Here is a 127,203-nt window from a genome sequence, read left to right on the forward strand (position 1 = left end):
AGGCGATAGCATGCATCTCTAACACCACAGTTCTTTTTTTTTTAAACTTTATTTTTATTTATTTTTAGAGAGGGAAGGGAGAGAGAGAGAGAAACATCAATGTGCGGTTGCCATGGCCTGCAACCCAGGCATGTGCCCTGACTGGGAATTGAACCTGCGACACTTCGGTTCGCAGCCCGCACTCAATCCACTGAGCTATGCCAGCCAGGGCTAACACCACAGTTCTTACACTTGCATTTGCCTTCACCCAGCCTCAATGCTGTTGTTGCCCTGTATTTCACATGTTCTAAGCCCCACAGTACGTCGTTGCTGTTGTTTGTGTCGAATCATCCAATACTCTTCCAAAGAGAAAATAATTTTTGAAAACCTTTCTTATTTACCGCGTAGTTACAATCTCGGACGTTCTTTCTTACTTTGTGTAGGTACAGATTCCATCTGGTACCTCTGACCTTCTGCCTCAAGGGACTGCTTTTCAAATTACTTGTATTGTGAGTCTGCTGGTTATGAATTCTTTGAGCTTTTCTATGTCTTAAACTGTCTCCCCAGCCCTTCATTTTTCAAAAGTTTTGCTGGGCATACAGTTCTGGTTGACAGGTTTTTGTTGTTGCTTTGGTTTTTTTTTTTTAGCACATTAAAGGGTTTTTTGTTTTTTGCTTGCAGCATAAAGTGAGGAATCTGATGTCATACTCGTTTTGTTTCACGTATGCAACGTCTTTTCTTCCTCTGGCTGATTTTACAGTTTCCTCTTCTCTACCAATTACAAGCAATTTGATTTCTGACATGTCTTGGTGTGATTCCCTCCATGTTCCTCGTGCCTGAAGCTTGTGTTTGCAAAATTTTGAGCTGTTATTTCTTTAAATATTTTCTCTGGTCCTTCCTTCTCTGTTTATTCTCTTCCAGAGATTCCAGTTGCCCGTAAGCCATGGGAAGTTGGTAAATCTTCTTTTTTTCTTTATAGGATTTTTATTTAGTAGATGCCAATACTTTTAACCCTCTGTTCTAACTTTTGAATTACATGTTCCATTTCTCCAGTCCCTTTACCTTTGAGTTCTCCAAATAGGTTTTCCGTGTTATTGTTTTGTCTTTGGCTCTATAATTTTGCTATAAATGTGAACTCTTAAGTTCATTTAAACATATCTTCAAACCTGTTATTTCCTCTTTGCTCTTTTTTTATTATCATTTGATCCTGTCTGATGTTGTAGTGCCCTATTTCTCTTTTAGAAAATATTCAGGTATATTTTAAACTATTTCTCTGCATTCATATATTTGTCAGTCATTTCAGTAGCATTTCAAGGTCTAGAATGATGAAGGTAGCAGAAACTGACCCTCGTTCTCCATTTTATTAATGGTAGGTTAATACATACGAAAATGTGTCTATAATATTTTATTTGTTCTACAGAAATACTAAAAAATAATCTTTCCTAGCAATTAACCACTTTTTATTTAGATTTCTTTATTACCAAAAAATAAATGCCAGAACTTATCTTTTGCCCAAACTATGGGGTCATAAGTTTGATAGAGTCTGGAGTTATCGAGATACTAAAAAATAATAAAGTATTCAGACAATATGAGAATTTACTCGTGTGCGCTGTGTGTATGCTGGGGACTCCCTTTCATTCCTAAGAATCTATGACTAGAATATATTTCCACAAATTAACAAAGATATGTATATGATTACTCTTAGTGTTCTCAGCAATAACAAAAACAAATGTAATTCAAATATCCAAATAGATCACTGGCCCAATCAATAGTGACCCTGTCATACATCAAAATATTAAATATCAGTAAAATTGCTAAATCAGATTTCTACCTACTAATATAAATTTCCCCAGTTTTGCTGTTTAAAGGAAAACAGTTAAAGTATAATCACTTCCACAAATTATTATCTCTATACAGAGATATTTTAAAGGACGTTAATGAAAATAAAACTTGAATCCATGCTGGGGACTTTCACATGATTCTTTAGATTCTTTAAGCTTTTCTGTTTTGGTAATTAAAATTTCAACAAGTCGGTTTTGTTTTTGTTTTTTTTACAGTCACAAATGTAAGTCTTTCGAGTTGAAGGAAAAGTTCTCCTAGGCTACATGTTGATCATGTACATTAATTATTCTTGTGCGCTGTTTGGGGAGCACTTCTCTCTCATTCCTCACCCCCGCACACTCCTCCTCATGCTGCTCCTCTGAAGTTCCCGGTCTCTCCCTTCTCTCCCCTCGCCTCACTCACTAACGATCTCACCGTTTGTTGCAATGCCCAGCTTTAACTTTATCTTTTCTCGAACTGTTTTCCTACTAGCGTGTCAGCCGGCGCTGGTGAATTACCACGCCCCTAGTGAACCTGGGAATACCTTCAAACGAAGCTCTCTCCCTGCGAGGGATCCAACACCTGGCCCTTCCGTCCAGCGTCATGAGTGTGAGGACTGCCACGTCGCCTTCAGCCGCCTCTCCCAACTCATCGGACATCGGAGAATTCACAAGGTGGCGAGGGCCCACAGTTGGGGTGAAAATGCAGAGGCCTTTAGGCATCGCTCATCATTCACAACACCCCAAAGAACACGTATTCCAGACCAACCCTTTGAATGTAGCCGATGCGGCCAAACCTTCGACAGAGCTTCAAAGTTTATTCAGCATCGAAACACGCAGCACGGATCGAAGCCATACGAATGTGATGTGTGCCAGAGGACCTTCAGGTTTCTCTCCTCCTTCCACACGCATCGGCAATTTCACGCTGGCAAGAAACGCAGCTGGATTCGGCATCAGAAGATTCACACGCAAAAGACAGTCTTTGCCTGCAAAGTCTGTGCGAGGACCTTTCCCACCTTCTCAGACAGATACCAGCACCAGAAAAGTCACGTTAGAAAGAAATACTACACGTGTAATTACTGCAACAAGGACTTCAATCCGTACACGAAATTCCTCCTGCATCAAAGAGTTCACACTGAGGAGAGACCCTACAAGTGTAACGATTGTGGAAAATCCTTTAAAAGCACCTCGAATCTGAATAAACATCAAAAAGTTCACACAGGAGAGAAGGCCTTCTCATGTAGTGAATGTACAAAAACCTATCAGCAGCTCGTAGACCTCCAACGCCATCAACAAACCCATACCGGAGAGAAACGGTATATATGTACGAACTGTAGGAAGACCTTCGTCCGTTTCTCAGATCTAACTCGCCACCAAAGAACTCACACGGGAGAAAGACCCTACCAATGTACCGTTTGTGAAAAAGCCTTCAGACACCACTCGAACCTTTTAAAACATCGAAAACGTCATTCTGACGAGAAGCCCTTCAAATGCGACAAATGTGAAAAGGCCTTTTGGTTTGGTTCAGACCTGAATCAGCATAAAATTACTCATACTGAAGAGAAGCCCTATAAATGTGACGAATGTCTGAAGAGTTTTAACAATTGTTCAAATCTTCATAAACACATGAAAATCCATACTGGAGAGAAACCCTTTGTGTGTGATCAATGTGGAAAAGCTTTCAGCATGAACTCAAAACTTGCTCGGCATCAGAAAGTTCATGATAAAAAGAAACCCTAAAAAGAGAAGACACAAAGAGGCATGTATAAATCACTTATTTTTCTAGAAATTGGAAATTAAACCCAAGAGATCAGTGTGGAAAGGTTTTTACTCAAAGCCCAATTCTCCTGCATGAATTCATCCTATATGGCCCATTTTAGAAATATAAATACATATATGTTGAAGAAACAGGGATATGTGATCAGACATGTGCTTCTTACATTGCATTGACTTGATTCTTTGAGCAAAAATGGCTAAACACATTCAGCCAAAACTTGAAATTGGATAAGGCAGTTCCTATTGTGAGGGGTTGGTTAAGAGGGAGCTGGAAGGGTGTAGTGAAAAGAACATAGTCATTTTGCTGTCTGCTCGTAATCTGTTTTTACTGGATGAATAAAATTATTCCTTTAACAGAGGTAGCTCGCTAAAGCTGTAAATGGTTTTGTTTTTGTTTTGTTTTTTTTGACTCCAGCCCCTAAAGCTGTAAACTTTTGTAGGGGGGTGATGCAACCCTAATCTAAGCCTAAATCAGGAAAACAAAAGCTATCTCTTTGGAATTAGGAATTAAAACCACGAGGGAAGGAGACTTTTGCTAGTGAATAATGAAAAACCATCATGAGGCAAAAAACTAAAGTATGACGAGTTAAGAGGGTGGCCACGGGAAATCTAAAGGTCATGGGTTGGCTTCTGCTGCCTTGTCTAAGTGGATGTGATTTGGACACACGCAGCCTGCCGGAACAGTTAGCACGATTCTCAGATGTATCTAGAGAACCAAGGGGACTTGGAGAAACGACAATGGTTTTAGGACTTAGATTCAGGACACCGAGACTCTGTTACTTGTAGTGTGGTCTTATTTGCCATACGTTGATTTCCTGTTTGTTTTAATAAATGCTAAGTTTTCTAGTACATCCTACCACTGGTGTGTACTGTTGAATGCATTCAGGCCTTGGGTCAGAAATCTAACTACACTTGCCTGAATCACTTTCACAAATTATCCCCATCCTCATTGGTGGCAACTCAGCCCTGTTCAGCCAAGTAGGGTGGGCAGTGTTAACAAACTTCTTTAGGGCCGGCCTCAGTCCATAGAATGGGATAGAAGACCATCTACCATTTCTTCTCCGGGTGTCATTCTCCCATCTTTCTGCGCTCACTGCTTTCCCGGATATTAACAGTGGCTGCCCCAGAGCTAAGCTGTTGCAGGATCCCCAGACGTGGCCCGTCTGGTCTGCTTTCATCTTCAAGGAAACGTGTGTATATGGCTCACGTTTTATAACTAACAGACACATCATAGGTTTCAAATTATATATAAGTTGAAAATGCAACTGAAATAAGTTTTAAAATGACTACAAAAATGTTATCCAACCATGGGAATTGAAATGGTTATTGGGATAAAGAAAAAAATGGTACCCTAGACCTCTTACTCCTAATTTTGGTCCTTAAAGTACTGGTTAGGGTAAAATTTATTTTTCAAAAAGATTTTATTTATTTTCAGAGAGGGGAAGGGAGAAAAACATTAATGTGCGGTTGCCTCTCATGCGCCCCCTGCTGGAGACCTGGCCTGCAACCCAGGCATGTACCCTAGACCGGGAGTCAAACAGGCGAGCCTTTGGTTCGCAGGCCAGCGCTCAATCCACTGAGCAACACCAGCCAGGGCTAGTTAGGGTAAAATTTAAAAGACACTATTTTATGTGTTTCAAATGTATTAAGACTTTCCACCAAGGCTCCTATCAAGGTCATGCTCCTCCCAGCCTCACCCTTTCCTCCGAACCCCGAAAGGTCAGAGTTCCCCCACAAGCAAGCCCTTCCTCTAACTGGCGCGTGCACCTACTTCGCTTCCCGTTCGCACCAGGCCAGGCGACAGGGAAATGGCAGGGTTCCGCGGCTGCAATATGCGCCCCATCCCCCGCCCCGATTCCCCGCAAAAGCCTGGAGAACCAGCGGGAGTGCCCCGCCAAGGCCCTGAAGGGCACATGCGCAAAAGAGGCTTCTGGGCGCCTTTCCCAAGATCCCCCGCAAGGGGGCTGGATGCCTTTCCTGACTACATTCCCCACAAGGCTGCTCGGCGGAGCCCCTAGGTGAGGGATTCTTGGAAGAGTTTTAGCTTTAATTATGGGGCTTGGTTGCTTGATTGCTGTGAACCGTTACTAAAAAAAGAAAAGTTGCCAATTAATTTCACCGAAGACTATAGATGAGAAACGAAGTTTACAGACTGTTAATGTCCACCAAAATGCTAATGATCCCCCAAATCTTTACGTTTCTCCAAGACCTAGCTTACGAACACCAAAGCTGTGTATCTTACATATATTTTTTCCTACTGCTTTTCCCACTCGGCATCAGAAAACACGCTGGAGAATAACCCCTAGGAACATTTTAAATATGAAGAGGTCTCATAGAGGAACAATGAGAAGAATGTAATCAATACTACAGTAAAGCCGTCACTGGTTTTGGTAAACCGATTTAGATATTTTTGAGTGTATGAAAGCGTTGGAGGGTTCAAACGTTAACTACCCAAGGATTTGTGATGAAAGGAAATCTATCAGTGGGGAGTCTGGGAGGCTTGCCTGGCTCATCTGCGGCTCGGAGGGAGCAGGACTGGAGGGTTGGGTGGAGGCAAGACCATCCAGGCAAGAGAAGTGCAGAAGGACCACGGGATCGGCGCACACAGTGAAGATCGTTGTGTTCATATTAGTTTTCTGTGACCGGGTAACAAATTGCCACAAGCTTTGTGGCTTCAAACTAGGCAATTATATTATCTTGTCACTTCTGTAGATTAGGAGTCTGGGCATGGCGTGGTGAATTCTCTGCTCTGGGTTGGAATCAAGGTGTTTTGGGGCTGCGAGTTCTCTGGTGGGCGGAGTTCTCCTCCAAGTTCACTGGTGGCTGGCAGAACTCAATTCAGTGGTTGTAGGACTGGGGTGGCCATTGTCCTGCTGCCATGTCAACCAGACACCGCTCCTGGTTCCTTATCACATGGCCCCACAGGTCTTCCATTATGCGGGCATTGTTTTCTTCCAGGACGCCAGCACCACATCTAATTTCTTCTTTTGTGAAGACTCTGCTTTTAAAGAATGAAGGGATTGGGTCAGACCCATCTGGACAATCCCCCTAGTTCAAAGTCACCTCTCTGGGGGCCTTCATTCCGTCTGCGGAACCCCATCCCAGCAGCGCCCAGATAGGTCTTCGATGTCATAAGCAGACTCAGGTGTGTGTACCAGGGGCCGGGGTTCTCGAGGGGCCGCCTTAGCAGTCTGCCTCCCGCTGTGTTTTATTACAGGGCTCATCCAAAAACATCGATCACATGGGCAAAACTAGTAGTTCATGGATGTCTTTGCCCACATCAGTGCGTGTACCATAAACTCATTCATGAAGGAGCCATTACAACCGGGGTAGAGATTATACATGAGCCCACAGCATGGTGTTGCGTCTTGTTCAGGCTGGTCTCGATGCTGCTGCTGTTACTGAATGTCTGACTTGTCGCCCCAGATATCATCACTGAGCCCTTGATAAGGTGCCATTCTGGAGAAGAACAGCCGGCTTCTTGGTGGAGAGTTGATTACTGCAGGCCCCTTGAACTCTGCTGGAAGCAGTGATTCACCCTTGCCGACACTGACATGGGCTTTGCATGTGGGTTTCCTTGTTGACCACAGTGCACCTGTGCCTATCTTGAAGGACTGACAAAATACCTCATTTCCTGACCTGGGATTCTGCATAATACTACCTCCGACCCAGGCACCCATTTTATAGCACAGGAGGTGTGATAATGGGCACCCGGCCCTGAGATCCGCTACCCCACCCTATGTGACATCAGTCTGAACCAGCCAGCCTGATGGAACCATGGTATGCATTACTAAAGGCTCAGCTAAGGCAGGGCCTGTGGAAAAATTCCCTGAGAATTTTGGGTGTTGTCCACCAGGATGTGGCGTATGCTTTTACCCAGCTTGGAGCCACCAAAGAGGATGACAGCAGGATTGCCCTCCTTCACTGTCACTCCCAGTTACAGAGTCTGTGCTGTACTCTTCCACAACCTTAGATTCTGTTGGGATAGAGATCCCCGATCTTGTAGGTACTCCACCAGGAAACACAGTGATAAACCAATGTCCTGGCCTCCAGCCCCTGTAGGAGAACAATTCTGGGAACATTCCACATGCTTTTCAGAGGTCCTGGCACAATCAGATCCCTGTCATTTATATCAGTGGCATTAATGACCCCCCCTGAGGCTGACTTTCCTCCTTTATCTCATTCTCTCCACTTCTTCATTCCTACTTCCTGAAATTGCCTCCCTTGTAAACTGTCTGCACCTTAATCCTTGTTCCAGCTCTGCTTTTAGGCAAGCTGAGTATTCATATAAATATGCGTGCATAGCACAAATGTTCTATAACATAAATGCAGGAACTTAATGCATTTTTGCATAACACGATAGGATGCCATGGCATATTGTGCCCTGCCCTCTCTTCCTGGCTTTTTTTTTTTTTTTTTGCCAGAAAGGGAAGAGGATGAAGATTCAAAGAGGAGATTATAGAACTGACATTATGATCATTCATTTGCTTTGAAGGAAGAATGTAGAGTTAATACCTAGGTCTTTGCATTCTAATTACTAAATAGATTGTGGTAGTGGATTGATGTTCTGCTTGTCATCTAAGAGTATTTTCATTTCAGAGCCCGTGGACTCTGCTGAGATTTTCATTCCGTGAGAGCTTGCTTTGAAAGAAATGCGAAGAGCAGTGGGAGACGACATTATTCCTCAAGACGCACTTTTTGGCACCCCAGTGACATTTGCATACATACTTTTTTACAAGGATGTTCACGGAGACACAGTTTACAATAGAAAAAAGGAACAACCTAAATGTTCTTTGGTCAGGAATAACTAGATAAATTCTGGTGCCTATTCACGATGGGATGCTGTGCCAGTGCTAAGAATGAATAAAGTTATTTATGTAATAAAAAATACCCACGATCTAATCCGAAGTGAAATAACATGAAAGGCCAACAACTAATGAAGCATCATTCTATCTTTTACATATACATGATTAGATAAAGATATGCACATTTAAATACCTGTGGCTATGTACACTTAGATAAAATTTAGAAGTGCGTTCTCCCAAATTATTTAGGAGGAAGAGGGACTTCCACTTGTGCACCTAAATGATCTTTTTCTATAAAGAAGGAAAATGTATGGTTTTTCCAATTTGCGTATGAAAGGTATACAAAATGAAAGAGGACTATTAAAGCCTTCTGCATCCATTAATTGAATTTCAAATGTGAGTCTGTAAAGAGAGAGATGAGAATACCCACACAGAGATCCTAATTGAGATAAGTGCTGAAGAAAAGACTGAAATAATAAATATTAAATATCACTTATAGGTACAGATTTATAGGTCAATTTTATTTTATTCTTTTTTATCCTTACACAAGAATATGCTTATTGATTTTAGAGAGAGAGGGAGGGAGGGAGGGAAAGAGGGAGGGAGAGAGAGAGAGGGAGACAAACATTGATTTGAGAGAAAAACATCAATGAGTTAGTTGCCTATAAACCAAAAGGTTGCAGGTTCAATTCACAGTCAGGGCACATACCTAGGTTTTGAGTTCGGTCCCAGTCAGGGCACGAACAACAGGCAACTGATTGATATTTCTCTCTCACGCTGATGTTTCTCTTCCTTTCTCTCTCCCTCCCTCCCCCTCTCTCTAAAATCAATAAGCATCTTCTCTGGTGAGGATAAAAAAAAAAAGAGGGGAGAATACAGCAAGAATGAGGAAAACAGGGGAAGTGACATAGAGGGGGGCAGGGTCTGAGTTCCATAGCTTTGCAGGTGTCCACGTCCAGGGCCAGCACAGAGCACAGGGTCTGGTCCCCAATATGACAAATTAGGGTAGTCTAGAGGAGGCAGAGCAGGGAAGGGGAAGAGGGGTGAAAATGCGGGGTGGAGGAAGGGAGGGAGCGAAGAGGAAAGCAGATACTGGATCATGCAGTTTCCACTGTGGCCAATAGGTGGCAGTATTAGCACCCTGTGGGGGATGGCACTTAGTTGCCCAGGGAGAAGACACCAGTTGCAGTTGACCTGGGTCAGCTCATCTGTGGTGGACATCTGTTGTTGGTTTTGTGTTTTGTTTTGCTGTGATCCTCCTGACATCTGTCCTGTCTTCTGACAACGAGCGCTTCAATGTTCCTTTGGGGAACTACCCCACTCCCAGTAAGGTCTGCCTTATGTACTACACTCGCCTGGGCTGCGCACCGAGCAACTCCAGAGGACCCGCCCAGGTAGACTGCCCAACGATGCCCACCACAACTGAGCAGCACCCACCCTACCCAACTGCCAGTGTCAGCCACTAGGTGCTGGTCCAGGAAGTCACCCATCCTTCTCCTGGCCTAGGTGGAGCAGCTCCTTCCTGACACAGATGCTGTGAAGCCACGGCCCATTCATTCCTGCCAGTGGCAGGTGGCGTCTGCCCAATAACAGCCCAGAGGGCTGCTGCAGGAATAGACACCCGGCCTCGTCCTCCCTTCCCACTGTGGACAGCCTTGTTAGTGCCCCCGTTGACTGCGTCCAGCCAACGGCCAGAGGGCAAAGGAACCAGGGTGTCAGCGTGCATAGACTCACGGAGGTCAGACCCCTGTGAAGGAGAGCAGGTGAGAGAACGGCGGAGAATGATCTGGAGGGGGGAACAGGAAGTGCCAAGCCCGCAGAGCAGGGAATTGCGATTTGTTATAACTTAGATAGGCAGAGAGTTGCCAGTTAAAGCACAGTTAACCAATTCCATTTGAATTTCAGGTCAACAGCCAATATGGGTGCAGTCTAAGTATGTCGAGTAGAAGGACAGCATGTCCCGAGGACACTAACCCCATGTTTGTTGTTTATCGAAAATCCAAACTGAACCTGGAAGCCTGTGCTTTCCTTGGCTAAACCTGGCAGGCCCACCTAGGAAGCCCCCAAAGGAATTAAAAGCAAAGGAGTAACCTGGTTCTAATTGAGGATTTAATAAATACATTTCTTTACAAAATCAAGACCGTTTTAGGTTACTATCAGTAAGTTCAGATGATTCAGGGGCATATAAATAAGTTCCGGGAGCATTTTGACACATTCAGGATGCGGTCAACACGACTAGGTAAAGTAGTTGATGCAGGCGGGAGCCTGGATCCACCCCACCCCCCTGGACCCCCACATGGCCAGGGTGGGGGGTGGGGCCCTGAGCCATTTCTTCACTTCTGAGCCTTCCCCTTGGCCTCTCTGTTGATGGCGGCCTTTCATGCCCCAGATTTCATTCTGTCCTTACCACATTGCCATGTGGAAAGTAGCTCACATCATTGTCATGATGCAACTGCAGAAACTGAGGCTCAGAGAGGTGCAGCAACCTACCCAAGGTCACACAGGGCGGAAGCAGAAGGGCCAAGGTTACAACAGAGGTTGGTGCGACCCCAAAGATCTTCCCTCTCTTCTGCAAGCTTGTTTGTTCTTCCACGTGTCCACTGTGCAGCAGGCCTATGTATCCATGCTGGGTGCTTGCGGGCAGGTCCGGGTGCGGGGATCAGGAAGGAGTCCGCAGGAGCGGCTGCTGGTCTCGGTTCCGGTCGTAGCTCCGCTGGAGCCGGGCGTAAAGGTGGCGGACCCTCCTCGCCTCCTGCGCCCTGAAGAAGGAAGCTGCGATGGTGTGCCGCAACCTGCGGGCGTAGGTCTCCAGCAGGACCGTGGAACAAGCCACGAGCTGCAGGACCCCCGCGGCCAGCGGGGCAGCTGTGTGGGGGCGCTGGGCGGGCAGCAGAGGGCAGCCAGGGGAGGTGAAGCGGAGCTCCCACTGGAAGGAGTTGTGGGCTGAGTAGAAGGCGCTCTCCTGAGGCGGCTGGTTGAAGAGGAAGGGGATGAAGCCCAGGACGGTGTACGCAGCCTTCACAAAGGACAAAAAGGCCAAGTCAACCGACAGGCTGTGCCCAGCCATCCCCTGTCCCCCACCACTTCCCGTGCAGGGCTGGGTCAGCCCCCCTGCCCTCACCGCAGCAGGGACGCAGAAGTCACCTTGCCTTCTGGGGTTCGGGGAGGGTCATACAGATCAGGAGTCTGGGACAGGCTTGTTGCCAAAGGAAAAACACCATGCAAATGCTACTTTTATTATGACTCTCTTTGAAGAGTAATAGTTTATTTTCTCTTTAAGTAATTCACTCTTTGAAGAATAGTTTTTGTTATTGCTCCCATTTAGAAAAAAAAATTCATGCTTCCGGGGCATGAACTCTTTGTTGAGCCCACAGTGGCTGAACACTCCCGATGTCTTTGCCGTCAGATTAGCACCCACTTATGAGGCCAGCCCAGCCTGAGCCTCACTTAAAAGATGTGGACCCTAAGCTCACGCAGTGGGTGCCTGTCCCAGGGGACAGCCCCAGACAGGGTGGGTCCTAATATCCTCTCATAAGCACCAGGTTCTACACTTCCCATGAGTTAGGGCGGAGCGAGGAAGAATGATGTCTACAGAGGTAGGGAGGTCAGAGGTTAACCCTTTGAACCTGGGCGTCAGACTTTGTGGGTTGGATCCTGGCTTGGCCCAGAGCCGGTTTCCCCATTGGGCTCAGTACTGGGCCCCGCGATACTTTCAGGAGCCTATGAAAATGCTTCATTTTCTTTTAAAATCAGAATCTAAAATTAACTTTGCAGTTGAAGACTATGCTTCACTATATACTATTAATATATCCGTGTTCATCCCAGTGACGTCATTGCTATTTTTAGTGGGGGAAGGAGTCCATGCAAGTGGGTGTGCCGAGGCCACACAGAAGTCCCAGCGCAGCCCTGGTTCTGCCACTTACGGGGCTGGGTGGCCGTGGGCAAGGTCCTAACTTCTCTGAGCCTCGGCGTCTTCATCAGTAAACTCGAGATGAGAGCAGTTCCTCTCTGGCAGGGCCCCAGGGACCATTAAATGAGCTATCTTATTTCATCCGTTCTGGGTTCACATTTTCCCCCCACACACTTGGACATCGTTGAGATCAAGAAGTGTCTTCCAGTCAAAAGGACCCATAACTGCTTCCAGTGCTCATGCCAGTCCCTGACGTCTAAGAGGGTCGGGGTGCCAGCATCCGACGGCAGAGCGGGCGTCTCTAGCTTGGAAGAAAATGCTGGAGACGAGGGGGGAGCCTCAGTAGTGTGCGTGCGAGGGCACAGTGAACAACGTGGCGTGAGAGGTCGAGGAAGCTCAGCCGGAGTCATTCAGAAAAGTCAGGCTTGAGTGGGAGGGCGTTTTAGGAAAACAACCAAACTTACTTCACTGTTTTTCTTGCTTTCTCTACATGACAAAATATGGTGAAATAAAGCTATGTGAAAAGTAAGGGAACGATTTTATATAAATGCCATCGAAATTCTGAATGGTAAGAAGGCGTCGGGCAGCGGCTTCCTCGGGAGCATTTTCTTTCCTGAGGGCACCCGAAACGATGGTGCGGCTTGTAATCAACGGCCTCTTAGACATGGTGAGACGCAGCGCGTCCGACCACACACTGAGGACACTGCCTGGCACTTCCTCGTCGTAACCCACAGCGCTCCACAGTATCTCCCAAGCAGGCATGGTACTGTGCTTGAAGAAAAACTTCATAAGACAGTACATGCCCTTATTACCTAGAATATCCTCTCATGGACATTTCTAGTCCATTCTATTTCACTAAAAAATGATGACTATGACCCCTAAATTGATTAAAGTCATTTCATGCAGTCCGAAAAACACTTTCTTACATTATTTAAGTACTCAATAAATGTTAGCTGTTCATATTATCAGCTCAGGGTCTGACACTTTGGTGTGTGGCAGGCGATGGACTTTTGTGTGCGATCTCACCATAAAAATAAAACAGAAAGATCTTATGGTGGAAGGAGTTCATGAACGTGAACCTGCCTAGCCCGCGAGAGCCGCAGGGCAGCTCGGCTCCGCCACTCACAGGCTGGGTGAGAGTGGGCTGGTCCCCTGACTTCTCAGAGCCTCCGTGTCTTCAGCAGTAAAATGGCCAAAGAAGAGACTGAAAAACCGCAATTCTTGATGAGATAGTAAATATCCAAGAGTAATTCGATAGTAAATATTTTATATATAACTATTAAAATAGCGAGTAATTTCGGCTCTGCTGGCCATATAGTCTCTGTTGCCACAGCTCAAACTTGCCCTTGGGGAACTGTGTTCCAATAAAACTTTATTTACAAAAATAGGAAGCTGGCAAGATTTGGCCCGTGGGCCCTAGCTGGTGGGCTCCTGATCTAGACCCTTCCTGAGCCCTTGTATACACAGTCTGATATTCACAATTAATAATGGACAGTAATTATTAAGCACCTCCCATGGGTCGTGGTGCTTATTAGGTGCTTCTAGATACTATCACACTTAAAGCTTGCACACCCTTGTAGGGAAAGGAGGACTGATCCAATCTATACAAGTGAGAAAAAGGGGGGCTGGGACATGCTGCCACATTCCTGGGGATCAGTATTTTCCCCTGCAGTAGGGGTCAAAACAGAGCCCACTGTGTCGGGTTGGAGTGGGAATTAAGTTCATCCGAGGGTGCCCCAGGGTCTCAGCCCTTCCCAGGGCTACAACTCAAAGGTAAGTAAAATTTAATCACAGGCCAAGGATTTGACAAATGCTACCCCTTCCCTCAAGGAAATGACTCTGTACCCGCCTTCCCATCATCACACTTACATCATACTTGACCGTGAGCGTGACGGGCACAGCAGGCAGCTTCTGAGCCCAGTCCACGGCGGCCTGTGCCAGGAGGAAGGTCACATGGTCTGTGGCCACCATCACAGCTGTGGCCATCAGGAGCAGGGTGAGTGGCCCCAGCCTCAGGAGACAGCTCAGCAGCTCCCCCTGGGACAGCCTCGGCCAAGCCGCCCGGAGCAGCCAGGCTGGTGGAGACGCCAGCAGGTGTGTGGCCCGGGCCTCTTCCAGCTGCCGAGCCAGCTGCCGCGTAGCGTAGATGTTATCAAACCGCAGGTCGGTCAGGTAGCAGTGGAGATACCGGGCTGAGTCCACCAGGAGGCCGAGCATCAAGAGCCCTGTGACCACCCGCTGGGTCCCCAGTGCTGCTGCCCGGGCCAGGGACTCCAGGCCGGAGAAGTCCTCCAGGACCTGCTGAGTGACCTGGAGCATGTGACGCCGGAAGACAGAGCCATTGCCCTGGGCCTGGAGTGTCAGGCCCTGGCCTGTGGGACCCAGAGCCCTGGACGCTGCGTGCAGCTGGTGCGTAGTGTTGAGCAGACTCTCCAGGGAGCCCTCCGTGACACACCTCAGCACCTGTCCAGCTGCGCCCACATTGGCCAAGATGTTGGGCACCACGGTGACAGCCAGGGTGGCAGTACTCCAGGACAGGAGCAGGCGACGGCCTTGCTCTGTGCCCAGGGTGGGCACACTGAGGGCAAACAGGCAGCGAGCCGGAGGCACCAGGCCCAGGCCCAGGAAGACCAGGAGGCCACCAACAGTGGACACCATGGCCGCGGGCCCCAGAGGATAAAGCAGCAAGGACACCAACCATTGGTGGGCCAGACCGGCAGCAGTGGCAGCCAGGGAACCACACAGGAGGAGCTGGGTCAACAGCTGGCCACAGCTGGTTGGGACAGGCTGAGAGAAGGCGACCCAGGCAGCCTGAAGTGGGACAAGGGCCTTGGAGAGTCCCAAGTGCCAGAATATGCACCTGCACATACAAAAATTGGGGAACCTCTATCAGGAAGGTGGGGAGTTTGGTGTCTGCCCCGGGTCCCTGCCCCACAAACCCTTCATCCGCTAGCAGGCTCCATCCCATTAACCGTAGGACTGGGCACTCTTCCCAGGTGGGCCAATCAGAGTAATGCACCTCAGACCACATGACCCAAGCTGAACCAATCAGAGCCTTCCCTGGGATTATTCTCACTGGAGTTGTCAGGGAAGAGCCCAGTTTCCAGGCAGTTCCTGAAGATGTGAGAATGAGTGTTGGAGTTGCCTGTGTCCATAGTTCCAATTTTGTGAGGGCAACTGGCCCCAGGGAGTGAAAGAGTCATGAAGAGAGAAGCACAGATGAAAGAGAGAACTAAAGACACTGTTTCCCTGTTGACTGTGTGTGGCACTGAACACTCCTTCTGTGTGGACTTAAATGTGTCCTCTACGGTTTGGAGGGGAGGGCGAAGGGAAGGGGGGAGGGGATTAGTTTACCTCTGAGAAACTTTTCTACTTTATTTTCCTTATACTTATGTATTCAACAAATATTTATTAAGCAGCTACTATGTGCCAGCCATCAGAGAAACTGGAATGAATGAATAGACAAGCATCCTCGCCCTTCTAGAACTTAGACTTGTGACAGCAGAGGAGTGGGAAGAAGAGGTTGGATTCTGGACACATGTTCCTGGAAGAGAGAAAAGGCCGACAGACTGATTGGCTGTGGGTGTGAGACAAACATGGCCAGGGGATTTGGTGGCCCGAGCAACTGGGAGCATCAAGGGGTCATTTCCTGAGGCAGGAAATTCTGTGGTTAAAGCAGGTTTGAGTGGAGCGGGGAGAGGAGAAATGCAGGTGAAAGTCTTCCATTTGAGTTGCCAGTTCAGCCAGTCAGTGGAGCTGCTGAGTATGTGGTTGGAAACACGAGTCCGGGATTCAGAGGAGAGATTGGGCTAGAGATACAATGTTGAGTGTTGCTGGTTTATTGATGGTATCTAAAGCCCGGGGGCAGGATGCGATTCCTCAAGACGTGTGTTGGTGAGGAGGAGAGAGATCCAAGCGCTGAGCCGCCCCGCTCCAGGGCTAGCGGTTTGGGGGATGAGAAGGAACCAGGCAGGAGACCGAGAAACCGGCCGTGGGGTGTTTGAACAGCCTCATAAATAAAGTTTTTCAAGGAGGAGGAAATGATCAGCCCTGTCAAATGCTGCTGACGGGTCAGGAAAATGCAGTAGCTGATGGGCGAACTGTGACCAAGGGAGTTCATTTAAGACGGAAGAAATTCTGGCTAGTTTGCAGATGGGAGATCCAACTAAGAGGGGGGACACTGATGAAGGGGGGCCCCCTGCAGCGACCCCCTTGTGGGCGGCAGAGGTCAGACCCAGAGCACAAGACGTGGGGCTGCTCTTAGAAAGCAGCAGGGCTGTCCACTCTTCACAGCAGGTGGGAAGGCAGAGGGAATGGGCACAGATGATGGTGAGTGGACAGGCAAAATGGGCAATTACAGATCAGTACATCTGATATACACAGAACACAGCAGTGGTTGAAGGCATGACTCCAGACTGCCTGGATTCAAATCCCCACTTTACCACTCACCATCTGTGTGATCTCGGCCGGGTTTCGTAACCTCTCTGTGCCTCAGTTTTCTCATCTGTAAAATGGCGCAATAAAAGTAGTACCTCCTAGGGTCATTTTGTGCCTGGAAAATTGTGTCATGTCAGCTATGATCTGTCACGAAGGCAGCCACCAGGCAGGGACCTGGTCTCTGATCACTGACACGTCCCAAGTCCCCAGGACACTGTCTGGCATGTAGTGGGTGTGTCATAAATAGTTGTGGCTGCGGTGTGTTTGCTTGTGTTTGCTCAGGGTAGCGGGGAGCGAGGTCAGCACCGATGGTGAGGATGCTGGAGGAGTCGATGGCAGCCTGAAGTTAAAGGAGGAGATATAACGTCGTTGTCCAGGAGAGTGGGAAAGGAAAAGAATTGGGGAAATGAGATACACGTGGGCAGCGTGGAGGACTCACCTGAGGCTAGAAATCATGAATTAGGGCCTTCCCAGGCCCTGAAGTCATTTTCATTTGGGGCTAGACGCCCCTCCTGCGATATAATTAGTGTTGGAAACCCGGTAGCTGTGAAATACTAGCCCCTGTCAGCGCTGTGGGAAAGGAAAGCCAGCCCTAAGTCACATCGGGTGCTGGGCCTGTGTGAAGGGGTGGCCACGAGGCTCTCCGCTGCCCTCACGGAGCGCTCCCTCCGAGCCACGCACAGCGGCAGGCCCTCTGTGTGCCTCTTCTCCTTTGTTCCCATGCCGGCCTGGGAGGCCGTGTTCTCACTCCCATTTCCCAGACGGGGAAACCGAGGCTCAGGGAGGTGAGGATTCACCCAGTCCCGCTGCCAGGGAAGGGCCGAGCCGAGACCTAGACTCATTCCCGGAGGCCGGACTGTCCTCCTGTCTGCGGCCCCCGTGCCCAAGGTCCCCAGACCTACCCGGTTCTGATGAGGTGCTCCGCTGTCCCCCAGAGAGTCCTCATGCCTCCTGAACAGCCGCAGAGCCAGCCAGGCGGCGGCCTTAGGCAGCGACGACAGGTGGAGAGGAAGCGGGAGGAACTGAGTCCTCCAGCACTTGGGAAACCCCGTCACTTCTGCTTTTCTGCCCTTAATTAAGCCCTCCTGGTCTCCTTGTCCCGCCCCGTGGGGCCCACCTCCCGGGGGTTGGGCAAGCTGCCTCCTCCTCTTCAGCCTGGCTGGCGCGGGTCGGAGGTGTGGGAGGAGAGAAGGAGCCTTTTCCAAGCAAGTCTCTAGTCCCGATAACAGGAAGGTGGCATTAGCCCCATTTCACAGAGGAGGAAACTGAGGCTCGGGGAAGCCATTCGGCTCACTGGTGGTAGTGCTGGGACTAGACCTCTGCTCAGCTTCCTCTCTCCCTCCCTGCCCACGGTTCCATGCCCTAACTCTTAGGGGGCGGGGACCCACGGGAGACCCCTGGACTCCTGGGAAGGCTCTTCTGCAACCATCAGTGGCTCTGGTCCTTCTCTCCAGCTCCCTTCCTGTCTTCAGCCCAACGGGGACCTGGCTTCAAAGCACAGCTGTGTCCCTCCCTGGCTGTGTGGCCTTGAGCAGGCCACCTCATCTGTCTCAGCCTCACCTTCCTTCTCTTAAAAGATGATGATGATAACGGTTAACCTTTACTGAGCACTTGCTTTGCACCAGACATGCTTCTATTCCAATTCGCTGAGTCCTTACATCCAATGACCCTTTGTGGTAGGGACTGTTGTGATTGCCATTCTTCGTTGCAAAAAAATGGAGACCCAGAGAGTTAAGTCCCTTCACCAAGCCACTGAGCTAGTGTGAGGCAGAGCCGTGATTTACACCCAGCAGTCCTGCCCCGCAGCCAGCCGGTCAGCCCCTGTGCTCTGCCAGGTGGAGGGGAGTCCCAGGGCTCATGAGGACCTTGTGGTTCTTCTGGCACAGCAAACAGTAGGCGCTCAATAAATGTGTATTTCCTGTATGCACTCGGCTGCAGTCATTGCCTTGTGGGTACACTTGTAGCTGTCCTTTCCCAGCATCTCTGTGCCCTGGCACTGCCTCTGGGACAGCCTTCTTAGGAGGTCCCCACCCTAAAGGAGGGGCCAGTTAGGGTTGACCCTTAGGTGTCATTATTCCCTTATAAGGACCCATTGCCTGGGGCGCTTGCTCAGGCCTGGAGGAGGATGTCCTGTGACACAGATAGGAGAAGTGACACAGTTGAATGAGACACGTGTGGCCCTCAGAGAGCCTGCCATCCTCCCCAGGTCACAAGCCGCTCCAGGAAGGTGAGCCAGGCACCGAGTGCAGGCAGAGAACTGGGCCCCCCTGTGCAGCAAGAGCAGCAACCACGTGTGCCCGCGGGGGCCGGCTAGCCAAGGTCAGGAGCACAGCGGTCCAGGTAGAAACGGCTGTGCCCAGCCACGTGCAGACGCCTTCACAAAGGGCAGCTTCTAATCTGCTCCCACCGAGGTGGGGAGCCCCTTGAAAATGAGGCTCAACGTTACCAGCTTTTTTTCTACACACCGTGTGTGCTGTGTGATCTTGGGCGACACACCATCCCTCTCTGAACTCGCGTGGACTCTGCTATAATGAGAATACCAGCACCTGCTTCTTGGGGTTGCTTGAGGGTTCCATGAAATGTTGTATGCAGAGTGCTCAGTGAACAACAGATAAACTCCTGCCCGCCCCCTCTCACCCGGCTGACGGCTGTGCCTGAGCGAGCCCCGGGCAGCTCAGACCTGAGTGTACAGGCCTCCGGGAGGCCCTGACCAGGCTCCGCCCACACAGGAAACTTTGGGGTGCTGTGCTGATCAGAGAGGAGCAGTCTGGGAAGAGGCCAACTTTCCCCAGTTTCTGCGCTGGCACCCGGGAGCCAACTGGGTAAGGCCCACGCGGGTCCTTTCCTGAAGGCCTCTGGTGGGTGTGTGAGACTGGGAAGAGATGGGGCCACAGGGAGGGAAGGGGCGGGAGGTATTTTTGACTTTTCTCAGCACATGTAGACGGTCACTTCTGCCTATATAAGGCTGACTCCACTCCAAGGCCCACAACGCCCGGAAGGGGCATCTGAATCACCAGAACGGAACCAGCGTTGCTGGGGGGGCGGTTTCTGGGTGGAGGATTCAGAGCCATAAGACAGGACCGGAAGAGGAAGTGGTAAAGCCTCAGATCTCGAATCAGAATGAGAGGTATATATAGTATGAGAGTCATTGGGTTTCACAGCCTGTGGGTGCAGAGCGTCACTGCCCTGCGGTTGGTTTGAGAATATGGAGACACGGCTGAAATCGTCCCAGATAGACAGTGCTGCCCAATAGAAACAGAATGCGAGCCACGTATACAGTTTTTTTTCTAGCAGCCACCTAAAAAGTGAAATCAAAGTGAATAACAGATTTTACTCAATCTAATATATCCAAAATAGTATCCTTCAAACATGCCATCAATAGAAATATTATTAATGGGATAGCTTACATTCATTTTTTGTGTACTCAGTTATTAAAGTCTGGTGTATGTTTTATACTTGCGGTCCCTCTGAGTTCCAACTAGGCGCATTGCAGTTGCGAGGGGCTACTGTATGGTACAAGGCAGATGTAGATGATTTCCGTCACCACAGAAAGTTCTGCCGTGACTGCTGCCCCAGGGCATTAGAACCTGTGACCACCAAAGCTGAAATGGACCTTCCAGATCACGTTGCTTAGGAGTCAGAGATTCAACGCCTTCAGAAGCCAGGAAGGTGACAGAGGCAAATGAAGAGAGCCGGTGTAAGACATTAAGGAGTGGTGGGGACTGTGGCAAACAAGAGGTTCTCCTTCCAAACAATTGTTGTCAGACAGCAATGAGGTCACATACTGCCAGGTCTTCTGGTATTTTCTTTGTCAAGAGAAACATAAATTCACATTTTAATGTGAAGTATCCTGAATTTAAAATGTTAGCAATAAATGAATAGTTTAAAACTCGTGGAAGGGGGGGAGGGAAAACCTGACTGTGGGCTGGAGGTGGTCCTGGGGACCACTACTTTGCCAGCTCTGATACGGTCTCGACCTTCCATGCCACGTTTTCTCAGTTTGCTGCCCAGACCCAGCCATCCCTCTCTCCTCCCCGCCTTGTGCTGCCAGAGGTGGGCCCGGATGGGCCGCAGCAAAGGATTCCCTGGCATTTTAGCTTCTGTTGGTGTGATGGTTAATTTAATGTACCCCCTTGGCCAGGCCTAGGTATTTGGTCAAACATGATTCTGGATGTTTCTGTGAGAGTGTTTTTCCATGAGATTTAAATTTCAATCAATGGAGTTTAAGTAAAGCAGATTGCTCACCATAATGTGGTGGGCCTCGTCCAATCAGTTGAAGGCCTGAGTAGACCAACCAACTGCCTTCCCCTGAGTGACAGGGAATTCTGCCAGCAGGCCGCTTTTGCACAATTTCCTGGGGATCCGTACATTCACACACATCCTGCTGGTTGTTTCTCTGGAGAACTCTGACTAATACAGTTGGGTTTGGCCAGTGGGGTGCCCCAGCGGAAAAGCTGGGGAAGGGTGGAGAGGAAGATCCAGGCATCTCTTTCCCTGTGGAGTCGTCAAGAGCAGACGTGCCCCGGGACCGAAGACGCCAGCCCCCATCAGGCCTCTCTTTGTCCAGGCTTCAGGCTGGGGGTGCTTCTTCCTGACCAGCCCTCCCTCCCCCTCCAGGGCCCACGCCTTCCCTTGTGGGTTTCCTATCCTCTGCCCACACCTTGTAACCAGGCCTTTTGCTAAACTGTCCTCAAATGAGCTGGTTCATGTGCTTACCAGCTCCCTTTGACACCCTGATTAGGCGCTCTCACTTCTCAGACGCAGAAACCAAAGTGCAAAACGGCAAAGGGCCGCTTCAGCAACTACGCACGTCGGGGGCAGAGCCCAGCCCGACCCGGCTCCCCGAAGTCTCCATGCAGTGACTCTGATACCCGCTTTTTTCATTTACCATCAGCGCTTCCATTGCGCTGCCTGCTGACTCTGCATAGAGTTTTTTGATAGGAGGCAAAAGTAGGTTGGCAGTTGCGAGTATGCAAAACACAGTTTATTCCCGCACTCGCGTGTGTTAATTGTATTTTTCATACGAACAGCTGTCCACCTACTTCTGCCCTGCCCTGTAAGCATCAGGCAGACCCCTCCGCGCACCTGCTCTTCATCGCGCCTGGGAGCTGTATTATCTCACCGTGTGCTTCCGCCACATTTCATTTAAACAGTGCCGCCAGTAATGGTCATCCAGGTGGCCTCCAGCTCGTTGGCCCCTCAAACAACGGTGGCACAAATGTCCCCCTACAGGGGTGTCCAACCTGTCGGCGCCTCTGGGTCACACTGGAAGAGTTGTCTTCGGCCACACATTAAATACACAAACACTAATGAAAACTGATGAGTGGGGAAAAAAAGGTTTTAAGTACATTTATGATTTTGTGTTGGGCTGAGTTCATAGCCATCCTGGGCTCCATCTGGCCTGTGGGCCGCGGGTTGGACACCCCTGGACCTCCTTAGGGACCGTTTTGCTGGGCTGTAAACCCAGGGGCAGGATAACGGGCACCTGGAATGCAGACGACAACCCGATCAGCTGCTTGCCCGACTCGCAGGAACCGTTCAGCGTCTCCCAAGCAGGACACAAGGGTTTCTGTTTCCTCCCCTCTCACCACCGCTTACTGCCCACTGTTCCAGTGTTGGCCGCTCTGATTGGTTGAACGTGCATTTACCTGATTACAAGGGGATCTGAGCGTTTCTTTATTAACCTGCTGGCTACCTACATATTCCTTTTCAGAAGGGCATATTTATATCTCTCACTCAGTTTTCTTTTGGGTGTTATGGCGGAAGGCTTCCAAAGGTGATGGCCAACCATCCTCCCCCCTGCACGTGGGTGCCACTCCTCCCACAGACAGTCTAGAGGGTGGGGTCTGTTTCCTGCCCTTGAACCCGGACAACTCGTGATCTGCTTTGACCAATTGAATATGGGAGAACTAATGTTCTAGGGCGGCCAAGTCCAGGCCTGAAGGAGCCTTGTGGCTTCTGCTCTTGCCTTCCTGGAAGCCCGCTGTCATGGAAAGAGGGCCAGGCTGAACTCCTGGAAAAGCCACACTACCCTGGAGGGGTCCACGGCCTCCGTGGACATTCCAGCTCCGGCCACACTCCCAGCCCAGTGGCCCTGACCACAGCATGTGGAGCAGAGACGAAACCAACCCTGTAGAACTCTGTCCAAAGGCAGAAATGTTAGCCAATCAATTGCTGCATTTTAAGGCCCTGATTATAAAGGTGATTTGTAACGTAACCACAGGTAACTGGGACAGGTGTTTGGTTTTGGTTTTGTCTCTCCCTGCTTCCTCTTATATTCCAGATGTGAGTCCCTGGTCTATTTCCAAGGACCCTGCACCACCCTTGCCATCCCCCATCGTCCCGTCCACCACGAGCACAAGGCTGACTCCCTTTGGCCTCAGCCCAGTGCCGCCTCCTCAGGGAAGTCCTCCCTAATTGCTCTGGCTGAAGTAGCCTCTGAGTCAGTTTGTCACATCGGCCAGTTTCATTTTCTGCTTAGCCCGAATCATGACCAAGAAACATTTGGTTTACTTATTTATCTGCCTGACTTCTCCCCTAGAACGCAAATGCCATGTGGGCGGGGACAGCGAATGAGCACATGAGAAATAAACATTGTCTGATGAACCAATAGGAGGAGAGTGAGCCAAGAAATGAACCAAACAGATCCCAGACCGGAGGGGTGATAGCTTTCTTATCAATTCTGGTATAGATTCACTTACCAAATATTAACTGAGCACATACTATGTGTCAGAAACCATCCTCAGCACTGGAGCTGCCACACTGAACAAAATAAAGTTTATATTCTCATAAATTTATATTTTAGAGAGACATTTAGTAAATAAGAAAATAACCACTACCATGCCCTGACTAAATATGAAGAAAAATATAACAGTATAACGAGATGGAGAGTAATGAGGATGATGTTTTAGACCAGATGGTCAGAGAAGCGTCTCTGGGGAGGTGACATTTGGGCAGAGGCCAAATGCCTCTGCATACAGGGAGGAAGCAAGCAGATGTGCAGGAGCAAAGTGCTCTAGGCAGCGGGAGCAGCACGTGCAAAGGCCCTGAGGCAGAAGAGTTCATCTGGCTGGAGCAGAGCAGAGAGGGGAGAGCAGTAACACAGTGACGCCAGGGAGGTCAGTTCTGTGGATTCCTGACCCAGCTCAGGAACTTCGGGCTTTGCAGCTGTTTTATGTCCAGAAAGATAAAAGCTCTCCAGCACCGGTGTTGATTCACATTCTTTATTTTATAGCATTTTTGATCAGAAGTATTTGAAATCATGTTTCATCTGGTTACCAGTCCCATGGGTTTCTCTGTGCGTGAATGTCTCCCCTCCCCCGCCCCCCAGGGGCTGTAACTGTGACTAAGTACTGAAGGTCTACTCCTGTGGGAAGGGTGGGGTGCTCATTCTCCAGCTCAGAGGCCTCTCCTCCAGCCTCCCCCCTGCTTCCAGGGAAACACCCATGACTCACTCCTGCTGAACAGAGGGTGAGCTCAGTCTCGGGGAACTGACCCCCGGCCCACGCAGCTGCTCAGGGAGCCTCATCCCTCACAGGTGCGGGGTGAGGCGGGGCGAGGCATGGGGGTGGTGCCGATGCTGGGCCTCTCATTCATGCCACAGACACGGCCGGAGCATCCGCCCGGCCTGGTACTGCGCAGCTCACTGGAGGTGCTCAGAGGTTTCCCCTGGGAACCAGGAGTAATCAACCCCCCAGGAGAGCCCCCGCCAGCCACTGGCTCATGGAAAGTCCCAGGGTGCCCCTCTGTAGAGGAGGATTATGATATTTGCCTGCCTGAGACATTTGACCCGCTCTTCTCAAGACCCCAGTTTCTCTTTTGACTTTAATCTCACCCCTGAAAAATGTGGCCTTTGCTAATCAAATATGCTTACCACTCGGGGCAGCTTGGGGATGTAATGACCCGCTGATAAGTGCGCAGCAGCCACAAAGGCCATGTGGGTCACACGCAGCAGGGGCCTGGCAGGGGCCTGGCCCAACTCCAGAATCACGGGCGAACTGAATCCGATGAAACAGGAGAATCCTCAAGCTTGGACAGAGATGTCAGTGGGGGTTTCTAGAGTGCCCCCGATGCGCTTGGGAACCCAGAGAGACAGCAAGGAGGCTTGGCACAGTCTCCTGTGTCCTCAGGATGTCACCGTCCCTCCCCGTGCGTGTCTCCATGGACTGGAAGTTCCCCTGCCTGCTGCTGGGTGTCGGCAGGCAACATGGCCAAACAGTTGGTGCAGAATGCGCCCCAGCTGAACAGAGCAGGGGCCAGCGGCGAGCAGCTGGAGTGAGGGGACCGGAAGGAACGCTGCCACCCAAAAGCCTCTCTGGGGAAGGTGACCCCTGAAGGTAGGAGGCCCTCTCCCGAGTGCAACCTACAGAAGCCAGTGGGGAATGTTAGCTGGGCCCCTGGGGATGGAGAGCTTCCCGCACCAACCATTCGGGACAAGTGCCATCCTGGAGTTGCTTATTGTTGCCGACGTCGGGCTCTCTTGCATCCCAACCACATGCTGGCTCAGAGAGAAAGGAGCGTGTTTCTCCGGAAGCAAGTTTGAGAAATGCCTGGGCCCGGAACTGCACGGGAGAGGAGAAGGAGTCCTAGATAATGAACGTGTCGACCCAAGGGGAGGACTGGAGGCCACCCTTCCTCGCTGCTCACTGGATCTCGGAGTGCAGCTGCAAAGTCCTGTCGGATCCCAACAGCAGGTGGTGGCAGGGCCTTCTGGGCGGGCCCGGGCCGAGGGGAGTCTCCGGGGAGGACTCAGAGGGTCCCGAGTGTGCCGTTGGCCACGGACGCAGTGGGCAGCGCCGTGACGTTGGCCAGGTGGTCGTGGGCCCAGTCTGGGAAGGTGCCCATCTGGAAGATGGTCTGCGCCCACGTGTTGATGGCCACGTTGAGCAGCAGGACACCCATCAGGTTCATCAGGAAGCCAGCCCGCACCTGAAACAGAGCGCAGACTCCAGACCCCGCACATGGGTGGAAACCCCCAGAGTCCTGCACCCAGAGCCAGCTTGGCGGACGCCCAAGACCCTCCCGTCTTCACGCTGCCCCAGGCTGTCCCTCAAAGAGCCGCAGATGTCACCATTCAGTGGGTGGATTCTAGGTGCCAGGTGCTGCTCCCTGCAGCTGTCACAGGGCCGCTTAAACCTGAGAGCAACCCCAGGCTTATTACTGTTGTTCCCGTTTTACAGAAGCTGGCTTCTCCGAAGCCACGCAACTCGGAAGTAATCTGGTGGGAGCCCCCGACAACCCCCAGCACACACACACACAGCGTGTCCAGTGAAGGCTGTGCTAGCTGACCGGGAAGGCCTGGACCTCTGGAAATTTGTACCTCTTAAGTAGCTGGAAAGACCTGCCCACCTGCCCCCTGCCCAGGCTGACCTTGCAGACTATACCATCTGAACTTGGGCTAAAGACCCTCTTCCCAGCTGGATTTTTTGACTGTTCCACCCTAGCTTTCCGGCCGTGGCCCTCACAGTGAGAAAGGTACTCCCTTTTCGATTGCTTTTCCAACCCTGGCCTCAAAGAGCAGGTCTCCCTTAGGGGCCACCATGCCCCGAACGCTTCCCTCCCCCTCTCCTACTGCCCTCTTTAACAAGCAGGGGTCCGGAAGTTTGTCCGGGCAACGGTTTGTTATCTGAGAGCATGCCATTATTTTGCTTTTTTTTCCCCCTTTGCATTTAACTTTAGACTTGCCTTCAGTGGCATGCCATGCTGGTTTTCCATTTACATGTGCATTGCTAACTTTTCTTTTTAAATGCTCTTATTTAAGTGTTTTTTTAAAAATGTAAGTTGGTTTAGCAAAACTGTGAAAAGAATATTACCCTGGGGGGTCATGGGAAGGGTATCGTCCGCCGTGAAGGAAGGAGGGCACTTGGCGAGGCCGGAAACTGCCTGGTGCTGCCCTGAGCCGGGGGCTCCTCAAGCCCCTGGCCAGTCTGGGGGATTGGAAGGAGCCCGGCTGACGCTTTGGGCAAACGGGGGCTGGCTCCAGATGGCTCTTCCTTGACCTCCAAATGCCTGCTGGGTTCCGCCTTATTAGTCACTTCGTCACTCAACAGCTACAGGTCACACTGTTTGCTCTGGGATCTCTTTCTGCCTCTCCCTCTCGTTCTCTCCTCATTTATCCTGTGGGTCCCTGACCCTGGAAGCCAGCATCACGGCCTGGTGAAAGCAGATCACCCCTCTCCGCTGCACCAGCTTAGGAAGGCTGTTTGCATTCTGAGAGTCCCGTTTGCGTACAAGCGCCCCGGGCAGGGGTGGAGGGGAAAAGGCCACTGGAGGCGGGAGGAGAAAGGGAGGGGCGGGCTTAGCCAGGAGCCTGGGGGAGAGGGAACAGTCTGCCCCATGCTGAGCCCTGCTGAACGCCGGGGTTTCCCCCCAGCGCCGCAACCCTGGACTTCCGTCTCACTCCCCAGCTGGCTGGGCGCTGGGATCTACCCCTAAGTCCCAGGGTGTGGCCTGCTGATCCTCCCTCCTAAAGATTCTGGGCACAGAGCCATCAGCCAAACAAGCAAGAAGAGAGAGCAGTGCCCACAGAGAGGGGGAAGTCCCTGGTCTCCGAAGCAAACTTTGGGCAAACAGTCTCTTAGGCAGTGTTTCCTGAAGTTGTCTGAGCAGCGAGAGTCTTTGCTACACTGTATCTTCCTGGTCCCACTCAGGATGACCTTGACCTATGCAGAAATTGGAGGCGGGTGGGGCTGCAGGGAGCAGAAGTCCTCCCCCCTCCTCGGTGTTCGCCCATCTCTCCGGGCCCCACCAGCAAATGCCCAGACTCACCATGTCTTTGACCAGCAAATGTCCAGAGGCGAAGGCGATCGAGTTGGGGGCCGTCGAGACCGGGAGCATGAAGGCGTAGGAGCAGCCCACCGTGGCAGGGACCATCAGGTACAGGGGGTGCACTCTCAGGCGGACGGCCTGCGCCCCGGAGCCGGAACGGGCAGCGAGCCCAAGACAGAAAGAACCAGACAGAAACGCAAGAGGTAAGGACAGTTGGAAGGGGAGGGACTCGGAGGCACACGCAGAGACAGAGAGAGAGACAGAGACAACGGGAAATGCAACCAGAAATGCGAGTACCCAGGCGAGAGAGAGAGAGGAGGTGCACGGAGATCGACCGACCAGGAGAAAAGGAGAGAACCACCGAGGGCGAGCCGGGGAGGACATTCTCAAGGTTAGTGACGGTCCAGGGCCGCCCTGCGGGGCCACCGGGGAGGACGGGCTGGGCAGATGTAGCCGGAATGCTCCTGCTCCAACGTGCATGTGCATGGGAATCGCCGGGAGGCTTGTTAGAACTCAGGTGGCTGATTCAGCGGGTCTGGGGTGACCTGAAGAATCTGCATCTCCAACAAGTCCCCAGGTGATGCAGACACTCGAAAATACGCCCCACCGCCTGGTCCTTCTCTCAGCCAAACAGTCCCCACAGCCGGGCTCTGGGCTCCTTCTCTTGGGGCCTCACTGGGCCTCGGGGATAAGGAGAGCTCAGGATGGCGCCTGCTGGCAAGCACTCCCAGGTTTCTGACTCTGTGGATCCACGGGGCCTGCGAGTCGGCCTCCGTCAGTGGGTCGCCGGTTCGTCACTTCTCCCCAGTGACATGTTCACCTACAAGTCCTGCCCGTGGCTTCTCCAGCACTTTATTTTCAGACAGAAGAGTTTGGGCCTCCCTAGGGGAATCACCCCCTTGTGTGTGAAACGGTCTGATTTTCATGACGACCAGCATTTGGAAGGGTGTGTCGTTTGCTAGCGGCCCCTCCGGTAAAAGCGGCCCCTGCAGATCTGGCTGGCTCTATGCTCCCTCCAGCATCCCACCCGGTAGCCCCCCTCCAACTCTCTCAGTGGCTGGGTCCCACAGATCCTGGGGGAGGGTGTGATTAAATCCCAGCGCACTGAGCAAGAGGAGGGGAGCCCCCCCACACACTGCGGGTGAGAGAGTGAAATGGCACCTTCGCTTTGGAGGGCAGTGCACCCATGTCTAACAAAACTGTACATGTACAGGCTCTTCAATCCAGAGATGTCAGTTCTACCGGGATGTCTACATGCCACCAAAGGTGTGCAGACAGGGCACGTTTGGGGCAGCATCGCTGGGTCACAGCAAAGGCTGGAAACACGTGGCTTGAACGAGAATCGACAGCTATCGATTCATAGTGGAGTATTCTCCAGCCATTGACAAAGAACGAAGTGTGTCTCTGCGTATGCAAATACCACGAATGCGGTGTGATCGCTGTTATAATCGGTGCATAAGTGAATAAAAATAAAGTGGCTCAGACAAGCATGCCCGGTGTATCACTGTTTGTGTGCAAAGCCTATACTCGAAACATTGATTTAATTCGGTCGATTTCAGATTGTGCTGAGGTAATCAGATGGTTTGGTCTTCTTTAATCCATTCAAATGTAGAACTCCTGTCAATCAGTGTTTAAATCCCTAACACAATCCCTTCCCCATCACGGTGTGGTGTTCTTTGCCTATGGCCCTGGATTCATTTCGCCATTTGTAACTTCGTTTACCGTCTCCCCTTGTTTGCTTCTGGTGTTGGGGTTTGGCTCGCCTTCTGCCCGGATCCACTGGCTTTCCCTCCCTTTCTACGCCCTGGAACGTTGGGAGAGCTGAGCACCATCTGTTTTCTGGAAGGTTCCAGCTCTCGCCCAGCCAGCTCTCCAGGGCTGCAGATCCTGAGAGCGGCGACCCTCCCCTGGGGATGATCTTGTCCTTCCAGGACACATTTGGCAACATCTGGACACGTTTTTGATGGCCCTGATTTAGAGGGAGTGCTACCGGTTTCCAGTGGGTAGTGGCCCGGGGTGGGGGGGCACCCAACGCTCTAAAGGGCACAGGACAGTCCCCAGCACTGACCCGAGGTGTCAGCGGGGCCAAGAAGCCTGGCTTCCCGGAGAGGCTGCCGCTTTGCCCCCATCAGAATTTCTCCCGGGGTCATCTGACCACTCAGATTTCCTGCCTCCGCTTAACCCAGATTTGGTCATTGATATTTTCCTAGAAAGCTTTCCAAAGGAGGGGATTTGGTCACTTTGAAAACATTGACTCTGCTTATGTATTTTTTAAAAGGAAGAAAAAAGAGTATATATATTTTTTAAATCAGGGTTCTGATACTTTCGAGCATTTCGGAAGAGAACTTGGCCACCAGGGAGCCCCCTGGTGGAGCTCCCGCCAGCGGGGGGAGCTTTTTGACCTGTGCTGTTGGAGACCCCGGGGGCTCCTCCTCACCTCCCCCTCCTCCCCGGAAGGACGCTCACCAGCTCCGCCAGGACGGGCAGGAAGATGATGATGGTGGCCGTGTTGCTGGCAAACTCGGTGAAGAAGATGACGACCGAGGTGACGATCAGGACGGCCAGCATGGGCGGCAGGTTCTCCAGCGGGTGCAGCTGGTCGCTGATCCATATGGACAGCCCGGACTGCTGCAGGGGGGAGGAGGCAAGGGGCGTCTCTTCACACCGCGGCCCACCTGGGCTGCCACCGCCGGGGGGCGGGGCCCTGGCGGGAGGGCTGGAGCCAATCCTAGTGACGACAACGGTGCTCCCTCCTAGATGCAAAGTCTGAGGTTCAGAGGGGCTGACACGTCCAAGGGCACACATTCGAGCCTGGACTTGAATAATCTGTTTCTTGAACTCTTCCCTATTCCGTATGCTACAGGCTTGGGGCCCAAAGCCTTGGACCCTCAAACAATCCGTCTGGTTCTCCAAACAATCTGTTTGGGCCTAGCACCAGTAAGTTCTAACCGGAATGGGAGAGGGGAATTAGATTCTCCAGGATAAATCTCCACATGACTCCAATGACAGTTATTAATTAAAATGTTAGCACAAATGTTATACAAAACATTAGCCTTTTAATTATTATATATTGATATGCATCAAATGTATAACATATGATATACTATATATCATATATATGTATCAAGTATATATTAAATATAACACTATCGATATGATTATAAATAATAAAGATATTTATGACCAGTAACAAGGAAGTTTATTACATGATAACACAAATATGAAGGTTATAACATTGTATTATTATTCATTATCACAACCATCAGCATTACTGTGGCTTTATAGGGTACCAGGCACCTGCGTGCATTACCCCCCTGAGTCCTCCCTGCCACCCTATAAGCTAGACATTCGTCCCTGTGTTACAGAGGAGCGATCTGAGCCTGGAAAAGCTTTTGTGATGCCCACGGTACCCCAAAGTAGTGGCTGAGATGCCTTTCACACCTTGGGCCATGCGCTTCTGTAAGCTGACGTGCTCCAGCAAAACTCCCTGCCACCCAGGTGCACTCGTTTGGACACACCAGTCTGTCACTGCCCTCTCCACTTAGAGAGCAATGCCCAGAGCTGAGCTGAGCGCAGCAGGATAGAGAAAGGACCTGTCAGACTGTCCCCTTGCTGGCCATCAATACTGCAGAATTATCTCCAGGCTCTCTCCACTGAATGCTCGGAGAGCTGCTCTGTTTGCAAGTATACAATATGTATACTGTCAGACCTCCTGCCTGAGGGAGTGCCTGGGAGACAGTGTCCTTAAGCAGCAAGTGTCCTGACACTTGTTACAATCCTAAAGCAGCAAAGCTGAAGGTGTAAAATGGTGCTCTATTCTGCCACCTGGTGGTGCCATGCAGCAATATCTTAAAAACCTACAAAGCCGTGTCCTGCAGGTCCAAGGGTCCCCCCCCAAGATAAAGCCATAAGCTTAGATATTGACTGAAGGCAGAGTTGGGTTAGTCCCCCAATATTTATAATCAAGCATGTGTCACCACAGCCCTTTTATCAACCCCGTGTCCTCTGGTACCAGTACACTTCGGTCTACCAAAAAACTTCACACGTTTCTTCTACGATTAACAGAAAATGCACTGCTTATCCAGAACCTTAAACTTCACAATGGCTTCTAGAACACAGCACACTGCTTTTCAATGAATAAACTAACTAACACACCTGTCCCTGCAACCTGACTTGAAAATTACCTCCAATGAACGAACGTGCTTAAAGATATTTTTCCCTGGAAGAGACCTTGTAAAATTACACTGTTTCTTTTACGCCTGCACCATTTGTCTGAGAGCCTAGAAATCACGGCGCAAGGCCAAGCCAGGACCCCAGCCCCTTCCCGGGCTCAGGGAAACTTCCAAGGGGAAATGAGGCCACCGGTTTTTCCCCCGAGGCCACAGCTTTGGCACAGGGACGGGCAGCAGTGTGTGCCATTGAATGGAGAGAGGCTGGAGAGAGGGAATGTTAATGACTTGTATGAATGAGAAGCCAAGAACTTCCCCGTAGCCAGACCTCTGGGCGACGGGCTTTCAGCCAACAACCCGCGGCCACTCAGGCGGGCCCTTGGCTCGGTCCCCACAGCCAGAGCGAGGTCTGGCAGCTTCACAGAGTGGAGAGCCCCCAAGGGCCTAGGGTTCTACTGGGGGCTCCAGGAGGCTTCGCCTGCCACGCCCACTCCCTTAGGAACCAGAAGCTCCGTTTCCTTGGAAACATACAGTCCCACTGTGCGCCAGGAACTCTGGGATCAGCAACAGGTCAGAGGCGGTGTGGCCAGAGGGTGGGGAGAGAGGGCTCTGGAGTCAGACTCGGTATGCTCTCCGCCTTCATCCCTTCCGGCTGGGATGTCCTGGCTGAGTAGCTTCACCCCTCTGGGCCTCCCTTTCCTCCCCTGTACGTGGGGATATCGCAGTACCCATCCCAGACGGTTATTATTGGGAGAAAAGGAGCTAATCTGTACAGCATTTTAGTAAAGTGCTTGGGCACCTGGTGTGGGCCCAGGACATGTCAGCTGTCATTAGTAGCATCGAGTGGTGACATGCCAGGGGTGTCAGAACCCTCAGAAGTCACCCAGTGCCGTGGCTGTGAAATCATGTTCCTTGTGACCCTCGAGGACGCCAAGAGGTGCCTGAGGTCACGTCGCAGGACAGGAGGGGGGCTGAGCTGGCCGGACAGTGCTGTCCTCCTCTCCCGCTTCCACCAGCACCTTTTCTAGATCTCTTCGAGAACGGCAGATCGCTCTTGCCAGGAGGGTGCTATGGTGTAAGTTAAATGCCTAAAGTCGGACTCTCAATAGAAAACACCCTTGACTGCACCTTGCAAGACTCAGAAAACACAGCAGGCTGTGCCGTGCTTGGGAAGCAGATGACCAGCGCGGCCGAGGAGCCCTGAGGGGCCGGTGGGGCTGCAGTGGAGGCCCTGAGAGCAGAGAGACAGGGGCTGACGGGTCCATGCGGGGACCAGCGGAAGCTTTCGGGCCAGACTCTAAACATCTGGGGAGCCGGGGGCCGTCGTGAAGCAGGAGAAAACTGGTGAGAACACCAAGTGGGTGTCAGCGAGGTGCCCGAGCTCAGAGTCAGCCCTGGGGTCGGGTGCCAGCCCTGTGGGACCAGCACATGGGAGTCCACACCCCCAGACTCACCTGGCCCCAGCCGAGGACCCCTAAGCCACACAGGAGGCCACTGAGGCCTGGCAAGGGCGCCGGGCAGGGGCTAGGAAGCAGGATGCGCCAAGAGCACTCTGGTCCCTCCGGGGCAGGCTGCGCTGCCTGGGGAGGGGCTGACACCAGCAGGGCCTGGGGGAAGGCGGCAGCCGCCACACAAAGCTCCCCTTGAACAGAAACCCCAGCCTGCTCCTGGGGCTGGGCCAGGAGCCAGACTGGCCTCCCAGCATGCTCAGCAGCCCTGCAGCCCAGCCTCCACCGAGAGGCAGGCTTTGCCCACCGTGCTCTGAGCTCAGAGAAGCCTCTGGGGTGTGGGGTCACAGCTCTGCCTCCTGCCTCAGGGCCGGGCTAGACGCATCTCCATAAATAGTACCATTTACACAGAGTTGCTCAGGGCAAAAACCACTGTGTCATCCTTGAGCCTGAATTCCCTCTTTCCCCAGGATCCAGCCATAATAACCAGCTCTGGAGGCCATGTTCTAAGTTCTCCACACGTATTGACACATTTAATAATTGTAATGATGCTATGGGACGGGATGCGTTTGTATTCCTATTTTGCAGACGAGCAAACCGAGGCACACAGCCAAGAGGTAAAAGATCTGTGACTTTAACCCAATGGCTCGGTGCCACACCCATGCTTTCTACCTTTGCATTGCACGGTCCTCTTAACACCTGGATAACATGTCACTTCCTCCGGCAAGCCCTCCTTAACATACCTCCAGTAGGAGGCAGTGGTGAGAGGAATCAGACAGACACCTGTTCAAATCCCAGCTCTGCTACCTATGAGCTGTGTTACCTGGAATCAGTCACTTAACCTCTCTGGTCTTTGCAGTTCCTACAATGGAGACACCAAGAATACTTTTTGCTCACCCGTCCTTTGGCTCATTTTGCAACTATGTTATTTATTGAAAAAGTGAATACAATAAAAATGTAGTTCACAAAAAACAGTAGCTGTGTGGGGATCTGAGTGTGCTGACCGCACCGCCCTCTGCAAAGGCCCCTCGCCCCAGCACAGGGGGGGCCGGGCAGCACACGGCCTTCCCTGTCTGCCCCAGACTCAAGGGTGGCCTTGCCCAAGGTCACGCCTGCTCCTGGGGAGACCCACGTCCACAGATGATGGAGAGATGTGGGATAGAAAGCCTGGCCATCTTGGGCCACCTGGGACGTCTCTGAAGGGCTATCTCAGCTTGGCGCTCTCCAGGGCTTTGGTGGAGGCCTTGCGGGTTCGGCCTCACCCCTGCCACAGGAGATGACCTCAGGGTCACTGGGTCACCTAATAACCCCCCTGCTCGCTTCTCCATCGCAGAGTCTGCTTCCCAGAAGCAGAGCCAGCACGAGCCATGGTACAAGGATGCACAGCACTCCATGTGCCAGGGACTACGTCAGCATCATCTTCTTTCATCACTTCTAACCACCCCACAGAGTAACAACTTCGAGCCAATTCATAGGTGAGAAACCGAGTGCCCAGAGAGGTTAAGGAACTTGCCCAACGCGCCCCAGTGAGGGGTGATAGAGCTCGGATTTGAATCCAGGTACTCAGATCCCCAAGCCCGGGCCTCTGATATCGACCTTCATAGGTGTCTTGCACGGTAACACTATTTGAACCTGAAATTTTAAGTTGAATTTAAAAAGAGAGCAATCTGAGAAGCAGATACAGGTGTCCTTCGCCTTAATTTTAGATCGCTCTTCCACCGGTTGGGTTTTGGATGCGTGGGCTCACACGGCGCGATGTCGGGGCGGCGGGGCCCGGCACCGTCAGCTGCGGCGGTAATCCTGGCCCTGCCATCTCCTGCCTGCACAGACACAGGCAAGCTTCCGAGCCCCAGGCTGCCTCTGGTCCTCGTCTTTCAAGGGGGGCAGCGCCAGCATCTGCTTCGGTGGTGTCTATGAAGACCAACACGGTCAGTATCGCCAAAGGGCTTCCGGCAGCGCCTGGCACTTGGGAAGCTCTTGAGACCGACCGCGCCACTGGGAGTCTGGGCTCTGAAATCCCATCGACAGGAGTTCGAACCCCAGCTCCTAGCAGAGTGTGATTTTATGATCTTACGAGGGTCGCTTCATTTTTCCATGCCTCAGTTTTCCTACCTATAAAAATGGGAGCTTGACATATTATGGGGACCCCCAGGCCCGTGCGAGGCTCAGTGAGCCGACACATTATGCCACGTGCTGGACCCTAAAGCTGCTCCTCTTCTGAGCGGGGCCGACGACCCTGAGAGCAAGTGTCTTCTGAAATCCTGCCCCCTTGGGGCCTCCCTCTAGTCCCAGCCCTGCCTCCGAGCTCACAGAACCCTCAAGAACAACATTAATTAATTAATAGTAAAAACGGCTAACATTTCTATCACAGTGGCTAACAGCACACACTCTGGAGCCAAACTACCTGGAGTCCAACCCCGAGTCCACAGCTGTGTGGCCTTGGGCAAGCTGCTTTACCTCTCTGTGCCTTTGTTTCCTAATCTACAGAATGGAGGTCGTGATGGCGTGGACCACGGAGGCTCGCTGGGGAAGTGTACGTCAGCTACTGTGTGTGTGTAAAGCACGTTGGACGGGCGAGCACAGGGCAGTGGCGTTGCTCCTCCGTGCTCACAGAACGCTGAGAGTCGTGATGTTGTTGGTACCAGTAACAGTATTATGCTCACTGTGAGCACCTTGAGGGTCCGATCATACCTGTTTCCTGTCCTCCGTCGCAGCACCAGGCACCGAGGTGGGAACTACGATTATCCTAGTTGGCAAATGAGGTGGCGCCTGCTGGGCCCGTGGCGTCACTGGCGCTTATGCTGAGCCTGCAGCTTCGGCCGTGCCCCGCCCACCCCTCCCCGGGCCCGCAGCCCACGTGCCGTTCTCACCTCACAGCCTTTGGCCATGGCGAAGCCCCCGCCCAGGAGGAGGAGGATGCTCCAGGGGATGGTGTCCTGGGCCTTCTTCCACGTCAGCAGGGGCTCCGTCTCCGTGTTGGGCGCTGGGCAGAGGGAAGACACTCATTGTGAGGGGCGGACCCCGGTCCCTACGGCCCTGTCTTCATGGGGACCTTCGGGGTCCTCCAGGAGGCCACAGCCTGGCTCCAACACCTGATGCCAGAGCGTCAGGGAGAAAACGCGCCATGTCATGGTGGGGCGTGTGCTCTACTCAGAGTGAAATAGCTTTCACGGCTCCCTGCGCCTTGCGCATCTCCTGGGACCTGGCACTCCACACCCAGGACCCCCTTGGAGTCTCTCAGCAGCCCGTTGGGTAAGTGTTGCTTCCACTTTCACACAGAACCAAAGGCTCTCTTTGGCACTGGATGTACAGAGAGGAAAGAAAGAGGAAGGATTTTTCTGGAGAAAAAAACTACGGGAACTGTTGGCCTGTGGAATTACGAGGTGATTGTTACGTTTTCCAAAGCAGCGCAGTGGTTAGAACGGGGGTGGGTGCACTTCTCTGCAGAGGGCTGGGGGCGGGGAGTGGGTCCTGCAGGCTTTGCGGCTTCTGTTGCCACGAGGCTGCCACCGTGGCACGAAGCAGCCGTGGACGAAACATAGCACGGACGGGCATCCCACGAAACCCTACTTCCCACTGGGCCTCCCCACGTCCTGCCAGCCCCTGGCACCGTTTCCTTGTAAGACAGAAGCCGTTCTCTGTTCCAACAATGCGAAAGGAATGGCGGACAGGGAGGGCCACGCTGCCTGAAACAGACTGTCCTGCACCCAGCCTGCTGCCTGCATGCGTGTCTCTCCCCCGCAGTCTGCAACCCCCGTGCGGCAGGACGGGGCAGGCCAGAGGTGTGGCGAGTCTGAGGGACCTGCCTATTTCCAAGTGGGAAAGCAAGGCCCAGAGAGTACAGGGACTCGCTCCAGGTGCCCCAGCAAACAGTAACAGGGCTGGGGTAGCAGACATCACCGGCAGGCTGCCCCAGCTGAGAGGAAGCTCTGGGCCTGTGACCCACCCCCGGGTGGCGGAGCCTCGGATGGAACCTGACCCAGAGCTGCCGGGCCACGGGCTGGTCAGGAATCGATGAGGCTACGCGGCGGCCGGGTGAGGGAAATCTATACGAAAAAGAAGTACTGATTCATGTGAGAACATGACCTAACCTTAAAAACATGTTAACCGAAAGCAGCGAGTCACAAAGGATCACATATATAACTATGGTTATTTGTTAAAAATTTATCTAGAAAGCCCTGGCTGGCATAGCTCAGTGGATTGAGGGCAGGCTATGAACCAAAGCATCGCAGGTTCCATTCCCAGTCAGGGCACATGCCTGGGTTGCAGGCCATGACCCCCAGCAGCCGCACATTGATGTTTCTCTCTTTCTCTCTCTCTCTTTCTCCCTCCCTTCCCTCTCTAAAAATAAATAAATAAAATCTTTTTAAAAATGACTCTTTCTATAAAAAATTTATCTAGAATAGGGAAGTCCATAAAGAAAGTGGACTGGTGGCTGTCCAGGGCTTGGGCAGGCGGGGAGGAGTGACTGCTGATGAACCAGGGTTTCTTCACGGGGTGACGAAAATATTCTAAAATGGGTTGTGCTTGTGACTGCACGGCTCTGTGAATACACTGAAAACCATCGAATGGGTGATTTATGCAGTGTGTAAATTACATCTAACACAGCTGATATATATATGTGTATATATATATATATATATACACATACATACATATACATACATATATATATAAAGAATAAGCCAGACCAACCAGATTCTTACTCTCAGAAGTGTCTGTGGGAAACAGAGAGGTAACTGGGCAGAAAGAAGTGATCATAAAGGTGACACAATAGACCGAGAGGCCACCCGACAAAGGGGGGGCGTTAGTGGCTGCGGTTCCCTGGGGAAACGGAAACTGGGAGGAGGCGGGCACTGCCTGGAAGTGGACACTGAGGAAGTGGAAACTGTGAGGAAGCAGAAGGGATGAGGAATCGGGTACTAGGAGGAGGCGGGGGCTCCAAGGACGCAGGCAGGCTCCAAGGAGCACGCACTGTAGGGCCAGACGCCGAGAGGGGCCAGGCACCGAGGGGACAGGAGGCAGTGGAAGCCATGGGAGTGAGCGGGCACTAGCAGGCAGCAGACACTACAAGGGAGCAGAAGTGATAAAAAAGGCAAGAATGACAAGGAAGCAGGTGCTAGAAAGACACACAAGCTGAGAAACAGGAGAAACTATGAAGACACCAGGAAAGGGCAGGTGGAGCAGAAGGCGGGGAGAGCAGCCTGGGAATGAGACGGAGACGCAGGGACGGCGGGGCCCCGGGCACCCCACTCAGCTTCAGGGAGCCCCAAGCCCACGGCCTGAGCTCCTCGGACCCAGCGCAGGCCTCCCCAAGGCCTGGGCAACTGCTGGCGGGACCCCGTCAAACCCTCTCCGGCCCGATCCACCCGCTGGCTGTGTTCCCCACACTCCAAGACCCACCCTCTGCAACTGAAACTCTCCTTTGAATATTCCATTTCCTTTGGCAACAGAAACTACTTCCACTGTGACCCCTAGGGCCTCACTCCTGCCCAGAGCTCAGTGCGGCCCCCAGATGGGGATGGGTGCCCCCCAGACAGAGGATGGGCCAGGCACACAGGTGGCAAGTGTGGGCGCCCTCTCCTGGCAGACACCACCTGGAAATCCAGGAGGGTCATGAGTTGGGGCTCTGAAGGCCAAGGCCAGCCTACTGACGGTTTTGGGGGGGTGCTCAGTGGTGGTCTGAAGCTGAATGTGAATGCTTTTCGTCACTTTAGCCTCACTCCCCCCCACTTCCAGTTCATTGAAACCCAGCCTGAGGTTTTCACGTCTGGCCCCTTAGGCAACAGAGTTGCAAGTCCAAGGGCGGCAAAGTCTTTGTGAACAGGACCACAGAGTAAATATTTTGGGCTCTGTGGGCCAAGAGGCAACACCGAGGCCATTGTGTAGGTACTTATGTAACCAAAGAAAATACCAGCCCAGAAGTTTCTTACAGGAGGCATTAAAAACTGTATTTCTGGACAATGAGATTTGAATTTCATGTCATGTCTGTGTGGCATGCATATTTTTCTCCTGATTTTTCTCAACCATTTACACATGTGAAAGCCATTCTGAGCACACGGGCTGCATGAAAACAGGCAGCTGGCTGCACTTGGCCCGTGGGCGGTACTGGGTAACCCTGCCCTGGGCAGTCACCTCTGGCAGCCCCACGTGCCCAGACAAGGGGTAACCGCTCAGGCAGGGAACAGGGAAGATGCAGGGGGGCAGGTCCCAGGCACAGGCCCCACCTCCAGGCTACAGAGCTCCCCGAGTTCCCCGAGACCACAGCCCTGACCCCCTTACCTTTCAAGTCAAACCACCACTTGAGAGAGGGCCTTTGGGATGGGAAGAAGAACAAGACGGTGACAACAGCCACGCCAGTGACAGCATCAGAAGTAAACCTACAATGACAGACAAGGCCCCCAAAGCACGTGACCCTGGGCATCTCAGCAGGCCAAGGTCCGCAGATTTACAAATGAGCATCTGTGGGACGGGGCGAGGGCCGCTGTGAGGGGCCTTGTCAGACGCCTCTGGATTCTGTCCTGCGCTGAACTCCACACGGATGCAACCACCCCTGGGGTCAAAAGTCCTCCACTCACAGCTCCCTGGGGCTTTTAGAGCCTGCTTGAGCCAAACAAACACTTTTCTTCCCAACCCAAGGACCCTCGGTAAGGGGACATGACCACGGAGGAAAGAATCTGGGAGCTACAGAATCCTAGGGTCTGTGGATCCCCTGAGGATCACCGTAACCGGGGTTCCTGTAACAGCCCTGTGTCTGTTCCGCTTCTCTTTGCATTCCTCCTGGGACGGGCAGCTTACCACACAGACACAGAGCTCATTCCCATCAGCAGAGTTCAGATGGAGCCAGTCTCATAGCCCCTCAGAGCCTAACTACCACCTTCCAAGGACCCACGCGGTGCCCTGTGGGGACTCAGGCTCACGGAAGCCTGGGGCAGGCAGCTTCTGTTTGGGATGAGGAGCCCCCTGCTCGGAGAGCAGAAGCCACTCGCTCAAGGCCAGATGGTGGCCCGTGGCGGAGACTGGCACTGAAACCAGATTTTTCCAGCTCCAAGTTCAATGACGCTCAGAGCCAACTACTAACAAAAGCCTTTTTAGCCCACACATTTGGGAAGAAGATTATGCAAATGGCCGAGAAACTGAGAAAGATAGTCGATGTCACTATACTAGGGGAATATAAATGAAAACACTAACGGAGCACCATTTCGCTTTACCTCCGTGAGCAGACAGGCGCGCTCTAAAAGGGTGGTGGTACCGAGTGAGGACCCTGGGACACGGACAGGTGGCGGGGAAATAAACATTTACCCTTCCAGACGGCAACTGGCAACGTGCTCCAACACTTTACATGAGAATACCCCTCGATCCTGTGATCGTGCTTCTAGGAATTTAGCCTCAGAAATAACCGGACTCTTGTACACAGATTACATACAGAGATGACCATTATTGATGAGAGTCAAACAACAAAAAAAGATGTTTAAATAAACTGTGTTTAATAACATATATGTACAGAAATACCCTGAATCTCTTTCTTTAAATATATACGATAATATCTATCGTTAGGTATTGACATACACATACAACCAAGAAGCCTTGTATTAAAAAAGTTTTTATTTGCAGTATTGGACACAGTCCAAAAGGAATTGATAAAATAAACAAAAATACTCCTATTCTGTAGAATACTATGCAGTGGTGAAAAAGAATGAAATACCAAGTTGTCCATGATCATATTATTATGTTTTCCAATTTCTCATTACATGCCTGTGTGTATGTATGAATACGTGTGTGCGTGTGTATGAATACATGTACCTGACACATCACACACCAGACTTTAATTATGAACGTCGTTGGGGAGTGGGATGAAGAGGAGATGAAAGGCAGCTAAATTTTACTTTTTCAATTCAGCATTGTTTACATTTGTTATCAGGAAACAAACCAGAAAAAAGCAGATCACAGTATGTTCACTGTAGTCACATTGCTGTCAAAAAAAATCTTGTGTTTTCATAGGTATCTTTTTAGATAGTTTGCATATGTTTTTAAAATTAGTTTTACTGAAATCTATAGTTAACATGGAATAAAAGGCACCCATTTTAAGGATATAGTTAAATGAGTTTTAATGAATGCAGTCTTGTAATAACCGATACAACCGAGGTGTAGGACGGTGCCCGGAAGGGCAAATTTTTTAAGTCAGAGGGTATGTACGTCAGATCTGGAGACGGAGATTCTAGGTGATGTTTACTCTCTTCGTGTTGTTAGAATGCTTATGACTCCCATTTTTCAGCTGGAAAAAAAAAAGTAACTAAGGACCTACATTGTAGAAAAGTAGAAGAATGGTAACCAGAGCCACTTCTCCTGGTTCTGTGAAACTATATATTTCCTTCCTCATAATGACCCTCCTGAGATCAGAACTGGCATCGCCCGGGTCAGCAGAGGGGAGGCTGAGGCTCCATGGCGAAGCGCGGAGAGCGGCTCCCTCCAGCGTGGGAGCCAGCCGCCACGGGTGGTGCGTGGACGCTTGAAGTGTGGCAAGACCAGATTGAAATGTGCGGCTGCATAAAATTCCCTTCCACGCATGCCAGACTTTGAGGATTTAGTATGAGAAAAGTAAATCTCTCAGAAATATTTTTATATGGATTACATGTTGAAATAGTGTACTGGGTTATAAAAAAATAGAGCACCACCATTATTTTCATCTCTTTTGACATTTAAATGTAGCTATTTGAACATTTTAAATGACGTCTGGGGCTCACGTCCCACTTCTACGGGACGGCGCTGACGGAGACCACCAGATCTCACCGAGTCCAGAGGACACGCCTGACGTCTGACTGTGTTCGAGCTCACGCCGGGATCTGACGCCGTGGCCCGCCCACTCCCTCTCAAGACCCTCGCTCGCTGGGCCTTTGCCGGTCCATGGCCCCGGGTTCTGTGCCTACCTCACCAACTGCTTCTTTGCTTCTCTAATGGGGTCATTCTCTACCCAGCTCCTACATGGTGGGGTTCCCCGAAGTCTGCTAAACTCTCCCCACACTCTTTCCCTCACTGAGCCCATCAATTCCTCCGGATTTAAATTCCAAAATTATATGATGACTCCCAGGTTTGTATCTGCAACCTGACACCTCTGAGCTCCAGGCTTGCGTATCCAAGTGCCCACTGCGGCACCTGAGAAGGCATACTAGACTGGGTGAGTCTAAACCAAGTTCAAAATACAATTGTTGGTGAGGCACCCCCAGTCTCTTTAGATAATGTTCTTCTCCAGCCGAGTGCCACTGGGGTAGGTCCTCCTTTCCCACAGGCCCCCAAATTCAACCACAGCCAGGCCTGTCACTTCTAACTCTGACATGTATCTGAACTCTTCTGTCTCCATTGCCATCGCTTTCATTCGAGTCCCTGAAGCCATCGCCTAGACCGGCGTCAGTAACCATCTGCCAAGGGCCACACCATAAATATTTCTGGTTTTGCCGGCCATGCAGTCTCCGTCACGCCGCCACCATAGCCCAGGAGCAGCCAGAGACAGACAGCACAGGAGTGAGTGGGCGTGGCTGTGGCCCAGAGGAACTGTGTGTGCGCACACTGACACTTGGATTTCATGTCACTTTCCTGTGCCACTCGCCAAGTCTAACAGGTACAGTTGTTCATGTGGAAAAGAATACAACAATTAATAAGTAATAATATAAGAATAAACTCTCGTGTGTTGAGTATTCACAACTTCCAAACCTACTTTTTCTCCACCCAGTACTGTCTTTTGATTTTCTCCAGACGTTTAAAAATGTAAAACCCACTCAGACACAAGGCGTGGGCCAGATGTGGTCCACGAGCCTTAGTCTTCTCACCGCTTAGAGGACGGCGGTCATCGAGGTGGTGTCTAGCTCCTAACTGCTCTGCCCACCCGTATGTTTGCCCCCACTGCCCATTCCCTAGTGTATACGATTATTGTTTTATGGAGTTCTTCCTCTGAGCAACTCGAATCACGTGACACGCACTAACTCATTTATGCTCAGAACAATCCGACGGGAAGTGTACCATTTTTCAGATGAGGATGCTGAGGCACCCAGAGGTTAAATAACCTAAAACCCTCCAATAGTTTCTATCGCTTTCATTCAAAAAGACCAAAATGCTTACCGAGTCCAGCAAGACCCCCATAATCGGGCTCCTGCCTTCCCTTCTGGCCACACCTTGCCCCCTCTCCTCCCTTCCCACCGGGCCTCGGTCACACAGGGCTCCTGCCCGTTCTTCACAGGTGCTAAGCTGGTCCCTCCCTCAGGCTCTCAGCGGGCATGCCCAGGGCGTCTCCAGTTTTCACCTCCACTCTTCCTAGCCTTTGGTTCTCCCTAGAACTCTCCAAAGTCAAGGCCTCACTCCACTCTTTCATCATGCTCTCTTTCTCTCATTGCACTCATTACAATAAGTTATTTTGCTGCCTAACTACTTGTTTCAGTCTGTGAACCCAACGGCTAGCATAATGCCTAGCACATATTAAGCTGTTCATAAATGTTGATTGAGTGAATGCAAAAATGAATGAATGAATGAATGACATGCTCAGGCCCTCGAAATTTGTAAGTGGCAGAGCTGTCCCTGGAACCCAGTTTTGTCTGATTCCAAAGCCAAAGCTTTCAATACGTGGGAACCCAAATGTCGTATCATCCAAACCTAAACGCTTCCGAGAGCAAAAGAAGGAGCTGCTGATAATCACCAGGGACAAGGGGTGTGAACCTATCCCAGCTCACCCCTGCCGCAGTGCCTCTCCAGCTGCACGTAGCCCGTCCCAGAATCCTCCCTGTGGGACTCTGTTCCCTGGGTCCCCAGAGGCTCACCCAGCAGGGAAGAGACTGGCCCAGCCGGGGATGAACTTCGGGTCCCGGAAGAAGAGCAGAATGGCGAACAAGCAGAAAAGGATGAAAACGGCCTGTTCCGCAAACCTGTAGCACAAACATGCAGGCGCGTGGTGACTGTGGGCTCCAGCAGACCACGGGGCGAGGAGGCCTTGGGCAGGTGCCCTCGGTGGGACGGGGCCCAGCCCCTGCCTCTGAGAAACTGAAGGAAGGAATTACCCCTCAGGGAGCCTCCAGAGGAGAGGGGTGTCCCGTGACGTGAGTGGTCCCCGCCTGGGCCTGCCACGCTCGGCCAGGATCCTTCCTAAACATCAAGCACCCCCTGTCTCCAAAGTATTGATATCATTTCTACTGGGAATCTCCCGGAGTCCTAAGGGGCATCCAGACACAGAGAGAAAGAGTGGAGCAGACACAGAGTCAGGGAAGCAGAGAGAAAGGAAACGGACAGAGGCGGGCAGAGAGAGGGGAAGAGCCGCACACAGAGGCAGGCGGATAAACACAAATGCAGAGTGGGACAATCTCAGACAGGGACAGACACGAAGAGAGAGGCCCACAGAGGTGGGAAGAGAGAAGCCTCAGATGCTGGGGTGAATATCTACCCAATGTGCCCATTTCAGAGACTGGGGAACAGGGCCCTGAGAGGGTTAGTGCCTTGCCCAAGTCACACAGGAAGTTAGTGGCAGAGTCAGCCCTCGGGGGCAAGCCTGCTGACTGCTAGTTATTTTTACCACACGAGACACATGCATTAAACAAGGTCCTGGAAGTCACCCGAGGCAATGCCGAGCATCCCGTGTAGCAGGAGGGAAAGGGTGCCTTTGGCAGGAGGGAGGCCTGTCCCCACCCCAAGTACACCCTGGGGGGCTTTCTGGTCCTCAGAGTGTCTGCCCCAGCACCAGGGCAAGAGGCTGGCTGTTAAGCCACCTCCCTACCCTCCATCTCCAGGATCCCATCTCAGGCCATTGGTCCTGATATTCCCCTGGGACTCAGCCCCCAGGGACCCAGGGCTCAGAACAGGAGGGCTGTATTGGAGGTCTAACGCCCAGCTCTCCCCCACCCCTCACCCTACCCCAGGACCGTGGGCCACGCACTTCATGGGTCCCAGATTCTGGAATTCCTGCTGAATCACAGCCCGAGCCCTGTCTTCTGCACCAGCTCTGACCGCCGATTTCTTCTTCCTCCAGCCCCTGAAACGGAAAGTGGGGAAGTTAGGAGTGGCCACTGCAAAGGTGACTAACTCCCCCCCGGCCTGCTACCACCTGGCCAGGCCTCATTGTCTCTGTTCCTCAGACCGCAGTGGCCTCTGAGTGGTCTCCCTCTGTCTTCCCTTCCTCACATCTGTTCTCCCCACCTGTAGCCTGGGCGGTCTTTTTAAAATGTGAATCTGCCCTGGCTGGCGTAGCTCAGTGGATTGAGCGTGGCCTGTGAACCAAAGTATCGCAGGTTCGATTCCCAGTCAGGACACATGCCTGGGTTGTAGGCCACGGCCCCCAGCAACCGCACATTGATATTTTTTTTTTCTCTCTCTCTCTTTCTCCCTCCCTTCCCTCTCTGAAAATAAATAAATAAAATCTTTTTAAATATTTTTTAAAAATGTGAATCTAATCACACAACTCCCAGGGAGCCCTTCAGGGGATTAAACGTAAACACGAATGAACAGACAAATCAATGGAATAAAACAGAAAGTCCAGAAGTGCACCCACACGTAAATGGGGATTTAGTCTGAGATAAACCTGGTTGCACAGATTGGGGTGCAAAAGATGGGCTGTTCAGCCAGTGGCGTTAGACACATGGACCAGTGGGACCGAATGGAGAGTCCAGAAGGAAGCCCATGCATCTGTAGTCACTTCGTTGTTGACAAGGGCACCAAAACCGTTCAGTGGGGCAAGAACAGTCTTTCGACAAATGGAGCCAGGACACTGACAGCCACATGCAAAGGACGGAATGTGGGTCCCTACCTCACGCCACGTACAGAATTTAACTCCAACTGGATGCCAGACCTCAGTGTAAGGGCTGAGCCTATTCAACTCTTAGAAGAAAACATAGGGGTCAAGTTTCATGGCCTTGGACTAGTCGACGGTTTCTTAGACATAGAATATTAAAAGCTAAAGCTATTAAAGATAGATAAATTGGACTTCGTCAAAATTAAAAACTTTGTGTGTCAACAAATGGTGTCGGGACAACTGGCTGGTCATCTGGACAGAAAGTAAAATCGGGTTCAAACCTCACCCAGCACCCTAAGGATAAACTCCAAATAGATTTATTTTTAAGATTTTATTTATTTCTTTTTAGAGAGGGAAGGGAGGGAGATAGAGAGAGAGAGAGAGAAACATCAATGTGTGGTTGCTGGGGGCCGTGGCCTGCAACCCAGGCATGTGCCCTGGCTGGAAATCGAACCTGCAATGCTTTGGTTCACAGCCCATGCTCAACTCACTGAGCTACACCAGCCAGGGCCAAATAGCTTTTTTTAAAAAATAGTAAATATAAAAAAGTTAAAATATCCAAAACAAATATGTGATTACTTTTTTCTACGCCTCCTTTAATGGGAGGGCCCTTTTATTTATAATGGAAAATTCGGAAGCTATATGAGAAAAGATTGATCAATTCATCTGTATAAAATTTTCTCAAAAATTCTACATGAAAGAAAATGCTGAAGAAAAAATATTTGCAACTCATCTTGCAGAATAATCACTAATTTTTCAATATATAAAGAGTACTAGAAATCAATAAGACCAACACCAACAGCCCACCTGAAAAATGTACAAATGATATAAACACAGTTGAATGAGTTACAGAAAAGGAGATGATAACCTATGGGCCCCATGAATATATCCAAACTTTTCATATTGCCCCTCACCATTAAAAGTTGCTCAAAATCACTCTCAATAAAATAAATGCAGATTATTTTTCTCTTATCAGATGGGAAAAATCCACTTTTCTATATGGAAACAGACACTCTCATACATGGTAAATGGTACGATTAGTACAATTCTTACAGAGAATGACTTGACAATGCTTATTAAAATAAAAATGTGTTTTTGCTGGCTGGCATAGCTCAGTGGATTGAGCGCAGGCTGCGAACCAAAGTGTTGCAGGTTCGATTCCCAGCCAGGGCACATGCCTGGGTTGCAGGCCATGACCCCCAGCAACTGCACATTGATGTCTCTCTCTCTCTCTTTCTCCATCCCTTCCCTCTCTAAAAATAAATAAATGAAATCTTTAAAAGAATGCGTTTTTGTTAGTGTACTAGTATCGATGATGAGTGAATGAACCGACGATCTGGGCATAGCAGGCTGGGCACACCACCCATATTCCTCACAGCCCTGGGAAGTGACATCCACTCCAGTCGCCGTGTGAGAAGGTGACGTGAAGTTATAAGAACAACCCTCGGCTGACCTAGAAGACTGAGAGGCCACCCCCAGGGGAGAAGGGACCTGTCAAACACGGTTCAGTCTGGCTCAAAGCTCAAGCGAAACAGGAGGGGTACCTCACGGTCATCCCCGCGTACAGGAAGGAGATCCAGAGCCAGCCCAGCAGCAGGAACAGCACCATGAGCGGGAAGGCGAAAATGAACCAGGAGCCGAAATTCACCACGTCGCACTTGGGGAAGAAGCTGGAGGAAAGAGGGCGGTGAGAGCCAGCCGAGGCCAGCCATGGGGGGCTGGGGGGAGTCTGTACATGCACATAGAAAAACTAGGGGGAGTATGTTAAATATTGAGTGGGACGAAAAGTAGTTCAAAATTTTAATTTATTTCTATATTTTCTGAGAGTTCTATAATGTGCCTATTACATGCATAATCAGAATAAACGAATAAAATGTATTTAGGGAGCAAAGCCTCAGGAGAACATTCAGGGCCACTGTTTCCCTGTCTCCCCCAGACCCCCCCGCTGCAGAGTCAGAACCCCACGTCACTTAGCATTGCTCCTAAATCCCTTCCTCCTGCACCAGAAGGTCCAAGCCTGTGCAGTTAAATGGTGCATATTATTTGCATATAATTTGCATGCAATTTACTCCCAATCCTTCACATTTGATATTTTTACTCGCAGCTCCACATTTCCCCCCACCTGATTTCTTTTAAAGTTGGGACAAAGTTCTGCTCACACCAGGGTGGGCAGACAGCCCGAAAACTTTCTGACAGCAGCTGCCACCTCCTCCACCAACCCCACCCCCCAGCTCAGGCCCTGCCTCTGAGGCGCCCAGGCCCGCATCCTTCCTGTCCAGCCCCTTCTGATTGAGGAGACCACAGGACCAGGGCAGACTGTGCCCACATCTGAAACGGGGCCCGTCTTGGCTTCCAGTGTTTTAGTTGCCAACCCAAATACCTTGAGGCACAGCCAGATCTTGCTCAAAGAACAGAGACGAAAAGGCAGCAAAGGTTGGCAGTGAGCTCAGATCAACTGGAAAGATACCGATGCCTGGCTCCCCTCCCACACCCCCCGAATCCGAATCTCTGCAATCCCAGGTGTATTTTTCCCTCTCCCCCGGGGGCTCTGATAAGCACCCATTGGCTGAGAACCACCTGTTTCTATCATCACATTGTAAACATAAGGGACTTAAGAACTGGAGAATATAGCAGAGGTTTAAGGTTTTCAGATCAGCTCATGAGGCCAAACGGGAGTGTGCTTAACATTTCTCATGAAAGTAATGTCGATGACCCACAAGTGTAGTTAGTACCCACTAACGTATACCGCCCCTGCTCTGGGCTAGATCTCCACCCTCCTAGCAGGCCCTCGGTTCTTCAGTTGAGTAGCAGGTAAAGACACTGGCCAGTGTGCAGGGGGGCCATGCTGAGTATCAAAGACTTTCTACTGTTATCTGTTTGCCAAACGCTTCCCTTGGCATTCATGCGGACAAAACAAGCCTCTGCCCATCGCCATGGCACAGGAACCTTAGAAACCCTGCCTCTCAGAACCCTAAAATCTGCAAATCTTAGCACCTTGAAATACAGGAATTTTAAAAACCTTTGCGCTAAGAGGCTTGCAAGGATGGAATCAACGTGTCACGCTGTCCGAGAATCCTCTTATTCTCATGCCTTCCTCTGTGTGAACAGTGTCCGTGATCGGGACACCTGTCCTTCTGGCAGACCCCTCTCCACTGCTGGCCCGGGGACACGGTTGCAAAGCTTCTCACTGGCTGCGACAGCCACAAGCCAGCGCCTCCATCTGGGGTTTTTGAAACGGATGCCACATCATGTCCCTTTTTTGCCCTCAGCTGTCCACTGACTCCTCACTGGGTCTTTACAATAGATGCCTTAGTCTGGCCCCTTCCTACCTCATCTCCTCCCACAATGCCCTCCACTTTCTATACTCCCACCTTGCTGGTCTTTTTGCCATTCACCTTTGCATAGGCCATTCCCTCTGGAAGGCTCTTCTCTCCTGTGTCCACATAGCTCACCCCCTCACTTTTGCTCAAATGTCACCTTATTAGAAATGTCGTGTATCTGTGACCAACCAATATAAAACACCACCCACTCCTGTCCCTCTACCCTTTATCCTGCTTTATTTTACAGCTTATCACACCAACATATCCCATATTCATTTGCTTTTTCTTTTACTGCTTGTCTCCCCACCAGAATAGAAGTCCCTTAGAGCAGAGACTTTTCTGGGTTTTGTGCCCTGCGGGGTCCCGAGAGCCCGGCCAATAAAAGGCACTCGAGACACAACTTGCCTGGATATTAAATGGAGGGAGCGGGAGGAAGAGAAGGAAACTCCAGGGTCAGATAGGGGACACTTGCTTTTACCTCTTGAGCCCACCAAGCAGGATGAGGTTGGGGGGCGTGCCTGTGATAGTGGCAGTGCCCCCGATGCTGGCTGAGTAGGGGATGGAGATGAGGAAGCCCTTCCAGATGTTTCTGCGACGTTCCTCCTCTCTGGTGGAGCCAGCTGGAAGATCCAACGGAGCCTCTGCCTCCTCGCGGCAGTCTTTGCTTTAAACAAACCCGGAGAGAAGCCGCTCAGAACACACTCAGCGCTGCTGGCCTCACGGGGAAACAGCTCGTGCAGTGCTTGGTGGGGACCACGGGCGGTCTTTCGAGAAGGTAATTAGGCACGGGCCTTCGAAACCTCTAAAAACGTGCAACCCTTCAGCTTAGGTGTTCTACTGTAAGAATTTATCCTAAAGAAGTAATTGGGAGCCGTGGCTGGCATAGCTCAGTGGATTGAGCGCGGGCTGCGAACCAAAGTGTCACAGGTTCGATTCTCAGCCAGGGTACATGCCTGGGTTGCAGGCCACAGCCCCCAGCAACCGCACATTGATGTTTCTCTCTCTCTCTCTATCTCCCTCCCTTCCCTCTCTAAAAATAAATAAATAAAATCTTAAAAAAAAAAAAAAGAAAGAAATCATTGGGTGAATGCCTCAGGTGTGGGTATAAGCGTTCATGTGGTGTTAAATACAATACATTCAGAACAGCAGAAATCTCCGTAAAAAAGGGCTCAGCTAAATAAAGACGGTCCTCTTTCCGGGTGGAACGCCACTGCAGCCATTAAAAACCGTGATTTAGATGAGTGTGTTCAGATGAGAAGTGCTCATTATAGAAAGTGAACAGATAGGTAATAGCACTAGTTTTTTATGTTTAAATACTCACATATTTCACAAATATCTGAGTATGAAGAAAAGTCTAAGATAGTAATAGGCAAGGTTGTTTTGGTGCCTTTCTCAGGGCTTGAGCTACGGATTTTTTTCTCTTGTGTTTTCTGGATTGCGTTCCTTGCACAAAGCGTTCCGGGAAAGCATGAAATCAAGAACTGTTAATCACATAATTAAAAGTTATGCTGCTGACATGAATGCACTGAGGGGGAAGATGTTCGGCACACTCCATTAAGTGCGATAATGGCATAGGTAGCATTATCAATATTTTTATTTAAGGAAATGTATTTATGCACCCAGAGCGGTAGGAAGAAATAATCTAGAATGGTATTCGCTTATCTGTTTTAATGCCGAATATATTTTTTGTTGTTTAGGAGTATTTTTTTACTTGCGCAATTATAAAATGTTCATAAGCCAGTGAAATTAATAATGGCTCCGGTGCAACCAATTAAAAATGTTTAAAAGATCCTTCAAATACCTTCTGGCCTTAATTGCTACCTGAGGGACCCTTTCTCCAGTGGGTGATGGGGACATGGCCTGGCATTTGAAAGGACACAGGGAAGCAGCCAGAGACCTTTGTCCTGACTTCTCAGGGCGAGTGGCCTGCTCAGGGAAGGGGGGGGCTCTCTCAGCTCTGGGAACCCAGCTGGGCTGAGCCTCACAGCGGGAATGAGGGAGCAGACAGGGCCCTGGGACTCATCCAGTGCGACCCTTTCTTTGTTCTGATGGGGAAACCGAGTCCGGAGAGGGGACGAGGTCTGCATCCAGTGGACGGGGCTTCCATCTAATGGACGTGGAGTTCCAGAGAGTGGAGTCAGGTCTTTCCAAGAAACTCCGCACAAGCCCGGCGTAGGCAGACATTGAAAACTGATGCCCAGGCTGCACAGTAGTGAGTGCTGGGCCATCACCACCGAACCCGTAACTCAAAGCCGGACTTGCAGCTCCCAAAGGGTGCTGGGAAGGAGCTTGGGCCGTGGGATAAGACAATCAGATGCAAGGTCAGGTTCCTTCTTTGCTATCCCTCCATCAGCTCCCATCTCATTCAAAGTCAAGGCTGCATCAACGGCCTGTGAGGTCCCACGTGCTGTCCCTCCACTATCGCCCTTTGCCATACAGACCATCTCTCTGGCACCACCTCCCATCACCCACTCACCCAACACCAACCGCACAGGAAGCACACGGGCTTCCCGTCTGCGCTGGACTCTCAGGAACTGTGCACCTGCTGGTCCCTCTGCTGGGCCTGTAGAACATTCTACAGATCCCCCCTGACCCCTCACCTCCTACAGGTGTCTGCTCAAGCATAACCTCCTGAGAGAGGCCTTCCCTGACCACCCATTTTAAAGCTGCCCCTGGCCCCCTCCAGACCGCCTCCCTAGCCCTCTTTTCTGCTTGGTTCTCCTGCATAACTCTCACAACCATCCGACATACAATGGATTTTACTCGCATGTGTGTTCCTTGTCATTGGGACGTAAGTTCCGCGGGTCTGAAACTTTCTGTCCCTGTGTGGCTGCACCCCAGGTAGGGCCGGACTCATCCCAAGCTCTCACTGAATACCGCTGAGTGAATGAAACAGGCCTGATCAACACCCAGCACGGCTGAGAGCAAGTCCCTCTACTTCCCACTGTTTCATCCCCATTAAACCAAGATAACGAGGCTTTGGTCACAAGGGCCACCATCGTGCACGGAGGACCTAGCAGCCTGCTTTGTCGGTGTTGTCCCATTGAATCTCAAAACAGCACTGTAGCCTGGCTGGTGTAGTTCAGTGGATTGAGCGCGGGCTGGGAACCAAAGTGTCGCAGGTTCAATTCCCAGTCAGGGCACATGCCTGGGTTGCAGGCCACGGCCCCCAGCAACCGCACATTGATGTTTCTCTCTCTCTCTCTCTCTCTCTCTCTCTCTCTCTCTCTCTCTCTCTCTCCCCCCCCCCCCCCCCCCTCTCTAAAAATAAATAAATCTTAAAAAAAAAAACCAGCACTGTAAGTGGGTCCCCATATCATGTCCACTCAGTCGGTGAACCTCACTGGGGCTCAGGAAGGTTCAGCGACTTGTCTAAATGACACAGCAGGGGAGGGGCAGAGCCAGGGGTCCAAGTCAGGTCTGTGGGGGCTCCAAACCCCAAGAACTTAACCACGTTGTCACACACAAAGGGCACCGAGACCGGACGTGCCATGGGTGTGAAGGAGCTCCCTGACTCACGTAAGTGTGAAGAATTGTTATTGCCTCGTAGAATAATTTCCCCTATAGGGCCTCCCAACCCGGTCTGCACCCTCTGCTCCTTGACCAGCATACGGCTTGCGCTCTGCTGCTCTTCTGGGCTCACCCTGGAGACCCCCACCCCCTACCAGGACTCTGGGGGTTTAGTGTACCCAGCTGCCCTGACCACATTTTGCATTTTTAAGGAGCCTGTGGAGGTCTATGCCTAAGCCAAAGGTTTAGCATAGAAAACATGGGCGATTAGGTCATTCGGAGGAAATTTCAGAGGCGGGAGGGAGGTCGCCGGCAGCACGGAGTTCTTGCTCCTCATCTGCTCGGACCCAGCACTGGCTCCACTATGACTTTCACCAGGAACTCACTCTTCTGCGCTGGCAAGAGACTGCATCTCCGTGGGCACGGTCTGCAGGCCTTTGGCGTGCGCAGCAGCTAGGAGGAGAAAGCGTGATGGCGTTAGTGTCGTGTGAACGGGGCAGGAGTGCGCCCACTCTTCTGTGGGCAGCCAAGAGCGCTTCTTCGGGCTCCTGCTCCGCCAAGGGTCCCCTACTATTCGTTCCATCAGATAAATCAACACGTCCCTCCACACTCCATCTCCCTGGCCTGCCCATCTCTGTTTGGAGATGACCTCAGAGCTGCGGGCAGGGAATTAGCTGCAAGACTGCTTGACGGTTCATAACCCAAGCCCAGGCTTGTGCAAGCAGCCACTGCCAAAGAGGCATCTGGGAAGGACCAGCTACGAGTGGTAATGGATCAGCGATGGGATGGGTGGCCCCAATCTCCCATTCACTCATTCAAAAAGCATTTATTGAGCACCTACTATGTGCTATTGACTACGAGCTTGAGGTACACAGTAAACAATATACAACAAGGTCCCTGTCCCCATGAAGTGTATGTTCCAGAAAGGGAGACAGACAATAAACACATAAAGAAAAATTCAGGTAGTGATGAAAGTGATGGAGGACATAAAACTGGGCCATGCGATGGAAAACAGTTGGAGGGTGGGGAGGGAGAGCAGGTGGCTTGCTGTCATCAGATCAACAGAAAGACACCATGCGCTGATGGCATTTGATCTGAGGCCTCCGGGACAAAGAAGAACCAGTCCCATGAGCAGCCTTGAGACGACAGTTCTAGGCAACAGGAACAGCAAGTGCAAAGGCCCTGGGGTAAGAAGCTTAGCAGAACTGAGGAGCCGTGAGAAGGCCAGTGTGCCGGGAAAGCAGCGAGTAGGGAAGGCCTAGGGTAGCCAGGGGGTGGGAGGGGTGTAGGCAGAGGTCCGCAGAAGTCAGAAGGTAACTCGAGGACGGCAAACCTTTGCAGGACTTAGAATCCAAGATGGACATGGTGTGATTGACATTTTGCAAACATGTCTGGGTCCGGCGGGGAGAATGGACCACAGAGGGGCAAAAATGGGAGCTGGGAAACCAGTTCCAAATCTGTTGTGCTTTCCAGATAAGATGAGGATGACCTCACCGGGCTAGAGGCCATAGAGACGCTGAGAGTGCATAAGCTGTGAATGTGTGTTAGTCCCTTCTGAGACCAGAGCTTGGCGCAACCCGCAGCCCAGGCCGGAACATAGTCGTATAGACCCTGGCTGGGCACTCCAGCCATAATGTCCCTGAGTGACAAGACATGACAATCCATGTTCTTGTGGACCTTACCTTCTGGTCAGGTAGACAGACCAGAAACAAAGAGTCTACAGTATGTCAGATGGCAACAAGTGCCATGGAGAAAAACTAAGCAGGAAAGCAGACCAGTACTCTGGGATGGGACAACTTTTTCAAAGGAGGGTCAAGAAAAGCCTGGCTGAGAAGGAAACATCGAACAGAGGCCTGAAGGTGAGAGGGCGAGCCATGCGAACCTCCGGGGAAACAGAGAGCAGGTGCAAAGGCCCCGAGGTGAGAGGGGGATGGTGTGTCCAGGAGCAGAAGGGAGGCCAGTGGGGCTGGAGGGCCCTGAGGAGGAGGGGAGGAGCAGGAGGTAAGATGAGAGAAGCAGCACGGGGTGAGGGAGGTGGGCAGGAAGATGGCTGGATCACACAGGGGGCTTGGGGATTGCAGCAAAACCTTTGGCTGCTCCCCTGTGTCAGGTGGGAGCAAAGGCAGGGGCGTGGTTGAGGAGATGAGTCAGGATAGCATCTGACTTTATTTTAAAAGTATCCCTTGCTTGATAGGTCAGCCTCCCTGGGAGCCTATGATAGCCTTCTGAAGACAAGACACATAGAAGGGATTAAAAGTTCCCGGACTGAAATCATCACCAAGGGCAAATGAACCCATCCCTGGGTGTTGGGTGTGTGACCGGCAGCTGGACACATGGGTTCTCGATTCAAATCATGGCTCCATCGTTTACTATGTGATCCTAGGCCAGCAGCTTCCAACCCGGGCCAGTTCTCCCTCCCACAGACACTGGGCGAGGTCAGGACACATTCTTGACTGTCACAACGGGGACGCAGAGGGTGCTGCTGTCACCTAGTGGGTGGAGGCCAGGGATGCTGCTGAATATCCTACGATGCGCAAGTCAGCCCCCAACAACAAAGAACTACCCAGCCAAAAAGGTCCGCAGTTCAGAGAAACCCTGGTTTAGATAAATCTGTTCATCCTTCTGTACTTCAGTTCTTCAATGCAGAAAATGGAAGTAATAATTTTCCCAGGGTTGTCAAGGGGGCTGAGGAGTGGACCCATTTGCTCTGGATTGAAAGTCTGCATCCTCCCGAAAATGGGTGTGATGAAACCTAGCCCCCAATGGGGTAGTTTTAGGCAGTGGGGCTTTGGAAGGTAATTAGGTCCTAAGGGTGGAGCCCTCACAAATGGGGAGAGTGAGTGTCCTTATGAAAGAGACCCCAAGAGCCCTCTTGCCCCTGTAGCTGTGTGACGACACAGCGGGAAGGCAGCCACCTATGAACCAGGAAGTGGGATCTCAGTGGACACCAAACTTGCTGGCTCCTTGACCTTGGACTTCCAACCTCTGGAACTGTGAGAAATAAAAGCCTGGTCTATGGGATCTTTGTTACAGCAATTTAATGGACTAAGGTACCATTTAAAGCAGGGACTGACAAACTTCTTCTGTAACAGGCCAGAGAGTAAATATTTTAAGTTTTAGAGGCCATATGGTCTCTGTGGTTAACTATTCAGCTCCGCCATGCTATCATGGAAGCAGCTACAGACAATGTGGAAACGAACTAGTGTGGCTAAACCTTTATTTTGGGGCACTGGAATTTGAATTTCATGTAATGTTCACATGTCCCCAAACATTCTTCTTCTGATTGATTTCAACCATTTAAAAATAGATAAACTACCCTTAACTCACACAAAACAGGTGCTGGGCTGGATTTGGGGGGCCGAAGTTTGCCGGACTGCGATTCACAGAATTTCACAGGAATCCGAGCACCCACAAGGGCTTAGTTCATGGGGGTCACACTCTTCAGAAAGAGCATCAGAGTGGCCCCCGATGCCTGGACGTGGTCTGATGCAAACACACCACGCTGTTCTCTTGTTGGGCCTCAACGACCTTCCACGTCACTGACCTCAGACAAAGTCACTCTGGGACCGATAAGATGAGCCAGGGCGAGGGCGCTAGAGTTGGCTTAGCACAAAGCCCAGAAAATACCGAGCATCCCCGTGCTTGCGAAATGCATGGCTGCTACTTCCTTACCGGATCGCTGGCAGCACCCAATCTAGAGCGATCCCTTATCCCTTAGACCCCCTCCACACGACCTGACAAGAGCCCGAGTCCTGGAGTCCTGGGTCCTACGAAAGGTCCTTTCTTACCACACCCCCTGCCCGAGGGGATCAAGCTTGCCCTGGTGTGTGCTCTTCCTCACTGCGGCAACCTGTGGACGCATTTCTGGGATCCTCGGCCTTGTGGGCTGGGAAGGTGGGGCTAGACTCCAGCCCCCGCTCCTTCCCTGTTGCACCCGGGGACCTGGGGAAGCCAGAGCCTTCTGCTCTCCCCTCTGGGCTGCCCCCTCCCCTGTTTGTATCACGAGGGAGCAGGATTCCTTGCTAGCTGCCTGTGTTACGTCGACTGTGCCCAGGGCTGGCCCTGCTGACCACCAGCCAGGGTCTGAAGGCTAATCGCAGGCCAGTTCACCCGGGGCTGAGGGGACGCAGGCCTCAGGGTTCCCGTGGTGGGAATGCGTGTCCACGTGAGATGCATGCAGCCAGAGGCCAGGGCACTGAGGCGGGAGGTGTTAATAGGACACCGATGCTACAGGCAAAGGTCGCTCCCCAGGGGATGACCAGACGGGAAGAACTCTGACCCAGTGACCCCCGCTCAGCCCCCACCCATTGCTCGCTCACTCTGTCCCCTTCGCTCCACAGCCCTGGGTAAACAGGAGCATTTCCTGAGAATGCCCAGATCCCGCCCCAGGGGTTCTGGTTTAGAGGCTCTGGGGCCTCAGGGTTGTTGAAAAGTTCTGCAGGTGATCCTTTTGGAAAGCTCTGGGATGAGGACCGCTCCCCTGAAGTTACAGATTGGGAAACTGAGGCGCCCAAGGCTGCCCACACCCTCAGAGGGAGCATGTGTTCACCAGTGGGCCTCAGTTCCCCCTCCCGGCCCCTGTCACTCACCCACGCACCCTGGTTGCTGCCAGCACCTGAGCTGAGGAGCGATGAACGTGTGAACCATAGTGAAGGAACTGGCCTATTCCATCCTTAATTACACACATTTATTGAACACCTACAGTGTGCCAGACACCTACTGTGTGCCAGACACCTACTGTGTGCCAGACGGTGTTCTAGGGGGACAAGACCACAGCGATGACAGGGACAGACACAAACCCCTCTGCAGCTGGGAGTCTACAAGGAGACGGAGAAGTAAACCCCTCTCAACCAGGAGGCATAGGAAACTTCAAGGGTGAATCACAGTGTGGGGTGTATTACTGGCTTCTCTCGATTCCTGGAAATCTTATCATGGTTTTTATACAAACTGCCACACAGTAACTGACCCCTTCCTACGTTCCTGGTTTTCATTTCTCAAGTAAGTTTCACAATATGTGTGAAATGGGAGGGGCTGTCCTCATTTTCAAGTTGAGAAGAGAGCCCCCACTCCTGGTCTCGTGAATGAAGAGCAAAGGAGGAGGGCCATGCTTAACCCAGCCTCAAAATGGCTTTCTGAATGCTCGCCCCTTGGACCTTCCCAGAGGGAAGGCGTGCGTGGCAAGAAAGAATGGCAGAGTTTAGATTCAAAAGCCAGGCGGGCCCCCAACAGGCTGAGAGACATTGAGCCAATGCTTCCCCATTCTGAGCGGCACTTTCCTCCTCTGCCAAATGGGCGCACGGAGAGGGCCACCCCTGCAGGGGAGTGGAGGATCGAATGAGAACACGCAGGTAGAAGGATGCTAAAGCAGCCACCACCCGCCACGGTCCCTCAGTCCCCAAAGCAGTGCTAGCAGCAGGGCTGGGTGAAGGAACTGAAGGAGAAGCAGCAGGCTGCCCTCCTGGGCTGAGGACCCCTGGGGACTTGTCCAGCGGGCCCCACCCTGCCCCAGGCTCTGTCTCGCTCCAGCCCGGTGCTCAGGAGCACAGGCTCCGGGTTCAGACAGAGCTCAGCAGCTAACGCACCGTGTTCCCTTGGGCAAAGCATTCTGCCCCTGAACCTCAGTCTCCTCATCTGTAGATGGGGGTCGTTAGGAAGATTAAACGAGCTAATAGGAATGAAAAACTTAGCACAGTGTCTTTAGAAAATGAAAGCGCAACATCATGGTTGGTGTCGCCGCGGCTGTCCCTCGTGGACTTAAAGCCCCGGAGCCTCCTCGCCCCCGACCTGGCTCGCTAACAGCTCCTCCTCTCCCTCCACCCCTGTCCTCACCTCACCTCACCTCACCTCACAGAGCTCAGGAACTGGGTGAAAGGCAGCGTCTCTCTTTGCCCTGAAATTAGCATTGTTTTAGGTCTCGGGGCCGATCATTAACCAACCGTGGCTGTCTGATTCCACTGCCCACAAAGGCAGGTGGCTGCCCGACCTCCCGGGGTCTCCTGCCTCCCGACACCCTGCAGCCTAAGAGAGAAGACCGAATCGCGCTCTGTGCCCGGCATCGAGTGTGGCCTTGGGCAGCCCTTCCTGGGTGTCAGACTTTTTCTTTATAACAAGGGACTTGGCTCTCAAACTTTTGGGGGGCGGAGGCCACTAGACTCTGAGAAAAGATCTTGTGTTGGAGGCGGAATAACAGAGGGTAAGAGCCCAGGCTCTGAAGTCAGCCCGTGTGGCTGCAAACCTCAGGGCTGCTTTGTCCTCTTTTACTGATCGGAGAGAGAGAGAAGGAGAGGGGGAGAGAGATGAGACTCAGTTTCCATCCTCGGAAGGGGGTCAGTGCGAGCTGCATCTCACTCAGACGTAAGACCTTAAGAAGAGTCTTTGCATAAAATAAGCGCTCGGCAAACATCTGTTTGTTACTTGGAAGCTCAGTGGATAAAATGGATAAAGCAGTGGCAGCTGGAGTTGAAATAGGAGAAAGACTCAAGTCTTCACTATTTACCGGGCAGCTCTCTTGGAGCCTGAAGACTCAGGGGAAACAGTTTGAGGACCAATGAAGCAGATACTACAAGTAGGGATCCAGAAACTATGGCCCTTGGGCTGCATCCAGCCCACAGCCTGCCAGCTGAGAATCATGCTAACATTTTGGAGTGGCTGGGGAAAAAATCGGTAGGAGAATATTTCACGATGTAAACATGGTACACAACTTTCATTTCAGCACCCACGAATAAAGTTTTATTGCAACACAGCCACGCATGTTCGTTTATGCATCGTCTACGGATGCTTTCTGTCTGCAAGGGCAGAGTTGATAGGTGGTGACAGAGGGGCCGGCAAAGCTTAAAATAGCTACCTGGTCGTTTGCAGAAAATGTTTGCCTGTCCCGGCCCTTAGAGCACCTCTTCCCTTCCACGTGGAAGGCTCTGACCTTGCCTAGATGCTGGCTCTGCTACTTGACCCACAGTGTGATGGATTCTGGTCATATCACTTCACCTCCCCGAACCCCATCTGTAAAGGGCTTTGCATCATCCCTAGACTGCAGGGCTGCTGTGGAAATACAACAAGCAAGACCCCTCATTGCATGATATGGGGAAACAGCCTTACCACAGCACATGAGATTAATGTAGACGGGACACGGATCAATCTTTACATTCTCTGCAGATATCTATTTATTGTAATGCATATTCGAAAAGGACATAACTAGCACACAGAACTCACGGTGTCGGGGATAATGGTTGCTGTGTTGGTTGAGGTAAATGATCCAGGGGTGCTGGGGTGGATCTGCCACCCCTCTCTCAACAAATGACTTCCAACTTTGGGTGCCAGAGCATCTCCCGCCCCCCACCATCACATTCGCCCCCATTGGCTAAACTTAGTCACATGACCACACCTAGTTGCAAGGGAGGCTGGGAAATTCAGCCTTTTCTCTGCCCAGCTATGTGCCCAGGTGGGGGTTGTGTTACTAAAAGAACAAAGGAAGAATCAATACTGGGTACAAATTTGCAATCTCTGCCCACATATGTACCAGCGTACAAGCTTCCCGCTAAAAGATATTTGTGTAAATAAAAAAAGATGTTTTAAAGCAGACAGGATGTGCCAGCCATTTTGCAGCCATGTTGGAAAGACCAAGGGAATCACAGAGATGTCGATGAACAGTCCTGATGTCTTTGCGCCTCTGAACTGACCCTGGAACCGCCTCTCTCTGACTTCTTGATATTTGAGGAAGCTAAATCCTTTAAGCCACTTGAGGACAGGTATTCTTTTAGCCGCAGCCAGAAGAATTCCCACTGATTGCAGCTGGTTTCATGGGTAAGAGAGTGGGCTCTGGAGCCAGACTGCCGGGGTGTGCAAAGTCGGGCTCAATCAAGGGAGCCCGACCCAGGCTCAGTCCAGTCACACACATGCCTGCTGTGTGGCTTGGGGGAAGTCACTTTCCCTCTCTGAGCCTTCAGTCAAATCCTCTAAAAACATGGCCGCCACTTGTGTTTTGTTTTATTTCGAACACAGTTTCAGAGGTTTGAGGGAATCCAGCCTCTCAGTCCACGGCACACTCTCGATATTTGTGGCACGAGGCCCCTCTTCTGTTGTACCTGTTTCTTTAGTCTCTTTACCTCCATTTCTCACTCCCGTCCCTCCCAGCACGACCACTCCGATGTGTTTATCCTGTGTAGCTCTTCATTCGTTCATGTTCTTGCAAAATGTTTTGTCATTGTGTGTATTCTAATTTACATAATGGCATTTACATAGTGGAGATATAGTCTAGATCTCCTGGTTTTTTAAAAATCACAACTGCTTTAGGAGATTCATTTATACAATTATATTTGCTCCTAAAAGCAGCACAGTGCTCCACGGCACATGCCCACCACACCTCACCTTCCCCTTCACTAGCGGTCACGTCCATGTGGCTACCAACTTGCCACCACGGAGAATGCTGCAGTGAGTACTGTCGCCTGTGTCCCCTCGTGGTCCCGCGCCAGAATCCCCGTAGCATTTGCATTCAGGTGCAAAACTGCTGAGTTACAGGGTATGTGCACATTGAATCTGACCAAATATTTGCAGAACACCCTCAAGAAACATGGACCCAGGCCCCCCTCTCTGTAGCAGTACACAGGCCCAACAGCCCCCCCCCCGTTCCTGCCGACACTTGGCATTATCCAGCTTTCTCATTGTTTCTTATTGTTTCCATTTGCATTTCTCTGGGCATTAGTGATTTGAAGCATCTCTTCAAGTGCTTTAAAACAAGGTTTAATTATAGCACCTATTCCATAAGAGTGTTTTGAGAGGTGTAGGCCATGTATGCAAAGTGTTTAACTCTGCTTAGCACATAGTAAATGCTCAATAAATGCCATTTTTAAAGTACTATGGTTTGACTTAGTTAATTTCCAGTTATTATTATTATTAAAATACTTGGCACATAGTAGACGCTCAATAAGTGTATTCCCTTTGCCTTCCCTGCCAGGCTTCGGACACCCCCGCCCCCACTCCTCCACCTTGCGGGGGTCCGTCTCCGGCCCCTCTCCCCAGCCTCACCTGCGTTCTCTTCACTCTCCCAGTTGAGGTCCTTCTGGGTCTCCTTCTGGCCAAAGAGATTCTTCAGGATGGCGATGGCGATGGGCAGCATCATGGTGGTGGAGGCGGTGTTGCTCAGCCACATAGACAGGAAGGACGTGGTCACCATCATCCCGAGGATGAGCCTGGGAATGGAGAGAGTGAGAGGCGGATCTGGAACTGGGGCGCCGGAGGTCCTCTGGCCTGAGTTTGCCTCCCGTGAGGCATCTGGCTTATTCAGTTTTACGGATGGGCCCCCATCACAGGGTATGGCTGCCGTGGCTTGGCACCCAGACTCTCCACCACCTCACCCCAAAGAGCCCTCCCAGTCCCCTCTTCCCCTCCCCCTCCCACTCGGACCCGGAGCCGCTGCTCAGGCCGTGCCGGACTCCTCACTGGCTCGCGCACAGGTCCTCATTCACCCCCTGCCGCCCTTCCTCGGCTCGACCCCGCCCACTACCAGGAACTGAAGTTTCGTGATCTTTTTCTTTACATTCAAGGTTTAACCTCCCTGCCATTTGTCTAGATTTGTAGTCTGAAGTCAGCTCGAAGTGGATCTTTTTTCAAAGGCTCGGCTAATTATTTCAGCCCCCACCACGTATCGAAACATCCTTCCCTTCCCCACTGATTCAGATCTCTCCTAGCGTATTTACTCAGTGCGTTCCCGTCTATTTCCGAACTGGTGCCATCGAGTTCTCCGCGGAAATTTAAAATATGTTCGCCAGCAGCCCCATCCTTTCCTCAAGGTCAAATGTAAGGCGCCTCCACGGGGTCGCCCCCTGCCTGTCACGTGGGCTCCTGTGGCAGGTGTGTCCTTTGGGTATCAAAGCCTGCTGTAGACGGAGTCTCTTCCCAGGACTTACGATTGCTCCCTGAGCAAACACAGCTCCCGAGCCTAGCAGAGTGCTGGGCCCAGAGCAGTTGCTAAAAACCCACAAGGTATCCACAACCTTCTTCTCCCTCATCCCTGCACCCACCTCCACTGCGATCGCCATCACAAGGAAGCTCTCAAAGTCTGCCCATCTCCCCTGCCCCCACCCTCGTCCCAGCTGTCAGTGTGTCTTGTCTGGACACCCAGAGCAGTCCCCTGACTGGGCTGCACCCAGCGTCTCTCTGCTCTTCTGCTCACCACGTGGCAGCAAAGAGGAGTTGTTGTTTTTTTTTTGTTTTTTTTTTTTAAATGCAGACCTCCTCCTGCCACTCCCCAGTTTAGAACTCCCGGGACAGAGTTCCACACCCAGGGCACGGCCACGGGTATCTTTCAGGATGGAAAGGGAGGGGAGACTACATCTGTATTTTGCTAACATCTAATGGAAATGGTTTCCTGCTGTGACAAACATGGTCCATAAAGATCAGAGGCATCAGAAGTGTCTGGGGCGTGGTCACCAAGTATTGTCAGATCACAGGTATTTTCATATCGCATTGCTGTGTCATAGGTGCGGACACCTGGACAGACCATTGACCCTCCAAACCGTCCCAGAGCCGCAGTTGTTGTGAGGCCGGTTGCTGGAGCTTATCATTTACTGGAGACGGGCGCAGGTGGTGCTACGCCATGGCTTTGTGGGTTTTAAAAAATTATTTGGATGACTGCATTCTGCTGTAATTATTGTGGTTGTTGTTTTAAAGTCCATGTACTGTGCTTCATGATTTTAAAACATTATTCCAGGCCCTGGCTGATGTGGCTCAGTTGGTTGGGCGTCTTCCAGCAAACTGAAAGGTTGTGGGTTCGATTCCCTGTCAGGGCACAGGCCTGGGTTGCAGGTTCAGTCCCTGATCGGGGTGCATGATCAATGTTTCTCTCTCATATTAATGTTTTTCTCCCTCTCTTTCTCCCTCCCTTCCCCTCTCTCTGGAATCGATAAAAGGGGGAAAAAAATAAAAACATTCCAGGAAGGAATCCTTAAGATTCACCAAATTGAAGAAAAATGAAAAAGAAAAAACAAGAAAGTTCAACAATGACCCTATTTAAGAGGTCATTCATTCCTCTTAGAATAGAAGTTCAAATCCCAGCCAGGACCCTGAGGCCCTGCAGGAATGGACTGCACCTCCTGTCTCTCTAAGGCCGTTTCCACCCACTCCCCACCCACCCCATCACTTGGCTGGTCAACAGCAAACCAGGGTGATAATGGCGGCCGGTATTTGCCGTGCAGGTCTAGGCTGTCCTGTTGCCATTTTACAGACAGAGAAAGTCATTTCCCAGAACAGGGAAGGTGGCCTTCAGTCCTGAGCGGTCATACTGCGAAATGGCCCCTCCTATAACGACTGGACACAAATCCCTGAGGGTGGGGGCTGAGCAGCAGCATTTCAACCCATGTCCCAGGGATTCTTACACACTCAAGAGACTCCCCACCACCCCAAGGGCCTGGCAGCGTGTCTGGCGCACAGAGCGGGCTCATTAGACATGTGAGGAACAATGAAGAGCGTGGAAGGCGGGACACAATGAGTTGGTTGGCCTGGGTGAGCACCAAGCCAGAGCGAATTTGGGCTCCAGGAGATGGGACCCCTCTGCCCCCCACCTTGGTTGGGGCCGGACCCGTTACCTGGCCTTACCAGGCCGGCTGGACCCCAACGAGCATCAGGATCTTGAGGGCGATTCTCCGGTGCAGGTTCCACTCCTCGATGGCGGTGGCCATGATCAGACCGCTGAGGAAGAGGAAGTTGGTGTCCAGAAAGTACTGGGGGCAGACCACGCTGGACCGCAGGACGCCCAGGAGGGGGAAGAGGGTGATGGGCAGCAGGGCCGTCACCGAGAGGGGCAGGGCCTCCGTGCACCAGTACACCGCCATGAGCAGGATGACAAACAGACAGCGGCCTTCCTGCAGGAAGGAGGGGAGATGCGGGCTCAGGAGGGTCAGCAGAGTGCAGGGTGGTGGAGGGAGGAGAGGCCCACGGGGAGGCAGGAGACAGGCCAGGTGTCCACAGCTTTGACCTCAAGCAGGTGGCGTCACCTCGCTGAGCCTCATGCTGCTTGACTACAAAAGAGGGAAGCTCTATCTGCCCGGTGTACAGGACCATTTGAGGATGATATGACATACCCCATCGTCTTAGTAGGAGACCCTGAGACAATCATGAGACCGAAAACAGGTTATTTAGTAGGGGATCCCAGAAAGTTCTAGAAGGGAAACTGTTGGTCACTGAGGTCAGTCCTGATGGGGACCCTGGGAGACGTTGTAGCTGATGCCTCAGAAGCTGAGCCATTTATCTGCCGATTCCCTGGCCATCACTAGCTTCAGGCTGCACCCGGGAGCATCCGCTGCCCTGCCCTTCCGGCCTCCCCCGAGTGCAGCTGGAGAGCCACACGCCGAGCATCTCAGCGGCAGCGAGCAGCTATTGGTGTGTGCGGAGCGGTGCCAGTGGGGACGTGGAGGGAGCACCAGGAGCAACTGCCACATCTACCCCCGGCATGCAGCACGAGGCCTGATACTTGGTGCACACTCCATAAATAGTAACAATAGCAACGAGTACTTTACGGTGCCTGGCTGGCGGGAATAAAAACGGCATAGCTCTGCTATGGAAAACTGTATGGCGGCTCCTCAAAAACTTAAATTAGAATTACCGCATGGCCCAGCATTTCCACTGCTGGGGATCCACCCCAGGGAACTGAAAGCAGGATCTCAAAGAGGATTTGAACACCCGGCCACACAGGTGGCAGCGGCCTTGTGCACAGACGCTAAAACATGGAAGCAACCCAGTGTCCATTGACAGATGAACAGGAAAAAAGGTAACACACACCCTGTGGAATATTATTCAGCCCCTAAAAAGGAGGGATGCTCTGACGCACGGGACAACAGGGATGAACCTTGAAGACGGTGTGCTCACTTGAGTGAACCAAGCCAGTCACAGAAAGAGGAAGATTGCACACTTCTTGAGGTGCCCAGAGCCGTCAGACTCAGGGAGACAGAAAGCAGATGACGGCAGAGGGCAGAGTCCCGAGGTCTCCAGACCCTGTTCCTTTGAATTTTAACTCCTGGAGTTCAAAGGTTGGGGAAGGTGTCTGACTGGACAGGCCCCCTTTCTGGGTCATCTCGGAGTCAGCACTTGGCCTCCTGGCCACTTTGCTCTGTCCAGAGGTTCGGCTTCAAGAAGGGGGCCCAGGGTGGGTGGAGTCCTGGCTGCAGGTGAGACATCTCCCACCCCCACAGCCCCGGACTGTCCCCTTGGCCAGGAGAAGCTGGTGTGACTCAGCGGAAACCTCCAGGGGCGGGGAAGGCTGCAGGGGGCTGTGCCCGAGAAGACAGGAGCCAGAAAAGCAAGAACCCTAGTCCTAATTTTATTCCATTTTTTATTTTATTTTTTATTTTTATTCTATTTTTTATCCTCACCTGAGGACATGCTTATTGATCTTAGAGATGGGGTGGGAGGGAGAGAGAGAAGAAGAGAAACATCAGTATGGGAGAGAAACATGGATCGGTTGCCTCTCATATGCGCTCCGCCCAGGGACCAAACCCCCATTCCGGGCATGCGTCCCTTTGGTTTACGGGACGACGCTCCAACCAGCTGAGTCCGGTCCTAATTTTAAAGCCTGACCCCGGATGCCAGATGTGGGGAGAGCCTGATGTGGGTGGGGTGCAGTGGTGGCTGAAATGGAAGGGAAAAGAGTGCCAAAGACATTCCTAGAGCTGAGCTGCCCGCATGCAGTAGCTTCCGGCCGCAGGGGGCCATTTAAGTTTCAATTCATTCCAGTTAAATGAAATTTAGAATTCCGGATTCTCAGTCACACGAGCTACAGTTCAGGTGCTCAGCAGCCACGTGAGACTCGTGGCTACCGTTCTGGATAGAGGGTCTGCGGCACTTCCACCGCCACAGAAAGTTCTGTCGGAGAGAGCTGCCCTAGAGAATTCAGACCTCAGGGCGTGGAAGCCCGGGCATAACGGTTTTGCTGCTGAGTTTTTGTGGCAAGTCACTGAGCCTTCTGAGCCTGTGTCAGTTCGTCTGCAAAGCGGGTGTAATCATCTGGGGTGCATGTGCATCACCGGGGATCCCCCTGAAATCCTTTCTTCAATTTTTCTGATGTTTCATGGAGAAATACCTGCTCAGCAGCTTGTCCAACATCCTAACACAACTATTCAGTATTTATTCTTCACTTTTTATTTGTCATCCCCTTTCTTCTTGTTTCTCACACGGTCTCGTTGTGGTTCCCTTGTTGTGGTTCCCATGCTGACCATTCAGCGCCAGATTGGGGACACTCTGTTACAAGCAAGCGTGGGGGAGGGGCCGGCGGGGGCGGGGCCAGCAGGTGTCTCAGCAACCGCGCTGCTCGTGCTCTCAGAGTCCTGGGTCGCCATCGCAACCCTGAAATGTGTCTCTGCTCCGAGCATTAGGCAAGCTGTGGAGACTCAGTGCGGAGGCCCAAGAATGTCACAGTTGGTGTCTCTTTTAGCCTTTATGTCTCTTTGATGGACAAGAGAGAAGATTAGAACAATTCCAACCATTTGGCTGATCATCATCCATCCCCTCTCTCCCACCCGACTTCCAATACCCTGTGTCTCACTGGGGGCCTTCCAGCCCCCTCCTCCGGCTCTTCTGAACTCCGTCCCGTCCCTTGTGTCTCAGCGCCTGCCCCTTCCCCCTGCGTGCTCCCCAGGCTTTGCCAGGATGAGGAAGAGCTCCTAGAGCCGGAGAACACTTCCGGAGAAGTCTGCGTCCTGTCTGGGAGCTAGAGAGGCCTGCACGGCTGGCTCTTGCTTTCCTTCTGCCCTTCGGTTCAAATCCCAGTGTCCTTGTTGCCTCCTCTTGACACACCGGGCATGGGGCTGTGGTCTGCCCTTCTCTTCAAAGATGACGTTCTCAGTGTCGCAGGTTCGATTCCCAGTCAGGGCACATGCCTGGGTTGCAGGCCACGGCTCCCAGCAACCACACATTAATGTTTCTCTCTCTCTCTCTCTCTAAAAATGAATAAATAAAATCTTAAAAAAAGATGACGTTCTCTTCTCCCTTTGTTACTTTTGGCAGCTGTTTACAGACTGCTTCAGAAAGGTGGATGGTTTCTACCAACTTAAACCAGAAGTCCTTCCACCTGGTAGTACCGTACTTCCTCTCACTGATCTGCATTTCCTAGCCTTGCTGTGGCAGACATGCACAGTAGAAACAGCATGGGCTTTGGAATCAGCCAGCCTCCCACACTCTGGCTGTGTGATCCTGGGCCGGTTACTTCATGCGCTCAGCCTCGGTTCCCTACCTGCTGCAGGCACACGGTAACAGCACCTACCTTGGAAAGTGTTCTATTTAACATAAGAGAACCACTGACCCAGGGATGGACACACGGGAATGCTCAATACACATGGAGCTATTGGTGCGTTGGATACATTATTAATAACCACGTGTTCATGTTACTTTATGATTAACAATTCAAGTTCAGTTTCTTAAAGTTGGGCTTCAAAAACACTTTTCTTAAATCTTAAAATAAAATCTTAAAATGTGACAGCCAGAATGGATCTGAAATCACTTGAACATTCTCAACAGGGAGTGGTTTTGTGCTACTGAAGTCCCTGCAGGGCCCAGGACGGCCTCACAATGGAGAGTTATTCATCCCCAGTAATGTCAGTGACATTGAGAAATCCCCGTCTAATCTAACCCTTCTCAGTACAGTGGTCGCCCAGAGAAGGAAAGTGGCTTGCCTGAGGTCACACAGCAAGTCAGAGGTAAGGACTGGTCTTACCTTATTTCCATGAAAAGACTACTGTGCCCTGAGCTTTATTGGGGCTGAGGCTAGGGTGAGGCTGACGCACAACCCTGACGGCGAGCCCAACTTGAACTTTGCCCCGTGGGTGCCTCACCTGGTTTACCCTAGTCCTGGCCCTGGGCGGGAGCAAGAAAGGGAGGTCCCCACAGCCCCTGAGCAGCCCCATTCATGCCAACCCAACGCAGGCAACTCTTACTGGAAGGCTGACAATCCCCACCCCCATCGCCCCTACCAAAGAAATCCCAGCTCTCAGTTGTAGCCAATCCATTACCACAGGGATTAAAGTCTTCGGGCCAGAAACACAGGCGGGGAGGGGAGGGAAGAGAATGCCAGGTCAGGCGGTTAATTTTCGAGCTGGGGGATGACTTCCAGGCAGACACAGGCGGCTTTTTCCCCATTGCCCCAAGCTGGCCCTGCCGGCTCACTCAGGACAGAAAGGGCGTGGGTCTGTTCTCGGAGCCCTGATGGGGAAACTTTACTCACCATCTTCCCCCGCCCGCTCGCTGCGTTCCCTCCCTCCCCCCTCCTCCCAGCTCCCTGGCATTTTTGCCAGGGCACTGGGCTGTGCCCAGGCTTGTGGCAGCCACCAGTGACTCCCTGCCAGGCCCTTTGGGGAGCAGGACTGGGGCCAGCTGCCACTAGAGGCCTGTTCCCAGCAGTGTCCAGGGGGCCCGGATGGCGGGAAGCCCTGAACTTTGAACTCTAGCAAGGCAGAAGCCACTCCTTAAACCTCTCTGCCTCCCCTGCCCTCCCCCTGCCCAGGGATGGTGTCACACAGCACTCAGAGCTTCTGGAGTCACCCGGGGCTTGAAGCATGTGGCTCGACCACCCATTACTGGGCGGGGACCTTGGGCAGATGGCTTCCCTGCTCAGAGCCTCAGCTTGCTCACAGATAATCGGGGAGTGATGACATCACAAAGTCACCACGGGGGTACAGCCCCCAGGAAGATGGCCAGCGCCAGAGAAGCAGGAGCTGTTGCAACCAGCGGACAGAGAGCCAGGAGGTGGGGGCCGAAATCCAGACCCGATGCCACGAAGCAGAGGCGCCTAGGAGTTAGTGCCCTTGGCAGCCAGCACCAGGGTGCCTGCGTTCCAACCCTGACTCTCTCGCCTCCCAGAGCAAGTGACTTAATTCTGTGCCTCCATTTCCTCATCTGTAAAATGGGGGTGATGCCAAGAATTTTCAACCCCATAGAGCTGTTGCGAGGATGAAATAAGTCAGTGCAGGTGACGTGCCGGGAGCGGTGCACCGCGGAGTAAGTGACGCACACTTTAAACGTCACGTACAGCTGCTGGGCTCTGGCACTCCGAGCGCGCCTTGCTGTCTTTGCATGAGAACTTTCACCCCCGAGACCCATAAGGCACTCGGGTCGGCCACGTGGGATGATGGCGATGAGTCCAGTGGCACACGGACATGGACCCCAAAGGAACGAGAGTCTGGGACATGCACACTGGAGACCCAGGCAAAGGACTCAGCCTGGCGAGACGAGACAACGGCAGAGAACCCCCGTCGTTGCGGAGGCCACGAGGCAACTGGGCCCAAGGCCTCCACCTGAACAAAGGGAGTTCAGTGAGGCCGGCTGAGGCTCGGGTGACAGGCTGCCTGGAGTCACACAGTCCTGGGCACAAAGCCGTCGACCACACTCACAAGCTGCAAGCTTTGGACTGACAGGTGTCCCTTCTGAGCCTCCGTGTCCCCACCCCTAAATCAGGATGCACACTGTGCCTTCCTGAGGGAGCTGAGAGGGCCATCACAGGGAGTGTGGCCCTTCTTTGAAAGCCCTGTGATTCTGGGAGCACTGCCCGCTCCCCACCCGCCCGCACTCTCTGAGGGCAAACTCCCTCCTTGCCCCAGAGCAGTGCCACTGGTTGAGATGGCTGCAGGCATCGAGCACTCACTATGCACCGGGCATGGTTCCTGTGGGTTCCTTGTTAACTCCCCGGCCCCCGCAGCCCCACAAGGCAGCTACAGCTGCTGTCCCCAGTGTACTATGGCTCCATGATGACCGGGGCTTGGAGAGCTTGAGGGACGTTCCCAAGGCCACGCTGCTCCGATATGAATGATAACTGAGAATGAAAAAGCTACCATTTATTGGGGGTGTACACTGACCAGGCATCAAGCCACGCCTTTGACATGCATCAGCTCACCTACTCCTCACACGACCCTGTTTAGAAAGGAGAAACTGAGGCACAGCGAGGTCCAGCAGCTCCTTCGTCCGCATGCACTTCTAGCCAGAGATGAAGCTGTGATTCCCACCATGTGGTCTAAGCCCAGGGCCCTAGTCCCAGTCATGGGCCCTAGTGCAGAGCTCAGTGATGAGGAGGCCAGTGATGGGAACAGCCAGCATTTACTGAGCACTTACTACGTGCAGGTGCCGGGCTAAGCCCTGGACACGCAGTGTGACTCTTTGCACACCCTGGTAGGTTCTAGCAAAGGAAATGAAAGGGCAGACACTCCACAGAAAAGCACTTCGCAGGCCCTTCCACGTCCCCTCTGGGTCTTGAAGATAAGCAGAGCCAGCTTGACGGCGCTCGCTCAGGAGGAGGAGACTGGGGGATGGAGGGGTACGCCAGAAACGAGCGCAGGGTGACTTGGAGGAAAATAAATGAGGCCACCCAGAAATCTGGCCTAATTTCCAGCCAGGGCTCCCCCCTACCCTCAAATCACTCTGAGAACACAGTTAGAGGCCGCCTGCCTGCATTTGGGCCCGAGACTCAAGGGGGCAAAGAGGAGAAAGCAGAGAGGGCAACTTGCCCCAGGAAACCTTCAAGGCCAGCCTCCCCTGCACCCCCCACCTCCCCGCCTCCAGCCTGGAGTGTGTCAGTCCCCCGGACTCATCAGCAGAGGATGTACAAGTTCAAGTGCAACTTCACGTTCTTGGAGCCGTTCATTAAAAGTGTTCCTGGGTGGCTCCCATGCCACAGCCACCCAGGCCTCCCTAATCATTCCTGAGGCAGGTCAGTGGGTGGCGGGGGTGGGAGCCCCCCTGGACCTGGGAGCCCCCAGCAGCCTGGCTCAGCCCCAGGCAGACAGAACTTGGTGTTCCGAGGAAGAGGCCCCTCCCTGAGTGACCTTGGGGTGTTCCTTCCCATTTCTGGGCCTCAGTTCCCAGCAGGGATTTCACAGCCCCACTCAGGGCCCCTCCACCTCCCCTGCTCCCAAGAGCCTCTCCCACAGCCGTGGGGGCCTTTCCCTGGTTGAAGCAGAATCCAGCCTCAAGGCATCGGGGTGGAGTCTGCCTTTGAATCCCAGCTAGGTTCCTGAACTTCTCCGACCTGTGATCGGAGGGCCAGAGGCAAGCCCCAAGCTCCTGGAGGGGCTCGGAATAAGTTGGACGTTTCTCGAACACCTGCCCACGCCCACCTCAGGGCCTTTGCACTTGTAAGGTGCTCTTCCTTTGTGCATGCTCAGGGCTCCCTCTGTGAGCTGTGCAGGTGAAATGCCATCCCCTCGAAGCATTGGTTCGAAGGTCCCCTTCCCATGGAACCTTCCTGACTCTAAAATGGCACCACCCCACCTCTGACTCACCTCCCCGCTTCTCTGGTTGTATTGTCCATGCCAGTCACCACGACCCGACACACCACTAGGTCTCATTTATCTGTGCGCTTGTTCTTAATGGCTCCCCCTGGAACGTCAGCTCCGTAAGTACAAGGACTCGAGACTACTTGGTTCACGGCCGTGTCTCCCAAGAATAGTAAATGGAGTGTCCTAATACTTTCGGGCTGACCGTATTAACCACTTGTGGCCAGTGCCCAGTGCGAACACTGAAGAAATATCCATTTAGACTCCGTGTTGATGCTGGGAACATTTATTAAGCACCTGCCCGGGGCCAGGTGCTGGGAGTACAGTGGTGAACACGATGGACAAGGTTCCTATGACTTTGCTGTCTGAAGGGTCCTTCACTGCTCACAGAGCGCTTGGCTTCCCTGGCCCCTCGCCACAGCCCCCCAGGGGGGCAGGCCCGTGAGACAGATGAGGAAACCGAGGCTGGCGAGGGGGGTGCTTTGTTCCCACTCACTGGGCAAGGGCTTGCTTGGCCAAGCCAGGATCCATCCTGGGCCGGCTAAGGCCACATCCTGGGTGCCCACCACTCTGTCTCACTTCTCTCAGACACTGGGGGCTGCCCTGCCCAGCATTTTCAATTCTCTGCTGTTTACCATCATTCCTCGCCCCCCAACCCCGGCCCCGAGGGCCCTGGGAGCCGACAAGGCTGGTGACTGACAGGGAGCAGGCCCCTGCTGCTGACGCCTGACCCGTGGAGTTCTTCACCCCATCCCTACGAGGTGGGTCCTGTCCATGTCCTCATATTATCGAGGAGGAAGCTGAGGCACAGAGAGGTGAAGTAACTTGCCCAAGGTCACACAGCCAGGAAGTGGAAGAGCAAGACTGGCGTCCAGGAAGTCTGGTCCTAGAGCTCACATGCTCAGAACGCTGCCCCCTCCTCCTCAGGTCATTCGGAGCAGACCCCTCTTCTGGGACTCCAGCAGAAGGAGATCAGAAGCAGAGAATGGAGCCAGATCTTCCAGGCTGATGACCAGTTTAGCGGGGATGAGACAGTCGTCTCAGAACAGGGCTCCAACTCCCTTACCCCGCCCCTCCCCCCCAAACAAGAGGTGGGGCCTGGGCTAATGGCAGGGGACGGCTTCAGCCCCCTGCCAGGCTCCCTCTGGCCCGGATGCCCCCTGATCTTAGCAGACCACATTCCCAAAACTTGCTTCTCAGCAAACTGCCTACACTTCGTTTCTGGGGAGACTGCTGTGAAACGCCTCACTTTGTCACTTTCCCAGCCCCTTCCAGAGCAGTCCAGAGGGCAACAGAAAGGGGCGGGAAATGGTTACAAGGAGCAGGAAGAATGTTCTTCCCGCTCTCCCTCACCCCCAGGCCTCCAGAGCCAGCTCGCCATGAGGGAAAGGTGTTAGTGAGTCCATGTGACAGCGGGGGGACAATCGGGGCTGTGGGTGGCAGCGAACAACGGCTTCTCTTGTTCCTTCTCCCAAGCAAGGGACGGGCGCTGCTCCCTCCCACTGTGAGCCCAGAGGGCAGAGGGGACGGTCGGCCCTGGCCAGTGGAGCCCGAAGTCGGTCTCTGAGTCCAGCTGGGAGGCCAGGGGTGCTGCTTGTCTTGCCGGGAACGCCCTCCATTTCCAAATCGTGGCCACTCTGTGAGGCCTTCGGCCAGGCTGTGTGCTCACGGGCAGCCAGCTCCCTGACCCTCCCTGGGCCTTGGTCTCCCAGACAGAAAAGGCCTGGCCCGGAGCCTCACCGGGGGACCAACAGGACGAACGCATGCAGGACAGGGCTTCTCACACGGGGTCCCACTGACGTCTGGGGCCTGAGGATTCTCTGTGGGGCCAGCCTGTGTGTTGTAGGGTGTTTAGCAGCAAACTTGGCCTCTGCCCACCAGACACCAGTAGAACCTCTTCCCCCTGCCAACTGCGACAATCAAAAGTGTCTCCAGACTTTGACAGATGTCCCCCAGGGAGCAACATGCTTCAGAGCCACTGATTTCCAGCATGTCCCACGGTAGGTGGGTTGTCCGTGGAGGAAGGCGGCCAACATTGGTTCAGCCCTTTACAAGCATCATCAATTATGTCATACCCATTTACAGATGAGGAAACTGAGGCACAGAGAGGTTAAGGGACTGGCCCAAGGTCACACAGCATCTTAAAAAGCCAGGATTTGAACCCAAGCAGCCAAACCCACGCTCCCTGCTATCATGCTTAACCACCCATGTTGGTTCCTATCTTCAGCGAGCTGTCCGAGACTTCCAGCGTCAGAACGACATGTCTGTCCCCTGAGAAGCCTTCCTGGCTGTCCCCCACCCCAGCCAGCCTCCACTGAACCGTGGACTGCGGGTTTTCAACCAGGCAGACGTGGGCTCGAACGGCAGCCCCACCATGCGCTCAGTGGCTGTGAGGTGCGAGGCAGGGCGGCTTCACCTCTTTGCGTCTCAGCCTCCTCACCTGCAAAATGGGTCCATCCCCTTGTGTCACTCAGAACGGTGGGCAGCACAAACTCTGGAGCTAGAGCACCGGCGTTTAAATCCCAGCTCTGCCACTTTTAGGGCTGGGAGCTTGCACAAGTCACTAACCACTCTGTGCCTCAGTTTCCCCATCTGTGAATATGGATAATAACAGCGCTTGCCCCACGGAGCGTAAGGGAGCTAGCCAGCAAACCTTAGGTGCGTTGAACATGCCCGACACTCCCTAAGGGCTAGAGAGGCGTCCACTGGCTCTTAGGAGGCCTCTCGGGGGACAGAGGAGAGGGCACGGATAAGACCTGTGGCCCGGGACATCAACAAACTTGAATTCACTTCCTGCAGCCTCCCAGGGACCAATGCATTCCTGCAGGAGAGCTCAATACTGTTGAAATCAAATTCCTTTTTTAGCCGGGACTGCCGATGAAGACGCCCGTGGGAGAACCGAGCAAAAGGGACTGGGTGGGGGAAGCAGTGGGCTGGTTGGCAGGGGCCTGCTGGCCTCCCCAGCCCTTTTCCAATGTCTTTCACCAGCGGGGACCACTGTTCTGTGCATCAGCACCCCCAAGCCCTCTGGCGCAGGTTCGTTCCCATCGGCTGCCCTTCCCCCTGTGAATTTCAGGGACAAACAGAGCCAAGAGCCTGGTGTCCCTATTTTGCGGATGATAGCACAGCCGCAGTTTTTTCCTGAGCACCTACTTTGCACCAGGCGCTTTCAAGTCTTCCCAGCTGGTGGGTTTCATGATGCCCACTTTGCGGATGAGGAAACCGAGGCTGGGGGAGGGCAGGGACTTGCCAGGAGGTCGTGTGGCCTTGTGTGTCTCCTCCCTTGAGGGATCTCAGCTGGAGCGAGCGCTTCGGGCACACGTACGTGACTCGTTCCAGGCCCCCGGCCAGGTCGAGCCTGTCTAGGGTGCTGACTTCGAGTCTTCAGTGTCTGGGGGAGGGGGTGTCAGAACATGCTACTCATCAGTCCAGAGGGCACTGTCCTGCGGAGTCGGGTCAGGAAACACAATCCCGGTTCCTGCCGCGTCACGGGAATCACACACACGGGCCTGTTTACACACCTGGCAGGAGCTCTGAGACCGTGGAAAGTTGGCAGGGCCTCAGAGGAGCCCTTCCGAAGCCAGTGGGGTGACGGGTCAAACCCAGTGGGGGGAGAGAGCATCGAGGGGGCACCAGGGAGGGTTCTGGGACCACCCGGCTGCAGGAGGCTGCGGGAGTCCCTCTGCACCGCCCCCCCATCCCCCAGGGCCTCAGTCTTCCCAGCTGAGAGACGAAAGAGCTGCAAACACCAGTTCCAGCTCAAATCTTTCACGAATTGGCCGCAGTCTGGGGTTCTAGAAAGTGCAGGTCTTCTGAAATCAGGGCTCCCTGCGTTCAAGTTCAAATTCGTTCATTCACCTATTTCCTGAATGCCAACTATGTGTCACACGCTGTCCTAGGTACTGGGGATGCTGCAGGGAACAAGGCAGACACAGGCCCTGCCTTGAAGTCACTCACAGCCCAGCGGGGAGGCAGATGATGGGCAAATAATGATCATTTCAGTTTGGCATGAACACCACGAAGGAAGTAAAACCAGGAGGCTGTTTTAGAGAGAGTTTTGTGGGCCAGTGTTCTCACAGATGACGAGAAGGATCCAGCCGTGGGAGACCAGGGGTAACACCATTCCAGGCAGACAGGAAGAGCAAAGGCCCGAGGCAGGAACGAGCTCGGCAGGTCAGAGGAACTGAAAGAACCCAAGCCATTCTCTTACAGTTGTTTGACAGGCCAGAAGCCTGAAATCGTTCTCTCCAGGTGAAAGGCAGGGTGCCCTCGGGGTTGGCTCCTTCTGGAGGCTCTAGAGGAGACCCGTGCCTCGCCTTGCAGCTTCTAGAAGCCGCCCACATTCCTTGGCTGTGGGCCCGCCTCACATTCCCTTCTGGCTTTGACCTTCAGGCCTCGCATTAGTACAGACCGTGTGATTACGGTGGACCACCCAGGTGGTCAGAATCACCTCCGCATCCGAGGTTCCTCACCTTGATCACCTGTGCAAGGTCCCTTGTTCCAGGTCAGGTGACATGCACCCACCCAGTAGGACACGGCATCTCTGGTGGGCCGCTGTTCGGTCAACCCCTTGCCAAGAGGTTTCCTTCACTTGTCAGACATTACCAAGTGGCACAGTGGAAAGGAGGTCACCTAGGTATCCCCCTCGTTTTGCAGACAAGGAAACCCAGAAACGAGGCGGACAGCCAGCCCCATGAATCTCCAAACAAGGCACAGAGATATGAGGTCCGGCACAAAGAGTGCCCCCTTTTTATTACAACATCATAAGCATGTGATTCTGTAACATAACAGTATCACACTCAAGCACAGCCTATGACATTTTAGATGAAGTGTGAAAATTTAAACTATGAATTATTACACTCATATTATTACCCCACCAACCACACTCAAACAGGCCTTGCTTCTGCTGGACCCAGCTGCGTAGATTTGGGCTGTGAGTCCAATATTTCTTGCAGCAAAAGGGGCCAAGGGTGGAAGGCTTTGGACCATTCACAGGACAGTCAAGACCGTCCACCTTACTCCCTTTCTGCTTCCTTGTTCCATTTCCCTCCAAAACACAGTCTCAGTCTGGTACTAGCTTGTCTTGAACACCTCTCTGGTTCACGCCCCTCCCTTTGTATCAGAGAAAGGGCAGGTCTCCGGCCCCCAGCCTCAAGCAGGCTGCAGGTGGCTGTGCGCAGCCAGAATTAACCAGCACTGGGTATTTATTTCCGTATTGCTAGTTTCCTTCTATTAATTGTTCATGATCCTGATTTTCCTTACACGGTACTGACATAGAACTTTTTTCTAAGCCATTGTGTTTATGTATTTTTAAGAAGTGGGGACAGTAAAGAATTAACACAAAACCTGAGTAAAACATAGGAAAGTGTACGGAATTAAGTGGTAAGAGGATCTGGCCAGAATGTCGCGGGTGGCATTTGGATGATGAAAACAAAATCAGACTCCATGCTATTTTGGGGGTGCATGTGGGCAAAGTCCCTGTCCTAGCTCTCTGGGGTTCAAGGAGATGACACAGGTTAAAAGCACTAGGCAGTGTCTGGCCAGGGGAGATGTTTGGTCCACAAGGCTGGGCTTATTCATTTTGGGGGGACGGGAGGAGACCCATATTAGGGTTCACAGGGCTCTCAGAACCCTGGCTACCCTGTCTGCCAAAACCCAGGACCCAGAGAAGAGAAGATATCAAACTAATATTTAGTAGCTGTGTGAGCTCGGGAACATTACCTAACTTCTCTGTGCTTCACTTCTGTTATCTGTAAAAATGAGGGTGATTATTATTCCTGCTTCTCATGGCGTAGGTGAAAGGTAAATGACCTAAAACATGAAAGGCATCTAAAGTAACATAAGATAAATGGGGAAATGAGAAGTTGTTATTATGAAAAACTCCCACTAATGTTTGGCACTCCACCGGACAATTTCTGCACCTTCTCTTAGTAGCTCTTTGCGGGGGATAAATCCTCCCCACGTCACAAATGAGGAAACCGAGGCTCACAAATGTGAGGTCGCCAAGTCAGGCTCCCCTGCCTCATCGTTTCAGAGCCACAACTCAAACCCATGTCTTTCCAACTGAAACCCACACTGTTCCCATCACTTAACTTCTCGGAGTCTCAGTTTCCTCATCTGCAGAATGGGAGAGTTAGAACTTACATTGAACATCGAATAAAAATGCAAGAAGTTACGGTGCAGGCATAATATATGGCTTCACTGGGCCCAAATAATAAGCAAGGAGGAAGCTCACATTATGACCATGTTCTAGATGAAGAAACCGAGGCCCAGAGAAGTGAAATGACTTGCCCAAGGTCACAGAACAAATAAGTGGAATGAGAATCCAGGTTCTGATCCCAAACACTCAAACCTGAGAACAAAAGGACCATTTTCCTGGTCACCCTTCCCAAATGCCCTCACCCCAAGAATCAGGCAAATGCAAAGAGGCGGGTCTCTGATCTTACAGGTGCACTACCACTCCCTAAGAAGACCCACCCCCCCAGAACAAGTCTGCTGCTCCCCTTGCACCAACTGGGAAAGAGGGCTCTCCCTCGGGTGGGTCCAGCCTGGCACTAGGGTGTGTGGTTTTGCTTGCGGAGTGTGGAAGTTTGGCTTGAGGTGGATTTATACATTTTGCCTCCTGAAGGCCCCTGTGCCACGCACAGCCTGCACAACACTCTATAGCAGGCCTGCCTGGAGCACCCCCAAACTCCTCCTCCTCAGAACATCCTTAGAAAGAGTGACGGGGGGGCACCCACTGTCAGAACTTGCCAGAGGGTCAGTGCGGCTAAATTAGCTTGCAGTGGGTGGAAGACGGAAAAGGGGGCAAGCCTTCTCTGCCAACACACGGGGCTGGCGCTCATTCGCAAGCCTGCTTTGCTAGTCTCGTCTGTCCCCACTAGCTGCCCGAGGCCAGTCCCCCCAGCAGCATCGTGACTTCCCAAGTCTCCAGCATTCTTTGTAGCAAGAGCCGGATCCCCAGTGGCGCTGGAAATTGCAACCACTGCATTCCAGAAGTGCACCCCACTCCTTCTCATCCCCGCTGACAGCGTTCCCCGGCCAGGAGGACAAATGTGAGATTGTTCCTCCCCCCCACTCATCTGCCCTTCAGATTAACCCCAGCCTTCCCAGAGACCAGCTCACCTGTCCCCATGGGGCAGGTGCATGAGAGCCAACCCATTCCACTGATCAGACTCCTAGGACCTCAGAGCCACAGTGGCGTGGAAAACCAGGACCCAAGCAGGGGCCAAGGGCAAATGCCCAAGCACCGCAAACCTCTTTCCTGACCTGATATCTGCAGTTTTGCAAAAGTTTTGGGGAACCCATATGTACAATACAACTTGCATTGGTGCTTCCAGAATTTCTGGGTGAGAGAGGCTTAGAAGTGGCAATTTGGTGTTGGGGGTGGGGGCGGGCACCGAGGACCCTGGCCTTGAAGCTACATTTGCACAGTCAGCATACTGTCAAACCAATAGACTTTGGAAGAGTTATCGCAGGGTTGAAAGCGACTGAGATTACACAGATTGTTCGGAAGCTGTGTTTGCCTAAACAGCCCACTCTGTTTGTTTTAAATGTATGTCACGGATCAATACAAACAGCAGTGTTCCCTGTTCAACGTTCTCTCGGGACGCTTTTATTCACATCGTGCATTAGGTTGAGAAACATGTCAGTTATTACTATCTAAAAAATACATATGGCCCTGGCTGGCGTAGCTCAGTGGATTGAGCTCGGGCTGCGAACCAAAGGGTCGCAGGTTCGATTCCCAGTCAGGGCATATGCCTGGGTTTTGGGCCAGGTCCCCCCAGTGGGGGCCACGCAAGAGGCAACCACACATTGATGTTTCTCTCGCTCTCTTTCTCCCTCCCTTCCCATCTCTAAAAATAAATAAATAAAATCTTAAAAAAAATAAAATATATATATGGAGGAGGGGCTTCCAGGATGCTGATGGAAGGAGGCCAAGATCTCCCAAGAAGCCAGACCTCCCTCCTTACAGGTTTGTCAGCCACGTAAAGAGGCAGTGACATCTAAGGCCACCAGAGGGTCCCCACCAGGGATCTGTCGGGAACCGGGAGAGGTTTTCATTCGTTTATAATGAAGGGGAGAGTATAAAGTGCAATGGTTAGAAGCCCAGACCTGCATCTGGCCTCATACAGGCTGTGTGACCTTGGGCAAGTCACCCAACCTTGCTGTGCTTCCATTGGCTCACCTGCTCAACAGGGAAGCCAATGGCAGCTGCCCCTCTGGCTCTGCGGACATCACAGAGCGCAATGCCTGTGAAGCGCTCAGCACGGTGCCCGGATGCAGTGAGAGTGAAGCATCCAATGAAACACCTTGCTCATCAGGCTACCACCATCGCAGGGGGTCACAGGTACCCCTGCTACCTGTGCACGCCGGGGTTCACAGGGGATCAGATCCACTGTGCAGCTCATGAAGCCTCACACCCCTTTCCCAAACCCCACACTCAACCGTGCGTTTGTAAATCTGCACACTTGTTCTTAAACAGAGCCCCTCGACTACTTTGGACTTCAGGCCCCATAACTCCTGGACCTGCTCCTGGGTTCAAAGATCTTGCTAGAGCGCAAAGCAGATGAAGAAGTTTCCAGAACCCTCTGCTGCAGAGAGAGACCCTGTGTGTCTCATCTCTTCTTCCCCGGAGCTCGGCCGACCCACCCACCCTCCCACCAGGGATGTTGATCACCCCACTTATAGGCAAGGAGACTGAGGGCCTTAAAAGAAAGGAGGTCGGCCCAAGATCCTGAGACCGGCGAGCGGCTTAGGATGGAATGCTTTTTGGAAATGTGACCTAATTCTATTCGCCTTTATTGTTCTTCTGTTCCGTGTCCAGAGAGTCTAGTTGCAAAGTCTAGTTGGATCATTCCACACTAAAAGACTCGCTTGTGTAGTAGCTCTGGATCTCCTGGGCACCTCCTGGTATCACCTCCTCACTCCCTAAGCCCAAGGAGGGTCCCTTCCTCCAGGCAGTCCTCTCTGAACACCTGTCCCAGCTACCCCGGTCTGTGCCGGCAGGTGCTGGGTAGTGCACTAAATTACACCCTCTTGTTACTTTTACTTTTATGAGCATTTAATATCTCACTTAGGGACGGGGAAGCAACTTTCTGGAAGTGGAAGCTTTGGCTTGTGATGCTTAGTGCCTTCCCAGGGTGCCTCAGAGGGACTGGGCACCAGTGAGGCACCTGCCCACGGAGACCTGCACACCATCTCCTTCCCACCCCACAGGCGGTGATTTTCATTCGACACTTGACAGCATCCTGCGGCCTTTGATCTTTGAGACTTTTCTTTGAGAGTCCGCAAACAGCTGAGGCTCTGGATTCTGACAAGCTAGGGACCAAACCTCCACTCAGAGGCTTGCTGTGTGATTCTGGGCAAGTCACTGCACCTCTCTGAGCCTCACTCTGAAAAATGAGGTAAATAATCCTCCCACTGTGAGGGGCACTGGAAAGGTAAAGGGACTAAGATGTCAAGGGACGAAGAAGTATGAATTGGAAGTTACAGAATAGTCATGGGGATGTGGCACAGGGAATATGGCCAATAATATTGTCATAAATGTGTACCTTGTACGGTGTCAGATGGGCACTAGATTTATCGGGGTGATCACTTCATAAGTTACACGAATGTCTAAATCACAGGATTGTACACCTGAAACTAGCATAATATTGTATGTCAACTGTAACCGAAAAATAAAAACATCTTTTAATAAAAGAAAGGATGGGATGATTTGAAGCACGTAAGGCAAAGCTTAGCCCTGTGCCTCGCTCCTAGTGAGCGTTTGTTAAACTTGGCTGCCCCCATCCTGCAAGGCGCCTGCATTAAGATCCATCAGTGCATTATTAGGCACTTACTGCATACCAGGCTCGGTTCTAAGAGACTTGCGTATACAGCCATGTGCCACTTAACGACGGGAGAAAATGCATCTTCAGGCAATCTCATCGCCCTGCAGGCATCACCAAGTGCACGAACACAAACAGAGGCGGTCTAGCCCAGGGGTGCCCAACCTTGGGCTGCAGACCGGTGCCAGTCCGTGCCTGTTAGGAGCTGGGCTACACAGCAGGAAGTGAGCTTGAAAGGAATGCTCTTGAATCATCCCCAAACCAACCTCTACCACCCCGATTCGTGGAAACATTGTCCTCCACGGAATGGGTCCCTGGTGCCAAAAAGGTTGGGGACTGCTGGTCCAGCCTACAGCACGCCCGGGCTGCACGGTCCAACCTACTGCTCCTGGGCTACAAACCCGTGGAGCAGGTTACGGTACCAAACCACGCGAGATTAAATCAAGCACGTGAAGATGTGATGCGATCAAGAGACTGCACACACACGATGTAGGAGACTCCTGCTGCCGTAACATGGCTTACCGCTTACAGCGAACTTTGTTTATGTATGTAGAAATAACAATAAAAATAACAATGAAAAGTATGGTAGAGCATGGACAGAAAAGGGGCCACATCCTATACCCCACGAGCTCAGGGGAGGCCTGCATGGCGGGCCTGACAAACCCAGAGACCGAAAGTAACCTCACAGGATGGTCTGAACATAAAACTTCCTAACGAAACGTTGAGTCAGGGCAGGGAGACTTGTCCGGGGCCCAGAGTGTACCTCCAGGGCGCCTTGTCTGTTGTTTTTTTGCATCTACAATAACAGGTCTTCGGGATGTTGGAGTGACCCCTTTTTACCCAGACTCCTCAGGGCACAGTCTCCCACCGGAGCAGGGGACCCCAGGACCCCTCCTGAGACCCTGTTCCCTGCATGCCATTGCCGTGTGCTGGGAACGTGGGCCGTTCACTATCCCATACGCACCCGTGTAGAAGAAGAGCGGTCTCTCCATCCTCATCCGATCTCAGGGATGCCCCTGCTTTGCTCCCTCCCACCTCCTTAATCCACCACCAGTGAGTTTCACCTGTCACCCCCTAGCCCCTGCCTCACGCCTCCTCCTTTGAGTCTAGTCCATGGAACAAACTGTGAAACTGCCACCCTCCAGCATTTTCTCAGTCCACTGAGGTCTTGCTTCCCGGCAGTTGTCATCAGTTCGGCTCAGAGGGACTCACAGACATTCTCTCCAGGTCTGGACATTTCGTATGTTGACAACGGCAAAGCACAAACCAGCACCACAGGCGTGTGCCGTCGAGTGCCACACGCTGCACATAACCTCACGTTCTGTGCTCTTATAGGACAGGCAGCGCGGTGGGCTTGTTCCCCCACGCATGTCCACAAACGCGGGAGGACGGGCACCAGGTTTATCGGGGTGATCCCTTCATAAGTTACGTCCATGTCTGATCACCGGGTTGTACACCCGAAACTAACATAATGTTGTACGTCAACTGTAATTGAACAATTAAAAAACTTTAATAAAAAGGTTCAATGAGATGAAGTATGTGAGGCAAAGCTCAGCGCTACATGGCCTGGCATACAGTAAGCGCCTAATAATGGCGGGTCTTAATCCAGGCGCCTTGCATGATGGGGGCAGCCAAGTTCAACAGACACTCACTAGGGGCGAGGCACAGGGCTAAGCTTTGCCTCCTGTGCTTCATCTCATTCCATCGTTTCTTCTCTTAAAATGTTTTTATTTTTCGACGACAGTCAACATACAATGTTATATTCATTTCGGGTGTGCAACCCGGTGATTAGACTTACGAAGTGATCACCCCAATACATCTGGCACTCATCTGACCTTGCTCCTAGTAAGTGTTTGTTGAACTTGGCCTTGGTTTCATTGCATCGGGGTGGCCACATGGCACTTGGGCAATGGGAATTTTTCAGCTCCGTTATAATCTCACGGGACACCATTGTGTGTGCCATCAACACATCATGATGCTTCTATGTTGTTGCTCAGTTTATTTTGTCCATCAGAGGCCACATCTAAGTGAGATCATATGGCGTTTTTCTGACTGGCTTGTTTCACTCAGCACGGAACAGACTGACAGCTGTCAGAGGGGTGCGGGGAGGGGGCACTGGATGAAAGACGGTGAAGGGATTCGCCAAAGGACTTGGATGCGTGACCCACAGACACAGGCAGAGGGAAGGCGGGTCGAGGGCAGGGTAGGGGTGGGCAAAGGGGGAAATGGGGACACATGTGATAGTGTCAGCGATGAAAATAAATCAAAAATAAAAAGAGCACCTCGTTATGCTTTCCTGGCACATGACTATTGCCTCATTTAATACTCACTACGACCTTAGGGGCTGGCACTACCATTTCCCCCAGAGAGGTTAAGTGACTTGCCCCAGGTCACACAGCTTGGCCTTCAGTAAGTGTTCACTGCGATCACTGAGGGGCATGGGCCACAAACAGCAGCCAAGCCTGTACGTAGTCAGAGCTCAAAAAGGAGAGGTCATTCCTGAGAAAGCGAGAAGACCCAGAAAGCTGGGTGGCACTCTGGCTCCGAGAAGCAGCTGGGAAAGCGTAGGAACAGTGGGGGCGTTCAGAGCATCAGATGCAGAGGAGAGGGTAGAGGCGGAACTGTTGAAACCTGCCTGGACCAGGACCTCATTGGTCCCCACTCTCATCTCAAGGAGGCGTAGGAAGAGAGGGTCCCGCCGGCCGCGCTGCCCGGGAGGCGGGACTGGGGCTCAGACCCGCGGAGGAGGCGTTACCTTGAGCGGGAGGGCGAAGACCACCGGCAGCAGCGCCAGCGGCGTGACCGCTAGCACCAGCAGCCGCCGCCGGCTCCACAGCTTCTTGGCCACCACCGCCAGCGCCGCCATCTGTGCAGACGCGCGGGAGCGGGCCGGCCCGGGACTGCCGGCTGCCGTACCACGCGCCCCTTTAATAAAGCCTGGGGGCGGGCCGGGGAGGGGACTGCGCTTGGGGACCAGCCATCTCTCCCTACTACTCTCGGAGGAGAAGGGTGGGGCTTGCCCTCCCCACGCCCAGCCCCGGGACGGGGTGAAAGAGGCCAGAAAAGTTCAGAAGAGTTGGGCACAATAACTAGGCACCGGACTCCAGCCCTGACGGCACTTTGGCCTCGGGTTGAAGCCCTGACGACTTTCCAGTTAGGTGACCTGGGGCAACTGGCTTAATCTTTCCTCGTCGCTGTTTATTCACCCGCGAAATGTGCAATGGTGACAGTGTGAGGACTAAAGCACAAGAGTATTAACAGGGTTCAAATCCTGGCTCTGTCTGCCACGGGCTAGCTGCGCGGGCTTGAGCAACCCGTCTCTGAGCCTCAGTTTCCTCCTGCAGAGTGAGAGTGCTGATAGTGATGGTCCCTGGCCCGTGGGGAAGTTGAATCGAGAAAATGCGTTTAAGGGCCTTAGCGCAGTGCCGGTACCGAGCAAGTGGGAAAGATCCTGCATCAATATTGTTATTTTCATTTTCTCCCAGGGTGTGTGAGGCATCTGCAGGTGCGGCCTTGGAGGAGTCCCTTCCTTCCTCTTGGATGAACGCACAGGGCTACAACTGCCGGGTTTTATGGTCGTTTTTAAAAAAAAAGCCAAACTGTCTTTCCAAAGTGCGCACCGCTGTACGGTTCTATCAGGGATCCAGCTTCTCCACATCCTTGCCAGCATTTGGTGTTGTCGGTGGTTTTGTTTTAGCCATTCTGAGAGGGGTGCACAGACACCGCACTGTGGTTTTAATCTGTGTTTTCCTGCGGGCGAACGATGTTGAAGGTCTTCCAGCGCCCCTCTTTGCCATCCGCATGTGCTCTTGGGCGAACGGTCTCCTCCTGTCCTTGACCCATTTTCTATCTGGGCCGTTTTGATAGAGGACTCAAAACTTGGAAAATTTTAGCTTAAGGTAAACAGCCATAAATCTAGCAAGTAATGTGTATGTTAAGCTTTTTGTTTCAGAAACTACAGATAAGGCCCATCTGGTGACTGAGGGGGGAAAAACTGACCTTCTGGAGTGCTGACTCAAGACACCACCTGGAGACATCCCTACTGGGCGACTACCCCTCCCCTTGGAATTTCAAAGACTCTCATTAACTCCTGTTTGCCCTCCCCCCACCCCCTTATAAAAGATCTGGCTGGGAAAGAAAGGGCAAGATGGTTTGTTAGGGTATGAACCCGCCATCTTCTCAGATCGCTGGCCATCTGAATAAAGCGCCTATAAAAGATTCAATCACTGTCATTGCTTATTGGATTTGGTAGTGACAGGCAGCCCGAACGCCGGTGTCTTTTCCGGTTACAGTTTGTCTTCTGCTGTTGCATGCTGAGTGGCACTTTATGTTTTATATATTCTAGGTAGCAGTCCTTTGCCAGAAATCTTGTTTGCAAATATTTTCTCCCGGTCTTTTCATCCTCTTAACAGCCTTTCACAAAGCAAACGTTTGTAATTTCAGTGAAATCAAGTTTCCTTTTCTCTTCTTTTTCTTTCTCTTTCTCTCCTTCCTTCCTTCCTCTCCTTCTCCCTCTCTCTCTCTTTCTTTCTTTATCATGCTTTTGGTATAATACTCTTTGCACAGCCCTGTATCCTGAAGATTTTCTCACCTTTTTTTAGAAGTTTGATAATTAATTATTTTGTTTTATATTTGAGTTGATATGTTTTTACATAAGGTGAGAGACTTAGAGTGAGGGTTTGTTTTTTTTTTTTTTATTTCTCTTTTTTCCTGTCATTGACCAATGGCTACAGCATATTTGTTCAAAAAGTTTTTTTTTTTTACCCCATTGAATTGCTTTTGCACTTCGTCAAAAATTAATCAGGCATATGTGATAGATCTATTTCTGGATTCTTTATTCTATTCCATTGATCTAATTGTCTGTCCCTCTTCCAATAGACCACACAGTCTTGATTATTGTAAAGATATATGATGTCTTTAAATTGAGGAGACTGATTCCTCCCATTTTGTTCTTTAAAAATAATGATTTTAGCTATTGTATTTCCTTTGAACTTTCATGTAAATCCTTAGAATAATCTTGTCTATATCTACAAAAAAATCTTTTTTTTAAGATTTTATTTATTTATTTTTAGAGAGGGAAGGGAGGGAGAAAGAGAGAGAAAGAGAGAAACATCAATGTGTGGTTGCTGGGGACTATGGCCTGCAACCCGGGCATGTGTCCTGACTGGGAATCGAACCTGCGACACTTTGGTTCACAGCCCACGTTCAATCCACTGAGCTATGCCAGCCAGGGCTTACAAAAAAAATCTTGTTGGGATCTTGGTAGTATTACATTAAACTTGTATATCAATTTGGAAAGAATTTACATCTTTTCTATGTTGACTCTTCTAATCTATGAGTGTGGTATGCCCCTCAGTTTATTTAGAATTCTTCAATTTCTTTGATCAGCATTTTTCAGTTTTAGCCTAAAATTCCTATATATTTTGTTAGATTTACATGTGTTTCATTTTTTGAGGAATATAAATTGTTCTACTTTTTCAGTGCACATATGTTCACTGCTAGTATACAAAAATAGAACTGAATTTTGTATGTTTATCTTGTATCAATTTATTGATTACTTCTAGGAGAGGGGTTTTTTTTGTTTGTTTGTTTGTTTGTCAAATCCTTGGGACTTTCTACCCAGACAGCCATGTCATCTACAGTAAGGACAGTTTTATTTCTTCCTTTTTGATTGTATGCCCTTTATTTACTTTTCTTGCCTTATTGCACTTCCTAGCACTTCAAGCGCTACGGCTGAGTGAGAGTGTGAGAATGGACAGTTTTGCGTGGTTCGAGGTCTCACGAAGAAAGCATGCAGTCTTCCACCGCTAACCGTAGTGTCAGCTGTGTTTTGTACATGCTCCTCAGGGTGGCTATCCTAGTGGGCACACTTTTTTATTTAAGAGATCCTTTGGGCTGAGATGGTAACGGTTGAAACCAGAATAGTCGTGGCAGATCTGGTGAGAAATGATTCAGTTCTTGATATATTTTGGCAGGAGAGCCGGCAGGTCTTACGGATAGCCTGATGAGGCCAGGAGAGAAAGAAGCGGGTGCTGTGATGTGGTGAGGTAGTGGAGTCTTCCTCACAGTGAGAAGCATACCAGCGAGGAAACACAGACTGTTTCGTGTTGTGCCACACAGCATTTAAATAATGACGTTTCATCCCATGGAGTGAAAGGTACTCCCTGCGTCAGTTTCCTTTAACTCCTTGTTACACCCTGGAGAGGGTCTCGGCTGGGTGTCAGTGGCCCTTTAGCACCTCAGCACTCGGTCAGCTCTCGTAACAGCCCGAGAAGGCTTGGGAGCCGGAGGCTTTGGACAACGCTGGACAGCAATGATTGATTTTTTAAATTCTTATAATTACTTTTGACTTAGCACAAGTCAGTTCTGTTGTTGATTAAAACCCATGAATTATTTTTTTAACATCCTCATTTTAAATTAAACCCACTGAAGTTCACGATGTGAAGCCACTCCAAGAAGAATATCAAGTAACTCAGGAGGCAGAGCGCATGTCATAGCAAAACCCCCCAAACTGGATGCAGGGATCTGAAACTCGGGCAGGTAAGGGGTGGCCAGGGCAAGCCCCAGACAGGGCCGTGGCGCTCACTCCCTAGCTGGACCGTGTTTCCATGGTTCCCGGAACCCTGGGTAAGCTATTTCCCAATGGGCCCTGCCGGCTCTGACGAAACTCTCTCCCATGTCCTTTCAGACTAGGGACCTGACCGTGAACTGGTCCCAATAACCGGCTTCATCAAAGCTTTTAGTCGGTTCACATCAGACAACACTGGACGGAGGGGAAGGCCCTGTGGGGAGCACTTTGGACATTCGAAGCCTGGGAGTGGGAGGATGGGACACCCCAAACCGGAAGAACTGTTCCCGGGGGCTTGGACCAGCCGGCGTCATAGAAGCTCTGGTCCGTTCCCTGAGTGGAGACCTCTGGCCTGACTCTCCTGTTCTGGAACCAGCTAAGAGAGTAAGAGCATAATACTCAGTATTAGGGCAGAGGTTTCGGTCTGATGGCTCAAATGCAATGATAATAATATTGTTAGCAATAACAAGGACATATACTGTACTGACTACGTGCCAGGCGTGGTTTCCAGCGCTTCACATGGATGATCTCTTCATCCTCCCGACAGCCACCCCGCAGGAGACAAAGCTACACTTAAGTGCCGGCTGTGCCACTTGTTGCTGCACAGCCCAAGGCGAGAGGTTTTCATTCCGAAGGGCCTCCGTTTCCGTCTCTGAAACGGGAACGAGAATAGAATGTAAGGAACAGAGATGTTCGGAGAAGGAACAGGCACGTGCGTAGCACAGCACCTGCCCATGGTGGGTGCTCAACGAGGGGCAACAGTTAGCATTCCGCCGGCGACAGACGCACTTTCCGAGGAGACACCAGCGAGTGTTCCTCCCTGGCTGTGCACCGAGTGTGCTCCTGGGACTCACACCTGCCCACTCAGGGTGGGGGTGGGGGTGGGTCTGTCTCATCTCTTGACAGTGGCTGGGGGCTGGTGACGAGCCGATGAACAGAGCACGGCGGATGGATGCTAGAGTTCCAAGGCTGAGCTCTCAAGAGGGTGCAGCTCTGCCTGGTCCCCTCGCCCTTGAGACTCTCGCCCTTGAAGCAGCCGCCGCATTTGGCACTCAAACTCTACCGGGGAGAAAAACCAAACAGAGAGAAACCAAGGGTCCTGACAGGCAGCCGGTGATGGCGAACTGGAGGAGGAGTGAATCAGCCCTCAGAGGGTTCCGGCCCCACCCCACCCCACCCCCCACCTTTGAGCTGGCAGCCGTCACCCTAGCGGATCAGAGGTAAGACAACCCTGTGTCGCCCCACCCAGATTTCTGAGCCACACGATCTGTGAGCGTAATAAGTAGTTGTTTGGTGCCAGTAAATCCAGAGCAATTCGTTACACAGCAATAGTGAACTATTACTTTTCTCACCTGGAGAAGAGCCTCTTAGAGGAAGGAGAGTCCGCAAGACAGGAGCCCTTCGGCGGGATGGCCTAGAGCACTGCAGGGGGAAGGCGGCCCCGGACTGGACCCACGGACTGGACCCACGGACTTCCTTCCTTCCTTCGTTTCTCCGCCCTTCCCACTGAAAAGGAAGTTGCGTGTGGGAGGGAACTCTTAAAGAACTTCCACAGTCAATGGACGATTTGATTACCATTTATTTTCTTTCCCTACTAGGTATGCCCATTGGACAGACGGAGCAACTTAGACTCAGACAGATTGAGACAACTGTCCAAGGTCACACAGCTGGTGCGTGGTAGAGCCGAAACTCCAGTGATACACACTGCTACTCCCCCACAGTCCATTTATTTTTTTATTTTTTTAATTATTTTTTAACAGTTTATTTATTTATTTATTTTTAGACAGAGGAGAGGGGAAGGAAAAGGGAGAGAGGGAAAAAAATATCAATGTGTGGTTGCCACTCGCGCACCACCTGCTGGGGACCTGGCCTGCAACACAAACATGTGCCCTGACTGGGAATCGAACTGCGACCCTTTGGTTCGTAGTCAGTGCTCAGCCCACTGAGCCACACCAGCCGGCCCCCCACAGTCCCTTTAATGAGTGAACAACAATCTATGTACACTATGCGTTATATATCGATTGCAGGCATTGGCCCAGTTATGAAGGGCTCACTGCGTGACCAGCGCTATGCTGGGCACTTACATAAATGACCAGGTGCTGCCTGGTTCTTTGACCCCTTGGCCTGCCTGCTGCCCTCTCTGTGACCTTTTCTCTGCTCTTTGAAACATGCCAAGTTCTTTTTTTTTTAATTAAAAAAAAGATTTTATTTATTTATTTTTAGAGAGGGGAAGGGAGGGAAAAAGAGAGGGAGAGAAACATCATTGTGTGGTTGCCTAACAAGTGCCCCCTACTGGGGACCTGGCCCGCAACCCAGGCATGTGCTCTGACTGGGAATTGAACCAGGGACCCCCTGCTTCACAGGCTGGCACTCAATCCACTGAGCCACACCAGCAGGGCTGAATATGCCAAGTTCTTTGCATTGGCTGCTCCCTCTACCTGGGTCTCTCTCCCACCTTCCCCACCTTCCTATCATAGTGGCTGATTCCTACTCACTCAGGTCTCAGCTCAAACGTCACCTCCTCGGGGGGGCTTCCATGATTACCTAATGTGATGAAACACAGCCTTCCTCACTTGTTCTGTGCAAGATCCTCCTGAGTTATTTCCTCTGCAACATGGTTCATCATTTCCAATTATTCCCTGCTGGATTAAACCCTATAAGAACAAGGAGTCCAAATTGTTTCTGGCCACATCCCCAGTGCCTGGAACAGACCCTGGGACACAGTAAAGGTTCAAGAAATACTGAGTAATGGAACCCGCTTCAAATCATTGTATTTTGTTATTATGAACATCCATTAAGACTCTGAGTACCACTCATTCAATGAAAATTAATTGAGCATCTACTGTGTATCAGGCATCATCTCGGATGCTGGCCTATCACAGTGATCCAATAAGACAAAAGCCTCCACTCTTACAAAGGCTTCATTTTAGTAGCTTTCTAACAAGATAAATGAGTGTAGCCCATAGCATTCCACATGGTGATTGGTGCTATGAAGAAAAATGAAGCGGGGTGGGGGGGGGAGAGCATGAGGAGAGAATTGACACCAGTTTTCCCCTTCCCCTTCTCCTTTCCCTTCCCAGGAGGGATTCTCAGTACCGCCACCCCCACCCTCGCCCTGCACGTGCGCACACACATGCGCACTGTGCTCACCAAGCCCTGTACCTCTGCCAGCATCTTTCCATGTGACATTGGGTGAAGGCCTATGCAGTTCCAAGAGCAATACTGCCATTGAAGCAAGTCCCCGCTGGTGGGCCTCAGGCAGCATTCGGGGTAAGTCCCCCCTTGAGATGCCTTGGGGGTGGTCACGCAGCGTGGCCTTGCAGGGTCTTCCCTCACTCTGGGGGAGGGGCAGGCAGGCCCTGGACTCCCCCGGCCTGGCACTGCGACTCACTCTGGATTCCCGGCCATCCTCTTACCCCCTGGGTTCCAGGCACAGAGCGAAGGTTTACAAACACGAGGAGGCCTTTGATCAGAGCCAGACTCCCAGGGTTCTGACTGTTTTTTGTTCCAAGCTGCAGGTCAGGACCAAATCGGCTTTGACCTCCAGCGGGGAAGACAGAGGGTAGGTGGGGTGTGTTTGTGTGTGTGTGTGTGAGCATGTGTGTTTGTGGTAGCCGGAGGAAGGCTCACATGGCTCCTTGATTTTCTTCCCGACGACCAGGTTGGGTTGTACGGGAAAATTCATTGCAATCCCACATGTGTTTGCAGAGCACCCACTTCTACCCACCACGGTCCAGGCACCTAATTATGGAAATGAGGGTGGGGCAGCGGCAGCAGCAAGCACCCCCCCCCCCCCCCCCCCCGCCCCTGGAGCAGAGGGAAGCAACTGAGCGCAGAGACATGGAAGACAGAGCAGGTGCTCGTGAACGGGTATGGAGCTAAAGCTGGGGAGGCAGAGCAGGAGGGCTGGGGGTGGGGTGTCCCCTTTCACACAGGATGTTCCGGGAGGCAGCCACAAGAAGACCTGGGGGAACAGTGTTGCAGGCAATGGGAAGAGCAAACACAAAAACCCTGGGATGGGAGCAAGCCTGGGAAGAACTGTGCGGCTGACTCAGAATGACCAACAGGGGACAGAAAGGGCTGGGGTGGGGCAGGAGGGCCTACTGACCTTGACTGAGGTGGAAACACTGGGGGGTTTGGAACAGGGGGATGGCATGGTCTTCAGAGAATTCTGACTGAGTGGCCTCGGCCAGAGGGCTGGCTGTGAGTGGCTGTGGGTATGGCTGCCCGTCTGATCTGGATCAAGCCCTTCATCTTACAGAGGGGGGAACTGAGGCCCAGGGAAGTCTGGGATTTTTCCCAAACTCAAAGAAGAGGTAGGTGGCAGAGATGGGCCAGGCCTTGAGTAGGCTGAACCTCATTCCTGTGTTCTTGCCTCGGGTCCCTGGAGAGAAGGTTCTGGCATCCTCCTGTCATTGCTCCTTCCCTTTGATCCAGATGGACGCTCCTGCTGCCCAACATGCCCCGACCTGGCCCAGGAAGGCACAGGTGCCATGGAACAAATATGGCTCCGGGGAATGGAATCTGTATCTCTTTCAATTACGAACTCTTGGCCTCAAATGACAGCAAACCTGATTAAAGCAGCAGCAGCGGCGGCTTTAAAGACATTTGCTTATGCATGCAGTAAGACCAGGAGAAGAGGGTAGAGGTCTGATGTCACTAGGGATGGAGTCACACTCTGTCCATCTCTCTACTCCATGGTCCTCTTCTCATTGACCGTTTACCTGCAGGAGTGGCCTCATGGTGTCAAGATGGCTGCTGAATCCTCAATTATCACCACTGCATTTAAAGGCAGGAATTGTGGATGGGCAGGTGTGGGAGTCTGGGCACGGGGAGAATTCTCACACCCCTTTCATCTTCTACAAGAAGCAGCATCTTCCCCAGAAGCAAGTGTGCAGATTCCCTCTTGTCTCTTATTGGCCAGATAAAGGTCACGAGATCACTTGGATCCGGGACCCATCTGAGATTCCCTGAGATAAAGCTGTTTTCCACTAAGAAACATCGGAACAAGTGAGGCTCTGTCCAAAAGGAACGGAGGGGAGGGCGGAGCTTTCAATAGGCAACAACGTGTGGCACGATCTCTACTATGTACAGGATGATGACTCTGGGCAAGCTTCTGAGCATCTTGAGCCCCAGCTTCCTCTTCCGTAAAAGGGGTGCAGTCAACAACCAGTGCTTCTGCCCTCCCAGCACCCGTTTCCTGTCCTGAGACACCTCGAGTTTCCTTGGGGCTCTCCTTAAGACAGTGGTTCTCAGAAGGCAGCCTCAGCATCACCTGGGAGCTTGTTAGACATGCAAATTCGCAGAGCTTTTGAGTCACTGGGGGAGGCGCCTGGCCACGTGGAAAAGCCCGCCTTGTGAGTGAGTGAGTGAGTGAGTGAAGGGGCGAGTGGTGACCAAATCAGATGGGATACGAGCAGGCACCCCCACATCCGTCTTGCTCACTATGTCCTGAGTGATTAGCATGGTGCCCACTCGCCACACGTGGAGGCTCAGCTCCAGTGTGGAGGGTATACATGAACAAGTTCAAGAGAGGGAGATGGGAAGGAGAGAGGGAAGGAGGAGGAGGCGGGAGAAGGTGGAAAGGAAGAAAGAGGAGGGCTGGAGGAAGAGAAGGAAGCCGTGGAGGAGGAATGGGAGGCTAGGTTCTGGCTTAGAGCTTTGCACCAGACGGTACCTTGCGACCTCTGGTGGCGACAGAGAGCCACTCCTCTGGGCTTGGGAAAGGGGAATCGGGCGCTTTGAAGTTGCAGTGCCCTGAATTCAGGACCGAAGAGGAGATTCCCAGTTCCCCAAAAATAGGTTTGGGGCCCTGAAAGCCCGTGGTCGCAGGCAGCGACAGCCAGCTGATGGGGCCCAGGCGAGTGAGGTTCTTACTAGGGCACAACGTAGGGGGGCACCTACACACCCAGGGATCGAGACAAATGTTTTAATGTAGCATTTTAAAAAATCAAATTGGCAAGCTGCAGCCCACAAGCCAGCTGCCTGTTTTTGTCATTAAAATGTCCTTGGACCAGGATCAGGATTAGGGTTGACTTTCTTAGTTACAGCAGACTGTCCCTCACGTGCTTCATTCCCGCAGGTGGCTCCCGGCGCCCCTCAGCCAGCGCGCGGTGCCAGTGTGCGCGGCACAGCTGACGTAACCAGAACACGCCTGCGCGGGCACTCACTACGCCAGGCTTCGCTGAGTCCGTCCTGGGGCCCATGGACTGCCCACGAGGCTCTTTCAAATACATTCTAGGAAGATGTGGGCCACGTCCTTTTCAGTGTTGGACACATCTCAGCGTCACATCACATGTCCCCGCCTGTGCCGCCCGCTAGTTGGGTGACCTTGGGCAAGATTTGATTTCTCTCTGCCTTAGTCGCCTCCTCTGTGAAATGGGTTAATGCACATAAAGGACTTCAAACTTCTCGGCAAACTGTTGTTGTTAAAAACGTGGGCTTGAATCCCACTTCTGCCACGTACTGTGACATCAGGACATGGTACTTTGCATTGCTCAGAGTGTTTCCTCATCTATAACATGGGGACGGTCACTCCTGCCTGGGGGGTTTCAGGTGGGAGTTCACACAGAGCCTCGAGTGCCACCAGCTGTCCTCACGGGGCTCTGCGCGATCCGGAGTTGCAGGCGGTGTCTCCGTGCTTTGTGAGACACTGGACTGCGGAAGGGATCCGCTGCCCGCTTAGGCCCACCGGGGGCCGTGGGCCGAGTACACAGAGAAGACGACACCCCCGGGAACATCCGTGAAGTGTCTCCAGTCTGCAGTACCCCCCTCCCCCTCCCCACCTCAGTGCCCGCAGAGATCAGTTCTGCTTCCCCACGGCTGCTGGCGGCCACGTCACTCACACCAGTGGGCGTCACACGGTTTACAGCATGCTCGCCCACACCTCCACCCCCAGGCTACCATCATCACTGGCCTGGTCAGCTGCGTCACCTTCTCACTGATTTCCTGCTTCCACTCTTGCCTCCTTTAGTCCTTGTTCTACCAATGGAATCCTTTCAAAACAGGTCTCCCTGTTCAAAACCCTCCATGGCCCACGAAGGATAAAACCCAACCTTGTCACAAGGCCCTCGGCCACCTCTGATCTCAGTCCTGTTCCCCCTCCCGGCTCGCTGCAAAGCAGCCACATGGCCTTGTCCCGTGACGATGTTCCCCCGTCACCGACTCTGCACATGATGCCCTTCTACCAGGACACACATCCCGTCTCCCGGTTCCTGCACGTCTTAGCTCCCCGGGCACTCCATCAGGGGCTTCCCTGACCACCCTTCCCTCCTGCCCCCGAGCTCGCTCAGGGTCTCAGCACCCTTTACAGCATGCGTGTCGTGGGTGCTTAAATTATGCTTCCCGGGAGAGTGAGGGCAGCCTTCGTGCTCCCTGTGCATCTCCGGTACCCAGCACGCAGTGAGTGCCAGGGATCTGCTGCTTATGTCCCGCACACATGGGTCGGCCAGTGGTTCCCCAGCCCCGTCCCCATTAGCCTCAACCCACCGCACGGTGCAGACGAGGACCCCGAGGAATGAGCCCTCTGCCGTGGGGGGAACACTCACTGAAAAAGAACGGCCAGCTCCCGTAGCCCCTGGAGATCGTGGGAAATGCTCCGCACCGTCAGTGCATGCCCTAAGACAGGCCTGTCGTATCCAGCGTGTCGCTTCTTAAAGGGTCAGTGGAAAGAATATGGGCTTCAGAGGCAGTGAAAGTGCCCCTTGCTCCCTGTGTGGTCTCGGACAAGCTGCCCGCTGTTTGAGCCTGTTTCTCCATCTATGAAACGGGGCAACACCTAGTGCAGAGCTGTTTCAGATCCGGGATGGAAACGCCAGGCACCATGCCTGGCACGCAGTGACCAGGTGACGGCACTAGTTCTCTCTATGGGCCACTGCAGCAGCCCAGGAAGGGCGCTGGCCGTGCCGAAGGAAATGGACACAGGTCGGACTCGGTCCGCCCGAACGTCCCCTCCATGCGAGCAGGCGCTGTGTTTGCCTTGCTCCTACTGTACTCAGTGCCCGCCACGGCGCCAGGCACACAGCGGCCCTCGGCACACTCGCTCGCCAGCCGGAGCCAGCGAGGGGGAAGGGGTTTCACCACACCTTCCACGCACACCTCCTCCGGGGCAAGGGTGAGTGTGTGCCGGCCAGTGGCACGTGGCAGCTCAGTTCGGTTTCCTGTGCCTTCCCCCGCACCAGGCTTTGCCACGCTGTGGTCATTCCCGGGCGCCTCACCAGTTTTGCTCTGTCTACTTACTGTGTGTGATACAAAGTGAGTCACTCTTTTACCTTTATAAACTAAAAGGAACTGTATTCAATCTCTTGTCTTAATTAGAAGTTAACCGTAAAATTACGGAGTTACAAATACAAAAACAATGTCATATAAAAGATTTTTAAGAGAAATTAGTTGAGTATTTTTCATCTTTTTTCCCCACCATGAACCTCAAAAATATATTTTACATCAAAACCCAGTACACACCCTTGTCTGTATATGCGTATGTATAAAGTCTCACACAACAGTGTTCACCACACGACACGTAAGGCACACGTGTTATCTCCCGGTCTCTGACTCTACTTCGTTTTAAAAACTCGGGGTGCCTCCCTCTATAGTGGCTTCGAGAAGCATGTAAGGGACACAACGGAGAAGCCAAAGACACGCTGTCCCCGAGACAGTCCCCGAGACTTTGTTCTGGTCTCACCAGGAATCGAGAGAATAATCTTCTCGTCATGTGGTTCGACGTTCTTTAATGCCACGCCCGTGCACCTGCAGCAGAAGCCCGTCCCGGGTTCGCTGTCCACTCAGTCCCGCCTACAACATGGGACAGACACAGGGAGAACACAGTTGACCGCAGGTAGCGACGACACCAACGAGCCTGACCACAGGCAGCACATACGGACAGCCCAGCCTTTTCAGGTGTAACCCATGCCCCCAGCGTTCCTCCAAACGTCCTCGGAGCAAACGGCCCCGCTGTCCGCGGCCGCCCCGTGCAGGCTCCTACCCGACCATGGACCTCTTCCGTCCTCTCAGGCGCACCTCGTCCAGCTTTTTGAGCACTGGCTTGGCCTTTTTGGAGGAGGCGGAGTAGCTCTTCAGAAAGGCCTCGAACACACTCTCGGTGTTGGGGTGGGTGCTGAGAAAGGCCTTCTCCAGCACGTACAGGTCGACCCCCTTGTCTTCCGGAAGCGCCGAGACGAAACTCAGCCCGAAGTCTATGAGCACGATGTCCAGCTGCTCCGGGGGCGGTCTCAGGAGCATGTTGGAGGTGGTGAGGTCGCCGTGAACGAGGTCCTCATCGTGCATGTGAGCCAAAACCTGCCCGATGGTCTGGGCCAAGCCCAGGAGCCTTTCGGGAGTTTTTTCAGCCTCCAGGATGGACTGGATGTAATCTCGAACAGTCACTGAGCCTTCGATGTCTTCCATGAACAAGCAGTTGGAAGCGTAATCCACAAAGAAGACGACGGGGGCAGATATGCCTGCAATCAAGACGTAACCAGTTACTGAATGAGCTGATTCTTTTTTTTTTTAAGATTTTATTTATTTATTTTTTAGAGAGGGAAGGGAGGGAGAAAGAGAGAGAGAGAGAAACATCAATGTGCGGTTGCTGGGGGCCATGGCCTGCAACCCAGGCATGTACCCTGACTGGGAATCAAACCTGTGACACTTTGGTTCACAGCCCACGTTCAATTTACTGAGCTATGCCAGCCAGAGCTTTCTTCCTTTTTTTAAATGGCAAGTTTAAATTCCCAAGACTGATCCAGTTTTTTACAGTGTGTATCTGCTAATCTCAGGAAAACAATTTAGAAATGCTGCAGAACGGTCTAACGTAACTCATCTGAGAGCTGCCCCTGCTCATGGTCGGCATGACTCCTCACCCCACCACCCCACAGCGAAGGTCGAAGGTCAGCAGTGCCAGAGCCTCCTGCAGCTTCCCGTCCTGTGTGACCAGGCTTTGTTCCTCCTTATTGCCCAAAAAACAAAAACAAAAACAAAAGCAAACCAGAAGGGTAAGGGCAGCCCAAGTAAAGAATCTATCTGACGAGGGCGCAAACAGGAGGAGGTCAAGCAGGGTACTGGCTTAGAGATTCATCTTCAAGGTCAGAAAGGGCGAAAGCACCTCCCTTCCTTATTGGTTGTGAGGAAGGAGTGAAGCAAACAAGACGCAGTCAGTACAGCTAAGCTGACTGACAATGGAGTCTGCACAGCCCAGCTGACCAAACTGGTGCAGACCAAGTGGGCTGAAGCATGAGATTTTACTGCACTTGAACTAGCCTGAGCACTTACACTGTTCAGTTCTGTATCCATACCTGGAGAGACACATAAACACCATAGATAAGCCCCTGGAGAACTCTGGAAACAATATTCATGGATGCAGACTGCCTGCCTGACATTCATCGCACAGGCCGTCACTCACCTGGAGGGTTACCCTCTCAGACCGATGCAGAGGCTAAGATACAGGGTTGATTCTTCTCAAGAGCGAACGTTTTACTAGAACTCCCAACTTGTCTCTTTCCTTCGGAACACTCTGGGTGTTACTGGGTAGTGTTTCTGATTTGCAAATTCTAAGACCCTTGAATAAAACCTCATTTAAACACCGTTGACACTTGTATAACCTTAAAGTCACATCAACTTCGCTACACCTCCATTTCTGCTTCTATAACATGAGCACAAGACTTCCAAATATTTAATGAGCCTGTATTGAATGTCAATCATGCTCAGAACACTCGTAGATACTGGGAATATATGGTGGGAGGGATACAGCAGGAAATAACACAACCACAATCCCTGCTTAATAGAACTTACATCCTGGAGATGCAAAAAGAAAATACGAACACACAAATAACTTCATTAAATCCAAGGAGGATATACCTGCTAGTTCACTACTGAATTTCCTCCCGATCCCTGGGCACCTAACGACGTCCCAGGGTACACTGGTGTCTAAAAATACCAATGTAAGAAAGACAGGAAGTGTAAAAGCGAAAAGCCTGTTTTTCTGAGTCAGAGAGATATGAGCTGAGGACCCAGCTGGGCCACGAACTAGCTGTGTAACCTTGATCAAGTTACTTCCCCTCTCTGAGACTCAGTTTCTCATCTGAGGACAGGTTCCCGAGGTGATGGTGCACGTGGTGTTTTAATGAAAAAAAAAAAATAAGCGATTTAAGAACAGCTAACTTTATTAAGCGCTATGTGCCAGTCACACAGCCCAATGTAACAGGTGGCATACACACCTCATCTACTGGTCCCAATATCCCTAGGAGATTATTACTGCAACTGTGAGTTCCCTCTACAGGTGAGGAAAAAGGCTGAGAGGTTAAATAACGCGTTGAAAGGCTACAGTAGTGTGGACACATGCACCCCGAGGGCCTAGCTCCAGGACGACTACTTGTACTTAACATCTGGTTCGTAAAAGAAATGAAGACACAATGATCAAACACAGAGATGGTAGAACAGGAGAAACCGAGACTGAGGGCTGTTAAATAACGTGCTCAACGTCGAGCAACAGTGGCAGATCCTGGAACTGAGCCAGGCTCAATGGCTACGGCGCAAATGTTCGTTGCTGCAAGGCCAAGACGCCCCCTAAGAATGAATGAAGAGAGGGAGGAAAGGATGACATTTCTTAAATACCCAAGGCCACGCAGAAGGCACGCGGCGCAGGTGATTCCCGCACCCGCGTCGCCCGGGCCCCGGAGCCTCGGGCCTCCCCACGCCTCCGAGCCGGGCCGTCTCACCTGCGCGGCGGCAGCGGAGCAGCGCCCGGGCCTCCTGCACGGTCCGCCGCCGGCTGAGCCGCGCCTCCAGCGCCGGGTGCCGGTAGCCCTTGGGGAAGCGGTGCTTCACCACGGCCGCGCGGCCCTGGAAGCGGCCGCGGAACACGCGCGCCTCGGCGCCCTGCTTCACCAGCTCCAGGCCGCTCAAGAAGCGGCTGCTCCGCTCCCGTGCCGCGGCCAACGCGTCGGCCTCCGCCGCGGGTTCCTCGCCGGCCTCGCCCGCTGCAGCACTGGCCGCCGCCATTACTGAGCCTCGGCGACCTTCGGCTCTGCCCGAGGGCTGTCGGAGACGCTTCGGCTCGCTCCGGCCAAACGAACGCCGGCACTTCCGCCCTGCGGAAGTGGTTCCGCCTCCCAGCCTTCCGGCTCTTGCCGAAGCACCTCGAGACGACTCTCGAGGCCCCGCCTCCCAGCTCTTCGGCTCTTTCCGGATAACGGCGGCCCCACTCACGAAAAACTTTTCCCCGAATCTCAGTTCTTTCCTGGAGCTGGGCGTTACTATTAAGGAGGTAACCACAAGTGCCTGGCACAGTGTGTAATGCAGCAAAAAATAATTTCTTTGAGTTTCAATTTCATCATTCTCACCACGAAGATAATCAGTTTTACTTGGACAATTGCTTATTAAAATGAAGATGTTGCCCGTGAGGGTGTCTGTTGGATTGCATATACTCCTTGCATATATTCATTTTCCTTCGCCTATCATTGGGACTCTGTTTGAAATACTGTAGAAAAAGGCCCGTTGGTCCTAGGGTTCCCATGACCTCAACTCCCAGCTCCGCAGCTTCATTCATCTCGGCGCAGGTCACCTGTTCAAACATCAGGCCCTCTGTGGTGGCATACCGTGGTTTCCAGCAACTTCCACCAGCCCAGACTATTCAAAGTCCACCCAAAACCAACTCGATTTGTAACACCCAGCCTCCCAAGTGTGTGGCTGCGTTATCGCTCATTGATAGTGTCCACATAGCCTTCTAGTCTTACAGTTACCAAATCTGCCTGAACCCCGCCTTTGGAAAATCCACTGTGCAAACATATTTACAGGTCTCAGGCTTGCTATGGTCAGACTGGTTCTGGCTTCTATGGCAGGAAACCCAGTTTAAAACTTTTCAATGGCTCCCCATGTACTTAAAGACCCGCGAGTTCCTGCGTGGAACTACTATGTCCTGTTTTCCAGACTCATCTCCCACCAAACTCCCTTTGCCCTTGAATCTTCCAGCACAATTGCCTCCTCTCGTTCTCGCCCGGCTCCCTCTAGCCGCAGAGCCTTTGCACCTGCCATTCCCCACTGTTCTTCCCTCCTTTCGTTTCCTAGCCCATCTAGAAGCCCTTTCCTTCTCAGCTCAAATATCACTTCCTCAGGGAAGCCCTCCTGATTTCTCAGAAGAGAGAAAATCCAACTTTTGTAAGTTATGGTGTCCCCATGAGCCTCTTCTCTTTTGCACTGTCACAGACTGTGTTTTCTGTTTGTCTGTGTCAGTATTTGATTGGTGACAGGATGTATACCTTCATGGGCCTTGGTTCCTTGCTGGCTATTGCCTGGAAGTCCCCGTCACTTGTTGCCATGTGGGCCTGTCCGTTGGGCAGCTCACGGCATGGCAGGCAGCTTCACCAGCGTGAATGAGTGAGAGATCAGGAGAGGACAAGCACGATGAAGTCTTTTACAACCTCATCTACAAAGTGACATCATCACTTTTGCTGTATTCTGTTTGTCAGAAATGAGTCACTGGGTCCTGCACGCCCAAAAGGGAAGCCATTGTTGAAGATGCTACTGGAATGGTTGATTAGACTCTCCCTGTCCCCTGCCGTCCCCGGGACACTCTGGCTTTATTTCTGTTGTTATTGTTGTTGTTTTAATACTCCACAAGCTCCTTCCACTTCGGGGCTGTTCCTTTGTTCTTGCTTCTTCCCGGAACCTGAGGGCTCAGCCCTCCTCAGAGCAGCCTTCCCAGACCCCCAGACTTCCCAGGCTGAAGCAGCCCCCCTGTGCCTGTGCCATCACCCCAGTTTAATTCTCTGCCTAACCTTCACCTTAGCTGGTACCTCTCTGGCTTGTTATTTAACTCTCTTCTTCCCCGACTAGAAAGCAAATTGCACAAGAACAAACAAATCTGTTTGGTTCTCTTAGCCCATGCCCAAGGGGATGGCACAGTGCCTGGGGTCATTTGGGAGGTGTCCAAACCTGTGTCCAGTGAATCAAGGATGAATCCCTGGGAGAGTGAGCAGCTGAAGTGAATATGTGTGTGTCCCCGTTACTGTAGAGGCACGGGTGTGTGTGTGTGTGTGTGTGTGTACACACAGGTTGGAGACCAGGCTGATGTGGACTGATGTAATTGAGAAGTCTCTTTCCTGAGGGGGGAGGTGGGTGGTTGGAGGGGGAACGCCTGTGTGCGCCCCCAACAGGGGTGGCAACGAGCAGCAGCCTCAGGGAGGACGGTGGGAGGCATCCCTCCCTGGGAGGACAGTGAGTGGGGCCCCCAGCCTGGCTCCGGCGCCCCTCTCTCACGCCTCCAGGCACAGGGGGCCAGGGCCAGCCTACGTGGCAGCGGCGCTAGGGGCGGGCAGGCAGAAAGGGAGGGACGGAGGCGGGCCGGCCAGAAAGTTTGTCGGCGGCCACTGTGGGAATACCGGCCCCGGGGATGCGCTCCCCGCTCCTCAGCGCCCGCAGCACGCCTGGGTGCCCTCCTCGCCATGGGTAAGTCGCAACCAGGCGCTTCCCGCCGGGGAGTCCCCGAGACCGCAAGAGTGCGTGCCCCTCCGCCCCTTGCTGCACCCCCCTGACGAGATACCGCCCACTCTGGCGGGCGGAGAGCCCCGCACACCAGGCCTTGCCTGGGGCCTGGGAAGGGATCTGGGCGAACTTCCTTCCAAGCTCCCGTCTGCCCAGATGAAAGCAACTTGGGAGAGCTCCTTCCTTAATACTGAGCGCTCACTTGGGCCAGGCCCTCTCTTATCCGCTTCCAACCGTACAACAAGCCCAGGCAAGTGAAATCGTTCTATTCTGCAGATGAAGAGACAGAGGCTCCACAAGGAGCAAAATCCATTAATCAATTCACCCGAACACCTCTGTTCACCAGGGCTGAGGATGCTGCGGTGTACGAAACGGACAAAACCCTTGCTCTGGAAATAATGCAACAGAAGGGAGGCAGAGGGGATTAGAAGGAGGCACTGTGTGTGCATGTAGGGAATTTCTTTGTTGCTACAGGGACCAAGGTTTTTGCATTTTTCTCTGGATTCAGAGCCTCAAAGGGTCACTCTGTCATTCATTCACCTACCGTGTGGCAGACACTGGGGACTCAGAGGAACACATAGAATGAGGCGGTGTGACAGCGGGGAGGGAGGCAGGTTGTTTAGTTAAGCAGGCAGGGAGGGCCTCCGGGCCCAGGAGGCTTTGGAGCTGAGAAATTGAGACAGATAGTAAGATGCTAGGAAGATTCCTGGGCGAGTGGAATGGGGAAACTGAGACAAGGAAATGAAATAAGGTCCATCAGTTTGAGCAATTTACAGCCACCCAGTGAATCACGACACCTTATCTCCCCTCACCGAGGACACAGGAGAGCAAGTGGTTTATACCACTCCTCCCTGACCACAGGACACACACCCTCCCTGGCCGTAAACCACAGGAGAGATAGCACGGAACAAAGGGAGGCGGCCCCGGCTCCGGAAGAAGCTGCAGATGCCCCTTTCAGCTCCCCCTGCCCTTAATCTCCCAAGACACAGCATGTCTGTGCTTCTCCTTGGAATTCCCCCCTCCCCAATTCCCGCATTCCCCCTCTGGAAACTCGCCTCTGAAAGCTCAAGGGGAGGTGGGTGTTAGGGTTTTTACCTGCCACCTTCTCAGAGGGCTGGCCTCTGAGATTAATAGAAGCGAAATTACAATCCAATCCCTATCTCTGCTTTTTGGCTGGGTGGTGAGAGACAGCACAAGCCTCAGACTCAAAAGAAGTGGGCTTGCTAAGATCTGAGAGAGGGGCTTCCAGATTAGAGGAACAGCAAGTGCAAGGGCCCCGAGGCAGGAATGAGCTTGTGTGGTCCAGGGTAGTGTGGCTGGAGCACACTGGGCAAGAGGAGAGTCAGAGGGCTGGGCAAGGGCTGGATGATGCAGGGTTTTGTAGTTTATAGTGAGAAGCTTGGCTTTTACTCCAGATGACATAAGAAGGGAGAGAAGAGTTTTAAGCTTGAGTGGGACATGACCTGAATTGTGTTTAAAAACTCTGTGTTGTTCTGTGGAGAATCATACTCGCTAGCACTGGCTATAAGGTAGGCAGGCACACGAGGCAGGTAGTACTATTTTCCTCCTGTAAGGATGGGGAGGCCCAGAGAGGTTAAGTGAGCTGCCCAGGGTCATGGTTGCGGAGAAGAGAAGCTGGGATAGAACCCCAGCACTCTGGCTCCTGTCTGCATTCTTGACCGCTGTACCACCCAGCCTCCCACGCCCAGGGTAACGGCACAACTGCCCACCAATGCCAGCTCCAGAGCCCTAATTTGGGGGCCAGGATTTGCTCTATTCCTGCCCATGGCTCCTTCCAAGCCCTGGACCTCGCCAGATGCTCTAGAGCCAAGATCCTTTCTCTCTGGACTTCCTGCACCCCCAGAATTCATCCATTCACTCATCCATCTATTCAATGAGTATTTATTGAGTGCCTACTATATGCCACGTACTGTCCTCAGCATCAGGGAGACAGCCAAACAAACAATTCCTGTTCTTTGGGGCTGACATTCTGGTAGAGGAGAACAACAAATATGTAAAATATATAGTTATTTCAGATGGTGGTGAGTATCGTGGAGGTAAAAAAAGAAAAAACAAGCAGGGGAAGGGGATACAAGTGCTGGATGCTATGGGGAGGTTGCAATAGTCAGTAGAGGCCCAGGGGAGGGCTCAGGAGAAGGTGACGTTTGATCGAAGAGCAGAGGGAAGGAGGGAAGGAGCCCTTAGCCCGGAGGGGAAGGCTCCCCCGTCAGAGGTGAGAGCTGGAAAAGAGCCTTGAGTGGAGATGTGCTTGGAGTGAGGAGGAGCAGCAAGGAGGCTGGTGTGGCCGGAGGAGCAGAGTGAGAGGGGGCACATGCTGTGGGACCTCGAAGGTCACTGTGAGGACCTTGGCTGTTTTCAGAGGGAAGGGGGAGCCTTGGAGGACTCTGAGCAGCATGACACTGTCTGACTCAGGCTGTCACAGGATCTCTGTGGTTGCTGAGAAGCATTAGACTAGGTCCCTATGTCCCTGACATAGCCCCTGAAATGCCACATGGTGGTCCCACCCGCATCCCCAACTCCATCACTGGTTCTTTCAGCAAAAACCCCATTGAGCCCCTCTTGGGTGTCAGGATGAAGCTGGGCTCCCCCGCCTCCAACCCCCGGACACACAGAGACAGTGTCTCTGTCCTGTCCTGTCCAATTTCATAAGGAGGACACATCAATGAACTTGAAATATGGTGTAAGCACATGGAGAACGCAGAGTTGGTTGGCAGTGAAAACTGTGGCTTGGAAAGGTGAGGAAGACTTGTGGGAATGATGTCTCATGGCCCCAACTCCTTCGAGACTGCCCTTCAAAGTCGCTGGGACAGTGTCCTTTCCCCATGTTTTGGTGACAAAGGGTTTTCCTGAGAGCTTCCCCTCCCTTCCCCTTCTACCCGCTGTGTCCCTGCTCCCTCTCACACCCCGCCTGTCTCTGATCAGCCCTTCTTGCCTTAAGTCTGTTTAGCAAAGCTCTTAAGTATGTAGCTTCGGGAGTCAGATGGGTCAGTGTTTCAGTCCTGATCCTGTTGCTTCTCAGCTGAGGACACTCGGACCCTCAGTTTCCTCATCTGCAAAATGGGGGTAACCGGAGCTGCACCACCTAGAGTTGTTACAACGATGAATTGAAGAAGGCGCCTACAGTTGCATAGAGGAGATTCTCACGAACTGACGACTTACTACGACTGTTCCATTTCATGTTTATGTTTGCTGTTCTCTTACCACCGTGACTAGAGTCTGCTCTGATGCATTTTCCAGGAAAACCTGTAACAGTCAACGTTGCCTCTGAACCCTCTGGCTTGGTTCCCTTTCACCTCAGGAGGACCCCAGGATGTGGCAAACAGATTCTGTGCTTTCACTTGATTGCCTCATGTGGACCGGAAGGACCTCCCGTTCTGGCTGCGGACTCCCAAGAATCGAGGGGGGTGACGTGGGGCCAGCACTCGGGCGACACAATCCCCCCAGGGTGTTTGCTGATGGTCGTGAACCGAGGTGGGCTGAGGCCAGCCGGTGGACACAGGAGGTTATTTCCCTTGGGGGCAGAAGTGATGGGGAGAAGGCTGAGCAGAAGGGGGGGCATTCTTCCACCCATGAAACTCCTCCCCCTGCACAAATATTGCCTAACAGAGACGAGGAGAAGCAGAAAAAAGAGACGACAGATTGAAATCATGTCACGCCGAGGTTTTCTAATGGAGTGGCGCAGAGAACAGACCGTGGAGCCAGATGTCCTGGCTTCGAATCCAGGCACAGCTACTCACTGCCTTTGACCGTGGGCAAGTCACGTCACCTCTCTGATTGTTTCTTCATTCATAAATAATACAGAACCCCTGCTCAAAAAGTTGTGGTGAGAAGCAAACGAGTTATCGCTCTTACAGCTCCCAGAGCAGCGCTTTAAGTGCGTGAACTCGTTTGGTCTGGAGCAGACACTCCGTAGGTCCAGTTATGGTGTTACGGATGCCGTGGTCAGGGCTGGGTGGCTTGGCTGGGCCAGCTCATGCAGGGCATGGGGTGAGACAGACACTGCCGGATTACTCTAGACACTGCCGGATTACTCTAGATACTTCCAGAAATATTGAAGTTTAAATGTGTGAATTAAAAATCCAAAGTAGCCCTGGCCAGTGTGGCTCCGTTGGTTGGGCGTCGTCCTGCAAGGGTCAGCAGTTTGATTTCCTGTCAGGGCCCACGCCTGGGCTGTGGCCGTGTCCCCGTGGGGGCATGTACAGGAGGCCGCTGATGCTTCTCTCCCTCTCCTTCTCCCTCCCTTCCCCCCTCTCTAAAAAATAAACAGATGAATAAATCCTTTTTAAAAAATCAAAGGCAACTGTATAACTGAACTGCCGACATGGCAGCCCTCAGCACCAGTGCCTGTTTTTACATTTAAATTAATTAAAATTAAATACAATGAAAATTCCGTTCCCTAATCATGTGAGCCAGGTTTTAAGCGCTCGATATCCACAGGGGCTGGTGACTGTCCTAGATCGTCTCTCTCCCCGGCTCAAGCCTGGGAACGCTTCCACCGCCGGCAGCGAAATTCATCGTCGTCTGCATGACCTTCGAGGCTCCACCTGATCCGGCCCCTGCTTACTTCTCCTGCCTCCGCATCTCCTCTCACTCTCGCTCTCGTTCCTCGTGCTCTCTCTCCCTCGCTGTGACACAGCCCCTCTGGCCTCCTTGCTGAACGCCACAGGGATTACAAGCCTGGGCTCTCTAGCTACATCAGTGCTGCCACATGCTTGCTGTGTGGCCATGAGAGACTTTCTTAGCTTCTCCGTGCCTGGGAGGATGACGCTAATAATAACGTGTAACAGCGTTGTCGTAAATGAGGATTTAAGTGGGCACACACATGCGAAGCTCCTCAAGCAGGGTCTGGTACTTAGTAAGTGCCATGCACGCATTAGCTATTCATGTTATAGTGATGGTTCAAACATCCTCAAACCTGTCCTGCTTCAGGGCCTTGGCTCTTCCTGTTCCTTCTGTCTAGAGTGTGTTTTCCTTCCAGATTTTATAGGACTTTTACCCTTACTTTATTAGTTACCCTCTGCTTGAATTTCCCCTCTTCAGAGAGGCCTTCGCTGACTACCCTGGTTAAAATAGAACCCTCCACCACTCTCAGTGATCCCCTCTCCCTGTCATGTAAGTTACAGCATACATTTATTCGCTCATCATCCGCCTTTTTCTACTAGAACGTCAGGTCCTTAACAACACCACTGTATCACCAGCCCCAAGAACATGGCTTGGTGTACTGCAGAGGCCAGATAAATAAGTTTTTAAATGAACAGTTGGATGGGTGGGTGGGTGCTTGCATGTACGGGTGCATAAGGGGTGGAATACAAAGATGGAGAGATGAGTGGATGTATTTGCGGAAAGATGGATCAATAAATGGGTCGATGTTTTGGGGGAACGAAGGGGCACGTGAATGGACAAATCAATGGATGAATATGTGGTGGGCAGAGCAAATGGATAAATGGAGGAGTGTGTGATGAAGGGGTGGGTAGATTGATCCATAAACAGGCGTGTGAATGGATGGAGGAAGGAGTGAATGGATGGAGAAAGGAGTGAATGGAAGGAGGAAGGAGTGAATGGGGGGTGAAGGATGGATGGGTGGGTAGATGGATCGGTGAGTGGACAGCAAGGTGAGTGGGTGGAGTAGACTGATGAAGAGGTGGGTGGGTACAGGAAGGAGTGGGGGGATGGTGGATGATGAGTAGAGGGCTTGAGGGATGGTAGATGAATAAATAAATGAGTAGGTGGACGGATGGAGTAGCTGGATGAATGGATGGAGAAACTGACAGATGGAGGGGAATTGGAGGAGTAGAGGCCCTGGGCAAGGAACCATTCTGACCCCAGTCCCTGTCCCTTTTGTTTTCCAGGCCACCCACCCCCCCTCCTGCCCCTGTGTGCCTCTGTGTCCTTGCTGGGTGGCTTGACCTTTGGTTATGAGCTGGCCGTCATATCGGGTGCGCTGCTGCCGCTGCAACTCGACTTCGGGCTAAGCTGCTTGGAGCAGGAGCTCCTGGTGGGCAGCCTGCTCCTGGGGGCTCTCCTCGCCTCCCTGGTAGGGGGCTTCCTCATCGATCGCTACGGCAGGAAACGCGCCATCCTCGGGAGCAACGCGGTGCTGCTGGCAGGCAGCCTGAGCCTGGGCCTGGCTGGCTCCCTGGCCTGGCTGGTCCTGGGCCGCTCGGCGGCCGGCTTTGCCATCTCCCTCTCCTCCATGGCCTGCTGCATCTACGTGTCAGAGCTGGTGGGGCCTCAGCAGCGGGGAGTGCTGGTGTCCCTCTATGAGGCAGGCATTACGGTAGGCATCCTGCTCTCCTACGCGCTCAACTACGCCCTGGCCAGTGTCCCCCGGGGGTGGCGGCATATGTTCGGCTGGGCCACTGCCCCTGCCGTCCTGCAGTCCCTCAGCCTCCTCGTCCTCCCTGCTGGTACAGATGAGGCCGAGGCTCACAGGGACCTCATCCCCCTCCAGGGAGGCGAGGCCACCAAGCTGGACCCGGAGAGGCCAAGATACTCCTTTCTGGACCTCTTCAGGGAACGGGATAACATGCGAGGCCGGACCACCGTGGGGCTGGGGCTGGTGCTTTTCCAGCAGCTAACGGGGCAGCCCAACGTGCTGTGCTATGCCTCCACCATCTTTCACTCGGTCGGCTTCCGCGGGGGATCCTCCGCGGTGCTGGCCTCGGTGGGGCTGGGCGCTGTCAAGGTGGTGGCTACCCTGACTGCCATGGGGCTGGTGGACCGAGCGGGCCGCAGGGCCCTACTATTAGCTGGCTGTGCCCTGATGGCCCTGTCGGTCAGCGGCATAGGCCTCGTCAGCTTTGCTGTGCCCATGGACTCAGGCCCAAGTTGCCTGGCCATGCCCAATGCCACCGGGCTAGCAAACCTCCCTGGAGACGCGGACCAGCCGACGGGATTGTCTTCACACCCACTGCCAACCGCCAGCAAGAACCAAGGGCAGCCAGTCTCATCAACCTCCGAGAAAACCAGGCGCCACCCCAGAGCCGGGGACCCCACAACCCCTCCTGGGCCAGCCCTAAGCTCCGCCTCCCAGGCACCGCCTCCTCCTGCCGCAGGGCGAGCCCTGATGCACTGGACGGCGCTGGTCTGCATGATGCTCTTCGTGAGCGCCTTCTCCTTCGGATTTGGACCAGGTAGGTGGGCGTTTCCTGCAGGTCACGCAGCTTTCTGCCTTTCCCGGGGGGAGGCTGGGGGACGGTGTCCCTCGGGGTCTCAGAAGGACACTAGAGGGGCCTGGACTGTAAAGCCAGTGAAGCTTTAGCTTCAGGGCCCCTCGCTCACTCGCAGACACTCCTTTGGAGGACAAGGACCTGAGTTTATCTTTTTTTACTAAAAAGAAAAAGCCCCCAAATCATTAAAGCTTCAGGCTTCATAACACCTGAATTAGCTACTGGATAGCTAGCTCATTCAAAAGATGTTACTTGGACGGAATTTAATGAATAGGGTGACCAACCATCCCGGTTTGCCCAAGACACTGAAACTCCTGTGTCCCGGCACCCTCATCCGTCCTGGGGAAACCTCGACTGTTGGTCACGCTAAAGGGACCCTTACCCGCGGGGTCGGGAAGCAGCGGGGAGAATGTGGTGTCAGGAGCCCGCCTCCGTGTGAATCACACCGGTGGGAGGCCGCCTGCTGGACCGTGGGCGCAGGCGCCGGCCCCACCCTGGCCCCAGCCCAGGAGCCCTCCCTGCCCTCCTGTCCTAGTGACCTGGCTTGTCCTCAGCGAGATCTACCCCGCGGAGATCCGAGGGAGGGCCTTCGCCTTCTGTAATAGCTTCAACTGGGCCGCCAACCTCTTCATCAGCCTCTCCTTCCTCGACCTCATCGGTGAGTCCTCTTGACCTAATTCCTTGGTCCAGTTCCTTCTAGATGCAGGAATAATGCCGCCCCCCCCCCCCCCCCCAGCCCACCCCCAACAGCGCCAGGGCTTCCTTATTGGTCTGGGTATAAATGACAGAAAACCTGCTGCAAGCCAGTTTATGAACCAAAGGGAATATTTTTGTAAGGAGGGCCATCAGCTTCGAGCATGGCTGATCCATGACTGTGGCCATCTTTCATCTCTCTCCGCTCTGCTTGCTTCCCACACGGTGGGCTTCATTCTCAGGCAGACGCCTCCGGGTGGCGGAGATGACCGCCAGCAGATCTCCGGGGATGGGCAGCCCCTTGGAAAGAGAGCATTTCTTTGCCAGTGGCTCCTCCCCGAGACTTGAAACTGCTTCTCATTGGCTTAGCAAGATCACATGCCCACCCCTGAACCAATCACTGTGGCTGGAGACCTGTCTCCTTGCATACCCTCGGCTCCAGGCCTGGGTCCTATACCCACCCAGGGGTTGGGATGGGGGGATGGGGACACGGACCAGTGGCCCAGAAGCTGGCGCAGGGTCGTTCCCCAATGGAAAACTGGTGTCAGATAAAGGGCGAGGATTCTTTTCGGAGCTGGGCTTTGCCAAGCCTGTGTCCTGCAGTTGGTTCGCTGCTGAGGGGACTGTTATTTTCCCTTCGTTCATGTTTTCAGATCCCGAGCGCACTCCCCTGGTAGAGTTTTTGAAGTGGGTGAGTGGGCTTCCCCAGAAAAGACAAAATACCTTTGTCAGGGTTTGTGTGGTCTGAGCCCTGACTCTTTGCCCACCTCTGGGACAACCAGTCCTACTCCTGTTTGAAGGCCTTTCTGCAAATCGACCGTCTGGAGAACCCACTGTAGGTGAACCGATTTTCCCCGTGCGACCTGGAACCAGCCAGCTAGCTGGCTGTGCGCCGCTCACACTCCCTCCCCCCTGTTCCCAGGCACCATTGGCCTGTCCTGGACCTTCCTGCTGTACGGGCTGACCGCGGTCCTTGGTCTGGGCTTCATCTACTTATTTGTCCCTGAAACGAAGGGCCAGTCGTTGTCAGAGATAGACCAGCAATTCCAGAGGCGGCGGTAAGGGGGACAGGGCGGGCGTGGGGGGAGAGTCCCGTCGAACCTGAGCCCTCTGCTGCGGGACTTCTTCCGCTAGAGAGCACGTTTCTCCTCTGCTTGCCTCTCCTACTGCCCGGACACTGTGCATTTTTCTCCTGTCTTTATGTGTCCTTGAGATGCCTTTGTGTCTTCCTACAGCAGGGTTTCCTTTGACTATAAGCCCAGATTAAACCTTCAAATTGTGCAATTGTGGAATATCCAGAGGCTGGAACAGTGGAATCTGTAAAACCAAAGAATCTTCCAGTCGTGGAAGCTGGGCGAAACCAAACATTATGACTGCGGCCTTTTAAAACCTCATGCAAAGAACTGTGGGATTAACCCACTTATTCAGTGGACATCTATTTATATATTTTAAAAGATTTTATTTATTTTTTTAGAGAGGGGAAGGGAGGGAGAAAGAAAGAGAGAGAAACATCAATGTGTGGTTGCCTCTCGCAAGTCCCCTACTGGGGACCTGGCGTGGAACCCAGGCATGTGCCCTAGACTGGAAATCCAACCGGCCACCCTTTGGTTTGCAGGCCGGCACTCAGTCCACTGAGCCACACCAGCTAGGGCCAGTGGTTATTTATGAATCCCCTACTATGTGCCAGGCAGTGTCCTGGGCCACAGGCTATGTGGCTGAGAATAAGATGGAGAAGGCCTTGTCCTCATGAAGCTTCCACTCCAGTGGGGGAGAGGGACGGGAACTAGGCGAGCCAACGAAATAGGCAAGGGCAGGCACAGGGAGACCCAGAGGAGTAGTTGGGAGATTCAGAAGGTGGAAATGCATATCAAGGCAGGAAGTAGGAAGGGGCAGGTAGGAGCGGGGCGGGGATGGGATGAGGGGCCCCATTCCTGTCTCCTCCAGGAAGGCCCCCAGGCCCTGCCACCCCTGACTACTCACCTCTGCTCTACAGGTTCGCCCCGAGCTTTGGCCACAGGCAGAGCACAGCTGGCGTCCAGTACAGCCGCATGAAGGTCTCCGTGGCCTCCTGAGGAGTCCATCTGCTGGGAAAACGCCGGAACCGTGGTTTTAGCAGACTGTCTCCAGCTCCCTGCTCGCCTGGGCCCCAGAGCTCAAGTTCTAGGTGGCCCTTTGAGGCTGACCCCTGCTCCAGAGGAGGTCGTGTGTGCTAGGGTGGAAAGGACGAAAGTCTGAGAACCCGGAAGTCTTCGTGTTCCGTCTCAGGCGCTGAGGGTTTCTGAGGAGCTGCCGCCTTGCCTCAGTTTCCCTGAGGACTCTGCACATCTCTGCAGTACTTACAATGAGAGCATCCTATGGCATTTCCCCTGTTCCCTGGGCTTTCTCAAAGAGTCTCTGGGGCACCAGTCCTGGCAGGAAGTCCCTCCTGGCATCACCCCTAAGTCCAGCTGAGGATGCTGTATTCTCTGCTTTCTTTTCTCATCTGGCTGGGACTTCTCAGTGAGGGGGAAGCCTGTTTTTTTGGCTTTTAGAGATCAGTTTTGTTCACCCCTCTAATTCTCTTCCCCAGAACATTTGCCATTCACCAGCAGCCCAGGCTGGTTGATGGGAGGCCTGAGTTCTAGTCCCGATTCCGCTGGTGACATTGCTCTGTGACCTTGGGCCTCAGTTTTCTCCATATGTAGAGTGGGGCACCTGGACCAGGTTGTTCTTAAGATCTCTGCTGACACCGGTGAGTTGGGATTCTAAATGCTGGTACTACAACAAGTATTCAACACGGGCCCCGGTCTCAAGTCACGCATCGCCTCTCTGGGGGATGGAGGTTTTATCGGCAGAGAGGCCAAGAGCAGTCCAGACCCGTGTGCACTAAAATCCGAGAGCACGGAACGAGCTGCCAGGATGGTGCTGGTTGCCTTTTCATGCAGAAAGATGCTTCGGTGGCCGACAAACCTGGTCGTCAGTGCTGCCTGCACCTCTTGGCAGCTGCAGACCTTGGGTGAGAAACAGCTCCCTCGAGCCCCAGGGTCTGCCCCTTCTGTCTGGGGGTGATCATGCCCCCAGGGCTGTATGTCACCCAATTTCCCTGCAGGAAGGCCTTCAGCTGGTCCCATTCAGCTAGTCAGGGAGTGGGGGGCCATCTGTTCACCCCAGTACTCAGGCCCCCGCCTTCAGGATGTTATAAAGGGTTGTTCCCCAACAGGTGAGTCAGATAGAGATCAAACAGGTAGCTCAGGCCAGAGGCCACTGGCAGAGGAAGGGACGGGCAAGGAGTTCCTGGATGCTGAGGGTGAAGAGCTAGAGTAGGCCCAGGTGCTGGCATTGGGCGAGGCCTCATCACCGTGCCTGCCTGCCTGGGTGCTGATACATCGCCCTCAGGACTGTGGTCCCTCAACCCCTCCCCTCTCCTTTCTAGAAACCGATGCTCCTTGACTTACGACATGCTTACGTCCCAGTGAACCCATTGTAAAGTCAATGCATTCAGTACACCTCACCTACTAAACACCATAGCCTAGCCTAGCCTGCCTTAACCGTGCTCAGAACACTTGCACCAATTAGCCTCCCGTTGGACACAGTCATCTGACAATACGAATACACCATGGAGTATCGGCTGTTGACCCGCGCGATGGAGTGGCAGGCTGGGAGCTAAGCCTTGCTGCCGAGGTCCGGTGTCACGAGAGGATATCCTACGGCATATCACTGGCCTGGGAACAGGTCAGAATTCAAAGTACAGACAGGTATTGCTGTCACACCACTGTGAAGTCAGAAAACCCCAAGTTGAACCGTTTTATGTTGGGGCATCTGTACCTCCCCTAGACCCAGTGGCGTGCCGGAGCCCGCTTGGACTGGCTTGGGAGAGCTGATTGTTCCGTTTCAGGATCTTTGCAAGCTGAAAGATTTCAAAGCTGGTTGTTAAACACAGCCATTAAAAGAAATTCAATTCCTTAAGCGTATAATGAAATAAATTGTATTAAAAACGAAGATACATACTAAAAACTCATCACTTCCTCATTTTACCCCATTTTACTATTACCTGTGCTCTCAAAGTTATTTGTATCTTTTGTATCGTGGGAGGGACACAGGGGAGCGATTGAGCATTTCTTGCTGGCCCCGCCTTCAATGACGGCCCATTGGTCCCTTGAAACTGGCCGAGGCGGGGTGCATTCACACCACAGAGATTGGGGAGCATTACGAATCCGGGCTTGGTTTATCGTGTTGGTCTTACAGTCCTCAGAACACGATGGCTACAATGTTAACCGTGCCCATTAAACTTAAATCTGTGCCCGTTGTGTCTAAAGCCAGTGCCTCGGGGGTGGCACCAAGAACTGAGGAAGTGCTGCCCCAGGATGGGAGCCGGTATCCGGTCCAGCCAGCACGCTGCCCACGTCAGTGATGACAGAGCTCCGACCTCCACCTTCACTGTTCCCCTCCCGTCTGGCTCACTGGCGCGAGCAGAAGTTGCACCAGCGTCTGTCCGTCCGTCCGTCCGTCCGTCCGTGTGGGACCCACAGCTGTGAGCGGCTCCCCGCTGAGCCGGTCGGCTTGTTATCAGGGGTGGTCCGCAGTCTGCTTCTGTCGGGCCAAGGCTCCCTGGCCGTCGCAGCTGTTCGTGCGGACAGGAGTTTGGCAAAAAATTAATAAACATTCTGTGAGAAGTAATTGGTGGTATGGAATTTATAATAAAGAGTATTTTCAGAAAAGTGTTTTTATTATCTGTAAATGCGTCCATTTTGTGCGACAAACACATTCTTCATTCCAGGAAGATATTTTCATTCTCTCTCTCTCTCTCTCTCTCTCTCTCTTTCTCTCTCTCTCTCTCTCTCTCTCTCTTTCCCCTGAGAGCAGTTGTTCGACAGCTACCGGCATGTCACTGCTAAAATCTGTCCTTGGGGCCCCTTCAAATCCAATTCCCTCCCCAGGGACTCCCAAGCCTCTCCCGATTATCCTCTCCTGTCAGCCTAGGAGAAATGCTTTGCTAGCCTTTGGGTGGATTCTCCCCATTACACTTACTGTTGAGAGACGCTCTGTGCCCACAACTAGTTCAAGGCCAAGCTCATAGTAGGTGCTCAAAACGATGACAAGGCTAATGAGGCCGAGGGCCAGGAGGCAGTTCAGAAAGGAGGGCATCAAAAGTTATTTTTAATTTGGGGTACCTGCTAGGTACGCCGAGGTCTTTAGGGCCAATCAGGAAAGAGATGGGGTCTGTTCACTGATCGGCAGGGTGGATGCTGGGAAATTCTTCTCCCCGATAACCCAGAATCACTTCAGTCCCTGGTCCATGCTTAGCCCCTTCAGACAAACGCGCCCCACACTCAGCACCTGCCTGTTGTTCCCCACGCTGCAGGACACAGACTGCTCACTGAGAGCTTTTCCTTAAAGTGATTTGCCTTCCCACCCGTTGCGCAGATGGGTGATCTTCCCTGGTGTTCACTGTAGGGTTTACTTACGTCTCGGTTCCGATGTGATTGAGGATCGTGGGGTTCCCTGGCACAAAAAGGATCTGAGGGGAGCTGCAGGGGGCAATGGGCTACATAGAGAGGAGGTGACCTGGCCCAAAGGGGGGCTCAGAAGCTCACGTGAGCAGTCAGGACACCGGGTTTGAGTTCTGCCTCGGCTACTTGCTAGTTTTGCCTCTCTGAGCCTCCGTTTCCTCATCTGTAAAATGGGGGCACCCGCAGGCCCTACCTCAAAAGTCTGAGAACAACTGATGAAGGTACCAGATGGGAAATCACTTTCCAAGCTGTAAAGGGCAGCACACCCATAGAGAGTGGGGATCCCCTGAAACTCCACCCCAGGTGTGGGCAGGGCTCCTCTGCCCAAGGGCTGCCCCGGACCCTGCTCTGACTCAGGGCCAGACTCAGTTTCCATATTTGCTCCTTTGGCTTTCCAGAGCAAATATTTTCTCATCTGTGGCAGAGGAGGAGGGTGGAATTTCAACATGAAGCTCAAAAATGTTCCCAGCACTTCGCTCTGAAAGTGTTTCCAGACCCCCGCACGCTGGGTCCTGTCCAGGGTAGACAAGAATTTTCATGGACGGTTTGGTACATGGGTTTGGAGTTTTTCCTCCTCGTGAAATCTGAAGTGGAAAAGCTGACATTCTGCTTTTAATGGATCCTCACAAGATGCGAAAAGTTCCCAAGCCCCAAGTAGGCGGTTGGTTACATTGAAAGCTTCGTATTCCAAAGGAAATGGAATAACAAAATCAAATTTAGTTCTTAAAAGATTGTTCTATTTAATGAGGTGAATGGCAGCCCACCAAAATATGACACAATTTTCAGGATGATTTTTTTCATCTCTTTAGCTCTGCTTTGTATTAAAATTGTATTAAAACATTTGTTGTCCCAGAGTCGGGTCTCCCTAAAGTATCTACTTTACACAGCCTCTCTTACTGTTCATTTGAGTCCTTTCTTTTCTGGGACAATATTTGAGACTCTAATGAGTGTTAACGCACATACAGCCGGTGGCTTTCACAGCCTGTGTGTGTGTCCCCGCTGGGTGTGGACCTACAGCATTGCTGACGCCTTCCAGATTTGGGGTCTGGTGCCACCCCAGCTCTCCTGATTGGACGGTCGGGTTGCTGGTTCCTGAGACTCGACCCCAAAAGCTCTCTCTGTAGCATGTTATTCTCGTGATAATAAACATTGCATTTATGTTAAGCTGCTCAATCCAGTTTCAATATCTAAAGCAAGAAAGAGATTTTTCCAAACCTCTAAGTTAGATGTGGAAGGTGAATGACACACCGTGTGTGTTTCATTGACTAGATGGCTGGAAACCACCCTGATGACAGAACCCCTGGGGACTCACGGCTGGGTGACTGTCTCTTTGACTTTCCAGAAGCCAACGCTAAGCCCAGTGCTCAGTGGTCATGGTTGTCGCAATGACATAGCCCACGCAGATCTGGGATATCCGTGAATTTTCTACTCTGAGTGGTCACTCAACCAAATGTCACCAGTGTTTATCTCTAAGTAGTAGAATAAGAAGGAATTTTATCTTGGTCATCAACGTCTCTCTGGATTGTCAAAAGTTTCAGCAATAAACACAAAATGTGTAACAAAGGTTTGAAAAGCCTTAGTAAAACTGTTACATGCAATAAAGATCAAAGTGAAGCTGTGGTGTATTAGATGATTGTGCAGTAACTATTCACTCCCCCTCTTCTCATCAGAGTACACTCTGTGGCCTCATTGATGCTGTTCTTGTCCATGTGACTTGTTTTGGCCAACAGGACGTGGGCCGAAGCCACAAGGTGCCGGTTCCCAGCCTAGAGATTAAGAGGCATTGGGTGTTTCCTCTCACCCCGCTGGGAACTTCCAACATCTACCATAACACAGGCCTCAGCCCTTCTAACCTAGACTCTAGAATGGCAAACTTGTTACACCCCTGAACCTGACCTCAGCCAGGTGAACAGCTGTACCGGGCAGCTCACATATCTGAAAGTGAGAAAGAATGCTAACTGAAGGTTATGGGGTTGCTTGTTATGCAGCAAGTGCTGACTAATACAAAATCTAACCAAGTAGGAAGTGTTTTTACCGCCTACTGGTACACCCTTGCCATGCCTGAAAACCCTAAAATAACAACAACAACAATAATACAGTTTTTGCTTTTAAAATAGTTAGTAGTCAGAAACAGGTAAAAATAAAAGCCACCCACACCTTATCACTGAAATATAATCACTAACAACAACTTGGTGTATATCTACCTAACCTCTTATCTCTGATTACAGATGACGCAAGCTGGATCAAAACCTTGGAGGCACACCCAGCTCTTCCTTCTCCTTTGCTCACATCCAATCTGTCAGCAAATTCTCCGGGCTCAGCTGAACTTGACCTTTCTCATCACCTCTTCCCTCACCATCACTGCCACGACCACCACCTCTCACCTAGATTAGATTACGGCAACACCGGCGTAACAGTCTCCCTATGTCTCTCCCTGCCCCTCGCCCATTCTCCACACCGCAGCCAGGGGACCCTTCAAAAACCTGAGTCAGCCCATGTTGTTCTTCTGAGCTGAGCTCCCCGAGGCTCCCGCCTTACTGGGGAGCCTCTGTCTCCACTCCTCAGGCCCTCCCTGCTTGCCTCTCTGACCCCATCTTTTCTCCCTCCCAGCACCTCCCACACACTCGGGCGCCCACCCTCAGCTCTTTCTGAGCCCGGTGGTGAGACTGCGCACTTGGCAGATGCTTGTATGGGCCACTCCTTTTCGTCTTCCTGTTATTCAGGGAGACCCTCCCTGGCACCATAGCTAAAAGTTCATGCTCACATGTGCACGCACACAGGTACACATGCACACACATGTACACATAAATGCACGGTACATGTACATGTGCATGCACGCACTGACACTTCACATTCTTCACTCCCTGCTTCGCTGCTCCATCCTGGCCCCTGCCACTCTCCAACATACTCTCTGTCTCACCAACCGGTAACTCATTATCCACGCCCCCTGCTACCACGTAAGTTCCACAACAGCAGAGTATTTAGCCTGTTTTGGTTGCCATTGCATTTTCCCAAGTTGAGAACAGCACCTGGCCCATAACTAGGCTCTCAACAAATATTTGTTGAATGAACGAGTGAGTGCATGTAAAGTGGCTGGAATGTTGCAGATACAGAAGAAAGGGCAATCCTGAGCACTAAAGAGGCTTTGAAAAGGATGCTCTCTTCCGCTTACACTGTAGATGCTGTTGAAAGTTGATAAAAAAATTTTAAATGGAGTATAAATATGTAGAGCCACAAAGGCCACTGGTAGAACCAGCAGTAAGATAACTAATAAAAGCGAGGAGGGAATGTATGTGAACAAAATTCCTCGTCTCCCGTCACCGTACAGCGTTCAAGGTTGACGATTTAAGGACGAGCACTCGACGCTTCGTTCCTAAAGCAGAGGCCACAGAGCTATGGAAACTGCTCCTCAGATGCATTCAACTTGGTCCAGATAGTACTTATAAGATCTTTTTAGTTAGTTGCAACATTTTCAGTTACAGCTTACTTTCCATGTTATTACGTTTGCTTCAAGTGTACAGCATAGTGGTTAGACCATCACTCATAATGGTTAGACCATCACTCATTTCAATTTTTGAAATTTGGGATATTTCTGCCTTCTCTTGAAAAAGACCGGGCCCTGCTGGGCCTGCAATTCTGAAGTCCAGACACCAGGTGGCGCAGAGTAGAGGTTCATCCTGTCACATGTGGCTTGAACCCCTTGGTTTGCTGCTAAGCTTTTCATTCTTGGTATAAACATTTAACAGTAACAACCTAAAAAAATAGATACAAATAATTCTAACAGTAGGCATGGCAAGGCAGTGGGGCCTGGAAGTGTTGCAAAGAAGAAAGAGGGGAGTAATTCCCCATTCAGAACCTTTGGCACTGTGTGTGTGTTCATGTGTGTTCAGGTACATATGCCTTGTTCCAGTAACAAAAGGACCAGCTAGGTGAAAAAGTTATTTAAGAATACACTTTTTCCTTTAGAAAAATTTTTAAGCACTGAAAAACACGAAGATCAAAAATAAAAACTCCTCATACCGTACTAGTTACCAAAAAACAATTTGGTATATATTCATCTAGTCTTTTGTCTATGAATATAAATCAAGCTAGTTAGAAATGAAGACAGGTGTTTGAAGAGATCGATATTGTCACACCATTGAGACCACACTATGTACAACGTGGAAGCCTCCACCATTTTATATTATCAAGTATTTCACACGAAGCTAAGTTCACATACATATTGTCTTTGCCAATGTTAAGAATCGTATCAGCAGTTTCTCCCAGTGGCTGGCTTTTCCTCGCTTCTGAGCGTGTAGTAAATTGAATTATGTGCTTACCAAGTCAACGTTTGTTTTCCTGGCAAAGAGAGAATCTGCCAGTGGAAACCGAGTGTTTTCATTTTCTTCCTTCCTCCCCGTCACTCCATGCTTTTCTGGTTTCTCTGTGGCCATATTTCCCATCCCCACGCCCCTTCACTTGGCAACTGTGAAGTTGCTAAGTTCTTCCAGATCGGGCTCCGATGCCATCCTGCGTCTCTGGGTTTGACGGGCGGGTCGGTGGTTACTGAGATACGATCCCAAAGGCGCTCTCTGAGGCCGCCTGTCAATCAGATGTCAAGTCAGGAGACGGGAGGCGGCAGCCGCACTGTCTCTGGATGCCAGGGGTTGTTGCCGTCTCCCTGAAGTTTATCTGCACTGTACTGGGCACAAAATCAGTTTCCACAGTATCCTTGACAGTCTTCCAACGGCTAGGCAACCAGATCGGGTAGCTCTTGGCAGGAACTCTAAAATTTTAGCTCCAGATAAGCTCTTCGTTGCTTTGGACCACCAACTTCAGACTGAATACAGTAAAAGCTCTCTCAGTTCCCACCAGTGGCCACACTAGCTTCTCTGCCCCCACCGTGGGGTGATTTTTTTGGAGACGGTTACAGTGTGACCCTCGTGTCAGCACCTGAGATTTCCAGCCTCCCAGGCTCACCCTCCCTACCACCCGATCTGATGCCTCGATGTGGGAAACCAAGAATGACCACCCACCTGCCGTCGCTGTGGCTTTCAGCTTGCGTGTGGGCCGGACATGCCCGGACACTGAAAAGCTGGAAGTCGGAGGGGCAGGCGTCACCTCTCTCTTCCCTCCAACCGCCCATTCAAACACACCTATGGATAGTTCTCCATCTGGCTCCACGCGAGCTATTGGACAGTTCCCATAGCTTTTCTGCTCACTCCTAGATAATGAATGATAAAAGGCAGTTTGATGATGAGAACCATCATATGTCTTCCAGTCACTTCCAAGTGTGACACCAGTTTATGTTCAGTAATTAAATGTCAAGTCATAATTCCAAACCTCATTCGTGTTACACCTTTCTCCTCCCCTACTCTACTGCTTCTCCCCGCCCCCCCCCAACCTGGCTCCAAAGAGGTAAGGGGCATGAAGACTTTGCTTGGATGGTGCTGTTAGGATGTGGCATCGTGTTTTCCAGACTCAGTGGGTGTTTGCAGCCTATTTCTTCTCTTGTTAGGGTGCGTTTGGGGGGCCGTTTCTTGGCAATTCCCCTGCTGGGAACCTTTGAATGAACTTCTGCAGGCTCAGGTGATGGGTCTGCTCTGCCCGGCCACTTTCAGTTTTGCTGAAACCCTTAGCATCTCCGCACGATCCCTCACATTTCCAGGTTGTCCTCCCACTGGGAACTGCAGACGATCCCAAGGCCAGCTGCTCCGGTGGGATTCAGAACCAGTTCCTGGAAAAGTTCACACCCTTAACCCACTCTAGAGCCACTTCCCTGTTGCTGCTGGGGGTGATCCATCATCTTGCAAAGGCTGAGCAGCCATAATCTCGAACTTCTGTTCACCTTCAGGGTGATGATAGTTCTTGAACAGATTCTCCTTGGTGACCCACCCCATCTCCCAGCAGGCCCATGAGGGCATTTCCTACCCTATCTTCCTGGCTACAGTGATTGGTTCAAGAATGGGGGCGTGGCCAAAGCTAAGCCAATCAGAGCCAAGAATGCTTCCGGCCCTGGGAATTATTTTTAAATCTCAGAAGAGAGGCTTTTTTCGTTTGTTTGTTTGTTTGTTTGTTTGTTTGTTTGTTTTGTTTTGTTTTTACTGATTGCTGAGGGACTAGGATGTGAGCCTAGAGCTGTGTCTGCCACCAGGAAGGAGAGCCTGGTTGAGGGTGAGGCTGAGACCGCAGGCAGCATGAGGACAAGGAGAGAAACAGACCCCTGATGCAGCTTTTGAGCGTCTCATGTCCAAAGTCAGACCCATCCATGAACATTTTAGATAAGTGAGTCGATACATTTCTTTTTTTTAAATCCAGTGCAGTTTACTTTTTTTTTCTTTCACTTGCAATCCAGAGACCTGCCTGACACAGAAAAAGGAGGAATCGTATCTCAGGAGGAGAAATGATCAAGCATTTACTCTGAGACCTGCCTGGGCTTGTATGTCTCCTTCTCATAAGTCCCATCAAGAATTTCATCAATTCATTCACTCAGCAAATATTTCTGAAGCGTTCTGGTTTCCATGACACCTGTGAAGTCGTTGTTATTATCCAGACTTTCTAGGTAAGGAAATTCAGGTTTCCGCGAGGACACGAAACCTGCCCGGTGTCACACACACACTGGATGTCAAAGCTGCATCTCGCCCCGACCTACGTCTGACTCCAAAGCCCTGGTTTTCCCACTGGCCGCACCCGCTGCTCTGAGCTGCCCCCACCAGCCAGTGTCTGGCTGCTTGTCGGATCTCATTCCAGGGATGAGCTCCTGGAGTGGCCGGGCACAGGCAAAGGGTGCCAGTCCCAGGGGATGACAAAGTCCGTCGGGACAGGGGTGGGCAGCAGCCTCTCTGCCTCCTAGAGAACCTTCAAGTCGTACCCACGTGGCCCAGGGACCCCGGTCATCCTGCAGTCTCTCATGGGACTCCATGCCTTGCAGCTAGTAGGTGCTCGATCATGGTTTATTGAATGAAAGAAATAGTGGGAAAAACGTTTGCCACGGCAACCACGGTGCCAGTGCTAGGATCGGAAGCGGCAGTAATGCCCGCTGGAAAGGGCTGCGTACACACGCAGTTCTACGTCTAAGCACCTGTCCCGCAGGTCCATTGCACACAGACGGGTATCAGGACCGCAGCGCAGGGTCGGCCAGGTTGTGCGCTGCCCAGCCCTGGGAGGCACCTTTCACGTGGGGGACGGTGAGAGGTACACAACTCCTCAATGTCCTCTTTTGCGTGCCCTGTGAACTTTTTCTTTTTTTTACTGTAGTAATATATAATTTTTTCTCAAAGAAAATCTTGGGTGAGTTTAAATTCCTTAATGCATTGCCTGGCACATCAGCGCTCAGTAAGTGTTAACAGCCTCTATTATCGTTGTTACTATCTTGTTTTGAAACTCGTAGGGTGTTATTACACCATAGAGACGCACGAGGGCGCACCAAGCACCTGATAAAGAAGTGTTTTCGGGGCAGCAGTGCTCTGAGGCTGTACTTTTGAGGGTACAGGGGTGGAGGGGAAAAAGACTGGGGCCCCTCAATGAATGATAAGGGCAAATCTTGGCTCCATCACGATCCAATCGACCAACCTTTTAAGTGAAATACCAGGCTCATTCTCTGAGGGTTTCCCTAATGAAAATCAGGGTGACTCCATTTCCCATAGGTGATGGGGGTGGCAAGCGCCCCTCCGGCACCCGATCACGTCCTCCCATCTGCGCCAGAGGGATAATAACCCCCCTGTGCAGGGCTGTTGCCAGGATTAGCCAGGGACTCTCAGAGATTAAAAAAAAAAAAAAAAAAGAAAAGAAAAAAAAGAAAAGCCTGAACTAGTTCTTTCTATAGTGAAAAACCAGGAAGAAAAAAGAGAGAGAGAGAAAAGGAAAACAAAATCCCCCCAAAAGGTACCAGAATTGAAGTCACTCTTACAAGGTTAGATTTTTAAAACTCACACCTCTAACACACAAACACATACACACATAAAATATAAAGACGGTAATCCCCATGGGCTGATAGTGGGTCCCAAGTTTGATGATTTTCTATAATCTCTTCTGCTTCCAGTTCCGGCGGTGCTTCTCTATGACTTGGGGATAACCTCATCCGGAGATAACACGGAAAAGCCCGTGCTGAGGCCTGTGGCAGAAGACTGTGTGTCTGCCCGACAGCGGTCCCCCCTTCCTCCTGGCTACGAGCACTTGGTTCCAGCAGAACAGACGGCAAGGTGCTCCGTGGAGGGACGCTCCACCCCTAGCCCCAAGGGGTCAATGGTGATAGTCTGAGTCATTCTCTTTTGCCAGCAATTGGTTTATAGGTGGGCATATGCCCTGGTTCTGGCCAATGAGATGTAAATGACTTCCTCCTGGGTGGTTCTGGGAGGAAATTTTCCTGTGTGATATGATAAGGACAGGAGAAACTTCTGTCTGTCCTATCTTTGAATGTAGTGAGAAGGTCTGGAGCTGCAGCAGTCATTTTGTGACCATGAGGAAAAGCCCAAGAAAACTGCAGAGGCTCATTGGCAACTACAGGTCTGCTCTGTGCCCATGAAGTGTTGCCTTTTATAGAATGTCATAGAAATGGGTCACAGAGTAGAGAGCCTTCTGAGACTGGCTTCTTTCACTCAGCATGACGCTTTTGAGATTCACCCCTGTGGTCGCATCTGCCCATAGTTTGCTCCTTTCTGTTGCCGAGGTTCAGTCCTCTGCGTGGATGTACCACAGTTTGTTTTTTCACTCCCCAGGGAGGGGCCTCTGGGCTGCTTCCGGTTTGGGGAGATTACGAATGAGCTCCTCTAAACTTTCACGCACAGGTTTTCGCACGAACAGATTTTCATTTCCTTAGGTTAAATGCCCAGGAGTGGGATTGCTGAGTAATAAGGTAAGTGTGTGTTTAATTTTATATGGAAACTTCCAGACGGTTTCCCAGAGTGGCCACACCATTTTCCATGCCCACCGGCCATGTGGAAGACTAAGCTGCTCTGCACCCCCACATCTGTCTCCTTCCCACCATCCTATCTCTACCACCAGGCGTAGAACCTGGCACATAGTAGGTGCTCAACAAGTACTTGCTGAGTGATTCAATGGGTGACGGGAAGCGATCACGTCAGGAAGTGATGAGGATTTAATGGGATAAAGTTTGCAAAGCCCTTGGCACAGTGCCAGGTCCTTAATACACACTCCAGACCTGAGGGGCTTCGCTGGCATCAGAGGCCACCTGGCCAGGGTCAAGGTCCCCACACCCCCACCTCCTCTATCTGCTCTCTGGCTCCCAGGCTGTGGGGGGTAGAAATATCCTCTCTCCCCAGGAACGGAGGAAGTAAGAGTCCCCCTACTCCTAGCGGGACCCCCAAACCTGCAAGCACTTTCTGAGCCAACCTTGTGGCCGTCTTTGCTCCTGCGTGGGAGGAACCTGGGGGGGGCTTGGATCCCACTGTATTTTCTTTGCCTCCACGCTCAAGAATGGGAGGCTCTCCGGCCAAAGAATGGAGCGAATGTTTGTTTTCCTAGCTGGCCCCGTCCCCTTGAGGGGACACCGATGCCCCCTCCCTGCTGACTGCAGCCGAGCTCTTTGGCCTCCCGTGTCCACCCCCACCGGGGACCTGTTTGCCAGAATCTTTTCACCACCTCTTCTTTTTCACAATGGCTCTGACCCTTTGTGCTGTTATTTTTCTAGGTTAATTGAATACGTTCTGCGCGAGCGCGCGGTGGAGGCCCGCAGACGGCGCCAAGCACAACAGGCCCGGCCGGCCGGGGGCCTGCTGAGGCAGGGGCGGGGGACATTTACTATTTACGGGGTGGGGGGTGGGGTGGGGACAAGGAATGCGGGCTAACCTTGTATGCAGGCAGCAGCAACTGGGGTGGGGGCGCGGCCGGGGAGGAGGGAGTCTTAGGCTCATCTTTCCACCCTCCTTTTCTTATCAGAGAAGATTATCCCTAAACCTTCACGTTGGTATTTCCGGAGCGTCTTCTAGCTGCAGAAATCTAGCGAGGCGGCCTCGGGTGTAAAAACAGAAACCCAGAGTGCAGTGGTTCTTCTCCAGGGGCGGTTTTTGTGCCCCCAGGGGACCCCTGGCAGTTTCTGGAGACGCTTTGGGCTGCCATGACCAGGCGGTGAGCGGCTGCGGGCATTTAGCGGCCAGAAGCCAGGGATGCCGCTCAACTCCCTGCAACACACAGGACGGCCTCCACGACCAGAACCCGGCCAGGGTGTCAGTGTTGCTGAGCCCGAGAACCCGGGGTTATTGCGCTCCCATTGAGCCGACGAGGAGACTGATCCAGAGCAACTAAGTAACGCGTCCTGGGAAACACAGACAGTGTCCACCCAGAAAGCCTGACTGAGCTGTCCTCCTGCGCCGCCCACGATTAGAGTCCAAGGGGGGCAGGGTGGTGGGGCGGGACCTGGGAGGGAGGGGCTCCTTCAGAGCCGGGGAGGGCTGGAGTTCTGGGGGTCTTCCACAGAGGATGAGAGGACAGGGGACTTTGGAAACACTCCCAGGGGATGAAGGTCTTAGTCATGATCCCTCTTCTCACAGGAAAAATCTGCTTCCAAATTTGGTCGGACACCTTTCTTTCCCTGGCACCCCAAAATGTGCCACTTCAGGCTGGGCTGGGAACTGCTCTGCAGTACCCAAACATGAGCAGCAGAGGGCGCAAGAGTAATTCCTCCGCTCCTTTCCACCTATAGCTTTTTCACTGTAAAGGAAATAGATGCGCCCTAAAGAAAATGCGGAAAATCTTAAAAAGCAGAACAAAGAGAAATAAATTGCCCATAGTCCCACCTCCAGGAACAACTAAAAATGTAAACACTGAGCCTTCCTGTCTTTTTCCCCGGGCAAAGTTGTTTAACTTTTTTTTTTTGTTTGTTTCATTTTGATGTCTTCTAGTGCAGGTGTAATTGTCCCGGAGACGTGATTCTGTGGCCTGGAGTTTTCCCTTAAGGTATATCGAAGGTTTTCCTGCTGCCCAACAAGCTCTTCATGCCACCCTCGGTCTCGGAGTGACTGACGGCTCTGGCGTGGATGGATGTTCCACTCCACAGTCGTGCGTTAAGCTCCTACT

The 127,203-nt window shown here is 52.1% G+C and overlaps 4 protein-coding genes across 4 annotated transcripts; 1 reads left to right on the forward strand and 3 right to left on the reverse strand.

Annotated features, from left to right (window-relative positions):
- Positions 1-10,717: 10,717 nt before the first annotated feature.
- Positions 10,718-15,142, reverse strand: LOC114507096 (osteoclast stimulatory transmembrane protein). Its single transcript, XM_028525115.2, has 2 exons — positions 14,160-15,142; positions 10,718-11,396 (listed from the first exon to the last, which is right to left on the reverse strand). The coding sequence occupies exons 1-2, from the start codon at positions 14,946-14,948 to the stop codon at positions 11,040-11,042; spliced, it is 1,146 nt and encodes a 381-aa protein (XP_028380916.2). The 5' UTR covers positions 14,949-15,142; the 3' UTR covers positions 10,718-11,039.
- Positions 15,143-23,936: 8,794 nt separating this feature from the next.
- Positions 23,937-84,674, reverse strand: SLC13A3 (solute carrier family 13 member 3). The gene is made up of 13 exons (XM_028524412.2): positions 84,534-84,674; positions 64,294-64,559; positions 61,726-61,889; positions 53,091-53,157; positions 49,673-49,858; positions 47,419-47,544; positions 45,023-45,118; positions 43,917-44,021; positions 39,394-39,491; positions 35,982-36,094; positions 29,961-30,122; positions 27,495-27,632; positions 23,937-25,655 (listed from the first exon to the last, which is right to left on the reverse strand). Exons 1-13 carry the CDS (start codon positions 84,642-84,644, stop codon positions 25,476-25,478), a joined length of 1,812 nt encoding a protein of 603 aa, XP_028380213.1. The 5' UTR covers positions 84,645-84,674; the 3' UTR covers positions 23,937-25,475.
- Positions 84,675-96,622: 11,948 nt separating this feature from the next.
- On the reverse strand, positions 96,623-100,409 carry TP53RK (TP53 regulating kinase). The gene is made up of 2 exons (XM_028524680.2): positions 100,055-100,409; positions 96,623-97,801 (listed from the first exon to the last, which is right to left on the reverse strand). Exons 1-2 carry the CDS (start codon positions 100,335-100,337, stop codon positions 97,323-97,325), a joined length of 762 nt encoding a protein of 253 aa, XP_028380481.1. The 5' UTR covers positions 100,338-100,409; the 3' UTR covers positions 96,623-97,322.
- Positions 100,410-102,516: 2,107 nt separating this feature from the next.
- SLC2A10 (solute carrier family 2 member 10) lies at positions 102,517-114,279 on the forward strand. Its single transcript, XM_036009916.1, has 5 exons — positions 102,517-102,782; positions 108,689-109,972; positions 110,544-110,666; positions 111,624-111,759; positions 112,695-114,279. The coding sequence occupies exons 1-5, from the start codon at positions 102,779-102,781 to the stop codon at positions 112,771-112,773; spliced, it is 1,626 nt and encodes a 541-aa protein (XP_035865809.1). The 5' UTR covers positions 102,517-102,778; the 3' UTR covers positions 112,774-114,279.
- The last annotated feature ends 12,924 nt before the right edge of the window (positions 114,280-127,203 follow it).

Source organism: Phyllostomus discolor, chromosome 9, assembly GCF_004126475.2.
Source record: "Phyllostomus discolor isolate MPI-MPIP mPhyDis1 chromosome 9, mPhyDis1.pri.v3, whole genome shotgun sequence".
Lineage (NCBI taxonomy): Eukaryota > Metazoa > Chordata > Mammalia > Chiroptera > Phyllostomidae > Phyllostomus > Phyllostomus discolor.

Coding starts and splice junctions, on each gene's coding strand:
- TP53RK (XM_028524680.2), bottom strand. CDS start 100,337: ATGGCGGCGGCCAGTGCTGCAGCGGGCGAGGCCGGCGAGGAACCCGCG. Junction 97,802..100,054: donor GCTCCGCTGCCGCCGCGCAG/GTGAGACGGCCC, acceptor TCTTGATTGCAG/GCATATCTGCCCCCGTCGTC.
- LOC114507096 (XM_028525115.2), bottom strand. CDS start 14,948: ATGGTGTCCACTGTTGGTGGCCTCCTGGTCTTCCTGGGCCTGGGCCTG. Junction 11,397..14,159: donor CGCTCACGGTCAAGTATGAT/GTAAGTGTGATG, acceptor TCCTTTGTGAAG/GCTGCGTACACCGTCCTGGG.
- SLC13A3 (XM_028524412.2), bottom strand. CDS start 84,644: ATGGCGGCGCTGGCGGTGGTGGCCAAGAAGCTGTGGAGCCGGCGGCGG. Junction 64,560..84,533: donor TCTTCGCCCTCCCGCTCAAG/GTAACGCCTCCT, acceptor TCCTTCCTGCAG/GAAGGCCGCTGTCTGTTTGT. Junction 45,119..47,418: donor TACGCGGGGATGACCGTGAG/GTACCCCTCCTG, acceptor TTTCCGTTTCAG/GGGCTGGAGGAAGAAGAAAT.
- SLC2A10 (XM_036009916.1), top strand. Junction 109,973..110,543: donor CTCCTTCGGATTTGGACCAG/GTAGGTGGGCGT, acceptor CTCCTGTCCTAG/TGACCTGGCTTGTCCTCAGC. Junction 110,667..111,623: donor CTCCTTCCTCGACCTCATCG/GTGAGTCCTCTT, acceptor CCCTGTTCCCAG/GCACCATTGGCCTGTCCTGG.